Source organism: Taudactylus pleione, unplaced genomic scaffold (assembly GCF_031769625.1).
Source record: "Taudactylus pleione unplaced genomic scaffold, aTauple2 ptg000903l, whole genome shotgun sequence".
Lineage (NCBI taxonomy): Eukaryota > Metazoa > Chordata > Amphibia > Anura > Myobatrachidae > Taudactylus > Taudactylus pleione.
This window is the reverse complement of record NW_028285304.1, coordinates 4,420,948-4,565,126: the sequence shown is the minus strand read 5'-3', so window position 1 is coordinate 4,565,126 and position 144,179 is coordinate 4,420,948. Positions and strand designations below refer to the sequence as shown.

The following is a 144,179-nucleotide window of genomic DNA, read 5'->3' as shown; positions in this document are numbered from 1 at the left end:
CTTAGTAAATAGACCCCTATATCTAGTTCCTGGTATGAAGTAGAGAACCATGGTGATATTTGAAAGGACGTTCAAGTGACATTTTACTATTACCAGGAGTCGCAGCGATTGCAGAAATCCGAATCCACCAGAATTTTGTGAATCCGGGTAAATCCGAGTTGCGGTTCTAATCTCCTGAGGAGATCCGGTTAAATCTGGGTCGCAGTTCTGATCTTTTTGCAGTTTGGAATTCGGATTTTCAACTCCCTATCTCCCCTCTCTGGTGCCACAGGGTAGTGTGGAGTTTGTTTGAACCCAGAGACAGGGTATGCCTGTACGTTCACTTCTTTTGTTTTAAAATACATGGAAATTATTCAGCCCTACTTGATCTTATGGTTCAGAAAACATTTTTATTATCAACATACTAAACAAAGTACAAAATTAGCAGTGTACCTCCTCTGCCAGCTTAGCCCTGGGCCTAGGTGTCTTCACACAAAAACAAAACCTGCTGCCAACTTCGCAGCACTTTTTAACATCGAGACCAGCGATTGGCTACGAAGGTTTCCAGTCAGCGCTCTCAACATACTGGGAGGAAGTCGGAAAGCTGAATTTCAAAATGATCGCTGATCAGGAACTTTTGTCGGTAAAGTTGCATTATTTAAAATCCTCCTAAAATGCCTTTTATTCTGAACACGCTTCTATAGACATAGCATCAGTAGACCCTCGTCATCAGACTTCTTCACGTAACTCCTCCAAACAGTGGCTGAGATGAATGTTATAAACCGCCAGAAGTGGCCTCTTTTTGATACTCGTTCAGTGCCGTGAATGTAAAAGAGTTTGAATTCGGAGAATTCTGCAGTCAGCATTCATCATTACCAGGGTTCCTCTGACACAAGTAGCCTCTCGTCACAATCTTGTCTTGTAGAGTATGCAGGATTCAAGGTCACAGCTGAAGAACTGCCTTACTAAATTGCTCATTCTGGGCACTCTCGTACAAAAAGGAGAAAGCACTGGAATTGATTTGTCTTTGTTCTGTTCCTCTATGTAGATTAAACATTTCTATTTCACTTCTGTAATTCCTCAGAAATTCTTGTGCGGCTGTACACAGTATAGGATAGAAAAGGTAATCAGTGGAATTACTGCCTTTGCATAAAGACATATTTACTTAAAGGGAAATTTAAGTCCCCTTCTATCTAAGGGGCCTATTCATCATCAAAGGCCGTATGGCCTCCAATGATAAATTATTGAACTTGCTGCGAGGGATACTTACGTATCCAACTCGCAGCGAGGGAAACGTGACACCAGAGCAATTCATCATTGCTCTGGTGAGGGGACAGCTGCTCCAAAAAGCATTTGTCCCCGTGGTTAGTATTGCAGCTACTTCTGTAGCTGCGTTACTTACTTGCTCCCCGTCATCCCAGCTGACTTCGGGAGTTTTCGGAGTTTGCTGAATACCAAGGGGGGGGGGGGGGGTCCTATAGGACCCTGATGATGAATGGCCCGGTGACTTAAATATGCATTTCCGCATGGTTACCGGGCCATTTATCGATGATAATTAGGTCCCTAAGGCCCTCCTACAAGGATTACAATGCTGTTACTCAACCAATCATCTTCCAGCTGACAAGCTGATGCCAGGCACTTTGCATTTTAGACTATTCAGACTGTGATCCAGGATGGTGATGGGAGTGGCCACAAGGGAGAAAAGCCCCCAAAGTACAAATTAACTAGTCGATCTACTACTACAGGGCTGCACTTTGGTGGCTTCTTGGGGTTTCTGCAGTCCTGCATACACAAGAAATTGCATTTTTGTTTTTTACGAACGCTTTTTACATCTGGGTATACTTGGAAAAACAAGCAATTTAAGTAGCGCTCGCCTACTAGCTAGGTAAAAGTGGACAGAGAAACAGACATTAAGAACATGCAGAGCTGCACGTACCAAATTGCAGTACACATGCCGACCAAGTTACATTTAGCATTAGCAACTGCTTGTGAGAACGGGATTCAGGCTCGTATTCAATTAGCCATGAAAAGTCTTAATCCGTGAAGAAGTATCGCCGATTGTGTCGAAAAAAAGTGCAAAATCGCTATTTAGGGGTGCAAAGGTGGAAACACCACTTTGCACCCTTGGGACATGCCCCCAAAGGATAACTGCGTAAAAAATAAACTGAAAAAAATAGAGGAACACCCCAAAAAATTACTTAGAAAAAGGGGGTGAAAAAGTGCAAAGTGGGGGAACAAACTTAAAAACTAGCGAAATAGACTGTTGGGGGGTCTGCAAGTATGGGTGAGGTGTTTTTTGGATTGCAGGTGCGTTTTTTACATTTTTTTAAACTACTTTAGCGACTTTAAACCATACTTGCACCCATTTTCCAGTACCCCAAATTTGACAGCACTACTTATTTTATTCAAAAAAAAACTGCTTAATGCTATTCTTCACCACTAGAGCAAAGACGCTAATTAGAAGACATTGACACACTTTAAGTACCCCAAATAGCTTTATTAGGGCTATTCGGGGGCATGTACATTGATCCCCAATGTTAGTGCATCTTTTAGGGGGTGTCAGGCTGATTTCCCCAATTCTGACAGCACTTTTTGCCTGGTCTTCATTCGCCGGGTTGCGATTTCGCGTGTTTTGGAATTGAATATGGCGAATAGCGGAGGAGCGCACGATAAGTTTCCGCAGCTAAAATACGTGATACGGCATGCGAACAAGTATCGCGTGTGCGAATCTAATTGAAAACGCTTCTCAGATGGAGATGGGAGAGGCGTGTAGATGCGACCTAAACATTGTAGTAGCATGTTCACGCAACATGCGGCCCATGCTGAGTCCCAAAAACATGGATATGTGCCTGGAGGAGGATCACATGCGGGCACCCGTCTCCTGGCACCAGCTGCAAAGTGCATACACACACCCATTGTGCGGCTGATGTGTGTGGCCAGCCAATCAGCTCCCAATTGTCATCTCACAGGCTGTGTTTGAAAAATGACAGTTGGGAGCTGATTGGCTGGTACCTTATCACTTTCTTATCACTTTTCACTCTGTCTCCTAACAGTGCTTTGTAAATAGACCCTTGAGTCACTCTAGCAATAGCGATGACAGGAATAGACAAGTGCTAATCTCAGCCTTCCTTATGTGCTCTACTGTGCGAGAGGTGAGACACCCACTTTCAGGCTCCATGGTTTGTGAATTTGCAATCTAGATTGTAACCATTCCAACATCGGTGCAACATCGGTCGCACTAACGCCATTTGCGGTAGCCTAGGGTCTACTCTAGCTACTCTCCTCTAATCCAACTAAACATGGCCGCTCCCAGGCACACCCATGACACCTCCATAACGCACACATGAAACAGACCCTTCTTGAGATCACTTTAGGTCACCTCCCAGTCTCCACCCTGATACGCCCAGGGATCGCAATCCCCTTCTCAAATGTTAGTGATGGTGTACGCAATTGCGATCGACCATCAGACACTTGGGTTCACGCATGCGCGGTAAGGGCTACACAGAATGTTTGCGTAATAGCAAAGAAAAAATCGCTCAACTGCGGGAACATAGAATCAGGCCCTTAGGTAAGAAACGCTCTTAATTTATCTTGCTCCTCCCATTAGCCAGTGCAAACTGCGGCATCTCCACATGCGCCATCAAGGCACATGGCAAATCGAGGCACACGGCGCTGCCAAAGGGGATTTTGAGCTGCGCCTTGGCAATTTTGAATGTCGAAAATGAGGCCCATCAGATTTCCCATGTAAATGTAAGTATGTATTGTATACTAATCTTTTTTGACTGTCTATTCTGTCTAATGTGGCATGTGAAAAGCAGGTTTAGACAGTGTCATCTCCCCAATAGCCTGTTGGGCTATGCCTCCCAGCTGGAGGTTTATTCTGTCTCTTTTGTATAACATCCGGAATTTGACGCAAAGCGATTAAAATCATTCTTCTGAAAATGTATTGTCTTCTAGTCTCCCTATTCTATGTGCACACAAATGTTCTGAGCAAGTAAAGGCCAGTTTGGCAATAAAGCACATCCTAATCTCTCAGTGTATAAAGCGCCATTGAGTTGTTGCTTTATGGACTGTGACTGCACTAAAAGTTCTTACACAAATTGACAGATTTTCTCCATACCTGACAGTTTATCCAAAGTAATAATCCGGTAAAATGGATTTAGCTCAGGCTGTTATCCTAACTGTATGCAATGGATTGCACCAACTGGAACTGCAACGCCGCCGAGCTCCTCTCGAGACACTGCCAGATGTTCCAGTCTACTCTGTTCAATACAGTTATTTTAATAAAGGTCAGTACAGAAAGAGCAGAAAAACACTGCTCAGTGAAAGATAAAGAGATGTATAATAGAGCTATAAAGATAAGGGAATTGTTTTTGCTGGCAAGTCAGTTTCTTGTCATTTGATATTTACTACAATCCGCATTTGAAATGCAGATTGTAGTGTGATATTTTTGCCTAACTTCACATTGCGAATTTAGGAAATATCACAGGGATTTATCAAAATCCCCTGCAGGGACAGAGCTTGCAATAAAGCTCTGTACCTGTGAATCCCCTCCGCAGCCTTACCACTGTATTTTTCGCAAAAAATACAGTGAAAAGGTGCCCGTGCATGAACCGACTGGCTCAACGTACAAACACCCCCCGTGTGACCGTGACCCGTCCCCCACCATCGCTCCCCTACATGATCTTCCCCCGCAATCGCCCATCCGTCTCCCCGCACTTTCAATTACCTCCGGTGATCGGTGCTCAGTGATGTCCTCCGGGGCATCAGTCACCTGGTCTCCCATCCTGCACTGTGACCCCGGTCAGCTGTGCTATACAGTAGCTGACCGGGGTCACAGTGCAGGAGCCGGGAGACCAGCTGACTGGGGCCCCGGAACACATCACCAAGCACCGATTACCCTAGATGGAGGTAAGTGTCTGTTTGTTTTTTGCAGTGATCAGCTATTGGTCTATCTAGACCACAGAGCTGATCACTGGGGCTTAGCTCCCAGCTCTGCTCTGCCTGTTAGAGCAGAGCAGGAGTCAGGTAACCAGGGGAAACCCAGGATAACGCCATCTCCAGGTGGCGTTATTATCACAGGGCTTCCCCCGGTAGTTTTTCACAGTTTATTTTTAGTAACTTTGGCCAGATCACATTTCCCATTAGAATGATAGGAAATGTGATCTGCTTACTAAAAATATGTGATAATTAGGGTATGGAGTAGAATTTTACAAATTCTACTCCAATTGCCCTTTAGTAAATTTATGATAAACTAAAATAATGTGAAACGGGTGTGAAAAAAACACCCTTTTTCACTGTATTTTAGTAAAAATAATGTTAATAAATAGAGCCCATACTCTATTCAATACAGGGTTGCTGACATTGGGCTCCCTCCTTCTGGGAGGGAGGTGTCGGGTAACCACATGGGGGTCGTGTTGTGCCAAAAAGGAGCATGGTCTGGAGCATGAGGCATTGCTGGGGGCGGAACATAGGACGTGACAGAGTGATCGCGTAATCGTGGCCTCGACCCCTCTTCACAATGCAGAGATTAATGGCTTTGTGAAGCATGGGGCGGGGTTACAATGACGCGATTCAGCGTGAATCGCGTCACCGAGCCCCACCCCCCAGCTACCAGGGTTTAGACAGCTGGCTCGCTGGGGCCGGGAGGCTTGCCTGCCTTTTCCAGGGGGGGGGGGGCGGGGGGGCACTCGATTTTCGGGAGGCTCCAGGGCGAATGTGTAAGCTGAGATGAAGGACTGGTGACTGGTAGAGAACCTCATGGACCAATCCTAGGTACTGCTTTGTTTAAGGCACTCATTTATGATAATGGGCCTGATATGTATACTGTATGATATGTACGTAAACCCGATGATGCGCATGTGCAGAATGGGTCCTGCGTGATCCCTCACAGTCCTCAGCTTTTTATGCGCCGCTCCACAGTAGGTTAAAAGTTGTTTTAATGTAAAAATGGATTGGTGCTGCGTCTTCAGTTGCAGCAGAGCTGAGAAGAGATGCTAATGACACAGGTGACAGCTTTTGTAAAAATACGCCCAATGCCAGCTTCTCAGATCCACTGCATGCATCCGAAGACGCAGCATTGGATTAACATAGCAACCACTGCACAGACTATCGGACACCTGAGCAACCCTACAGTTGCTCACTATGTCCTCCTCAACTAAGCTGCCGAGGCCAATGAACCTGAGCCGGAAGACGCAACCTCTGGCTACGGCACGCCCCAAAAACAGGGCCCAGGCACTTCCTTTTTCAAAGCAGCTCCCCGTCTCGACCCCCAAACACCTGCATCTTGTCAATGAAGATGTGGTTAACACCACACTGCGAGCGGAGCCACAATACCATCGCAACACAAGTGCAGAGCGACTCCGGTGCATGCTCGCAACAGAAAACATTGGTAGTTTGTGACCGAATCGAAACAGCATCCAGCGCTGAAACAGGCCCATAGTGCAGTACCCATGGGACCCTTCTCCCAATTAATAATAATGTGTTATTAAATAGGAATATTTGGTCAATCACATGTATTTCCACTGCAGGCAGGTGGTTTTTATTACTTTTTACTAAAGATGTGCACCGAGCCCCGTGTTTTGGTATTGGTTTTGGATCTGTATTAACTTTGTGTTTTGGTTTTTGCAACACTGCCCTCCAGGGTTTTGGATCTGTATTTTTTTTTTTTAAATTATAAAAACTGCTAAAATCACATAATTTGGGCCTGTTTTTGTTCCTAGAGTATTAATAACCTTAATGACATTAATCTCCAGTCAGTAACAGTGAATTTTGACCAGCTCACAATATTGTTTTCATCCGACAACAGTGGGTGGCTCAGACACATGGCAGTTCAACTTCCAACATGGCACATCTAGGAAACAGAGTGGTACTGCAAGAACTAGATCAGAGGCTCGAGAGCAGTACAGGGAAATGGAGGTGGAGTATATAGTGGAATAGAGATTGATTAATTGATTGATTGATTGATTGATTGATTGATTGATTAATCAATATTTTATTACTGTTATAAAAAAACAAAGCAGAGAAGTGGAAAATGCTATTAAAAAACAAGCATCCAAAATAGATGAAAGTGATGCATTAATTGATTGATTCATTGATTAATTAATAATTGATTAAGAAAATTACATTTAAGTCCATAGAAGATTACATTGTCCGTAGACAAGGATTCCTCACAATGGTCGAAAGAGAAGCCAAGAAATGTAATAGTTGCAGCAAATCAGCCTATTCGTTGTACTAAAAATAAATATCAGTAGACTGACTTGCTGGCCATACTCCCCCCTCCCCAATTCGGTAACACACCCCTGTAGTACATTTTCAAACTTAAGAAGGTCATAAAAGATTACGTTGTCAGAAGCCAAGGATTCCTCACAGGGGTTGAAAGAGAAGCCAAGAGTCTTAATAGTTGCACTGCAGAGCAGCTGACTCCAAATCATCTTATCATATACTAAAAATAAATAAGAGGAGACCGACCTGCTGGCTATACAACCCCCCTGCCCTAATTGTGTAACACACCTTTGTAGTACGTTTATGAGCACCAGAGAGTCTGAGCATGAGGGATAATACTAGGGGTGAGCGGGTTCGGATTTCTGAAATCCGAACCCCCCCAATCCGAGGCCGATCCGAGTCAGGCTCGACTTTTCCCGCCTGACTCGGATCTGAAATCGAGGCCAAACGTCATCATCCCGCCTTCCGGGTCTCGCGGGTTTTGGATTCTATATAAGGTACCCGCGTCAGCGCCATTTTCTCACTCGGCTGTGGACAGTGAAGAGGGAGGGTGGGAGTTAGGGCTGGCTGGGCTGTGTAGTGTAGTGTAGTGCAGTGTAGTGTTGTGCTGTGCTGTGCTGTGCTGCGCTGTGCTGCTGTTGTCCATAGGGGCTGTGTCCACTCCTCCAAAGTCCATAGGGGCTGGCTGTGTTGTGCTGTGCTGCTGTTGTCCATAGGAGCTGTGTCCACTCCTCCAAAGTCCATAGGGGCTGGCTGTGTTGTGCTGTGCTGCTGTTGTCCATAGGGGCTGTGTCCACTCCTCCAAAGTCCAAAGGGGCAGGCTGTACTGTGTTGTGCAGTCAGTTGTCCATAGGGGCTGTGTCCACTCCAAAGTCGTGTGCAGTGTCCCAGTCCTAAAGGGGTGGTGTAGTGTTGTCCAGGGGGTGCTCTGTCCATCAGGGGTGCTCCCCCCAAGTGCAAAAAAATAAATATTTTTTCTGTGTTTGTGAATTGTGTGCGCAGTAGCCGCACGTGCATCAACAAAGTAGTGCCAATCGTGCGCCTGTGTCATAAGTAAAGGGCCAGCTGGCTTGACCATTAAAGGGTGCTGTAACCCCCAAAGTGCACTCCAAACCAAATAAAAAAATATTTTCTGTGTTTGTGAATTGTGTGCACTGTGGCTGCACGTGCATCAACAAAGGAGCAGCGCCAAGCGTGAGCCTGTGTCCCATAAGTAAAGGGCCGGCTGGCTTGTCCGTTAAAGGGTGCTGTAACCCCCAAAGGGCACTCCAAACAAAATAAAAAACTATTTTCTGTGTTTGTGAATTGTGTGCACTATGGCTGCACGTGCATCAACAAAGGAGCAGCGCCAAGCGTGCGCCTGTGTCCCACAGGTAAAGGGCCGGCTGGCTTGACCGTTAAAGGGTGCTGTAACCCCCAAAGTGCACTCCAAAAAAATAACAATATTTTTTTGTGTTTGTGAATTGTGTGCGCAGTAGCCGCACGTGCATCAACAAAGTAGCGCCAAGCGTGCGCCTGTGTCATAGGTAAAGGGCCGGCTGGCTTGACTGTTAAAGGGTGCTGTAACCCCCAAAGTGCACTCCAAAAAAAATAAAAATAATTTTTTTTTTGTGTTTGTGAATTGTGTGCGCAGTAGCCGCACGTGCATCAACAGAGTAGCGCCAAGCGTGCGCCTGTGTCATAGGTAAATGGCCGGATGGCTTGACCGTTAAAGGGTGCTGTAACCCCCAAAGTGCACTCCAAACAAAATAAAAAAATATTTTCTGTGTTTGTGAATTGTGTGCACTGTGGCTGCAGGTGCATCAACAAAGGAGCAGCGCCAAGCGTGCGCCTGTGTCCCATAAGTAAAGGGCCGGCTGGCTTGTCCGTTAAAGGGTGCTGTAACCCCCAAAGGGCACTCCAAACAAAATCAAAAAATATTTTCTGTGTTTGTGAATTGTGTGCACTGTGGCTGCACGTGCATCAACAAAGGAGCAGCGCCAAGCGTGCACCTGTGTCCCATAAGTAAAGGGCTGGCTGGCTCATTTCTTAAAGGGTGGTGTAACCCACAAAGTGCACTAGTCTCCAACAAAAATAAAAAAATATTTTCTGTGTTTGTGTGCGCCTTAGCCGCACGTATATATCAATATAACATAAATGGAGGACCAAACTTTCTCCGATAAAAATAAAATAGGGAAAGATCAAGAACCACTTCCTCCTAGTGCTGAAGCTGCTGCCACTAGTCATGACATAGACGATAACATGCCATCAATGTCGTCTGCCAAGGCCGATGCCCAATGTCATAATAGAGGGCACATACAATCCCAAATGACAAAGTTCAGGAAAATGACCTTAAAAAAACATTTAAATCATCTGAGGAGAAACGTAAACTTGCCAATATGCCATTTACGACACGGAGTGGCAAGGAACGGCTAAGGTCTTTCCCTATGTTCATGACTAGTGATTCAGCTTCACATGACGATGGAAGCCCTCATCCCGCTAAAAAATCAAACGAGTTAAGTTGGCAAAAGCACAGCGAAGAACTGTGCGTTCTAAGAAGATATCACAAATCCCCAAGGAGAGTCCAAGTGTGGTGGCGGTTGCAATGCCTGACCTTCCCAGCACTGGACGGGAAGAGGTGGCTCTTTCCACCATTTGCACGCCCTCTGCAAGTGCTGAAAGGAGCACCCACAGTCCACTTGCTGATATGCAAATTGAAGATGTCACTGTTGAAGTACAACAGGATGAGGATACTGGTGTAGCTGGTGCTGAGGAGGAAGTTGGCGAGGAGGATTCTGATGGTGACGTGGTTTGTTTAAATCAGGCTCCGGGGGAGACAGTTGTCGGTTGGATGAAAAAGCCCATCACGGTCATGCCTGGGCAAAAGACCAAACATTCCACCTCTTTGGTCTGGCAATATTTCTATCCAAATCCAGACAACTGTCTTGCCATATGCGCCAATAAGTAGGGGTAGGGACGTTAATCACCTAGGAACATCCTCCCTTATACGTCACCTGCAGCGCGTTCATAAAAAGTTACTGTCAAGTTCGGAAACTTTGGCTAAGACCGTAAGCAGTCCAGGGACACCTAAATCCCTTTGTCCTGGTGTATCCAAGCGCCTGCAAACCACACCGTCAACTCCCTCCTAGTCAATTTCCTCCTTAGCCAGGATCGGAAGTAGTCCTGCAGGCCATGTCACTGGCATGACTGACTCTCCTATCTGGGATTGCTCCGGAGGATCATGCATTGCTACGCCTCCTGCTGCCGCTGTTGCTGCTGCTGGGAGTCGTTCATCATCCCAGAGAGGAAGTATGAACACCACTACTTTTAGTAAACAATTGACCCTCCAACAGTCCTTAGTGAGGAGGATGAAGTACGACAGCAGTCATCCTGAAGCAAAACGTATAACTGAGGCCTTGACTGCTATGTTGGTGTTAGACGTGCGTCCGGTATCCGCCATTAGTGCAGTGGGATTTAGACAATTGATGGAGGTAGTGTGTTCCTGGTTCTAAATCCCATCTAGATTCCACTTCACTAGGCAGACGATACCGAGACTGTACAGAAACGTCAGAAAAAGTGTCCTCAGTGTCCTAAAAAATGTGGTTGTAGCCAATGTCCACTTAACCACGGACATGTGGACAAGTGGAACAGGGCAGACTAAGGACTATATGACTGTGACAGCCCACTGGGTAGATGTATCACCTTACGCAGCAACAACAGCAGCGTCACCAGTAGCAGCATCTCAGAAACGCCAGCTCATTCCAAGGCAGGCTACGCTGTGTATCATTGGTTTCAGTAAGAGGCACACCGCCGACAACCTCTTAGAGAAACTGAGGGAAATCGTCGCCCAGTGGCTTACCCCACTTAGACTCTCCTGGGGATTTGTGATATCTGACAACGCCACTAATATTGTGCGGGCATTACATCTGGGCAAATTCCAGCATGTCCCATGTTTTGCTCACACAATAAACTTGGTGGTGCAGAATTTTCTGAAAAGCGACAGGGGCGTGCAGGAGATGCTTTGGGTGGCCCAAAAAATTTCTGGCCACTTTCGCCATTCAGCGACTGCATGCCGGAGAGTGGAGCACCAGCAAACACTCTTGAACCTGCCCCGCCATTACCTGAAGCAAGAGGTTGTGACGCGGTGGAACTCAACCCTCTATATGCTTCAGAGGATGGAGGAGCAGCAAAATGCCATTCAAGCCTATACATCCACCTATGACATAGGCAAAGGAGGGGGTATGCACCTGACTCAAGCGCAGTGGAGAATGATTTCCGGGTTGTGCAAGGTTCTCCAGCCCTTCGAACTTGCCACACGTGAAGTCAGTTCAGACACTGCCAGCTTGAGTCAGGTCATTCCCCTCATCAGGCTTTTGCAGAAGCAGCTGGAGAAAGTGAAGGAGGAGCTAAGATGGAGCAATTCCGCTCGGCATGTGGGACTTGTGGATGAAGCCCTTCATTCGCTTTGCCAGGATTCCAGGGTGGTCAAACTGTTGAAATCAGACCACTACATTTTGGCCACCGTGCTCGATCCTAGGTTTAAAGCCTATGACATGTCAACAGCTCCTTCTTCATTTTCTCCCGCAACTGGGGCTGCCAGGAAAAAACTTAGGTATCCTAAGCAACCCGCTGGCGGTGATGCAGGGCTTGCAGGACCAAGTTTGAACATCTGGTCCGGACTGAAGGACCTGGCAACAATTTCTGACATGTCTACTGTCACTGCATATGATACTATCACCATTGACAGAATGGTGGAGGATTACATTGGTGACAGCATCCAAGTAGGCATGTCAGACAGTCCGTACCTGTACTGGCAGGAAAAAGAGGCAATTTGGAGGCCCCTGTACAAACTGGCTCTATTTTACCTGAGTTGCCCCCCCCTCCAGTGTGTACTCCAAAAGAGTGTTTAGTGCAGCCGGGAAACTTGTCAGCGAAAGGCGTAGGAGGTTGCTTCCACAAAATGTGGAGAAGATGATGTTCATGAAAATGAATTATCAACTCTTCCAGAGAGACCAGCCTCCAGAATGTACAGAGGGACCTGTGGTGGATTCCAGCGGGGACGAGTTAATACTCTGTGAGGATGTACACAACACTGAAGAGGGTGAGGAAGGATGAGGACGACATCTTGCCTCCGTAGAGCCAGTTTGTGCAGGGACAGATTAATTGCCAGCTTGCTTTGTGGGGGCCCAAACGAACCAATCATTTCAGACCCTGGCGCTGAAATGATTGGTTTGTTAAAGTGTGCATGTCCTGTTTATACAACATAAGGGTGGGTGGGAGGGCCGTGGGAGGGCCCAAGGGCAATTCCATCTTGCACCTCATTTTTTTCTTTGCATTATGTACTGTTTGGAGCCAAGTTTTTCATACTGCCATCCTGTCTGCCACTGCAGTGTCACTCCTAGATGGGCCACGTGTTTGTGCCGCCCACTCGTATCTCTTAGCATAGTCATCCAGCTACCTCGGTGCAACCTTTTGGACATAAAAACACTATTGTGAGGTGTGAGGTGTTCAGAATAGACTGGAAATGAGTGGAAATTAAGGTTTTTGAGGTTAATAATAGCATAGGAGCAGAAAAACCCACAAATTCTGTGATTTTAGCTGTTTTTATGCATTTAAAAAAAAAAAAAATACAGATCCAAAATACAGATCCAAAACACAAAACCCAGAACCCAAAACACGGAAGGGTGGTTTTGGCAAAACCAATCCAGATCCAAAACACGAAGAAAGATCCAGATCCAAAACTAAAACACAAAATATGAAAAGTGGCCGGTGCACACCCCTAGATAATACACACAATAACATTTTGATTTTTATAATAAGACAAATGAAAAACTGGCCACCAACTGCCACACACTCAGCTCCAGTGGCGGGCTGGGCCGGCGGGCATGGTGCCATCTGCCCCCCCCCCCGGGCCAGAATAATTTTAGTATTCTAGGGCTGCCAGGCTGCAGTAGGCAGAGGATGCTTCTGCTCCCCGGCCACTACCCAGCTAGCAGGAGACCTGAGTAGCAGTAGCAGAAAATGGCTACCCCCATATCAGGCTACAAAAAGATTGCCGCTGTCGACCAATGGGGAGCCAGGTTTCCCTACCCAAAAACCCAAGAGGCTGGAGAATGGGAAAAAGGGGGCGTGGCTTATTGGGGGAGTGGGAAGAGGAGCTGAAAAAATAAAGTTGATGGCACCGCACCCATGGAGGAGAGAGTCAGAGAGGGCAGAGATGAGGAGTGCCTCAGAATGGAGGAGATCCTGCTTCCTGTCTTCTCCACCCAAACCAAGTAACTTAAGAGGAGTGGGGTATATACTAGGGGTGTGCACCGGCCACTTTTCGTGTTTTGTGTTTTGGTTTTGGATCTGGATCTTTCTTCGTGTTTTGGATCTGGATTGGTTTTGCCAAAACCACCCTTCCGTGTTTTGGGTTCTGGGTTTTGTGTTTTGGATCTGTATTTTTTTGAAAAAAAGCATAAAAACAGCTAAAATCACAGAATTTGTAGGTTTTTCTGCTCCTATGCTATTATTAACCTCAATAACCTTAATTTCCACTCATTTCCAGTCTATTCTGAATACCTCACACCTCACAATAGTGTTTTTATGTCCAAAAGGTTGCACCGAGGTAGCTGGATGACTATGCTAAGCGACACGAGTGGGCGGCACAAACACGTGACCCATCTAGGCGTGAAACTGCAGTGGCAGACAGGATGGCATTGAAAAACTAGGCCCCAAACTGTACATAATGCAAAGAAAAAAAAGAGGTGCAAGATGGAATTGTCCTTGGGCCCTCCCACCCACCCTTATGTTGTATAAACAGGACATGCACACTTTAACAAACCAATCATTTCAGCACCAGGGTCTGCCACACAACTGTGGCTGAAATGATTGGTTCGTTTGGGCCCCCACAAAACAAGCTGGCAATTAATCTGTCCCTGCACAAACTGGCTCTACGGAGGCAAGAAGTCGTCCTCATCCTCCTCATCCACAGATTCCTCACCCTCTTCAGTGTTATGTACATCCTCATCCTCACAGAGTATTAATTCGTCCCTGCTGGAACCACAGGTCCCTCTGTACGTTCTGGAGGCTGGTCTCCCTGGAAGAGTTGATCATTCATTTTATGAACATCATCTTCTCCACATTTTGTGGAAGCAACCTCCTACGCCTTTCGCTAACAAGGTTCCCGGCTGCACTAAACACTCTTTCGGAGTACACACTGGAGGGGGGGCAACTCAGGTAAAATAGAGCCAGTTTGTACAGGGACCTCCAAATTGCTTCTTTTTCCTGCCAGTACAGGTACGGACTGTCTGACATGCCTACTTGGATGCTGTCACCGATGTAATCCTTTAACAGACAGACGCACGCTTGTCGCTGCTGCTTTGAGGATTCAAGTGCGGCTACAGCCCACACAATTCACAAAGACAGAAAAAAAAAAAGAATATTTTTATTGTTTGTGGAGCACACTTTGAGGGTTACACCACCCTCTAACAGACAGACGCATGCTTGTCGCTGCTGCTTTGAGGATGCAAGTGCGGCTACAGCCCACACAATTCACAAAGACAGAAAAAAGAAGAATATTTTTATTGTTTGTGTAGCACACTTTGAGGGTGTCACCACCCTTTAACAGACAGACGCACGCTTGTCGCTGCTGCTTTGAGGATGCAAGTGCGGCTACATCGCACACAAGTCACAAACACAAAAAAAATAGTTTTTTATTTTTTGGAGCACTTTGAGAGTTACACCACCCTTTAACAGACAGACGCACGCTTGTCGCTGCTGCTTTAAGGATGCAGGTGCGGCTACAGCCCACACATTTCACAAAGACCGAAAAAAAAGAACAATATTTTAATTGTTTGTGTAGAACACTTTGAGGGTGTCACCACCCTTTAACAGACAGACGCACGCTTGTCGCTGCTGCTTTAAGGATGCAGGTGCGGCTACAGCCCACACAATTCACAAAGACAGAAAAAAGAAGAATATTTTTATTGTTTGTGTAGCACACTTTGAGGGTGTCACCACCCTTTAACAGACAGACGCACGCTTGTCGCTGCTGCTTTGAGGATGCAAGTGCGGCTACATCGCACACAAGTCACAAACACATTAAAAAAATAGTTTTTTATTTTTTGGAGCACTTCGTGAGTTACACCACCCTTTAACAGACAGACGCACGCTTGTCGCTGCTGCTTTGAGGATGCAAGTGCGGCTACAGCCCACACAATTCACAAAGACAGAAAAAAAAGAACAATATTTTAATTGTTTGTGTAGCACACTTTGAGGGTGTCACCACCCTTTAACAGACAGACGCACGCTTGTCGCTGCTGCTTTGAGGATGCAGGTGGAATCTAGACGGGATTTGGAACCGAGGACACACTACCTCCATCAATTGTCTAAATCCCACTGCACTAATGTCGGATACCGGACGCACGTCTAACACCAACATAGCAGTCAAGGCCTCAGTTATACGTTTTGCTTCAGGATGACTGCTGTCGTACTTCATCCTCATCGCTAGGGACTGTTGGAGGGTCAATTGTTTAGTAAAAGTAGTGATGTTCCTACTTCCTCTCTGGGATGATGAACAACTCCCAGCAGCAGCAACAGCACTAGTAGGAAGTGGTTCTTGATCTTTCCCTATTTTATTTTTATCAGAGAAAGTTTGGTCCTCCATTTATGTTATATTGATATATATACGTGCGGCTAAAGCGCACACAAACACAGAAAATATTTTTTTATTTTTGCCACCACACTTGGACTCTCCTTGGGGATTTGTGATATCTTCTTAGAACGCACAGTTCTTCGCTGTGCTTTTGCCAACTTAACTCGTTTGATTTTTTAGCGGGATGAGGGCTTCCATCGTCATGTGAAGCTGAATCACTAGTCATGAACATAGGGAAAGACCTTAGCCGTTCCTTGCCACTCCGTGTCGTAAATGGCATATTGGCAAGTTTACGTTTCTCCTCAGATGATTTAAATGTTTTTTTAAGGTCATTTTCCTGAACTTTGTCATTTGGGATTGTATGTGCCCTCTATTATGACATTGGGCATCGGCCTTGGCAGACGACATTGATGGTATGTTATCGTCTATGTCATGACTAGTGGCAGCAGCTTCAGCACTAGGAGGAAGTGGTTCTTGATCTTTCCCTATTTTATTTTTATCGGAGAAAGTTTGGTCCTCCATTTATGTTATATTGATATATACGTGCGGCTAAGGCGCACACAAACACAGAAAATATTTTTTTATTTTTGTTGGAGACTAGTGCACTTTGTGGGTTACACCACCCTTTAAGAAATGAGCCAGCCGGCTCTTTACTTATGGGACACAGGCGCACGCTTGGCGCTGCTCCTTTGTTGATGCACGTGCAGCCACAGTGCACACAAGTTACAAACACAGAAAATATATATTTTTTTGGTTTGGAGTGTACTTTGGGGGTTACAGAACCCTTTAACGGTCAAGCCAGCCGGCCCTTTACTTATGACACAGGCGCACGCTTGGCACTACTTTGTTGATGCACGTGCGGCTACTGCGCACACAATTCACAAACACAGAAAATAATTTTTTTTTTGGTTTGGACTGGAGTGTACTTTGGGGGTTACAGCACCCTTTAACGGTCAAGCCAGCTGGCCCTTTACTTATGACACAGGCGCACGCTTGGCACTACTTTGTTGATGCACATGCGGCTACTGCGCACACAATTCACAAACACAGAAAATAATTTTTTTTTTGGTTTGGACTGGAGTGTACTTTGGGGGTTACAGCACCCTTTAACGGTCAAGCCAGCCGGCCCTTTACTTATGACACAGGCGCACGCTTGGCACTACTTTGTTGATGCACGTGCGGCTACTGCGCACACAATTCACAAACACAGAAAATAATTTTTTTTTTGGTTTGGACTGGAGTGTACTTTGGGGGTTACAGCACCCTTTAACGGTCAAGCCAGCCGGCCCTTTACTTATGACACAGGCGCACGCTTGGCACTACTTTGTTGATGCACGTGCGGCTACTGCGCACACAATTCACAAACACAGAAAATAATTTTTTTTTTGGTTTGGACTGGAGTGTACTTTCGGGGGTTACAGCACCCTTAACGGTCAAGCCAGCCGGCCCTTTACTTATGACACAGGCGCACGCTTGGCACTACTTTGTTGATGCACGTGCGGCTACTGCGCACACAATTCACAAACACAGAAAATAATTTTTTTTTTGGTTTGGACTGGAGTGTACTTTCGGGGGTTACAGCACCCTTAACGGTCAAGCCAGCCGGCCCTTTACTTATGACACAGGCGCACGCTTGGCACTACTTTGTTGATGCACGTGCGGCTACTGCGCACACAATTCACAAACACAGAAAATAATTATTTTTTTGGTTTGGACTGGAGTGTACTTTCGGGGGTTACAGCACCCTTAACGGTCAAGCCAGCCGGCCCTTTCCTTATGACACAGGCGCACGCTTGGCACTACTTTGTTGATGCACGTGCGGCTACTGCGCACACAATTCACAAACACAGAAAATAATTTTTTTTTGGTTTGGACTGGAGTGTACTTTCGGGGGTTACAGCACCCTTTAACGGTCAAGCCAGCCGGCCCTTTACTTATGACACAGGCGCACGCTTGGCACTACTTTGTTGATGCACGTGCGGCTACTGCGCACACAATTCACAAACACAGAAAATATAGTATTTTTTTAGCACTTGGGGGGAGCACCCCTGATGGACAGAGCACCCCCTGGACAACACTACAGCACCTCTTTAGGACTGGGCCACTGCACAGGACTTTGGAGTGGACACAGCCCCTATGGAGAACTGACAGCACAACACAGTCCAGCCAGCCCCTATGGACTTTGAAGTAGTGGACACAGCCCCTATTAACAACAGCAGCACAGCACAACACAGCCAGCCCCTATGGACTTTGAAGTAGTGGACAACAGCAGCACTACACTACACTACACTACACAGCCCTAACTCCCACCCTCCCTCTTCACTGTCCACAGCCGAGTGAGAAAATGGCGCCGACGTGGGTACCTTATATAGGATCCAAAACCCGCGAGACTCGGAAGGCGGGAAGATGACGTTTTGCCTCGATTTCAGAATCCGAGTCAGGCGGGAAAAGTCGAGCCTGACTCGGATCGGACTCGGATCGGGGGGGCTCGGGGGGGTTCGGATTTCAGAAATCCGAACCCGCTCACCCCTAGTATATACATATTATATATATATATATATATATATGTAATGTCACAGTTACAGGGGGATGTTTTGTTATTTCAAATATGTGTGTGCTGACTAAGGGCCTGATTCAGACCCGCTCGCAAGTGGGTCGATGGTGGGGCAAGCAAATTCTCTCGCTCCGGGGCTCGCTACAAACGGGGTGGCAGTCAATGTTGATCGACAGCTCGCCCTGTTTTGTAGGCAGGGTGGCTGGACAAACGGAGGCATTCCTGAAGGAACGCCTGCCGTTTGTGGGCAGCCCTACTGACATCACGAGTGATATCAGTAGAGAGCTTCCGGCTCTATTACAGCCGGAAGCTCACTGGGGCTTGCGGCAGACGAGACCCTACCACAAGGGTCTCGTTGCAAGCCCGACCATCGCCTGGCCGCTCGCTAAGGTTGTGGGTGGTCACCCACAGCTTAGCAAGCGGCCAGGAGGCCGGGTTATTTAAAGCAAAGTGGCCGCCTTGATTCAGAGCAAGTGCTCGCTTTTTCCGGGCGGCTCTGACTCAGGGCCTAAGTGTGACTGTATGTTGTGTGTGTGTGCATGTATTACAAATATGTACTATAATGGCAGCAAGGAGGGGGGGGGCATCCAGGTGATAATTAGTCATACAGTACAGAGAAAGTAGTGTCCTAGGGGTCTCTAGCCCCCTGTAGCACCCTGATAATGTTGTGAGAAAGTCTGTCCCTGTATCCCTAGAACAGAAAGCAGATATGCACCATAGTTTTATTGTCAATTTCAAATGTTTCATAAATTGCAAAAATATGTGATAAATATCTATGTACAATTCATTCTACTATTGGGTCATTTAAAAAAAAATCTGGTGAATACAGTAGCATTTATCACTTCTATATATAGCAGAAAAAACATTTTATCTAACAGCAATTATATTCATTACAAATGTTCTGTTTGGAAATATCAGAGCCATAACTAGACATTTTGGTGCCCTGTGCGAGAAGGAGCATTGGTGCCAACAACTCCTCTCCCCCACCAACTGCTGGAGTTTGCAAGTATGAAGGCAGCTCTGTACAGTGGCACCGACCACACCACCCTAGCTACAGCCCTGACTCTTGGCTTTTTGTAAAGTATATATAATAAGAATTCTACACATAGATTAACAGATCAACAGCAATAAATAAATCTCACATAATATGGATCTGCAGCAGGCTTGCCTACCCTCCCGATTTGGCCGGGAGCCTCCCGATTTTCGGGTGCCGCTCCCGACCCCCCGGAAAGGCAGGCAAGCCTTCCGGAAGCCTGCAACCCTCCCGACACCCCCCTGAAAAAACTAGAAGCCCCCGGAGACAGTGTTTGTTGATACAGAGGCCCTGATTCAGAGCCGGACACTCTGACAGAGCACTCGCTCTGAATCAGGGCCGTCCCTCTTAGTTTTTAGAGCGGCCTTCTGACCACTCGTATAGCTGTGGGGGACCACCCACAGCTATAGCAAGCGGCTAAAAAGATGGTTGCGATGGTCAAGACCATCACGACCATCGGGCTTGCGACGAGACCCTTGTGTTAGGGTCTCATTGCCTGCAAGCCCTGGAGCGCTTTCGGCTCTATCAGAGCCGAAAGCACTCCCACTGACATCACTTGTGATGTCAGTGCGGCCGGCCCCAGACGGTAGGCATTCCCATGGGAACGCCTCCGTCTGGGCAGCCACGCCCCCGGCACGCCCACCAAAGGGGGTGTGCTGTCACTCACCATCGACAGCACGCCCCCTTTGTAGCGAGACCCATAGCGACGGCTTGGCCATCGCTATCTGGGTCACGCGCATGCGCACGACGGAGCCGGCTCCCTCATGCGCATTCGCACTGGGCCAACATCGACCCGCTTGCGAGCGGGTCTGAATTAGGCCCAGAGTTGGCTGCTGTTAGTGCTGCTGAAGGCAATACACCCATCCAGTGGGCTGTCAGTCATGTAATCTTTAGTTTGCCTGTTTGGCTTGTCCACATATCTGTGGTTAAGTTGACAGTGGATACAACGGCATTTCGGAGATCACTAATTAGGTATTTTTTAAAGTCCATGTACATGCGGCGAATTACTTGTCTAGTGAAGTCGAATCTAGATGGGATTTGTTAGTGGAGACACAGGACCTCAATTAACTGTCTAAACCCACTACATTAATGGCAGATATTGGATGCAGATCTAGTACTAGCATAAATGTTATAGTGTCAGTGATCGCTGTGCAACTGGGTGACAGCTGTCATACTTGCTTCCTCTATCAAAGGATTGTTTTGCAGTCAATTGTCTTTTTAAACTACTACTAGTAGTAGTCTTCTTGGTCTCCTTCTGAGTTGAAGATCCACCCCTAGCAGCAGCAGGCCAAGTGCTCAAGGATTCTTCTGAGGAATCCTGGATGGGGATGACTGAGTTAGCCTTATCAAACTGGATGCAGGACTAGTTCCGATCATGATTGAGGATATTGATGACGATGGTGTTGGTGGTGGAGATTGCAGGTGCTTGGTTCTAGCAGAGAGAAGAGAGCTAGCTGACGCTGGACTGCTTGTTGTTACTTTTTTAGCATGTTTCTGATTTTGACAAAAACTTTTCATGCAAGTGCTGCAAATGATGTAACAGGGAGGAGGTTCCTAGATACCTCTGCTTACTGTGGCTTTACAAACGCTATAGTTGACAATACAATTGTTGTCCGGCTTTGGGTAAAAATAATTCCACACATAAGAGGTGGATTTTTTCACCTTATTCCCAGGCATGACAATGGCCTTCTCCTTATAATGGGCAATAACTGCTTCCACTAGTGCCTCACTTACACAAAGAACATCCTTATCATCATTAGCACCTGTGTCAGCTACACAAATATCCCCCTTATCCTGTTGCACTTCTACCGTAGCATCCTTAATGTATTGGAGGAAGGAGGCTTCTCTACGAGTTCAGAAAGGTCAGGCTTACACATAGCTCTCACAGACACACTTAGACTCTCAGGGATTTGTGACATTTCTGTTTCTAAACAGCTTGTTCTACTGTCTAAGTGGTTTTCATTTTTTTGACACCTCTTCTAGACTTGGAATGAAAAGGTTTTGCATCGTCATGAGAGACAGAAGAAGCCTCACTGACAGTTGCAGAACCATTACTCATAAATAAAGACCAAGGCCTGATCCTTTCCTTCCCACTGCATGTGGTGAATGGCATGTTGATAATTTTATGAGTTTCTGCACTAAACTTTCCCTTACAGGTGGTTTTTCCTTTACCACTGTAAAATATATATATTATTTATTTTAGATGCCTTGACTTAAACCCTCTATGTCCTTGGGCATTAGATTTAGTAGATGATGTTGAAGGACTAGTATAGTCGTAACTGATGGCAGCAGCTGCAGTGCTAGTATTTGGTTGCTGCTCCTGCTCTTCTCTCAACTGATTGTTATCCATATCGAGTCGACAAATTTACAGAAGTAGTACAAACAATAGAACAATAAATTTTGGTTTTACTACTTTTTTTGCAAATGACAGCTCACCCTGTATCACAGTGCTTATATATGTACAGTATGTGTTAAGTTTTGTGAACGCAGTGGGGTACAGCACACACAATTTGTTAAAAAAATAAACATGTACAACTTTTTTTTGCAAAATTACAATGGACACTGTGGAGTCAAACTGCTTATATGTGAATGCAGTGGGGTACAGCCTAAGGGGACTGGAGTGGACAGATACTTCAGCAGCACTGGAGTGGATGAACACTGGACAGATACTGCATATAATATTTATACAGCAGCACTGGAGTGGATGGACACTGGACAGATAGTGTATATAATATTTATACATCAGCACAGCAGCACTGGAGTGGATGGACACTGGACATATAGTGTATATATAATATATATTTTACGTCATCAGCACAGCAGCACTGGAATGGATGGACACTAGACAGATATGTCAGGAGCACTGGAATGGATGGACACAGGGCCGGCGCTAGGCTTTGCTGCGCACAGTGCCGTCCTGTGTTGCCGCCCCTCCGCTGCCTCCCCGAGCTTACATAATCAGACTAGCGTCGGGAGGGTGAGTTTCCTGCGCCCGCCGGATACAATGGCGCTCCAGGCAACGGACCGGCTTGCCTGTGCCTGGAGCCGCCACTGGATGGACACGGGACAGATGTACGTCAGCAGCACTGAAATGGATGGATACTGAACAGATATACAGTATATCAGCAGCACTGGAGCGGATGGACAATGGACAGATCTACGTCAGCAGCACTGGAGCGGATGGACACTGGACAGATTTACGTCAGCAGCACCGCAGCAGATGGACACAGGATAGATCTACGTCAGCATCACTGGAGCAGATGGACGGAGCACAGAAGCAGCCACTGAAGCCTACCCTCCAACATGTCCCCTTCCACCAGCATACCTCCCAAATGCGAGTCAGTCCCGTTTTTGTGGGACTGTCCCGCCCGCGGGCCGCAGTGCCCCGCGGTGAGGGGGGAAGTTGGTGGAAGTGGGGGGAAGTTGGTGGAAGCATACACGCTGCTCTGCTGTGCAGAGCAGCATGTATGCAGAGGTAGAATAGACGCTGCGCGCATGCGCACAGCATCTATTGAGAGTACCGGGGGCTGCCCAGCATCTCGGAGATGCTGGGCACGCCCCATTAGTGATGTAAATGGAGGCGTGTCATCTGACCACGCCCCCTTTATGGGTAGAGCACACCCCTTTTCAGACGCACGCCTGAGGCGCACGCAGGTCCCGACTCCCTCCCAGCAAATGTTGGGAGGTATGCACCAGGTATACAATGTTCTGCTCCTGGACTTCCCACCTAATGTAGGATTGCAGCCACCTGTGTTGAACTAGGTAATTGGTGAGACAGATGCTTCACCACAGGTGTCTGCAATCATCAATTAGGTGGGAAGTCCAGGAGCAGAGTATTTTGTAGCTGGTGGAAGGGGTCATATCTTGGAGAGTCTGTGTAATGTGAGTGAGCATTGTGTAGCTGGTGGAAGGGGTCATGTTGGAGGGTCTGTGTAATGTGTATGAGTATGGGGGTGAGCATTGTGTAGCTGGTGGAAGGGGTCATGTTGGAGGGTCTGTGTAATGTGTGTGAGTTTGGGGGTGAGCATTGTGTAGCTGGTGGAAGGGGTCATGTTGGAGGGTCTGTGTAATGTGTGTGAGTTTGGGGGTGAGCATTTTGTAGCTAGTGGAAGGGGTCATGTTGGAGAGTCTGTGTAATGTGTGTGAGTTTGGGGGTGAGCATTGTGTAGCTGGTGGAAGGGGTCATGTTGGAGAGTCTGTGTAATGTGTGTGAGTTTGGGGGTGAGCATTGTGTAGCTGGTGGAAGGGGTCATATTGGAGGGTCTGTGTAATGTGTGTGAGTTTGGGGGTGAGCATTGTGTAGCTGGTGGAAGGGGTCATGTTGGAGGGTCTGTGTAATGTGTGCGAGTTTGGGGGTGAGCATTGTGTAGCTGGTGGAAGGGGTCATGTTGGAGGGTCTGTGTAATGTGTGTGAGCATTGTGTAGCTGGTGGAAGGGGTCATGTTGGAGGGTCTGTGTAATGTGTATGAGTTTGGGGGTGAGCATTGTGTAGCTGGTGGAAGGGGTCATGTTGGAGGGTCTGTGTAATGTGTATGAGTTTGGGGCTGAGCATTGTGTAGCTGGTGGAAGGGGTCATGTTGGAGGGTCTGTGTAATGTGTGTGAGTTTGGGGGTGAGCATTGTGTAGCTGGTGGAAGGGGTCATGCTGGAGGGTCTGGGTGAGCATTGTGTAGCTGGTGGAAGGGGTCATGTTGGAGGGTCTGTGTAATGTGTATGAGTTTGGGGGTGAGCATTGTGTAGCTGGTGGAAGGGGTCATGTTGGAGGGTCTGTGTAATGTGTATGAGTTTGGGGGTGAGAATTGTGTAGCTGGTGGAAGGAGTTATGTTGCAGGGTCTGTGTAATGTGTGTGAGTTTGGGGGTGAGCATTGTGTAGCTGGTGGAAGGGGTCATGTTGCAGGGTCTGTGTAATGTGTATGAGTTTGGGGGTGAGCATTGTGTAGCTGGTGGAAGGGGTCATGTTGGAGGGTCTGTGTAATGTGTATGAGTTTGGGGCTGAGCATTGTGTAGCTGGTGGAAGGGGTCATGTTGCAGGGTCTGTGTAATGTGTATGAGTTTGGGGGTGAGCATTGTGTAGCTGGTGGAAGGGGTCATGTTGGAGGGTCTGTGTAATGTGTGTGAGTTTGGGGGTGAGCATTTTGCAGCTAGTGGAAGGGGTCATGTTGGAGAGTCTGTGTAATGTGTGTGAGTTTGGGGGTGAGCATTGTGTAGCTGGTGGAAGGGGTCATGTTGGAGAGTCTGTGTAATGTGTGTGAGTTTGGGGGTGAGCATTGTGTAGCTGGTGGAAGGGGTCATGTTGGAGGGTCTGTGTAATGTGTGTGAGTTTGGGGGTGAGCATTGTGTAGCTGGTGGAAGGGGTCATGTTGGAGGGTCTGTGTAATGTGTGTGAGTTTGGGGGTGAGCATTGTGTAGCTGGTGGAAGGGGTCATGCTGGAGGGTCTGGGTGAGCATTGTGTAGCTGGTGGAAGGGGTCATGTTGGAGGGTCTGTGTAATGTGTATGAGTTTGGGGGTGAGCATTGTGTAGCTGGTGGAAGGGGTCATGTTGGAGGGTCTGTGTAATGTGTATGAGTTTGGGGCTGAGCATTGTGTAGCTGGTGGAAGGGGTCATGTTGGAGGGTCTGTGTAATGTGTGTGAGTTTGGGGGTGAGCATTGTGTAGCTGGTGGAAGGGGTCATGCTGGAGGGTCTGGGTGAGCATTGTGTAGCTGGTGGAAGGGGTCATGTTGGAGGGTCTGTGTAATTGTATGAGTTTGGGGGTGAGCATTGTGTAGCTGGTGGAAGGGGTCATGTTGGAGGGTCTGTGTAATGTGTATGAGTTTGGGGGTGAGAATTGTGTAGCTGGTGGAAGGAGTTATGTTGCAGGGTCTGTGTAATGTGTGTGAGTTTGGGGGTGAGCATTGTGTAGCTGGTGGAAGGGGTCATGTTGCAGGGTCTGTGTAATGTGTGTGAGTTTGGGGGTGAGCATTGTGTAGCCGGTGGAAGGGGTCATGTTGGAGGGTCTGTGTAATGTGTATGAGTTTGGGGGTGAGCATTGTGTAGCCGGTGGAAGGGGTCATGTTGGAGGGTCTGTGTAATGTGTATGAGTTTGGGGGTGAGTATTGTGTAGCCGGTGGAAGGGGTCATGTTGGAGGGTCTGTGTAATGTGTATGAGTTTGGGGGTGAGCATTGTGTAGCTGGTGGAAGGGGTCATGTTGGAGGGTCTGTGTAATGTGTGTGAGTTTGGGGGTGAGCATTGTGTAGCTGGTGGAAGGGGTCATGTTGGAGGGTCTGTGTAATGTGTGTGAGTTTGGGGGTGAGCATTTTGCAGCTAGTGGAAGGGGTCATGTTGGAGAGTCTGTGTAATGTGTGTGAGTTTGGGGGTGAGCATTGTGTAGCTGGTGGAAGGGGTCATGTTGGAGAGTCTGTGTAATGTGTGTGAGTTTGGGGGTGAGCATTGTGTAGCTGGTGGAAGGGGTCATGTTGGAGGGTCTGTGTAATGTGTGTGAGTTTGGGGGTGAGCATTGTGTAGCTGGTGGAAGGGGTCATGTTGGAGGGTCTGTGTAATGTGTGCGAGTTTGGGGGTGAGCATTGTGTAGCTGGTGGAAGGGGTCATGTTGGAGGGTCTGTGTAATGTGTGTGAGCATTGTGTAGCTGGTGGAAGGGGTCATGTTGGAGGGTCTGTGTAATGTGTATGAGTTTGGGGGTGAGCATTGTGTAGCTGGTGGAAGGGGTCATGTTGGAGGGTCTGTGTAATGTGTATGAGTTTGGGGCTGAGCATTGTGTAGCTGGTGGAAGGGGTCATGTTGGAGGGTCTGTGTAATGTGTGTGAGTTTGGGGGTGAGCATTGTGTAGCTGGTGGAAGGGGTCATGCTGGAGGGTCTGGGTGAGCATTGTGTAGCTGGTGGAAGGGGTCATGTTGGAGGGTCTGTGTAATGTGTATGAGTTTGGGGGTGAGCATTGTGTAGCTGGTGGAAGGGGTCATGCTGGAGGGTCTGGGTAATGTGTATGAGTTTGGGGGTGAGAATTGTGTAGCTGGTGGAAGGAGTTATGTTGCAGGGTCTGTGTAATGTGTGTGAGTTTGGGGGTGAGCATTGTGTAGCTGGTGGAAGGGGTCATGTTGGAGGGTCTGTGTAATGTGTGTGAGTTTGGGGGTGAGCATTGTGTAGCTGGTGGAAGGGGTCATGCTGGAGGGTCTGGGTGAGCATTGTGTAGCTGGTGGAAGGGGTCATGTTGGAGGGTCTGTGTAATGTGTATGAGTTTGGGGGTGAGCATTGTGTAGCTGGTGGAAGGGGTCATGCTGGAGGGTCTGGGTAATGTGTATGAGTTTGGGGGTGAGAATTGTGTAGCTGGTGGAAGGAGTTATGTTGCAGGGTCTGTGTAATGTGTGTGAGTTTGGGGGTGAGCATTATGTAGCTGGTGGAAGGGGTCATGTTGCAGGGTCTGTGTAATGTGTATGAGTTTGGGGGTGAGCATTGTGTAGCCGGTGGAAGGGGTCATGTTGGAGGGTCTGTGTAATGTGTATGAGTTTGGGGGTGAGCATTGTGTAGCCGGTGGAAGGGGTCATGTTGGAGGGTCTGTGTAATGTGTGTGAGTTTGGGGGTGAGTATAGTGTAGCCGGTGGAAGGGGTCATGTTGGAGGGTCTGTGTAATGTGTATGAGTTTGGGGGTGAGTATTGTGTAGCCGGTGGAAGGGGTCATGTTGGAGGGTCTGTGTAATGTGTATGAGTTTGGGGGTGAGCATTGTGTAGCTGGTGGAAGGGGTCATGTTGGAGGGTCTGTGTAATGTGTGTGAGTTTGGGGGTGAGCATTGTGTAGCTGGTGGAAGGGGTAATGTTGGAGGGTCTGTGTAATGTGTGTGAGTTTGGGGGTGAGCATTTTGCAGCTAGTGGAAGGGGTCATGTTGGAGAGTCTGTGTAATGTGTGTGAGTTTGGGGGTGAGCATTGTGTAGCTGGTGGAAGGGGTCATGTTGGAGAGTCTGTGTAATGTGTGTGAGTTTGGGGGTGAGCATTGTGTAGCTGGTGGAAGGGGTCATGTTGGAGGGTCTGTGTAATGTGTGTGAGTTTGGGGGTGAGCATTGTGTAGCTGGTGGAAGGGGTCATGTTGGAGGGTCTGTGTAATGTGTGCGAGTTTGGGGGTGAGCATTGTGTAGCTGGTGGAAGGGGTCATGTTGGAGGGTCTGTGTAATGTGTGTGAGCATTGTGTAGCTGGTGGAAGGGGTCATGTTGGAGGGTCTGTGTAATGTGTATGAGTTTGGGGGTGAGCATTGTGTAGCTGGTGGAAGGGGTCATGTTGGAGGGTCTGTGTAATGTGTATGAGTGTGGGGCTGAGCATTGTGTAGCTGGTGGAAGGGGTCATGTTGGAGGGTCTGTGTAATGTGTGTGAGTTTGGGGGTGAGCATTGTGTAGCTGGTGGAAGGGGTCATGTTGGAGGGTCTGTGTAATGTGTGTGAGTTTGGGGGTGAGCATTGTGTAGCTGGTGGAAGGGGTCATGTTGGAGGGTCTGTGTAATGTGTGTGAGTTTGGGGGTGAGCATTTTGCAGCTAGTGGAAGGGGTCATGTTGGAGAGTCTGTGTAATGTGTGTGAGTTTGGGGGTGAGCATTGTGTAGCTGGTGGAAGGGGTCATGTTGGAGAGTCTGTGTAATGTGTGTGAGTTTGGGGGTGAGCATTGTGTAGCTGGTGGAAGGGGTCATGTTGGAGGGTCTGTGTAATGTGTGTGAGTTTGGGGGTGAGCATTGTGTAGCTGGTGGAAGGGGTCATGTTGGAGGGTCTGTGTAATGTGTGCGAGTTTGGGGGTGAGCATTGTGTAGCTGGTGGAAGGGGTCATGTTGGAGGGTCTGTGTAATGTGTGTGAGCATTGTGTAGCTGGTGGAAGGGGTCATGTTGGAGGGTCTGTGTAATGTGTATGAGTTTGGGGGTGAGCATTGTGTAGCTGGTGGAAGGGGTCATGTTGGAGGGTCTGTGTAATGTGTATGAGTTTGGGGCTGAGCATTGTGTAGCTGGTGGAAGGGGTCATGTTGGAGGGTCTGTGTAATGTGTGTGAGTTTGGGGGTGAGCATTGTGTAGCTGGTGGAAGGGGTCATGCTGGAGGGTCTGGGTGAGCATTGTGTAGCTGGTGGAAGGGGTCATGTTGGAGGGTCTGTGTAATGTGTATGAGTTTGGGGGTGAGCATTGTGTAGCTGGTGGAAGGGGTCATGCTGGAGGGTCTGGGTAATGTGTATGAGTTTGGGGGTGAGAATTGTGTAGCTGGTGGAAGGAGTTATGTTGCAGGGTCTGTGTAATGTGTGTGAGTTTGGGGGTGAGCATTGTGTAGCTGGTGGAAGGGGTCATGTTGGAGGGTCTGTGTAATGTGTGTGAGTTTGGGGGTGAGCATTGTGTAGCTGGTGGAAGGGGTCATGCTGGAGGGTCTGGGTGAGCATTGTGTAGCTGGTGGAAGGGGTCATGTTGGAGGGTCTGTGTAATGTGTATGAGTTTGGGGGTGAGCATTGTGTAGCTGGTGGAAGGGGTCATGCTGGAGGGTCTGGGTAATGTGTATGAGTTTGGGGGTGAGAATTGTGTAGCTGGTGGAAGGAGTTATGTTGCAGGGTCTGTGTAATGTGTGTGAGTTTGGGGGTGAGCATTATGTAGCTGGTGGAAGGGGTCATGTTGCAGGGTCTGTGTAATGTGTATGAGTTTGGGGGTGAGCATTGTGTAGCCGGTGGAAGGGGTCATGTTGGAGGGTCTGTGTAATGTGTATGAGTTTGGGGGTGAGCATTGTGTAGCCGGTGGAAGGGGTCATGTTGGAGGGTCTGTGTAATGTGTGTGAGTTTGGGGGTGAGTATAGTGTAGCCGGTGGAAGGGGTCATGTTGGAGGGTCTGTGTAATGTGTATGAGTTTGGGGGTGAGTATTGTGTAGCCGGTGGAAGGGGTCATGTTGGAGGGTCTGTGTAATGTGTATGAGTTTGGGGGTGAGCATTGTGTAGCTGGTGGAAGGGGTCATGTTGGAGGGTCTGTGTAATGTGTGTGAGTTTGGGGGTGAGCATTGTGTAGCTGGTGGAAGGGGTAATGTTGGAGGGTCTGTGTAATGTGTGTGAGTTTGGGGGTGAGCATTGTGTAGCTGGTGGAAGGGGTAATGTTGGAGGGTCTGTGTAATGTGTGTGAGTTTGGGGGTGAGCATTTTGCAGCTAGTGGAAGGGGTCATGTTGGAGAGTCTGTGTAATGTGTGTGAGTTTGGGGGTGAGCATTGTGTAGCTGGTGGAAGGGGTCATGTTGGAGAGTCTGTGTAATGTGTGTGAGTTTGGGGGTGAGCATTGTGTAGCTGGTGGAAGGGGTCATGTTGGAGGGTCTGTGTAATGTGTGTGAGTTTGGGGGTGAGCATTGTGTAGCTGGTGGAAGGGGTCATGTTGGAGGGTCTGTGTAATGTGTGCGAGTTTGGGGGTGAGCATTGTGTAGCTGGTGGAAGGGGTCATGTTGGAGGGTCTGTGTAATGTGTGTGAGCATTGTGTAGCTGGTGGAAGGGGTCATGTTGGAGGGTCTGTGTAATGTGTATGAGTTTGGGGGTGAGCATTGTGTAGCTGGTGGAAGGGGTCATGTTGGAGGGTCTGTGTAATGTGTATGAGTGTGGGGCTGAGCATTGTGTAGCTGGTGGAAGGGGTCATGTTGGAGGGTCTGTGTAATGTGTGTGAGTTTGGGGGTGAGCATTGTGTAGCTGGTGGAAGGGGTCATGCTGGAGGGTCTGGGTGAGCATTGTGTAGCTGGTGGAAGGGGTCATGTTGGAGGGTCTGTGTAATGTGTATGAGTTTGGGGGTGAGCATTGTGTAGCTGGTGGAAGGGGTCATGCTGGAGGGTCTGGGTAATGTGTATGAGTTTGGGGGTGAGAATTGTGTAGCTGGTGGAAGGAGTTATGTTGCAGGGTCTGTGTAATGTGTGTGAGTTTGGGGTTGAGCATTGTGTAGCTGGTGGAAGGGGTCATGTTGGAGGGTCTGTGTAATGTGTGTGAGTTTGGGGGTGAGCATTGTGTAGCTGGTGGAAGGGGTCATGCTGGAGGGTCTGGGTGAGCATTGTGTAGCTGGTGGAAGGGGTCATGTTGGAGGGTCTGTGTAATGTGTATGAGTGTGGGGCTGAGCATTGTGTAGCTGGTGGAAGGGGTCATGTTGGAGGGTCTGTGTAATGTGTGTGAGTTTGGGGGTGAGCATTGTGTAGCTGGTGGAAGGGGTCATGCTGGAGGGTCTGGGTGAGCATTGTGTAGCTGGTGGAAGGGGTCATGTTGGAGGGTCTGTGTAATGTGTATGAGTTTGGGGGTGAGCATTGTGTAGCTGGTGGAAGGGGTCATGCTGGAGGGTCTGGGTAATGTGTATGAGTTTGGGGGTGAGCATTGTGTAGCTGGTGGAAGGGGTCATGCTGGAGGGTCTGGGTGAGCATTGTGTAGCTGGTGGAAGGGGTCATGTTGGAGGGTCTGTGTAATGTGTATGAGTTTGGGGGTGAGCATTGTGTAGCCGGTGGAAGGGGTCATGTTGGAGGATGTGCATTACGTGAGTATGTCACACCGACCACATGTCAGCACCTGCCCCCAGGCCCCACCACCTGCACTCTGAGTGGCTGCTTGTTGTTGCTAGGATACTGCGTAGGCGGCAATACTGGTGACGTACCCCGGTGCGGTGACGTATGCCGGGCGCGGTGACGTGTGACGCAGCAAGAGGGCGGCGCTGTGTGTGTGGGAAGCTGATAGAGAGGCCGCCGGAGAGTTGTGTCACTGCCAGGCCGCGCTCGCTGTCATCCTGTCCAGCCGCCGCCCTCCTCACCATGTCTGACAAGGAGCTCATGTGGGCGCTGAAGAACGGAGATATGGACGCGGTGAAGGAATTCATCGCCGAGGTGAGAATCAGCCCGTGGGTGATTGGGCATTCCTGCCAGCCCGTGGGTGAGTGGGCACTCCTGCCAGCCCGTGGGTGAGTGGGCACTCCTGCCTGCCCGTGGGTGAGTGGGCACTCCTGCCTGCCTGTGGGTGAGTGTGGTCACTCCTGCCTGCCTGTGGGTGAGAGTGGGCACTCCTGCCTGCCTGTGGGTGAGAGTGGGCACTCCTGCCTGCCTGTGGGTGAGAGTGGGCACTCCTGCCTGCCTGTGGGTGAGAGTGGGCACTCCTGCCTGCCTGTGGGTGAGAGTGGGCACTCCTGCCTGCCTGTGGGTGAGAGTGGGCACTCCTGCCTGCCTGTGGGTGAGAGTGGGCACTCCTGCCTGCCTGTGGGTGAGTGATCATGAGTGAGTGGGCACAGCTTTGTATACTTCAACTGCACACTCGTGTTTCATGCAATGTTTTCACTTCAATAAGTCCACCCTGTGCTGCCATGAGTGATTGGACCCATCTGCCGACAATTGCTTCTCATTCCATAGACCCAGCGCCATTATGTAGGTCATGGATCTCTGAGGTGTCTTATTTTTAGTCTAGCCAGCCAATCTCTTCATCCTCCCGCTGCCTGGCCTACGTGTCCCCTGTCCTGTGTATTAGCAGGTCACATCAAGTGATTATGTAAGGACAGAGGTATATGTAGTAGAGGCATTGTTATGCCAGGAGGGGTAGTGGAAAGGGTATGCAGTCGAGAAGCCGGCGGACCTAATCCCGACAGCCGGCTTCCCGACTGCTTAATCCCGGCGAGGGTTAAATGACAGGCCGTCGAAGTCTAGATGCCTGTCATTTTCCCGGCAGACCGGCATCCTGATCAAAGGGACGCCAGGCACGGATAGGTTTAGGCTAGGGGAAGGGGGGGTTAGCGTTAGGCACCCCCGGGGGGGGGGGGATTTAGGGTTAGGTGCCCCTAAGGGAGGGTTAGGGGATAGAATTAGGTTAGACAATACAAACCTTGGACGATCAGGATTTCCTCCTCTGCCGGGATGCTGCTATCGGGATTCCAACCGCCGGGCATGGGTCCGGCGGTTTATCACACCGATTCCGTGGAAAGAGCAGCTTCCCCAGTAGCGCAGTAGTGATGTGAGGCCTCCGGTTATGCTGCTATAGGCTGATTGTTGTGTCACGCCTTTATATCAACTCAAGTTCATTTGTCCGACTAACTTAAAAGTGATACATTTTTCTATTTTAATTCCTCAAACATTTGTACTATTACAAAGACAGATTATATATACTGAATTGTGTCATTGTTGAAAGAGTCTTCATCCTCTTTAGCAGTGAAACTGGGGTTTTGTGTCTTTCAGCCCTTTTTCCCATTATCCTTCCTCCTAAGTGTACACGCTGCGTCGGTGAGCAGGGAAGCAATCTGCAATCAGTTTGGGGACTGCAGGGGTTTGCAGTCGGGAAGCCCACGGACCTAATCCCGACAGCTGGCTTCCCGACTGTCATATCCCGGGAAGGGTCTAAAGGCAGGCGTCTATCTGCTGACGCCTGTCATTAGACATTATGGAATCCCGATCGAAGGGATGCCGAGCGCGGATAGCCGCTTGGGGGGGAGGGTTAGGTTTAGGGTCTCCCCCCCCCCCCCCAGGTTAGGTTTAGGCTATGGGAAGGGGTGGTTAGCGTTAGGCACCCACCCGGGGAACTTAGGTTTAGGCACTTAGAGGGAGGATTAGGGTTAGGCACTGGGGGGGAAGGTTAGGGTTAGGCACCCCTAAGGGAGGGTTAAGGTTAGGGGGTAGAAATAGGTTAGTATATGCCGGGATGGCGCTGTTGGGATTACAACTGCCGGGCATGGGTCTGACGGTAAATCATACCGATTCCGTAGCAGGACGTGGCTTGCACAGCAGTAACGGAAGACCACAAGTGGTGGTTTGGTGGCCTTGCAAAAAGTTTACAAGGATGTATTTTACAAGGGGTGGTTAGTTGCTTTTTTATTTTTCAATTCCCTATTTGGAAGTTTACATTCACGGTATTTATAGAATTACCAGGGGCGTGCTTGACAAAATAATAGTCATTGTCAGTTTAGGTAATTATACATTGTAAACATGTATTGCAATGTTTGACTCCTGAAAGTATAAAAGGTGTCTTTGGTTAATGTTTCTACATTTCTAGAGCCAAAATCACTCCGGGCCTTGCGGTTGAGAAACTCAACCGCAGGCTTCGGCTCGCAGTGGCGATGGTCAAGACCATCGCGACCATCATCCTGCACGCTCGTATATGCTGTGGGTGGTGACCCACAGCTATACGAGCGTCCAGGAGGACGCTCCATAATTATGGAGGTGGGCCCTGATTCAGAGCGAGCGCTCTGGTCAGAGCGTCCGGCTCTGAATCGGGGCCTAAGTTCCCGCTGCTCATGTCCTTGCATGACTCTGTATTTTCTGTACCTGGTAGCCTCCTGACCCCAATGGGTCTGTACATTGCAGTAAAAGGAGCAGGTATCTAATTAAACAATATATATTGGCAGCACTTCAAGCTTACTGTTCTTGTGTTTTTTTTTATTTTATTTTTTTAAAGTGTAAAAAGTTGTGCTTTTATAGTGGAGGTGAGATGGAAATGTCCTGTCTGATTGTGTCCATTTTATCTTTGAAGTAGATTGCAGACCCCTGGGCTGCGAGGAGGTTGTGCAGGTGGGCAGGGAAGAGAGTTGAAGGTGCTAAAAAGTAATCTGAGGCTAATAGACTTTATTATTACTATTATTATCCTTTATTTATATGGCGCCACAAGGGTTCCGCAGCGCCTTACAAAGTACAGAAACAAATGAGCACACAAGACAACAATTATTAACAGTACAGACAATGCAGGACAAGTACATGATTTATAAACAATGCTGCATAACACCTAAATAAGCAACTTGAGTTGAAATGATAGAAGTAGAATGAATGAGCAGTTATATAAGTCAAAGGTTGATTTTAAAGTTGGCATTGAAGTGTGATTTCCTGCAGTGGCAGGTCTGTGTGATATGCCATGATTCACTGACAGCAACTGGGGTTTGTGGCTGGATCTGTGTTATTTAAGGCTCATGTGAATATTATGATGTAGAGAGAGACTGCGAGATCCGGCTGGGCCTGTTATAGAGGAGAGTAGTGTCTTATTTTGTCTTTGATTTTAACTAAGGGCCTGATTCAGATTTGGGGATAGAGTTAAGGTGGGTACACACTATACAGATATATCTGCAGCTGATAGTCGTCCATACACACTGAACAGCCATCATCTGTGTCTGGCTGCAGGTCCCGGGGAGGTGGTGTCGGGGGCGTGTCCTGCCCCCCTTCCCGCGGCTGCCGCTGTGTGTGTGCCCGTACACACTTGCCGATGGACAGATATGTCTGCAGACCTATCTGTCCATCGGCTGTGCAGCACAGCCAATGCGAAATGTCGGTGAAAGACTGCGTTCACCGACATATCGCGGGTACAGACTGGCCAACGGGCAGCAGATATATTGACCGATCAATTGATCGGCGGCCAAAATATCTGTCAGTGTGTACCCAGCTTAAGAGCAAGTAACTGTGATTCTTGGTAAAGCCATGCTGCACTGCAGGTGGGGCAGATTTACAGTGTGTAGAGATTAAAGCTTGGTACACACTAGACCAGGGCTCGACAAATTTTTGTACAATCTAGGAGCCATCTTAAACGTTTAGGAGCCAGACCATCGTCCATTACCAAAATATATGAAGGCTTGTATAGACCACCACACATGCCCTTTCAGTGCCCCTCAACCTCTACACATGCCATCAAATCACCACACATGCCTCTTTAATGGTCATCAGATTCTGCAACATGCCCATACCAGCCCCAGTAGTAGTGAGCCCCCTGTAATCGTGCCTCCAGTAGTGAGCCCCCTGTAATCGTGCCTCCAGTAGTGAGCCCCCCTGTAATCGTGCCTCCAGTAGTGAGCCCCCCTGTAATCGTGCCTCCAGTAGTGAGCCCCCCTGTAATCGTGCCTCCAGTAGTGAGCCCCCCTGTAATCGTGCCTCCAGTAGTGAGCCCCCCTGTAATCGTGCCTCCAGTAGTGAGCCCCCCTGTAATCGTGCCTCCAGTAGTAAGCCCCCTTGTAATCGTGCCTCCAGTAGTAATGCCCCTGTAAAATTGCCCCCAGTAGTGAGCCCCCTTTTAATCGTGCCATCAGTTGTGAACCCCCTTGTAATCGTGCCTCCAGTAGTAAGCCCCTTGTTAAAGTGCCGCCTGAACACGCAAAAAAAACAGAATACTTACCTTAAGCCCCGATCCATTGTCCGTCACTCCTCCGAACTATGGGAGAGACGTTATGACGTTATTGTGCCCAATAGCGGGAGTCGAACCCCTGCTGGTAAAATTTCATCTGGCACCCGGCAAATGGCACTTCCCTGCAGGGGGGGGGGGACCCTTGAAAAACTTGGTCGCCAGGACTAAAATCTTAGTCCTGGTAATGCGTACACACTGCACTAGACTATCTTTTGGCCGCTCCAGATGCATCGGAACGCCATATCGTCAAGTGCGTACGCACTGTGCACGCCCCCTTGATGGCGTGCGTCGCATCTTCAGAACTTTTGTAAATGCAGGAAGATCTGTCAGTCTCTTTAACGATTCCCCGCAGATCGTGCAGTGTGTATGCACTACCGAACTATCAGATGATACTGTTACAGTATATAGTTAATCTAATCACCAAACGATATAAGATATATTGTTGGGTCATTTGCTAGATTGCAGTGTGCATGCACTAGATCGTTTATCTGGGAGTTCAAGGGAAATCGTTGAAGACATTGCATCGTTTGCAAGTTGTCTAGTGTGTACCCAGCTTTAGATGTGGGAGGGGGTGTATCCAAACGGAAATCTAAATTGCAGTGTAAAAATAAAGCTGTCCAGCATTTGTGGGCTACATACAGAAGCAGTCAGTATTTATCCCACATGCAAAAAATGTATTAGGTACAGTCAATTGTTCTATCTTACTCTATTCCCAATTCTGAATCTGACCCTATGGTAACAAAAGTATTGCCGGTTGTTACAGGAAAAAAAGGAAGGGGTTGCAAAAAGCGGTAGTTTTAAGTGCATAGGAGATGGGCGTCAAGATAGGCGACACTTGAAGATATGCGTGATTGGTCAGGGAATCTAGAGATGGGCAGTAGCTTGGGGATGATGATTAGGCCAAGGGGGATTATCCGTCACAATGGGTTAGAGTTGGTCCACTATAAGAGGCCAAAGGAGTCAGTAAGAAAGTTTGTGGAGGCACAGATAGTGGGATTGTCACTGGGAATATTCAACCCACCCAGAGGCGTCACTAGGGCTGGTGTCACCCGGTGCTATAACTCATGGTGACACCCCCCCTCCAAAAAAAAAAAAATTGATATGCAGCTCCACGAACTCTCCCCAAATACCAGTCCAGCAATCACACTTACACAATGCCCCCAATAGTGGTGCCCCGTAGATTGCAGTGACCGCCAGATAATACAGAGAGCGTCGTAGTAACCGCCAGATAATGTAAAGAGTCACAGTGAATGCCAGATAATGCAGAGACCATCATTGACCCACATATAACACATAATATGAATACACCCCTTATACACACAGAAACACAATAATTATACCCACGCACATACATTAATCACCATCCCCAGCATAGACAGTATTACCTCCCCAAGTTAAAAACAAATACACCCTCCCCCATTGAATAAGTATATCATCCCCCTAGGTCTGATGGGCAATGTCGCTGACGAAACGTGGGAGCAACCCTCGTCAGTGACATAGCGGGTACACACTGGCCGATATGCCCGATATGTACATATCTTCTAGTGTGTACCTGGCATTAGGTTTAGGAAGGGGAGGTTAGGTTTAGGCACCAGGGGGGAGGGTTAGGCACTAGGTGGGGAGGGATAGGGTTATACACTAGAGGTGAAAGGGTTAGGCACTAGACGAGAGGGTTAGGGTTAGGCACTAGGGGAGAGGATTAGGGATAGGCACTAGAGGAGAGTATTAAGGTGTGGGGAGGGGGAGGTTAGGGTTAGGCACAAGGAGGGGAGGGTTAGGCACTAGGAGGGGAGGGTTAGGGTGCAGGGAGGAGGAGGTTAGGTTTAGGCACTGGGGAGGGAAGGTTAGGGGGTTATGGTTAGGGGTATGGAGTAGGAAATAAAGGACAGGGACAACACAGCCCCTGCAGGCACAGGTCTAACATAACAAACACACACACACAATGACAGGTAATGCCCCCCCTCCTCCCTTATTGAATTATTTACATCCCATTACACTTCTCATCCTCGCTGACTGAGAGGTCAGAGGGTCACGCTGGGAAGAAGCAGGGACCGTGTACAAACTACTTGTCAGTATTCAAGTGTAATCAACAGTGTCTGAATACACTTGAACACTGGAAAAATGTTTTGTAGACTGTCCCTGCTTGTTCCCAGCGTGAGGATCTATCAGACAGCAGCGAGGAGCAGAAGCTCAGCTGCCATCCATCCACCCCAGCGGCTTCAGCCAGGCTGATCAGTAATCAGCCCCCTGCCTCTAGCGCTTGCACGCCCACCCCACATGGAGGGGACTGCATGAGGAGCTCAGCCGCACTTACTGTATAGTAGGCTGCTGCTGGCTGTCTCAGTGTGACAGGCGCAGCGGCAGCCGGCAGAAGCAAAAACTGTCTCAGCAGCTGCTGCAAGGAGAGCGCCTCTCCAGCCTGGCGTCTCCCTGCAGTGCAGGACCTGCTGAGCGGGGGGTGGGGATGAGTCGGATTTTGGTGTAACCCCCTTGGAGGGTGACACCCGGTGCGGCCCGCACCCACCGCACCCCCCTTGTGACGCCACTGAACCCACCTAGCCTGAGAGTAGATCAGTTAAAGCAGGGGTCTTCAACCTTGGCCCTCCAGCTGCTGTGGAACTACACACCCCAGCATGCACTGCCATAGTTCTAGCATGCTGTTATATCAAAAAGGTGGCAGTGCATGCTGGGATGTGTAGTTCCACAACAGCTGGAGGGCCAAGGTTGAAGACCCCCTGAGTTCAAGTATGAAGGTATGCGAGTCAGGCAGTCCAGTTTTCAATGCACTGTGAGGATGGACCTCCAGGGGACATAAATGACAGAAATCTAAAGTGAAGACGTTGCTGTAGTTTCAGGGGGTGGAAATTTGAGCCCTAAATACACAAACCCCTGCATGATGGTTACGGCCACGAAGGTAGTTTATTATGGGATGACTGTTAACCTTCAAAATAATCGCTGCGTATTGGTTCCATTGAAAACTGTTTATAATATGTAATAGGGGTGTTCAGGTAACTCTAAACTGAACTCTTCAGTATACTTTTACCCCAGGAAACGCCATGCTTTCTTCATTCTAGCACCCTGCACCTGTCTCAACCCGTGCAGTTCTTTTTTTCCTGCCTGGGGTGTCTCTCTCTGCTCTGATGCTTCTAGCACATTCTGGTCTCTATCAGAAGTCTGCATCAGCTGAGGGTGCTAGAAGCACCAGAGCAGAGAGACAGACATCCCAGGCAGGATAGAGGAACTGCACGGGTTGTGACCGGTGCAGGGTGCTAGAATGAACACTAGTAGTATTTATGGATGACGGGCAGTGAGTGTTGGAACCGTCTGCGCTCCAGGCACTACCAATGAGTGTTTTCTACTGCACCGCGTGACGTTGCTCAGCCGCAACATCGTGTCTCAAGTTCCCGGTCTCCAGTTTTATTGTATGGTGTTTAAAAGCTACCGTATTTCATATACACTATCCAACCTATTTCATTATGTTAGTATATCTCCTCCCACTCCTTGCCTATTACACCCTGTCTATTAAAGTGAGGTTTGTACCAGTCATTACTCAAGCTGGTGTTCCGTAGCTCTTGCTGCTGCTGTGTGCAGCCTCTGCCCTGGCTCTAATTGAAGCACCTCTCCCACACTGTTGTGTAATGCTTTTCGTGGGGGAGTCCCGCGTTATTTTGTAGTTTCAGCAGTCCTCGTATCTTCCATGTCCTTTGCCTCGTATCTGGAATTGGAGTGGAAAGGGCAGCGTATGTTTCTTGTTATATGACACACGATATGCAGCCCACACCGTTGTAGAATAAATGAACATGTATTGTAGGAACAAGTTGCTTTTTGCACATTATTTTGCCATTTCCCGGGGGGGGGGGGGGGGGGAAAGTAAAGAACAAAATACTTCTGTTCACTGTGATTCCACAGATTTCCCAATACCCTGTAAAATAATAATGTAGTTAAGATGAAATGACCATGTCCTAAATGGTACTTTGTGCTGTCGGGTGACGTTTTTGCAAATGAGTATAGAGGAGTTCTGCCAGGATTGTAATAGTGGTTCTCCATTCCTGTCTGCTGGAACCACTAGGTGCCCCCACACATACTGATGTACTCGTGATCCAGCCACAGTTTTTAACAGTGCATTTGTGTCCTAGATTGTGCACGGCAGATCTGAAGATGCGATGTGCGACCTGCGGGGGGCGCGCATCGCATCGTTATCGTGAGTGGGGACTCACGATTTGGGCATTTTTTACCCGATCTGTCGTTCCCATGTGTCGGAATCGGCCAGATCGGGAAAAAAATCGCTGTGTGTGTAGGCACCTTAAGGTTGTTGTTACACTAGTCCTCTGAAGCTGGGTACACACTAAACAGATATACTGTATCTGCAGATGATGCTTGTTTATACACACTGAGCAACCATCATCTGTGTAGGCATGGCCATCAGTAGGGTGTCCATCGATGGTAACGATTGGTGGTTACCATTGATGGCACACCAACCAACTAGCTCTGTGTTGGAGGGGAGTGGGTCCCACTGGCCGGGGGCGTGCCGCACCCCCTCCACGCTGCTGCCGTTGCTGACCGCCTGTAGACACAGCACGATGCCCCAATATATCTGCAGATATATTTGGCATCGGCTGTGCAGCAGAGCCGACACGATATGTCTGTGAACGAAGTCGTTTACAGACATATCGCTGGCACACACTGACCGATATATTGGCCGATCAATTGATCGGCCAATATACCTGCCAGTGTGTACCCAGCATTAACCTGCACAATATTGTATACAATGCATCACTCGCATCCCTTTTAAGTGAGTTTAAAGACTTTTTTTTTTTTTTTTTTTTTTTTTTCTTCGGCGGGGGATAGATGTGAAGTGTCCTATTGCTTTGTATTAAAGCCCCCTAAAAAAAAAAAAAAGTCAGCCTGGTTGAAGCCTTACAGTTGCTTATGTAGCCAGCTCCGTCATACACACTCATGAGGTACCAAGTGATGTATATGTTTCATTATATCACTGTGTGCAGATACTTAATTAGGGGGATCAGGTTTAATTTGTGCATATTTAAAAAATTAAAGAAAGATATAATGAATATGTTATTGGGAAGACGGTGGTTGAGAAACTTACCGCTTGGTCTGTATTTGTAAGTATTGCTCTGTCCTTTATTCAGTGCCCAGGCTGCAAGCAGAAATGCTGGCTCAGGCGGCGATCGTGCCCGAGCGGAACATCAATTGAATCGCTCCGTCGGGCTCCCATCACTGACAGTCAACGGCGCAACAATTGAGGGCCTGATTCAGCAAGGAACGCAGTTGCTTATACGCACGCAATCGGCCGATTGTTGCGTACTGCGTAGGCATTGCAGTGCACGAGCCAGGTGCTGCGATCGCAGAGGATACGCAGACCCATGGCAGAGTGATTGACAGGAAGTGCCTTTTGTGGGTGGTGGGGCGAACTCAGGCATGCCAGTGCGTTTCAACGCCGTTGGATGGGCGTGCATAAATTATCCACAGAGATACCAGACTCAGCCTGAGGCCTCACAGCGTGCGCTGAAGTCAGCAATTCCTGTGTGAGGTCTGACCTCCCTTAACTGTGCGCATGGGTCCGTTGTTACCGATTGTTTCGCTATGTTGCCCAAGTATGCTTATGTGAGTAAGGGGAAGTGTCGGTACTTATGTTAGGCTGCGATCACAATGCGGATTCAGATATATCCATATCACCGCTGATATTAGCAACTGCGTTGCATGCGTATAAGCAGAATAGCGATCTGTAGTGAATTAGGCTGCCCCCCCACCCCAAGAAAAAAGTACCTATTCTTCCCTCCCCCAACCCCCATCTACCTCTAGCACATTCTGTCCTGCTGGAGAGCTCTGTCCCTTTTTCACTAAAAGGGAGATGTATCAAGCCTTGGAGAGGGCTTAAAGCTGGCCACACATCTAAAGATTATCTGTCCAACCAGCCAACTAGTTGATTGGTTGGAATGAAAATCTGGTAACATATGGGAGTAAATGATGATCAGCAATTTGCTCCTAAATGCCAGAAAACAGATGAAAATGGTCGTCAGACAAGTTTGTTAAATGTTTGATCTAAACAATTTGTTCAAAACTTGTCTGACCGACCATTTTCATCTTTTCTGGCATTTAGGAACAAATTGTTGATCATCATTTAATCCCATTCCTTACCATATTTTCATTCCAACCAATCAACAAGTTGGCTGGTTGGATGTAAGTTGGTCTAGTGTGTGGCCAGCTTAAGTGTAGAAGTTGCCCAAAGCAGCCAATTGGATTCTAAGGGTCAGATTGAAATGACAGTTACAGCGGAGTAGTCGCCCTATGCAACTAATTATCTTTTTTTCAAGACTTGTTGCATGTCCCCCTAAGCCCCATTGCCTTTTCCTGCCAAGTTGTATTAAGTGTAATGTAAAGACATTTCCTACAAGAGTGTCACCTGTATACTCTTATTTCTGAGTAATTGTGTCCACACAGAATAGGGAAGTGTCGGCAGAGTTCTGTATATGTTGATCCTGCAGTGATTTATGTGGTGTGACCTGTCCGCCTATCGGGTACGGCTGTGCGGGCTTCCAGCTGCACGGAGCTCTGTTTAGGCTAATGTTACACAACCGACCTAGTGATAAAAGGGGAACAATGTCTAGTGGAAGAGAAGTTGTTTATCGGGGCATAGTAAGTGGGAACTAGAAGAAAGGTCACTTTCTATGGGCAGGGGAGAGCTCTCCACAACGACCTCTCAGGAAATTCAATCAGTGATGGCCGCGAATTGCCTCCGGAACGGTCGGGTGAAGGCCAGTCTATTCCACAATTTTACAATGTGTGGGGAATGTTTTACCGTTCTAGAGCCTTCCTGCGCCTCTTCAGAGTTTTGACGCAAACAGAGTAGCAAATGCATCAAAATAAAGTAGCTGTTTTACGACCTGTTTAGAGTTGGTCACCCGTCCCCCTAACCTTTCCGGGGGCACCTAACCGAATACGGAAAATGCTAAAAATTGCAGCACACAATGGAAACGCATTACCAATAATTTAGTCCCCAAGAAGTACGCAAGTGGCTTGTAGCAGTGTTCTCCCCAGGATGTTTTCTGCAGGCGCAACGCCCGGCAGAAACAGCCTACCGCCGGGCACTTTCCCCTGCCGACCCCCGCTGTGGAATGCTGGCCTCTGAAGTGACCGGAGGCTAAAGAAGCCTCTGATCACTTCAGAGGCAAGCGTTCCCAGTGATGCAGTGCGTGGCCTGCCCCGCGTGCCCGCTGGATCTAGTTAGATCCAGTCAGAGCGAGGGAGTGGGAGGGCGAGCAAATAAAGGTAAGTTCTGGGGCTGGGACCAGGACCATTCTGGGGGCACTGCCTAAGGGACACTATTTAAGCCTGGGGGCACTGCATAAGGGGCCAGTCTGGGGGCACTATTTAAGCCTGGGGGCACTACATAAGGGACCAGTCTGGGGGCACTACATAGGGGCACTACTTCAGCCTGGGGGCACTGCATAAGGGCAAAGCAAAACTACAGGGGGCAATGCATAAAAGGGAAACTACAGGGGACACTGTATAAAGGGCACAAATACAGTGGGCACTGCATATGGGGATAACTACAGCAGGCACTGCATAATGGCCACTTTTGACTGAGTGCCAGTGGGGGATCAGCCTGAGACCTGTCGAGCTGGAATGGTAAGGGAGATGCCCCTTTTCCCAGCGCGTGCATAATTGCGAAGGTCCCACTTGGCTGGAAAAAATTGCTGGGGAGAACCCTGCTTGTAGCATCTGCAGTGTGAATCAAAGCCTTTGCATTAAGGGATTTTTCAACTGATTGAACCATTACTGATTTTTGCATACAGTGGTGTGTTTTCAACGCCTGCAACCACTGAATACAGTCATCATCTTTATGCAACTTGCACTAAGGCTACATCGCCTGCAAACTATGGGGAGTTGAATAGTGCCGGGAGGGAGCTGTTTAGTTAATGATTTCTTCACGCACCCTCCTGAAGGTGTGAGGATAAATCTGACTAAAATGCCGGCCACGAGGCAGTTTTCCAGCTTAGTGCGGCGATAACAGGCTTATGGTCGGCACTTTTATCGGAACAAAACTAAACACCCAGGTTAAGTCGTGAGAACTGGCATTCTCCAGCATAAGTTTCCCGTCCGGGTAAGCATTGTGGTGAATTGAACGACTCCGGGAGCTCACTTCCGGCACTATTCCACTCTCGCTGAATTGTATCGCCCACTATGTTTGCAAATGTATTTAACTATCTTCTTCTTTGCTGGCCATTTTACTGTCAACGTGCCCTTATTATACTTTGCCCATGGTCTGCTTGCCCACCCTCAATGTCTGGCATCACCCATTCCAGCCCCGGTGCTAGCCCCCTTGTCATACACAGTTGCACGTCTGCTGTATGACCAGGAAAAGACGCTCATGAGCGCTAAAGAAAAATGCAACTTGCGTCAAAGAGAAGATGCAAATCACGTTTATGTCACACTTTGACTAAGGCCCAGTGGGGGCGATTCAAATCATTCAGAGGCTGCCGGGGCGCCCGACGGATTCAATTGTTGCTTCGTGCCCCAGCGTTTCTGCTTGTGCGCTCCTGAAGAGGCAAGCATGAATGTGTGACATGCCCATGGTTTGGGCGACCTAACCTGGACTTTAGATGGGTTTAGTCATTTTACAATTTTACGCTGCTAAAACTGGTTTAATTGGATGCGACAAGTGCAAAAATGGGCGCCCGCAAGCCATTGAATTGCAACATTGGGCGTCCATTAAGCGCTGCAAATGGAAAAAAAAACAATTTAATCGCCCCCAGTGTGCGCAGTCAAATATATCTCTCTGTATTGAGTACAGGTCAATTCCTAGATAAAGGTGATATCTGGTGAAAGGGATATGATGAAATACTATGGCATTTTTAGCTCACCCTTTCCTCACCGGGATACTCACTGTTGCTGATTAGATTTTCTTAAGTACCAGCAGCTGCTTAGAGCTGGCATACTATAGGGCACACACCTGCATGCTATTTTATAGTGTAAGTTAAGTGCAGAAAACTCAAATCTGTGTAGTACAAAAATACATACCGTGCCTCATGCACTCATTAATAATAATAAATAAAAATTAAAAAAAAATTCTTTTGTGACAGTCTAAGTACCAGCTGTGCTTTTCCCACCCAGTAAACCCCCATCCTCACTCACCTGTCTATCACATACAGTAGTGCAAAGGGTGACAAAAACTCTACCCTGCTGCACATTTATACTTAGCCAGGATTCTGCTTGACTCCCCTTTCCCAGCCAAGCAATCAAATGCGTTGAGCTTTGTTTCCAGTAGGCTGGCCAGTAGAACCCTTACTACAGGCTATACCCGGGTTTATTCGGTAACCTTACTCTTGCGAAGGTCCATCTATGAATAAAGCCTGGCATAGCGGATGCCCTGCATGAACGTTCAGAAAAATAATCTGGTGTGCTGCAGAAGCTCTAACCTAAAGATGACTACGGAAGGTGCGGACGTCCGAGGGTAATGCTCTCGCAGTGTTGTAGCCAATAAAAAGCTGTCTTGTTTTTTTCCTTGACAGGATTAAGCTACCATTCTTTGTAGAATAAATGACCTCTCTTTATCAGGCTGTACGTATCCCCATGAGGCATACAGTCTCAGATAACAGTATAGATTACACCGTGAGTCACTATTAGCACTGGGAGAAGGGCATGCATTTGGACCCATCTTTACACGCATCAGTGAGTTCATAACCTCCAAGGAGTGTTGCAGTACTGATGCCCGTTTACCCACCCAGAGCCATCCTCCATTTGTGTATGTTGCTAGTCCCCCATCTATCTGTTGTGGCTGATATTATCTCCTTCACATGTCAGAGATGCAGCGTGTAAACGTATGTTTATGCAAACTTACTAATGATTCCTTGATGGCTTGGCTACAGCGGGCAGTGCTCCAATTCAATGGAAGAGATTTCCTCATGCCACTACCGGGCACCAAAGCCATGGTAAATTTAGGGTGGGTGTCAGAAGTCCCTTTGTTTTTTCTGGAAAAAAAAAATATTGTAAAAGGAAATTCTATTTTTATTCCCTATGAAGTGTTACTTTGACTGTACACTACACATTCCAGCATAGTTTTAGCATGCCCTAACAGCAAAACTGTGGCAGGGAATGCTGGGATACGTAGTCCCACAGCAGCTGGCATGCCACAGGTTGCCTACCCCTGGCATATAGAATGTACTAGATCCATGATAGCTAGAATCTGCTGCAACACCTCCACTCTAGAAGGCTTAGCGTTTAAGTGGCGCGCTGCACCCGGCCTTATTTTAAAAGGCTAAAATTTCGCCTTGCCCTAATGGAGGCGCACCAGTGCCCTTTTGATCACAGGTGCCAGGGTTCGCCTCTCGCTGTCCCTTTCGTCAACGCCCAGCGGGCCACACTGTGGGGGGGGGGGGCAGTAGACAGAGGGTGAATAGATGAGGCATATGTTTACAGTGAGGGGGGAGCCCAGCATGTCCGTGAGTGCAGGGCACTCCCTCTAGAATGACAGAGAGGGTGGTGTGCCGTGAGGCCACGCCCACTCCCCTGTAAGCCACACCCCATTGTCTGATTCCCACGGGGATAGAATAAACAGTAAAATCTCCCCCCCCTCCGTGTAGTTGCTGCTTAAGCCCAGGGGCTTGCTGGTTCCGTATCGGAACTGCTTGCTGGTTTTGTGTTAGATATAAATAACTAGCTAATCAGCGCCTAAGAGAGAAGTGTTCGGAAAGAAGTAAGTGATCTTTTGTCACGTAATGGTCAGGGCAAAATCCTCATTCCATATCAATGGGTGCAGTATGCTACAATATAGGACAGTTGCAGTATAAAATTACATCTGACAGGTTAAACATTAGGATGACAGCAGAGGGATGAGGGAGCATAGAGGGGGTAGGGCTGAGTGTATTGTAAATTACAGTTCAGGAATTAATGGGTTTGTGGTGAAAACAGCGAGGTGTGATGGAAATGAGAAAGGAAGCCAGGTCTAAGTTCCTGAAAGTGTGCAGCGGTTTCGCTTCTGTTGAACTCGCTATGTTTTATTAACGGTGACTCCGCTCAAAAAACGGATTTCCATATTTTAATCATCATTATGCTGGTTACTGCAACTGGCTGGAATAGCTTGCCAAAACCCCAGAAACGCGCAGCTGCGTTTTAGCAATATCTGTAACCATGGTAACAGACTCAACTGTGCTAAAGCTGGGTACACACTTGGACGACCCTTCGACCTATCTAACGATTGGTAAGTGCGTACAGACCTGCCAATCGTTTGGCCGATGTGTCTGCGCCGTCGATGCTGACATCACAACTGGGCGGGTATTTAAATTTGCCCGCCCAGTTGACCTGTCATTCACCGCCGGATCCCTGCAGCCAGTACAGAGGTGTCCGCTTGCATCTTTGCTGCACTTGCGGCAAATCGGGCCACGCTTGGTGCGGGTACACGCAATGGTTCACACCTGCGACTTCTTAGGATTGCAAGGTGCAGACGCAGTGCTCGTCAGGGCATAGCGTAGCACATGCCGCCACGGCTATTTGCATGGCGTGATGCGTGCACACGTTTGTAGTGCGATCGGCAAAGGAGCAAGAGGACACATCTGTATACCATCTGTCATCGGGTTGCCCATACACACAGCCAGACGTGCCATTATATAGATGTATCTGCATCGACTACGTAATTCAGACATATCGTCTGTACACACGTGTATGTAGTCTCTTTTCTGTCCTCTTTCTAAAATGAAATTCTCTTGTAGATGATCTTTTAATGGGGATTAGTCTATGAACGTGATTGTAAGAACATACGTTTAGCTTTGCTCATGAATGGAGTTCGGCAGCCGAGTGTGGAGGTTACTGCAAATGTGCAACTAATTCCGTATATTCTTTTGTTGAAAGACTTGATGCATATGTTATTTTCAATGCCTAATTTAATTTGATCACTGTTTGAAGTGGCATTATGAAGCAGCATGGCAGAGGGGTTAGCAGGCCGAACCCTATCATAGAGAGTAATCAGCAGCCCAACAAGCACCCTCCCATCTGGCAACTTACTGTTTGGAGGGCACCGGGTAGGAGAGGAGGAGCTGGCTGTGAGGCTGTAATGCTCGCCTCCAGTGCAAGGTGGGCTGAGTTGGAGGGGGTATGAAACGTCTGTGCAGCACAGCTTTCAGCTGCGTTGCCATGCCAGGCGGCAGGGAAATTCTGCAGGCGGAATGCATGAGAAATATATCCTGGGGATTTCCTCCCCTGTAGATGTTTAAAGAAATCCTCAAAACATGACCTGTTGGTGGTGCTTGAGGACTGGAGTCTAGAACACCTGATCTAAACATTAGCCGTTCTCCTGTGAATTATCAAAAACTCAGATTTCCCATACCACATCTCTGTAATAGTAAATTATTAGTAGTAAATTTGCTGAATCTGTACTTATCTAGGCAGCAGTCTGGCAAAGTTGGAACGAAATGCCGACCGCCGGCTTTTCGACTGTCTAATGACAGGCGTCTAGAACCCGACGCCTGTCATTTTACCTATGGCGGGAGCCCGATGCCCAGCATACCGATCGAAGGTAAGTCGGGCGACTGGCACAGACAGCGGGTGAAGGGAGGGTTGGGTTAGGGGCTCCAGGGGAGGACTTGGGGTTAAGCAACCCCCGTGACGGTGGGGGTTAGGGTTAGGCACCCCGCCGGGAGACTTGGGTTTAGGCTGCAGGGAAGGGGGCGGTTAGGTTTAGGCACTTACAAGGGTGGTTAGGCACTTGAGGGGGAGGTTAGGGTTAGGCACCCCTAAGCGAGGATTAGGGGGGGGGGGTTAGGTTAGTAAATAGAGAAAATATGTACTTTTTAGGATTTTCACTGCCAGTGTTCCAGAGTCGGGATTCGAACAATCAGACGCCTACTGATCCTGTTAGAACAGTGTACTCAGAGCTAACCAGCCTGCATGGTAACTATTTGAGTCTGTTTCCATGAGTTTAAATGCAGATCGTCTGCTGTGCTATATGTGTTTAGAACTATACATTTTGTAATGTAGAGGTGGGGGGGCGGCCCAGCAGAGGGGATGGGCTACAGGATCCCAGCGGTCAGAATACCGACCGGCACCGGAATACCAACGATCAAAATTCAGACACATGTTGTTGAGTTTTATAACCTTTACCATAAACCTTCCCTCTAGTACCTAACCACTAACCCTAATACTCACGTCTGTATTCCGGAGCCGGTATTCTGACTGTTGGGATCCTTATTACATCCCCAGCAGAGGCAGAAGAGGTTGTAGCAGAGATGAGCAGATTATAGTTCTAGCGGAAACTCTGAGCATAGGCCCCAGAATAAACTCTTGCCGGCTGTATGTACAGTATACGTTACTTTCAGACTTTAATAATGCTGGTTGGTCATTGCAATGTCATAGACTCTGTTCCTGGCCTTGGATAGACAAGTCGGGTCACGGGAGAGACGATCTGCCCTTCTTGACATCTCCGCTGCAGTAGGTGGCTAGTTATACCAGCTTGCATGCCGTCGCTCTCACAAGCTTGTAACTGGTCTCTCTGCATCTACATCTGCTCCCAGTTCAACAGTCGTCCATTCTGCAAGACGCATGCATTTATTTATATGTACTCAGAGGAGTGCTGCTTCTAATCCACATCCCCACGCACCCCACTTTCAATCAAAATAAAATACTTTTGGATCGTTATTCGTTTATTGACTTTAAAAGGATCGATTGCACTTTGTCGGGGTGGACGAATTGCATAAAAGAATTGGGGAACCCTCATGGAAAAGTATATTTTCACTTATTCAATTATCCAAATCCCATTTGCCATTTTTTTTCTAATGCTGCTAAATCCCTAAAGAGCTCTGAAGAAATCCAATACGAATAGATAAAACGCTGAGGACTCCTGGCGGAGCCGCAAATGAGTAAAAGGGGCCGATATGTGAGCAGCCGGTCAGAGGGGCTAGCCCGCGATCAGCCGAGATGTGGCAAAATTGCTCTGGCTTTTAGCGTGTTGACCTCCCAAATAGCTCTGGCAGCATTGGGAACGCTGGCACTCTTAGTTCTACAAGCACCAGCGTACCCAAGAATTCAGTGCCTACCAGGGCTTCCTGGGGCTTAACAAATCCGTACACTTGTGGAATTTCCTCATTCTATACCATCACCGTGGCAACTCCATTGCCCAAGGGGGATGCAACATTTCTAAGATGGGCAACTTAAAATGCATGCGTGCTGTCGCTTTTAAGTTTGCTTTTTGGCTGCAAAATTACAACCTATGCTAAATGAGGCCTCTGTGTAGGACAGCCCTGTGTGTCCCTTTTTAAAAAAAAAAAAAAAAAAGTCAGATTGGTAAGTGAGTGAGTGACAGCGAAACTGTTGCACAGCTGAATCAGGAAGTCTGGACATGTAGAGGTAAACCCAAGTTCTGCGGTTCATCATTTGGTGCCAATAAATAAAATAAGTATTTTACGATTAGCAGGTGTTGATTCTATTAATGTTTAAATGAGCATTACTGTAATCTGCCTGGATTTCGCCCCATGTTGTCCTTTTTGTTCTTGTCCACAAACAAATCTGCACCCACTCCACCCACGTAACGGCACAGATCTCCCATAAGCCGCATGTGCGCCAGTTCTAGCTCCGTAACCTTCTCCGATACAGTATTACACATCAGCAAGCTTCTGTTTCCCCTGGATTGTAAAACCCCGTTATTACACCTCCTTTTAGCAGTCAGAACCGTATTTCCTCTATTTAAAGTTCTGCCGGTTTCTAAATATAGGCTGTGTGATTGTGGCATTCTGTGTAATATAGGCTGTGTGATTGTGGCATTCTGTGTAATATAGGCTGTGTGATTGTGGCATTCTGTGTAATATAGGCTGTAGGATTGTGGCATTCTGTGTAATATAGGCTGTAGGATTGTGGCATTCTGTGTAATATAGGCTGTAGGATTGTGGCATTCTGTGTAATATAGGGCCTGATTCAGACCCACTCGCGAGCGGCTGTCCGCTCGCAAGTGGGTCGATGTTATGCACTGAGCATGCGCACGACGGAGGGAGCTCCGTCGTGCGCATGCGCCAGACGCGACGAGCAAAGGAAAGTCCTTCGCTCGTTGTGTCCGATCAAAGGGGGCGTGCTGTCAATGTTGATTGACAGCACGCCCCCTTTGGTGGGCGTGCCGGGGGCGTGCCTCCCTGACGGGGGCGTTCCCACGGGAACGCCTCCCGTCAGAAGCCGGCCCACTGACATCACTAGTGATGTCAGTGGGAGTGATTTTGGCTCTGATAGAGCCAAAATCACTCCGGAGCTTGCGGTTGAAAACCTCAACCGCAGGCTCCGGCTCGCAATTTCGATGGTCGCGATGGTCTCGACCATCGCGGCCATCACAAAGCACGCTCGTATAGCCTGTGGGTGGTGACCCACAGCTATACGAGCGTCCAGGAGGATGCTCCATGAAAATGGAGCCCGGCCCTCATTCAGAGCGTGCGCTCTGCTCAGAGCGTACGGCTCTGAATGAGGGCCATAGGCTGTAGGATTGTGGCATTCTGTGTAATCCTACAGCCTATATTACACAGAATGCCACAATCCTACAGCCTATATTACACAGAATGCCACAATCCTACAGCCTATATTACACAGAATGCCACAATCCCACAGCCTATATTACACAGAATGCCACAATCCCACAGCCTATATTACACAGAATGCCACAATCCCACAGCCTATATTACACAGAATGCCACAATCCCACAGCCTATATTACACAGAATGCCACAATCCCACAGCCTATATTACACAGAATGCCACAATCCCACAGCCTATATTACACAGAATGCCACAATCCCACAGCCTATATTACACAGAATGCCACAATCCTACAGCCTATATTACACAGAATGCCACAATCCTACAGCCTATATTACACAGAATGCCACAATCCTACAGCCTATATATGTGTAATATAGGCTGTGGGATTGTGGCATTCTGTGTAATATAGGCTGTGGGATTGTGGCATTCTGTGTAATATAGGCTGTGGGATTGTGGCATTCTGTGTAATATAGGCTGTGGGATTGTGGCATTCTGTGTAATATAGGCTGTGGGATTGTGGCATTCTGTGTAATATAGGCTGTGGGATTGTGGCATTCTGTGTAATATAGGCTGTGGGATTGTGGCATTCTGTGTAATATAGGCTGTAGGATTGTGGCATTCTGTGTAATATAGGCTGTAGGATTGTGGCATTCTGTGTAATATAGGCTGTAGGATTGTGGCATTCTGTGTAATATAGGCTGTAGGATTGTGGCATTCTGTGTAATATAGGCTGTAGGATTGTGGCATTCTGTGTAATATAGGCTGTGGGATTGTGGCATTCTGTGTAATATAGGCTGTGGGATTGTGGCATTCTGTGTAATATAGGCTGTGGGATTGTGGCATTCTGTGTAATATAGGCTGTGGGATTGTGGCATTCTGTGTAATATAGGCTGTAGGATTGTGGCATTCTGTGTAATATAGGCTGTAGGATTGTGGCATTCTGTGTAATATAGGCTGTAGGATTGTGGCATTCTGTGTAATATAGGCTGTAGGATTGTGGCATTCTGTGTAATATAGGCTGTTGTGTTGCTGAAATGTATTTCATAGACTGCATCATTTTTGCTGATTGTTTCCCCTCTAGTACATCACGGAAATTGATGTTTCTATTTTAAACAAGAGCCCAGTGCCTGTCTGCCAAGCTCCTGGTCCTAGGATTGTGGCACCTGGGCTCCGCATCGCCAACACCTGAAGGCCAGAAGCTGTTTCATACTGTTTTCTTGGGGAATTCCTGCAACCAGGGTCAAATTGAATTCTGTGACTATTGGATGCATTTTCACATTGCAGTCTGGGCCGTCATCATTCATTTCACAGTGCCTTTTATTTTAGTCTAAACCACTTAAATAAATTACATTCTGTTCCTTATAGAATTTGGGATTCGTGGATCTTACTCTTCACCTTGCACCCCTAGCTGTAGGATTTTCTCTAGTTTATGTAATAACTGCACAGTAGCAATTACCCCTCACCTTGGAACAATGTATGTAACGGAGCATAGAATATGCAGCGGGACAGTGCACAGAGGCATCAGCAGGCCACAGAGGGGCTCACTGGCGCTGGGCATGCATCTGAGAAAATAAAATCAATAAGACACGGGTGAGATCCAGCCACGCATCTGTGTTAATAATTGAATGTGTAAAATTAAAATAAATACTTTAATATGGAGTTGGTGCCACTTATGCACCTATAACAGCTTCCACTCTTCTTGGAAGGCTTTCCACCAGATATTGGAGGGTTTCTGTAGAGCATTTGAGGTCAGACACTGATGTTTGATGATGAGGCCTGGCCCCGCAATGTCCGTTCCAGTTCATCCCAAAGGTGCTGGATGGGGCTGAGGTCAGAGGTCTGTGTGGGCCAATAAAGTTCTTCCACACCGAACTCCTCAAACCATGTCTTTTATAGTCCTTGCTTTGTGCACTGGGGCACAGTCCTGTTGGAATAGAAATGGGCCATCCCCCTACTGTTGCCACAAAGTTGGAAGCATAGCATTGTCCAAAAGGTTTTGGTAAGCTGAAGCATTAAGATTGCCCTTCACTGGAGACAAGGGGCCTAACCCAATCCCTGAAAAACAGCCCCATACCATTAGCCCTCCTCCACCAAACTTCACAGTTGGCACAATGCAGTCAGGCAGGTAACATTCTCCTGGCATCCGACTCATTTTGTATCACAATTGTTTGCGTGGCTAGGTGCTTGATATTATACACCTGTGGCAACAGGTCTGAATAAAACACCTGAATTCAATAATTGACAGGTGTGGCCAAATACTTCTGTCCATATAGTGTATGTATTGCGCTCCAGCAAAGTCCATGGTCTGGATGCACCAGCTGAAAAGTAACATGAATTTCTGTCCATATGTTTTACAGAAATTGTGAGGAGACCGCCTACTTATACATTGTATTTGTGTTTTACGTACATATGAAATACTGCCTCCACCAATGCTTCTTTGGTAATGAAGTCCAAACATTTTTTTCCTTTTACAAGCATTTCTGAGTTCCATTGTTTCCAGTAAATAGCATACCCCCACCCCCTATTTAATGTCTATATCAGCACTTCTATAGCCCATAGAAGGCGGCAACCTCTCTCCTCCTCAAACTGTCAGTCTCTATAGATTTCACCAGATTAGCTTCCTCATTCTCAACCCCCCACATTCCCTCCCAGTCTGTAGATTACACTAATAGGTAAACTTTGGGGTATGTTTGTGCAGTACAGTTTACAGTGCCGGGAGCTGGGGCGTATCTATAATGGGTGCAGGGCACACGGGCCCCTGGGTCCAGGGGGGCCCCGCACCGCACACCCTGCACCCATAGTATTACTTACCTCTCCGGAGTCCCACGTCGGAGCGGGGATACGGCGCTGTAAAAACGACTAGAATATGGCCGCCGCTGCAATTTTCCTGGTGACCTGTGCATACTCTATAGACTCTGGGCGCACTCTAGTGCCCAGAGTCTATAACTCCAGCGCTGGCCGCGCACAGCTTAGTGCGCTGCCGGTCAGAGAGGAGGGGGCCTGTGTCGGAGACTGCACACGGGCCCCCTCCTCTCTAGAAACGCCCCTGGCCGGGAGTGTTGTCACTGTTTCCATTCCAGTCAGTGAAGTCCGTTATCTGGTTTAGCATGGAGGTCCATTGCAATGTTATGGGTTTATATTTGCCTGATCCTTTCCATTTTCTGTTCTCATACCTGCAGGAGATCTTACTTTATGGTAATAAAACAGTAGCACTTTCCTTGGGGATTCTGCAGTTGCAAGTTACATCATGTCTAAAGTTTTCTCCAAGCACTAGTGAAGTTGGACAACGGCATCTAACATGACACCTGTCGAATCAGGTGCATTTGTCCCCCTTGATCAAGTTACAACTTTTTTTTTTTTTTTTTGTGTGTGTGATGCTTGAGGAAAAATGATAGTCCTATTTGATAAAAAGTTGCAAAACCCTGGTGCACAAAAGTGACGTTTAGTTGAAGCTAACTTGTTCGTACGTCTATGGTTGGTGGTCTTGTAACTCCCCCCAGCTAAGCAGACGATTGCTGCGGAGTGTAGAACAAGATGCTTGACTCTCGTCATCGAACGATCCCAGACTGACAACGGAAGTGTTCATATTTAGAGTTGGGTTAGGACGTTTTTTTCTCACCCCTTACTTTCTGTGGGTGAGGTGTTGTAGCTCACTGTTAACTCTTTCGCTGCTGAAACGGCAACACACATATATGCTCATGATTAAGGTGTTTGGAGATCACCGAAACGGCCCCCGTCGAGCATCACTGTCTCAGATGGAATCGGGTCTATGCCACCATGGATAAGTACTCCCTGGCTTGATGCTAATTATACAGACCTGTTCTTTATGCCTTCTCTTGAATATGCTTGTCAATTGGATGCAATGATTCATATGTGGATACATTTTTTTCAACTTTCCAATATTATTGGATGTGCTGGCTCCTTTCTTTACATGCCTCTACTTTTATGTGCCCTGCACTCTGGACTGTACTGATTAAGTGTGTGCTGTCGGTCTCATTGGAACATATATATATGTATATGTGTGTGTTCCCTCTAGCTCCGGCGGCAGGCAGGGCGCCGGAGCTAGAGAGGGCAATCTTGCGCGCGCCCGAAAAGGGGGCGTGGTTATGAAAAGGGGGCGTGTCTATAAGACGCGTCCCCTTTTCGTCATACTTGGGGGCGTGCCTGGCGCTTACGGACATGCCGGGCAGCCCCCAAGCGCTGCAGAAAGGGAGAATAGATGCCGGGCGCATGCGCCCGGCGTCTATTCTCCGGCGGTGACCGGGTCACCGCATGTTTGTCCACCCGCGGGACACTGCGTCCCGCGGGTGAGAACGGCTCCCGCAGGCTGTTAGGGCAGGGCGCTTTTTGCCCTCCTCCTGGAGGGCAGGGTTTATAACATTTTAATTGAAAAATCAACAGCAAGAAATACTTTGCGGTTCTTGCTTTGGCATTAATCCATTTTTCCGAAATATTTTATACAAAGGTTTTCAAAATAACTACTGTACTAGGAGGGCAAATTGGGCCCCATTTATCAACAAAGCCTAACCCCTTTAGCGCTCCCTAAAGGGGTTATGTCATCCTTTCTAGATTTAACAAACCGCGGTAGTCTAAGATTACAGCATCATTCTCGCCATCTTTAGATGATTAGAGCGATGCGGTCCCCAATGACGGCAATGGGGACCCGGCGCTGCTTTTCCGGCTTCAGTGAAACCTTCCAGGCACTGCCGGGTTCCCGTGTCATGCACGTGTGCAGACGGACCGTCGCGCATGCGCATTACACAAGACCCCCGTCGCTGGCAACGTTAGACCTCGCCGAGAAGTAGGACTTCGCTGGACCTCGCTGGAGGGGTAAGTATTGGTACATACCAGTGGCTTTTTCGTTTGTTTCACAGTGATGCTCAATGAAAAATGCTGCTGGTGTTTACCATCGTTAATAAATGGGACCCATTATTTGATAGAGGACACTCGCCCCCAAGTGTAGGTGTAGGTGCCATGATTTGGAAATCATACGTGTTGCGTTCCTTTGCTCACCCTCAAGGACTACTAGCGTTTTTGCCATGCCGCTTCTGGCTTACCCTGGTATAGACTCTGCCTTTGTGATGAGGATGCAAGAAAAGTCTCCTTTAGTTCCATGAACGTCAGCCTTCATTTAAGCAATGATGTTCTGTGGGCTACTAAACTGGTATCTGGCACCACCTCCAGCAGGCCCTGGCCAGTGATATCTGGGTCCTGCTCTCCATCCCTGACCACTTTGGGTCTGATTCTGAGTTGGACGCAGACACGACCGCCTCTTTTGCCGCAGTCACATCTACGTCTTTATGCTAATGCCGCTACAAAGCCCTTCCCTGGTGTACATCCGTGTGACCCACTGAGGTGCCCACTGTCAGCGTTAGTATGTGCACCATCGAAATCGCGCCACTGCATCCGACTCCGAACTACGCCCTTTATGAGCAAATTCATCATAGAATTCTTAAAATGTTCTATTTTTCTTTCCTATTTATTTTTTTTATTTTGATACCATACCCTCCTCTGTATAATTAATTTCCTTTGGTCTTCCATCCATCCTCGCATAGAAAGCCCTTTTATGTACGACGTATGTTTCGTGGTAGCGTCAACTGTCCAGACAAGCAGCATGGCAGCTGATATTAATACCTGAAAGTTTGTGGAAAGATCAGATTTACTGTATCACTGAGGGTCCGTTCCATTACAAGTATCTTCATTCTAGCAACCTGCATCTGTTAAAACTAGAGCTATGCAGGCTCGGATCTGTTTGGATTTTCCCGCCCAATTCTGAATTTTTTTTTTTTTTTGCCATAAACATCTTCCATGGACTTTTGTCCATGAAAGATGACGTTTTGCCTCTTTTTCTGAGACCCGAGATTTGGCGGGGAAATCTGAACCGATTCGAGACTGCACATCTCTAGTTACAACCCGTGCAGTTCCTCTTTCCTGCCTGGGGTGTCGCTCTCTGCTCTGGTGCTTCTAGCACACATGCAACAAACTGCTGAGATTACGTAGTATCAGCGGAGTGTGCTAGAAGCACCAGAGTAGAGAGCGACGTAGCAGGTGCAGTGTGCTAGAAGGAAGACTATTGCATCACCTATACCGGTACATGTGATGTGCACTGCGCGCATCTCCTGTAAATTGGGCAGCCTAACACTGTTCATTTTCCTGCACTGGGGCTGTGAGATAAAATGCACAATATGGGTGGGTGCCAGTGGTGTCAGCGTTCAAACGACATCCCAGCAGCATTATTCCTACATCACATTTAATTGAATCTCCCTCTATAACTTCTACCTGTTTCACTGAACGTTTATAGAAAAACAAAGCCAATTTAAATGGCAGAAAATCTTTGCCGTGCATACGGCCTCTGCCAGGAGACTGGCTCAGTGGTTGGGGCATCATTTAGAATCTGCAGTGTTTTTGTATTCTTGCTCCTCCAGTCTGAGGTTATGTCTAAACCACACAGCCTCTTGTGCTGTGCAGACTATGGGTGAGCGCCCTTTGTTTGCTTGGGATGCAAGTGTGGGCCGTGGGTGATAACTGCACGTAATACAAGCCGCCATTTCATATGTGATGCAAATTCTGCTTTTCTGCAAATAATTGGGATTTTAAAGGAGAGAGCTCACGTCTGAAGTGAACCATAATACACATTGTATTAGGTCGTAGGTCAAAGCTGGGCAGGGGCTCTGATTCATAGACAACACTTTCTCGTCTGCACCGGGCTGTTAGTTAGTCTTGAGACTTAATAGAAAGCAGAAAATGTTTATTATACGCCTCACTTCTGAGTGATATTCCTAGTATCTAGTGATATATGCTGGGCTGTAGGTTCATCCACTGCAAGAGATGAGCAAAATGTAGATTGCTACCTCATGTACAGTCTCTGGATCTGTTTTTGGGGTCAGTTGTCTCAAGTATGTTCCAATTCGTACACTGGCACACGTAGGCTCCTAGGGGTAGATGTACTAAGTCGTGGAGAGAGAAAGTACCAACCAATCCGCTTCTGTCATGTTACAGGGTGTGTTTGAAAATTGAGTTAGGAGCTGAATGGTTGATACTCTATCACTCTCCAATGGATATCTACCACTTAGTCCCAGCTAGAAATAAGTTGAGCCCTACTTGGGGAAGGATAGCTACTGTGATGCCCACCAGAGACTTGGCACTTGGTTGGGTGTAACTATTGTGACCGGTCGTGAAATCTAGCGTGCGCCGAAACAACCTTTTCATCGCTCTCTGATGGAAGTCTAGTCTTTTTGTGATTAAATGCTCAGGACAATTTGTGGATGTTACTTGAATAGGTGTCTTCCTTTTTAAAATGAGGCGTGCTTCTCCACAATTGAAAGGCTTATCCAGTATACAATAATACAGTGCTATTATGGCCTGAAATATGCCTGACATTATTTAGTCACAGAGAATAGTTTCAAGTTTTTCAGTTCATTTGAAGCTGGCACAAGTCTCCCTGTGTGTACGAGGATCCATTGGCCGCCTATTATTATTATTATTATTGTCCTTTATTTATATGGCGCCACAAGGGTTCCGCAGCGCCTTACAAAGTACCGAAACAAATGAGCACACAAGACAACAGTTATTAACAGTACAGACAATACAGGACAAGTACATGATTCATAAACAAAGCTGCATAACACCTTAATAAGCAGCAGGGTGTCAGTAAGCAGTTTTAGGTGCCATTGTAAAAGTATAGCAAGAAGAAGCACGTGAGGAAAGCGGGCCCTGCTCGCGAGAGCTTACATTCTAAGGGGAGGGTCAGACAGACAGGGGTGACACAGATGGGCTAGATAGTGAAGAAGGAGCATAGAGTAGTGGGTTAGGATGAGCGCTGGAAAGCTTTGAGGAAGAAATGGGTCTTGAGGGCCCATTTGAAGATTAAGAGCCAGGAAGCCAAGTGATAGAGGAATTTTGCAGGAGCAGTGGTCTCAGGGTCTCATTCAGACCTGCTTGCGAGCGCCGGACGCTCGCAAGCGGGTTGATGGTACCCAAATTTGCACGACTGATGCTGCTTGCGCGAGACCCGGAGAGTGACGAGGAAGCCGTCGCTCTGGGTCTCGCACCAAAGGGGGCGTGCTGTTGATGGTGAGTGACAGCACGCCCCCTTTGGTGGGCGTGGCTGCCAGACGGAGGCGTTCCCATGGGAACGCCTACCGTCTGGGTCCGGCCCCACTGACATCACTAGTGATGTCAGTGGGAGTGATATTGGCTCTGATAGAGCCAAAATCATTCCTGGGCTTGCGGCAACGAGACCCTACCGCAGGGTCTCGTCGCAAGCCCGATGGTCTTGACCATCGCGACCATCATCATGGACGCTCGCATAAGCTGTGGGTGGTAACCCACAGCTATGCGAGCGTCCAAGGGGCAGGTCCAATTTTAGGTAGCCCGGCCCTGATTCAGAGCGAGCGCTCTGGTCAGAGCGTCCGGCTCTGAATCAGGCCCTCATAGGGGTAAACCCAGGGTTTGGTGATGGCAAGGAGAATCCAAGGCATTGCAGATGAAGTGCCCATGAACGGGGACCAGTTTATTAAGTTTATTATAGACAAAACTGGCTTTCCAGAGGGAACAGGAGAGAGGGACAGAGGTAAGAGGCGAGAAGAGAATGAGATTATTAGGGTTGATGTAGTGTGGAGGTGATATTGATCTATAGAAGGGGGGATAAGGAGTGTGGGGTTATGTGGCTGGTTTCTGAATGAGGAGGGGTGACAGCAGGTGGTGGGTAAGGTGGAGGTATAGTGTGTGGGGGGGGGAAAGGATGGGTAACTTGGAGAAAAGAGAGGGTGCAGGGAGATATTATATTAAATGCATATGTTTTTTTCTGTTTTCAATTAGGGTGCGGATGTCAATCGGATGCTGGAGGGGGGCCGGAAGCCTCTACATTACGCAGCAGACAGCGGACAGGATGAAATAGTGGAATTCCTTCTGGCAAAGAGTGCTGATATTAATGTACGTCATTGGTATCTAATGTTATGTTTTCTAGCGTCCAAGGCAGAGTCCTTTTATTACAGCTGCTGCTAACGAAACTTCCCTCCCCGGGCTTTCAGTAGACCTTTAAGAACTACTGAATTGGATTACTGTGCTTTATTAAATAAAAGCAAAATATGTGAGGTTGAGAAGTAACGTCTTGGGATCATCTCTGGGCCAAGGTTGTCAATCACTGCCCTGTGAGTTGTGTTTTATTCATTTAATATTCTGCGCTCCCACAAAGTTTTGCACTCCGGCTTTTGCATGATCTTTGCCAGGACGTAACTGACCGTCATTTTTGCACAGAGCAGCAACCAGGGCACATATGTCATCTCCAAGGGCAGGTCGCTAGATATGTCATCTCTAAGGGCAGATCCTTCTAGGAAGGTACTGTTTTCAATGCAGCTCAGTCACCTGTGAGGTCTGCACTGACTGAATGCGGGATCAGGACCCTTCTGGCTCTTTGAGATTTGGTTAACGTGTTTCAGCAGCTTACTGATAATATTTGAACATTCATGTAAGATCACTGTTGCTCTTATATCCTTCCATGTACATTGTTATAAAGCTCTGATCTACATACATGTAAGATGTTTAATAGCTGCTCACATGCCAGATACTGCTTTGCCGCCAGACTTTGGGGGCGATTCAATTCAGCGGGAATTGAATAGCGCCGCGAGGGAGCTACCAGAGCTGTTAAATTCAGCTGTTTCAGGAGGGTGCGAGGGAGGAGAAATCCGACTGAAGTGCCGGCCGCGCGGCTGTTTTCCAGCTTAACGCGGCACTAACAGCCTCGCGACCGTCACTTCAGTCGGAGAATGCCGGTTCTTGCGACGGAACACCCAGGTTAAGTTGCGAGAACCAGCATTCTCCGACTTAACGGCTTTCCAGCAAAGCATCGCAGTGAATTGAATAGCTCCGGGAGCTTCCTCCCAGCGCTATTTAACATCGCAATGAATTGAATCACCCCCTTTGCGAGTTATCAGAACTTCTAAAAGTTATTGAGGGGAAAAAAAATAACTTTTACCAAAGAATAAACTGCAGCACGTACCACAATTCTATAGCATTAGCGATGGCTAGAGAGTATGGTGGAGGAAGCAGTCGGTCACTTTGCGTAGCGCAGTGATTTGTCCCATGAGGTGCCATTCAGCGAGCAGTTATAATGCATACATAGCGTCCCAGCTGTCCCCAGTCAGATCAGACATGGCACAAAAAGCACCGAAACTAATAATGTCTTTGTAATAGTGTATATTAAGTACCTTGGTTATATAATGGTAAAAACCTTTACCTTGCAAAAAGTCATTTACTATAATAAAACATTTTGTGATCTGCAGACAACCATTTATTGTGGGCGGGTAAGTTTGGGTTTTAATTGTAGCAGTGAAGTAAAATTTACGAGAATAATGTATAATTATTATACATATATATTACACTTTGCTCTTTGAATTAAATCTTTTGTTGTACTTGCTATAGATCCTTTTATATTTTGTTTACCTAGTGTTTGGCCACTTAGCTAGAGTGTGCTTGTACCCCCAGCAGTGAGCATGAACTGCAAAACCTGAGAATAGTGAAGATTTTATGCTAATGCTTTGTTAGAGGAACTTTGTGTAGTTACCCTTAAGTGCTAAGTTAATTACCGTTAAGTGCTAAGTATTTTGGTTGAGTAGCTTTTGTTGACATGGACCATGTCGACTGATGAAATGTGGCCATGATTAGAATGTTGAGAAAACTGTGGGGTGCAGCGGCCTCGCTTACCTGACAGCGGCTTTGGAGATTCAGCAGTATCTTCAGGGTCCGGCGATCATGTGATGCAGTGAGTATGCTGACCCTAACCCGGCCCTCCCGCAGCCTGCATTCTGCTGAATGTCACGTATCAACATTCTGACTGCATCCTGTGGGTATTAAAGGACAATCCTACTCCATGTGATCCTGGATATTAGGTTCCCCATGCACCCACCCCGAAGAAATATATATTTTTGGAGGACAGGGGTGGTTGTCCTTCTAAATATTTTACCTGTTGTAAAATCTCAGTCAGCATGAATAGCTCTGAGCACCGCCGATGCTCTGCAATGACCTGCTGTTCCGTTTATACGTAAGTACATTTTATCTTGTAGCTTTCCCCATTAATGTTGGCTTTTCCCCTCCGCAGGCTGCTGATAAACACGGCATCACTCCTCTCCTGTCTGCCACCTACGAGGGACATTTAAAAACCGTCAAACTTCTTCTGGACCGGGTGAGAATTTTCTGTAGCTAGTGTCAGTGTCTCTGTGTGTGTGTGTGTATAATCGTGTAAGTAGTTCCCACTAAGAACGAGGTGACATTATGGCTTCCCAGTGAGTTGATATGCCTCTGCCTGCTAGTGATTGGTTTTCTCATAAAGTGGCTGCTCCCACTGTGCACAGGTGACAACTGCATTAAGACCTCTGACTGTTTTAGCATGCTGACTGTATGTCCTCCTAATTGGGGTTTGCCGTTGCTGCCAGGGTTGTTTTATGGCTTTCTGGCACCGAGCAGAGCTGACACTACATGAGATCTGTGCGCCTCTATGGCATGATGAAGGGGACCATTTCCCATATAATCCCTCCGATCACTAGACCAGGGGTGAGGTTTTTAGTTTCAAGCTTCGATCTGTCTGTATCATTCACAGCAGTAATTGTCTGTTTGGAACTTCAGAAAATAATTAACACTTTCAGTTGCAGTCCTGCGCTCCTGCCATTGTGATCTGTAAGAGTATGTGAAATCGGAGGACTGCTGCAACCTGTATATAAAAAGGGAACTATTCTATTTCATAGCTGTGTGTACGATCTTCCGTCACGGGTAGCACAACCTACTTTTCCCCGAAATGTTGCTTCCTAATCTCATCATAGCCACATACAAAGCCGCCGCGCACAGTGTTGGAAGCAAGGTTGCGACTTCTGTCGCACGGGAATTGGTACAGCCTACATTTATGTACAAAGTCGCAAGTTCATCATCATCATAACGGAAAGTGGTGGGAGGTATAGCCACGAACGCTCGGATCGGACACAAAATTAAGTACCAACCAATCAGCTCCTAACTGTCATAGTTACTGTCACAGGCTGTGTTTGAAAAATGACAGGAGCTGATTGGTTGGCACTTTTTCTCTCTCCAAGCTTGGAGAGAGAGTACCGCCAGCGGTCAGTGTACACAGCAATATAGTATTGTCACTTCTTTCTGTAGTGGTGCAGATAAGATGACTTTGCCGCAGCTAAGTCATAGTGACCCTGACGCTCAGAGAGGGACTGCTTGGCGTGCATTAGTAGCGGTTATGTATTTAGTGAGAGAGGACACCTGCGGAGCCATGCTGTGCCAATGTTTCTGTCGCAGACTCGTGGAGGCGGGTGGCTCCGTGGGAAGGCTTGGGGTAGGAGTATTGATTATCTTTGTACCCCTGTGTAATGCAATCACTGTACTCTCCAGTTACAGTAACCGGGGCGGAGGAGAGAGAATGAAGCGTGTAGGCCAGTGAATCCTATGGAATATCTCTGGTCACTGCCTTCCCTTTATAAACACCAAATATACTAATGACTAACCATTGTCATATAATTATCTATGCTAGTCATTTATTATAAACCACCTAGTTTATTTTACTGGTGAGTGATTATTTGAATGGTGTAGTATTTCATTTTCATGAGTTTGTACTGTTATTTTTAGTTTTTATTATAGGATCTATATATAGTCTGCTGCGCTACCCTCCTCATACACTAATATATATATATAATTGTACTGTATAATTATATAAGTAAAAATGCTCCATTTCTTATCCCAAGTCTATTGTGCATGCATAAAGATCAGCTGCACAACTTCACATGCTCCAATGCAGTAGTCTTGTCCAAAGATGGAAACTACTTTTTAGCTGAAAATCCAAAGCTTTAATCGTCCAATACATGAAGACTCCCAACAGTCCAGCATTGTGATCTTGTACTAAGGTGCAAACTTAGGCTAAGTGCAAATACCCGGTTCCCGCTCAGTAATACATTTAGCTGCAAGTGGAGATCCGGACGATATCTGCATTACTCTACACTCCTCAGCGTGCGCAGTGCAAATAATCGCAGAACTGGCACCTTTGGTTGCGACTCTGAATCAGACCCTAATTTTCACCGGCAGCTGCGAAACGCGTCATCCACTTCTAAAATCTGTCACTCTTGCAAATTGTAATGTGCTAGGGCAGAGCTTCCCAAATGCGGTCCTAAGGCTCCCCAACAGTTCAGATTTTAGAGAGATATCCATGGTTGAACACGGGTGGCTTAATTAGTACCTCATTTAATTTGATTTAACCACCTGTGCTCAACTATGGATATCTCTAAAATCTGAACTGTTGGGGAGCCTTGAGGACCGCGTTTGGGAACCTCCTGTGCTAGGGGATGTAGTTAGAATACCGACGTGCCACATCCCGGCTGAAGAACCCGGCGCCGGAATGCCACTACCTGGCTAGAAGACCGATGCCAGAATACCGTCAGGAAGTGACAACCCGATGCCGGAATCCTGACAGGCAGAATGCCGAATGTAAGCATAGCGGGGCTGTTTAGGACTTTGCCGCAGGGGGAGGGTTAGGTTTAGGTGTCACCGTGGAGGGAGCGGGGGCTGGGATTAGTGTTGGGTGAGGGGTTAGGGTTAAGCACCACTGGGGGGGGGGGGAGGTTTAGGCAGTAAGGGGGGAGGGTCAAGTTTAGGGGGGAGGGTAAGTGCACTTTCCCGACCCTTGTCGGGATCCTGACCATCGTTTTGCCGCTGTCGGTATATTGACAGCAGGCATCCTGACTGCCGGGATTAGATACCCATTCCATGTGCTAGATATAGACTAAGTATTGTTTAATATATTTAGTTTCTTAAATAATGGAAGATTAAGGCATTCCTAGAAGTGATTTGCATCCAACCTTGGTGGTAAAGTGTTAATTTATTCAGCAAGCTTTAATTTTAGTTGTTTTTATGAGTGTTGGAGTTTAATAGATGGGATGTAATAGATGGGATGTAATAGATGGGATGTAATAGATGGGATGTAATAGATGGGATGTAATAGATGGGATGTAATAGATGGGATGTAATAGATGGGATGTAATAGATGGGATGTAATAGATGGGATGTAATAGATGGGATGTAATAGATGGGATGTAATAGATGCCTTGCACATGGAATTTAATGCTTCTCTGGTTGGGATACTTGGCATTCTTAAATAGTGACTGCAAGTTCTCATGTGGTACACGAGCTAAACATTAAAACTACGCTCACGCAAACCTAAACCAAATATCCCTTGTTTAAAAGCCCACCTTCAACTTTGAATTACTTTACTTCTAATGTTCCTTCGGAGACCATTTGTTTTCTAAAGTGTTTTATTAAATTTTTTTTCCAGCCGTTCTCTACAGATGTTCACTTTTCCCATCTGTAATCTCCTTTTTTATTTTTTTTTATTTTTATTTATTTCCCCCCGTGCTGAAGAACCTTCTGTAACCATGTCCCGCTGAATAGTGTGGTGTTCTTTTCTGTATTGCTTATACACTGTAAGCTTCTAAATCTAATTAAATGTTTACTTGGGCGCTTTTCCGCTGTAGCGCGTCTGTGCGTTACATGCTATTTTTCAGAACACGCAACAAAGACCTTTAATACTTTCCTGTTCTAACCAGGCCAGTGAAGCACAACATGGCCCTTTTCTCTAATTTGTTCTGTTCCTTTGTACCTTACATTTGATAATTCATTGAGGTGCCAGAGTCCTCTCTGCCAGTTATCTGACTTGTCTTCCGTGCTGACAGCTGCTATAAGGCAACGTCGTTTCATTTTCCAAATGGTTCTGCTGGAATTAGTGGCGTTGCGCTTTCCAAAATCTCTGTATTATACGACCTGGCTCTTCATAAACATGTCTGTCATATTTTGTCATTCCTTTTTATACGTGAATTAAAAAGGGAATGTAATAGTGTAAAACACTACTTTTCCCTGCATATACAGAGTTGCCACTTTATTTAGTGCTTCGAATGCCATGTCATCGCCAACACAATTATAGCCTCGTGCGGGCAGATGATTCTGTTTAAAAGTAGCATGGCATTTAGTAACTGGTCATGAGTGTATGCATATTTCAGTGGAGCAGACAAGGCTTAAGTGATTGTCCACACGAGTTACATTGGGCACCAGACTGTTTGGCATGAGGGTATGGGGAATGGCAAAGCTGCTGGACCTTTTCATGCACAACTGTGTCACCGAGGTATCCAAAACAAACCTCCACTGAAATAGCATCCAGCCCATGGCAGTCTTGCAACTGGAAATGTAAAGCTTATGTAAGAGGTCAGCAGAGGCCGGCATAACTTCTGTTGTGTTACGCACTAGTCAGTACGAGACTGGCACCAAAAGGCACACATTTGTCGAATAACAAGGTGCGTTTGCATTAGGTTTTGGGGAGCAGCAACACTGTGTATAATTGCCGCTAAGCAGAGATGTGGCCGAACCCTGTATACACCGGATTTGCTAATCAGCATCTTCATCAGTTCACACCTACCCTATAATAGGTACAGTAGATACGCTTCCAAACATGCTTACGTCTACATAGCCCGCAGTTGCATCAACCCAGTTCCACCTCATCAACCATTAGAAAATAAATATATGTACAGGAGTAACAGCACTTCTTGAGGAAAGTATGAAATAACACAGTTGGTAAATTTAAATGCGTTTATTAAGAGAGAGAAAAAAAATATGTATATAATTCTAGCATGATACAATTCTAAAATAACCATTTAATACACCCCTGATCAATCCACTGTGTGTTGTGGTGATTGACTGACTGGTAAGGTAAGTCCTGTTCCTATAATAACCTCCAATAATTAAAGCTAGCCTTTAGAGAGGGTGTCCGACATACGATGGTTATGATTACCGTCCCTTTAGGCATTGGGTCCTGTATATTAGCGGATAGCATCACTCATCGGAAAGTGAAATAAAGGATCCCTTGAAGTCGGCAAAAACCTTTTTGTTGTTGCGGACCCCTCCAATCTTATAGGCACATGGCAAGTGCACTTGTAACAGCAATGAAAACAATCCAGAGGTCTGGTTCAGGTTAAGACGATTCCTTCAATGTCCCAGTCAATGTGGAGATTCAGGGGTGCAGATCACTAAGGATACTGACTTAAAACCTCTATACACTTCTGCCTGTACCTTCTAAAAAAACCTGCCTATGCCTTCTTAAATTGACGCTATTTGCGTACGCAGTCATACAGTAAAATAAAGACCTTAGACCTTGAACATGTGTTTCCAAAGCACAAAGTATTATTTCAAGCAACGTACAGTTAGTTACACGCTGTGATCTAAGAACAATTTAGCGCAAAGAAATTATTCACACCCAAGATAGTTATATATACGCACGCGCTCTGGGACCAGATGCCGGCATCAGAATGAAGACTGGGGTCAGAACACATATTTATACCCTCACAGGAATAGACTAAACAATAGAGAGGTTCGTTGCGATCCCATTGGTTCCCCATCACGGTGCTTCTGTTACAGGGCATTTAACAGGTTGATTCAAATGGACACAGACCAGCCTCCGACAGCTGGTTATCTCAGTTTTCCCACCTTATGCAAATCTAGGCTGTTGGCTTTACAAAGTACATTTTGGTGCTATAACTTTCTACGGTCCATAAGTTGAGAATGCATGTTGTGATCATCACACCAATGATACCGGGAAGCTGTTGAGAAAGTGCAGATCAGTATAACACCAAACACTGCTTATTTATCATGTATTAAACCTTAGATACTAAATAACCTTTATTTCACAGCATTTGTAATAAATGAATAAAACTTGAATCTTAAACTTTAAACGATGGAACCTTTTACATGGATGTGCAGTGTGTGAGTGTTAGGGGTTTGGGAAAAGACGCTGGTTAACTTGGGGCAGATGCGTGCGCACGAAGCTAATAAACAGCGTTCGCATGCGGGGTATTATGCGTTCGCTAATGTGCGACATGTTAACAGTGCAACTGTGTGTATTAATGTGTATGGGGTATGATAAAATATGCGATCGCCTGATGCTAATAATAGCATCGCCATATGTACTTAAGTGTGGGTTTATCTAAAATGGCGCTGGGCCTTTTTTTTTTTTTTTTTTCCACTCCATGTTCAGTTTCCAGACTCTGTCGCACACAGATATACAAGTGACGCATATCAGATTAATCGGCACCGTCTCCTGGTGCGTGCTAGTCACATCGCATTGCAACTCAGACATATTTTTGGCAAAAGACAGACACCCAATGCTAGCAGAGTTCTACGGGACCTGGCGGCTCACTCACGCCAGGCATACTGTGCTGCGTGGCGTATTGAGGCTAGATGAACAAGGACACCTCTGTATGTATAGAATACAGATAGACCTACACAAACGTAGGACACTTATATTTAAACGCTAAAGTTTTTTTTTTGGTTTTCTTTTTTATCAAAACCAATAATACTGGTATAAAACTTGTTTCCAGGCTCTGTTACTGTAGGGTATTTTAACGGTCGCGTGGCTGCAAGGCTCAGTGGTTTTTTTATTTAATTTTTTTTTTTTTTTTTCTTGCTGCATTAAGTAAACTGAACCTGATGCTGCAAATTACTGTGAGCCAATTTTTTCTGCTTTATTTTATTTCCGATGATAAACAACCGCAGCTCTGTGCTGCTGCTTCCCAATTGTACAACATTGCAGGATGCTTAGGAACCATCCACATAATAGTGCTATAAAACCAGAATTATTAGCCCCTGGGTGTATATGGAATTCAGTCCAAGCCCACCGGATGCTTTTGTGGGTTGAGCCTTGTTTACATTACACTCCAGTCAATCGATTTCACTATGAACCTGTAATGTAACTGCATAGATCAATTTGGATGAAGTTTGTGTATTCTAAGTGAGTGTTATGGGGTTACTTTGCAACTGTCAGTCTCCCTCTTATTTGTACAGGAAGCGCTGTAGGGCCCAAATGACACGCTACCGTCTGATTTGTTTGGTTTGTGTGCATTCCGGAACTCTAGTGAATGTCTTGACCCAAAGCTACTAAAACAATACATGCTTGGCTAGAATCCCTGGGTTGTGTTACCTCTAATTAGCCAGCCGTTGGGTTGTGATCTGCCACAGAACAGTCTGCCTTCCAGCTCCTATCTATACATTTGCGCAAACTTCTTGCCAAATGAAAAAAAAATTTTTTAGTTTTTACATTTTTATTACAGTTTTTTTGTTTTTACCTGGATATACTGTTAAGCTTCTGCTTTGTTGCATTATTACCAAGCACCTTACATATTCTGGTATGTACCGATGTGTCCTTGCTCACCTAGCCGCAATACGCCGCGCAGGGCGATATGCCTGATGTAAGTGAGCCGCCAGGTCCCATCCAACTCTCTACTAGCATCTGGCCTCTTTTGCCAGTAATGCGTTTAAGATGCGACGCTACTAGGACGCACCAGGAGACGGTGCTAATTAATTTGATATGCGACACCCCCATATGTCTGTTCCCACATCTTACTCCCATGGTTCTGCACTCTGCTCAATAATTAAATGTCATTTTTGGGGTGATATTCTGCAAAGTAATGCTGGGCGCACACTGACAGATATATTGGCCGAGCAGTTGATCGGCCAATTTATCTGCTACCCGTCGGCCAGTGTGTACCCACGATATGTCTGTGAACGGCACCGTACTGGTCTGATATGTCTGCAGACATACCTGTCCATCGGCAAGTGTGTCCGCCCGTACGCACACAGCGGCAGCCGCAAGGAGGGGGACGGGACATGCCGTTAATACGGCTAATTGAATATGCCCCTGTGACTCCCAGCTCTGTGCAGTAGCGATGCTTACCACTGTGCCACACCGGCATAATTTCCTTTCCAACTATAAATGTCCTTTTACTGTCACCCTATAAATAGTTGTTTACGTCTGGACTGTTCTGCCATTCATCACGTCGAATAGATCATTACCACCATGTATTTGAAGTTGTATATACATGTGTGTTGCCAAGCCGCCCTCGCAGAACAGAAACAGATCTGTTTACAGACACTTGTGTAGGAAAACTCTCTCCTCAATCTGTTTTTGTGGCAGAAATCAAGGCTGCGCTTTAATGTTTCTTTTAGCAAAACCGTTGGGACTCTGGGGATTGATGCTATTCTCATCGCGCTACGCTGGATTATATTTTATCCTTTGTTTTCTGGCAGCGTCTCATAAGGGCCGTGTAAAGGCATCCATAACTTAGATTGTTTTTATTCAAAAGTGCTGATCTACAACGTATCGCGCATTTCACCTGTCTCTTCTAAAAACCTTTTAGCTGTTGGCACAGAGATCGCTGCATCTGTGCCGGGCCGGCGTTCCAGTAATGACGGTGGCTTTTCATCTTCTGTAACGCAAAACAGTGTCGGCAGCTACTAAGCCTTCGCTGTAAGAGAAATGGGACTGCATAGAGAAATCTGCAGCTCGATGAATTGCCTGCAGCAGCAGTTTTTCAAGCCCAAGACATGTATTGGTAAATAGTATCACACTTTGGGGCTGAAGTGGTGCTGCAGTATCTTGGGTCGTCTTGTAGCGTGGTATGCAAGGCATGATCCGTAGTACATTAATGCTACTGGAACCTGAACTTGCTCACCCCTTAGGAGCAGGAATAGTTGTTGCCTACAGCGGAAGAACCTGTCTCTTGTGTGTGTGCACGCAGTATGTGTTCTTAGTCACTGAATGGCAGATAACGGTCAGAAACTATTTATTACTGGTTATTTATATAGTGCATACATATTTCACAGCGAATATCTCAGCCATTCACTTCAGTCCCTGCCCTGCTGGAGCTTACAATCTATATTCCCTAACACCTGTGTACACGTGCACGCGCACACACACACACACAAACACACATTATAGGGTTAAAAAAAAAAGATATTTTGTCAGTAGCCAATTAACCCTAACAGTATGGTTTTTGGACCTGAAGTAAGCCCCTGCAAGCACTGCGAGAATATACAACGAACCCAAGACCACAGCGCTGTGAGACGGTAATGCGAATTGTGGCCGGAGACCACGAGTCGGGTAGCTAATATGGCTGCTGTAGCACTGAAGGGGTTAATCCTGGTGCCCCTGCGCCATTTTGAAAGGCGCAAAATCAGCGCTAGGCGCCAATGTTGAATGTCTTACCGGCGCCAGGTGTCGCACTGTTATTAAAATTGTATTATGGTGTGCTGCACCCTGGACCCCCTCCGACAGCTGCGCCATGGGATTGGATAAAGTTGCGGCGCTGAGGGGAAGTAATGAAGCATCGGGACTTGTAGGAATGTGGCCCAGATTTATCATTGTGTGATATTCTGGTTATAGTTACTAATCTTAAATGGTGCTCCAACCAGCAAGCAAAAAATATGGTAGTTGCTCAATCAGCTTAATGATATGCTACAGGTGCTTGTAAAGGGCGGGGTTTACACTGAACACAGAAAAAAGAAAATTGCCCTCCAGCACACTGCAGATAAATCAAAAATACTTGAATCCTACATAATAATAGAAATTCAGAGGTATTGGTTTACATACATTTGCAAATATATGAATAAGCGCTGGGCCGTCGTCAAGGCTCCTCTATACCAGCGTCCCTAAAATTAAGGGGTTCACGTCCGAGAAGCAAGGCACCCCAAAAATTTCAGCCAAGGACCACCCCCAGGGCATCACACGAAAAGGGGAAAAAAGGTGATAATGAGATTTATCTTTACACACCTATCCTTTAACACTTGACTATCACCTTTTTTCCCCTTTATGTAGGATTCAAGTATTTTTGATTTATCTGCAGTGTGCTGGAGGGCAATTTTCTTTTTTTCTATGGTGCTCCAACCAACCAATTGTCATTTTTAAAACACATGACCGTTAGGAGCTGATTGGTTGGGGCACCTTTTACGATAGTAACTGGAATATCACTCGTTGATAAATCTGGGCCTGTATTCCCCGCTCTGCAGCCCTGGATTTCCACCGGAGAGGCAGCGGTTTAATCCTGCGGTGCAGACTGTACACCAAGAGCCACAGCAGCCAGGACATAGTCCCGAGTTTCAGGGCTATGTACTGCCTGCTGGGGACTAGGATCTTAGCTCCCGGTCCCAGCACCCACAGGGTGGCAGGACTGAGTGGCCGCACGCTGGGGGACTGAGAGTTCTGTGGCTGCAGTGCTCAGATAGCAGCCACAAGGGGGAGCCTGGCGCTAGGTGCCGGGCTCTGCAAAGTGCTGGGGACCGAAAGTGTAGGTTACAGTCGGCAGTAAAAGGAGTTAAAGCCCCAGCGCTGGGACTAGTATTGCAAAAATATGTACATTGACTGTGTAAATGTATACATTACCGTACAGCTGAGCTGCTATGCATTTGTAGAAGAGCCTACACAAAGTATGCATATATATGTAATGTTTAAAGAGAGATTTAGAAGTGTAGAGAAGTTTAAATGCATATTTATTTTTAGAAGGTGTAAATATATTTATAGGTAAAAATGCACTTGCCTTTCCCTGGAAGCCCAGGTGGATCTTGTGCTCTCAGTGGGCTGCTGGATCTCCCAGACCCCTTTCAGGCATGAGGCTGCATGGGAGGACAGCCTGCTTTCCTGAAAGTGGTATGAGGAGGTGCACTGGGAGCTGCCCAAAACAGCCAGCTAAGTGGTTTCAGGGCACTCCAAAGAGTTTCCCTTCCGTGGCCAGGAAACCCTGCCTGGGGACCCTGGACGCCCCTCTTTGAAGCTTGGATTTAGGCTAGTGGTGTTAAGTTCGGTACCTTAGCAGATTCCTGGAGGTACATTTTGGAGGTAGCTTCCCCCCCATTCCAGACATGCCGGCACCTGGGCATCGACTATCACGGCAAGTGGGCTCAGTCGCAGAAGTGACCACTGTCCGTTAGGGACAATGCCTTGTGCATGCCAGGTACATGCATTTAACTTGATTGGAGAAATCCACAGGACGAACCCACTACCTGTGGTATTGTGTGTTGGATGAAAATAAGACGAGCCTGTGTGCTCTGAAGTGTATACCTTCTGTGAAATCAGGAAGAGTGAACCTCCTGTATGCTGCTGTACTCCCCAAACAATACTTGCAAAGGGGGAAGAGTCTTTTTTGAAGACTACTTAAGCAATAAACATCTTGCCTTTTAAGACTACCGCGTTTGTATCCTGCGACGACAGAATTGCACCAAACGCTATTCCGTTCTCCGACCTGTTCTGTAATTGAGCCCAGTGTCTCCAAGCTCCAGTACTTTGCCAGCTACCATACAGGGCCTGGTCCATGGTGGGGAACCAGCCAACACCAATCGGGAGGTGTGGCCATGGCTTGGCTACGCATACGTAACACAGGCGTTTCTGGGTGCTGTTTGAAGGATTTTTGTGGTGGCAACAAGTTACCCGTCCACTGCGCAGTGGGTGGAGTCTGTAACTAGTAGTTACTGACTGTAAGAGGGAATATACCCTTATACCCCAAGATCCTGTGCTATCAAAACGTCTGTGATCGCTAGACGAGGTAATCTGGTCACGCTAACCATTACACCAACCATGCAGCAGTAATGCATATGTGTGTATATGTGTGTGTATATATGTATGTATGTATATATATATATATATATATATATATATATATATATAATCTCTCACATGTCACTTTTACTTGTACATTGTTTTAGCTAGCTTTCGCTGCTGTTCAATCATGTATTTATATTATCATTCTGCATTTATTTATGTTGACAAAACATTGCGCTTTTTTCATCATGTACTGATGCATCCAGCGAGCAGATTTGTGATGTCATTCCATTCAATGATGTCATTTCATGCAATGAATAATTGATCATGAGAAGACTAGGCTGAACAGCACAGAAAAAGTGAGAAAAAGCCTTTTCATCTAGTAAAGATGGTAAGAAGGGCACGCACAAGTCACTACATTAGTCACCTAAAGATGGAAGACCTAGCTTATGCCCTTTATAAAAGCAAAAGGTTCTAGCAGTCGCTGAGCAAGGGAATGAATTGGGGTCCATCCAAGTTTCGTAGAGTTGTGAATCTATCTTAGACTGCATGCCCTTGTTGGCAAGTGCATCAGATGCTGCCATCCACTTACTGGCGTTGTTATAGATCTTTACTCACCTAAAAGGGACGTCAGACGCGGAAGACAATCAAATAATTCTTCCGCAGTGCCAACGCGTCGCCCGGCTTCTGTACCAGTTTGTAACCACGATTTAACACATTCTGTCCGATGCCACTGATGGATTGTCCCCAAACCTGCCAATTCCAAAAAAAAAACCCGCCAGTGACCTAAATTCCTGCCAGAGTAACTGCTGATAGAAAGCAGCTGCCGTGCTGCTGGGCACATGCCAACGTGCCTTTTTCATTTCTGCTAACCAACGCAGCTAGGGCTGAATGCTAGAAATCTAATTTGCCATCAATTACTGCCAGCGTCTCCCGGGTCCAGACTCATTTGTTAGTCAGGATCGTGGCAGACCTGCTTTAATGCGGGCTGTGGTTTGGGATTTCATCGAGGGTATACCTCGTGCAGATTCTAAGCCCACCTGCACTTTTGTCGCCCCGTAAGCCTGTTTTCCGCAGTGATTTTAAGACCAAGTTGAATTTATGAGCTGCGTTTACTATAGAGAGGCGCTTTGGAGCACAACGGCAGGGTAACGAGCTTTTAGTCCAACCAGTTCAAAATAAGATTGAATGTGGGTATATTAAAGGCCTGAAGATTGCTTTTGTAGCAAGATCGTTTGATCTTTTTTTTTTTTTTCTTTTTTTTTGGTTCGGGTTTGATGCTCACATTTACCAGAAAATATATCTGTCATATAATGGAGCCCGTTTAGGCTAGAATGGCCACATTTTGCAGTATATTTATATTTCTTTTTTTTTTTTTTTAAATTTCAGACACTTTTTTTTTTTTTCTTCTTCTTCTTGGAAATCCGTAAATACAATGTAGCCATTTCAGCTCAAGCGTGTTCCAAACTGTTTAACCTTTTAATCACGGTTAGCGCAAACCATTTGGCGGCCTATGGAATGGTTTTTGAGAAATGATCTCTCATTTTAAACTGTAGGCTTGGTTCAAAAACCACTCGACAGTCATGTTGGCAAAGCCTCTCACAATTCAAAGTTTGACTGTACGTAAACCCAATCTGTCTGAGCTGAAATACTCTGTACTGCTGCTATTCATGCACTGCACTTCTCCGGAGACAGGTTGTTTTGATCCCTCCTGGTTTTGCACACAACAGGCGCCCCGACCCCTCCTTGGTGGGGAGTCTAGGATGGAGCAGCCACTGTTAAAATTCAGACTTTGTGTTATGTAATAGATATTTAGCTAATTGTAGGATAAGGAAAGTGACAATTACAACAGCTTATTTTACACCAGTGACTCCCAACACTTGAATGCTGACACTCCTGCAGACAGATGCTGTGTTTGTTTTGTTTGATGTTTTTTAACAGTTCATCTGTACAATACTATTATGCACAACCAAAATAATAGACCTTTATCATATTTCCTTACGTAAGCCTCCCCATAAACTCCGCTGTGAACAGGATCAGGGGGCGTAGGAATACAGGGCGAAGATGATTTGAGAGTGGGTACAGGGAGAGAGCAGAATAGTAGATTTAAGAGGGCAGATGTCACTGAGTGGGTACATGGGGGAGCAGAATAGCCAGAGCACAGGGCAGGGGTCATTGAGTGGGTGGGTGCAGGAGCACAGGGCAGGGGTCATTGAGTGGGTGGGTGCAGGAGCACAGGGCAGGGGTCACTGAGTGGGTGGGTGCAGGAGCACAGGGCAGGGGTCACTGAGTGGGTGCAGGAGCACAGGGCAGGGGTCACTGAGTGGGTGCAGGAGCACAGGGCCGGGGTCATTGAATATGTACAGGGGGGAGCAGAATAGCAGGAGCACAGGGCAGGGGCCATTGAATGTGTACAGGGGGGAGCAGAATAGCAGGACCACAGGGCAGGGGTCACTGAGTGGGTGCAGGAGCACAGGGCAGGGGTCATTGAGTGGGTGGGTGCAGGAGCACAGGGCAGGGGTCATTGAGTGGGTGGGTGCAGGAGCACAGGGCAGGGGTCATTGAGTGGGTGGGTGCAGGAGCACAGGGCAGGGGTCACTGAGTGGGTGGGTGCAGGAGCACAGGGCAGGGGTCACTGAGTGGGTGCAGGAGCACAGGGCAGGGGTCACTGAGTGGGTGCAGGAGCACAGGGCCGGGGTCATTGAATATGTACAGGGGGGAGCAGAATAGCAGGAGCACAGGGCAGGGGCCATTGAATGTGTACAGGGGGGAGCAGAATAGCAGGACCACAGGGCAGGGGTCACTGAGTGGGTGCAGGAGCACAGGGCAGGGGTCATTGAATGTGTACATGGAGCAGAATAGCAGGAGCACAGGGCAGGGGTCATTGAATGTGTACAGGGGGGAGCCGAATAGCAGGAGCACAGGGCAGGGGTCACTGAGTTGGGTGCCTAGGGGGTCAGGATAGCAGGAGCACAGGGCAGGGGTCACTGAGTGGGTGCAGGATAGCAGGAGTACAGGGCAGGGGTCACTGAGTGGGTACAAGGGAGGTAGCAGGAGTACAGGGCAGGGGTCACTGAGTGGGTACAAGGGAGGTAGCAGGAGCACAGGGCAGGGGTGGTGACTCCACCTTTCTTCTCAGTGACTTAAACGTCATGGGGACAAACACTTTAAAAACGTAAATGCAGCTACGTTTATGCAGGAGATAAACCATATAACAAGGAGGCAGCTATCTTAGGTACACTACAATGGTTACAGTGGCAAAATGCTTAATATTAAATTCAAAATAATCACAGAATCGTCAGATCTTTGTAAATTGAATCCCACCCACGAATCTACAGGTGATGCAGCCGTTTTGCACACACTACATAGGTTACAATGGGTACTAGAAGCAATATATGGAGGTGAGATTACCCTTTGATCAGATACATGGTATGAAATGCCATATATGAGACGCAGTACAGCCAGAGAGTATACACGAGACGTGTTGCTCTTTATTGGTTGGTGCTGAGGGAGGAAATCCACCGTCCCACAATCCTCAGCACAAGTTCTTATACAGGACCACTGATTAGTGCATATAACAGAGCCAGCAAGGGAACACTGTATCCTGGGGGCCGAATCCCTCGTGTAATAGAGATCCGATACATTTATCGCGTGTGACCCAGGGCATTCCAGATAATGAGAATAACATTTGCATTAGACTTAAGGACACCCCTCATGCCACAGTATGACTGGCTCCCAGGGAAGTGATGCGCAGTGAATGTTTCTCAAGCCGACACAACGCCTGGATTCGCCGTATAGGAGCGACGGGTACACTTGAAGATGGATATAATCACTGCACGCGCCCCTACAAACTATTTAGCCACGTACATCTGTGATTGCTTGCCTTCGTTGCGAGTCTGAACGGATTTCTAGAACGTAAGCAGGAAGTTCCAGACCTTGCCATATACTCGGGTGAAGCTGTTTCACTGTCATGTTCCTGGGGAAAAAAAAAGATTCTGCCTGAAAACACGTCTTATTTAAGTCCAAAATACACCTGTGTATCCATCGTATACATGATTACTATAGGTAATTTATTTCTTTTTTTATTCCGGTCATAAACCATCTTAAAATACACAGTGGTCTTACTAGCAGCCTTTCCTCCTATCCAGTAAAATGTGGACTTTGTATAAGGCCTTGTGACTGCATACAAGAGTTTCTGCAAATAAGAAATCTCTACAGGCAGCGCCACCAAGTGTTTGACGTTTGGAACAACGTTGAAAGCAGTAAATTTGTCACATTACAGAGCAAGTCCTTTGGGGCTTACGTTGTGCAGTAAGGGAATCCTACTCAAAGTTCTCTTTGACAACTGTTACACCTGACATTTGTAAGCTGCCAGGAGCTGCTGTTGTGAGCGGCCCAGGTTAGTGGGAAACTTACTCCTTTCCTTAACAATTCAGCAGCGTGTGATTAAATGGCAGCTACCTTGTCATACTAATGAGGCGAGGACATTGCTCCAAAGCAGCGGCTGCTCCAGTAACATTCTTCATTCCTTAGCGGACTGGAAATCGTCCTTGTAGCACACAATTTTTCACCTACAACAGTTACAAACACAGCCACACACAGAGATTAGCAATTAAAAGGTTTCTGCTCATTTTCTGTTGATAACTTATAAACAGATTGCTTATAGTGCTCGACAATGTTTTGTAAAATCTAGGAGCCAGCTTAAAAGTTTAGGAGCCAGACCATCGTCCATTAGGAAAATATATGAAAGCTTGTATAGACCACCACACAAGCCCCTTCAGTGCCTCTCAACTTCCCCACATGCCATCAAATCACACATGCCTCTTTAATGGTCATCAGATTCTGCAACTTGCCCAATGTCAAAATATGCCACACACTATGGCCCACATTCACATTATGCCACACACTATGGCCCACATTCACATTATGCCACACACTAGGGCCCACATTCACATTATGCCACACACTAGGGCCCACATTCACATTATGCCACACACTAGGGCCCACATTCACATTATGCCACACACTAGGGCCCACATTCACATTATGCCACACACTAGGGCCCACATTCACATTATGCCACACACTAGGGCCCACATTCACACTGTCTCATAGTAGGACATATTATGCCATACAGTGGGACCAAATACATATTATGCCATACAGTAGGGACTAAATACATATTATGCCACACAGTAGGACCAAATACATATTATGCCACACATTAGGACATATTACGTCACACAGTACAGCTTCCCACAACACGAAGAAAATGAAGCAGCCGGGTGCAGATAAAACAGTGAAGGCAGCCAGACTCTGAGCTTGTTAGAGAACTGAACACGCACTATGTGAGAAGCCAGCAATATCCATTTCAACTGATGAATGTGATTACTGTGCACCATGACGTTATGATGACCCTCCTCGGCGGGATCCACTCAACAAGCTGCTCCTGCACCAGCAACGTCCAGGTCCTCCGGGGATCACGCTCCTCCTTCATTGTGCTGCAGAAAGAGGTTCCGGACCCCAGACAGTCATCCACCATTTTTTGTACAGAACGGAGGAGGCGGAGCCACAATGAATGTGGCGGGCACGCACTCCTCCGTCCTCATGTGATAGACCTAAAACGTCTGACTGTCCCGCCCATTCAAGGCTGTAATCACCTCCGGAGGACAATGTTTTTTTTTTTTTCCCTCCTTTATCAACTAGCTGTATTAGTACCTGACCCTTGGGAAAACTTTGTTGCCAGGACTAAAATCTTAGTAGCCATGGTGACCAGGATTTGTCAAACCCTCTCTCTCCCCCCTCCACAGCAGTGGCCAACCCCATTCAGGAATGGTTTGAGGGACATGACAAAGGGTTCAAGGTGTTGACGTGGCCTCCACATTCCCCAGATCTATATCCAATTGAGCATGTGTGGGATGTGCAGGTAATAAAAGTCCGAGCCATAGAGACCCCACCTCACACCTTACAGGGCTTCAAGGATTTCCTGCCAACGTCTTAGTGCCAGATACCACAAGTTTTCTCGTGGAGTCCAAGCCTCGACAGTTCACAGCTGTTTCGGTGGTACGAGGGGGACCTACACAATATTAGACAGGTGTTTTTTATTATGATTTATAATGCACAAAATTAGTATGAAATGTGTGTATTCTTGTGTGTAGAGGACTATCCCTCTATATATCATGTATGTATGTATATGGGTGTGTCTTTGAATCTTAATTGCATATAACAGAATACTTACAAACATGTCACAATAGCAGGACACTTACCTCCTCTGACCACAGCAGTAGTTGGGATGAGCAGGGTTATTCCATTTAACCCACATACCCCAGGAGCATTTCTTTACATTATAACAGCCGCTTGTAACTCGCAGTAAATATGGGAATGCTATTTTAAGGTTTTCATAAAATGTTTAATTTATTTTCAATTTGAGTTTGTTTTAGATAATTAGACCAGAGAAATGAGCGATTCCTTTACTGCCAGTAATTGCTGTCCATACAATGCCTCGTTAGTGAATTGTTTCCTTAATTTGTTGAATGTGTGTTTTGCTTTTGTCACTCCGGCTATGCTAATTGCTGTATGAGTGTAACCATCCTACCGAATATTACAATATTTCCATGGCAACGGAACGAGGTGCTGTGATTGGTTCGGGTAGAGAGCAGGAGTGGTAAGCCTGTCACAGTGGCTCTCTATGCAGATATGTGGGTGGGGTTATTAATATATAAATATATATATATATATATATATTATTGGCCCAATGTAGGTTTCCATAGTAAAAGTTTTCATAGCTATAACATGTGGGAGGAGCTCTTTCTGCATGCTAACACACTGTCTAATAACTGAGAACTCTTCTAGTTAGCCTTTCCCTTCAAAGTGTTGACTTATTACAGAGCAATGTACTCTTGTGGGATCATGATGCGAATAACCTACAATGACAAGTGAGCTTACAATCTAATGTTTGGTACACACTCAAACAACAGATCGGTCAGCAGAACAAGCGGCCGATTTGTAAGCCATACACACCATTGCTTTATAGGTCTGGCCCGACATCACGACTGGGTGGGAATTTGAATTTGCACCGCCCAGTTGTTATGTCAGTGTTGGCGGTCCTTTGTGGCCAGTGTTGGGGTGGGTGTCGCCCGTATACACAGCCAGCCGCTATAGTACATACAGGCAACAGCTGTGCTGCAGGGCTGACCCGATATGTCTGTAAATACACCCACCGATGCACTTGCGATTTATTTATCGTTCGAACGATATATCGACAAGTGTGTGTGCCCAGCTTAATTCTGCTTGTCTTGTTTTCCCAAAGGGAGTGCTGGGCAAAATGTGTGATGTTAGAGCGATTTATTTATGAGGCACATCACGTGATTCACTCCAATATCTCCTGGAATTGAATCTGCCCAAGTTGATGCATAAGGTAGCTAAACAACCGTAGTAGCTACTGGTAGGGAACAGTAGTGAGTGGATGGCGTAAGGAAGCGTTGCTAGCTGCCAGTATTAAATCCACCGTTGGCAATGGTCATTTTTTGTGCAGCTACTGGCGATGTGGTTGGAATGAGGGGGGACAGTAGAAAGTTAATGATTTGATATCTGTAAGCCTCTATAGACGCCCCAAGGCAGTCAGTTGCTGCAGCTATGAATGTACTTTTACCTTTTTTTATATTAAATGAGCCACCGTCCTGTTCTGCTTTGGAGGAGGCTGTTGCTTTTATGTTGCGTGTACTCTTCATTTACTGTAGGTGCCTGATTAATGATCTCAAGAGCCCTCTTTGCGCGCTGGTCTTCGTTGAATTGACAGAGGGGAAATAACTGTGCTTGGGGTTGGTTGATAACCAGAAGAGGAACTTGGGAAAATGTTATTTGCCAGCTCAGATTAGCCGTCTGGCCAGTGTGGTTTTTTTTTTTTGTTTTGTTTTTTGGCCTCGTACCCTTAGCTGGGAACAGAGGCAGGACATGCTTTCTCTAACTTCTCCGGTGAACAGATCCTTGAAATTACATTGTCCTTGATGTGATGACACTACCTGGTACTATCGTATATATCCCTTCCCGCTGGCTCTTGATGATTTTCGTGACTGTTATGGCGCAGAGCTGATGTAAAGTGCAGCTGCCTCTGACAAGCCCGTCAAGGACGGTATCATGCAGTTAGTTTTGCTTAGCAAACTGACCTGGAAGTCTGAATTTCAACTGCTTTCTTTTCATGATCTCTAAGGCCCGTATTCAATTTCTAGCGAAAAGGCAAAATCGGCGAAAAAGTTTCGCCGATGACGTCATTTTGCCTGGTGGAATAGTATCGCCATATTCAAGTTGAAATACTTTCACCCTAGGCGGAAAGTCAACGGCAGGCGGGAAAACTGCAGAATTGGGGTTTTGGGGTGCAACGCTGCGGGAACCCCCCTGCAGCCTTAAGACAGTCCCCCAAAGGTAAACTGCGTCAATTTTTTTTCAAAAACACTTAAACACCCCCCAAAAAAATCACTTTAAAAAAAATATATATGTTATGGGACAAAGTTAAAAACTAGCGAACTAGACTTCAGGGGGGTCCCCAAGTACGCCCCAAGAGGTTGTTTTTTTGTTTTTTTTTTCATTGCAGGGGCTTGCGGTGGTTTTTCATTACTTTTTTTAAACTTAACTTTAGCAACTTTAAAATATGCTGACCCCCATTTTCAAGTACCCCAAATTTGCTGGGATCAGTCATTTCCAGCAAAAAACCCACCAAAATACTGCTCTTCACCACTTACACAAAAAACGCTATTTAGCAGCTGTTGTGCCCGTTTAAAAATACCAAATGCCTCCAGCAAGCCAAATCGGGGGGAACCATAGTGAACTCCCATATCGGAGCATCTTTTGAGGGGTGTCATTTCCCCAAAACTGACATGACTTTCCGCTTGTTTCAGTTTCGCTGGGCCCCATTTTCGCGTCCTTTCAAATTGAATACGGGGGGGCGCGTGCGATATTTTTCCGCTTTGCAAAACAGGCGAAGTAGGCGGAAAGTCTGGGAGGCGGAAAAGTATTGCGGGTGCGACTCAAATTGAATACGGACCTTAGAGTCCGAAGACTCTGCGTAGGGGAAACATCGGCAGCATTGCAGCGACCATCGCATATCTGAGCAACTCTAAGGTTGCTCAGAATGTCCAGCGCAACTAAGTTGCTGAGGCCAGTGAATCTGCGTCCGAGGACGCAGACGCTGTCTTCGACGCACACCCCAAAATGGAGGCTATACACCTCAGTTTTTAAACGCTCCAACCAGAGCCGCAGTGCGGGACATGCGTACCGTGGCTCTGGTGCATGCGCAGAGAAGACTATATCTGCCATTTGCAGCCATTTTGGGACATTGTCTATCTCCTGAGTGAATCTCATGCTCCTGGGTTTGGATTATGAGGGGGTGAAAGAACCGTCCAGACATCGCTTATCGTAAGTAAAGTCAGGTGAGGCCAGACAGCATGGCATAGGGGGAGACGTACCAAGTCATGGAGAAACATAAAGTGGATAGCGATAACGTTCCAACCAATCGGCTCCTAACTCTCTTCCCTTTCATCAACTAGGGGACACTGGAACAAGTACACTGGGATATATCTGGCCTGGCTTTTGCTCCAACTCAGAGCAAGTTATCTCCTTTGATCAGCAGAGCAATTGAGTCAGTTGTAGCCTGTCTTAATCAAGGATACCACTCCTTTATATTCAGTCTAGGGGCAGCTGGGGCTGTTTGCAGCTGGGGTTAAAAACACCAAGTGTTAAAGGCACAAAGTGTGATTACATAACAGTTAATCAAACAGTTGAACAAACATTGACCAACATCTAAGGTAATTTCAGATTAAGAAACTGATTGCTTTAAAATTTTACTAAAAATAACAAACCTAAAACTCACCATGTGCTACACATTTCTTTTTATCAACTCTTTCCTTTGTATTTTCTCGAAGGATATAACATCCCTAACTCTCCCTGCATCTCCCCTCTCTGGCACTCTGCCGCCCTATTGAGTCACTCACCTCCTCTAAAAACTAATGAGCTTCTTTTCATCAAAAATTGACAATTACAGCCTCATTGTGTCACTATAAAAAACTTTTACACACCTACAACTATATCTACTTCTCCATCCTTCTGCTTTTATTATCTGGTGACATATCACCAAATCCAGGCCCCTCACACATACAGCGGATTTACTATGGAATATATATCCTGCAAACCTCACATGTCTCCCATCACCCTCCAAATCAATAAATGTGCCTTATAGAATTCACACTTGATCACAACTTATTATTTTACATCTGAACATCTCTTTACAATAACTGCTTTCACCAATTTCGACATTTACCTGAGACTGCTGGTTCACACGTTAACCACACTCTCTAAATAGCCCCACATGAAGTGGCTTCTGCCACCCGTCAGACTTCACGTAAACTGATATAACAGCCATGGCTTTCCACAAACACCTACAGAAACTGCCTCTTAAAGTAGAATGTCAGTGGCGTAAATCTTAATTCAAATGACTTCCACACATACTGTAAAATAGGAATCCAGCCATCTGTCATCCTAACCCTCTGTCCCACGCTCACTGTCTACCCCATCTGTGTCACCCCTGTCTGTCTGCCCATCCCCTTTAGAATGTAAGCTCTCACGAGCAGGGCCCTCTATCCTCTTGTGCTTATCCTTTCTTTACTTATATTATCTGCTCTATACTCAAAGCACCTAACCCATGACTTTTGCCATCCTGCTTCTGTTGCAGCAGTGTTTATATACCATGTACTTGTCTTGTAGTGTCTTAAACTGTATGACACTGTTTTCTTGTTCTGTTCAACTGTTTATGTACTATGTTTCTGTACTATGTAAGGCGCTGCGGAACCCTTGTGGCGCCATATAAATAAAGGATAATAATAATAATATAGAGGCATGGTTAGCTGGAGCTGGCACTTTAAATAATTTCTAAGTGTGAAGCTCCTCCCCCTCTAGGCCCCACCAGCCCTTGTTTAGAACAATGTGCCTAAGGAGCTGGTCTCTGGACTGAGTTCCAGCATTCTGCTTTTATTTTTTAATTATTTTATCCTGTCATTGTACAGTATATTAGGCTGTCTGCCTACATTAGGGACCCTTGGCCACCTAGCAAAGGTTGGAGTCCGGGTCCCTGGCGTCTTGAATCACGTCAGGCGGGAGTGCACAAGGGCTTCATTTTAAAAGCCACTGACCGCTCCCCTCCACCACCGCATCACGCAGGGAGTGCACAGGGCTTCCCCTAAAAGCCGCTGACAGCTCCCATCAGCGCACCTACGAGAGCCGCAGTGAGGGGGAGATTTAATAAAGCTTGGAGAGAGATACAATTGGAGATAAATGGCACCAACCAGTCAGCTCCTATCTGTCACTTTACAGGCTGTGTTTGAAAAGATGACAGGAACTAATTGGTACTATTTATCTCCAATTTTATCTCCAAGCTTTATTAAATCTCCCCCGGAGTATGAGAGCAGTATAGTACGCTGTGTTTCCCGCCCTGCACCCGACACCAGCCGAGAGCCGCTCTCACTAGTAGTCACTGCTGCTTGCGGGACGCAGAGGCACTAGGAGCGATCATATGTGTATGCAGGCTACAGTCAGTCAGGCTGTGATACCGCTGCCGAGTACGGCTGCGGAGCTTAAACACTGTTTTGTTTGGGGGGGGGGGGGGTTATTTTTATCTTATTTTATAGACCTATATATATCTAATGGAGAAGCATGGCGCTTGGATGAAGCTTAATAAGAGCAGGGCTCGCACTGCAGAGCTAGAGCAGGCTGTAACAACCAGAACTGCTGCTGCTGCTTTAACTAGTTTGTTTCACACGTTCTCCCAGGCTGAGTGCAGGAGACCTTTTACAGAGACTGCAAGGCTACAGCAGCTTCTGACATCCCTTCTACCCAGGTTCCTTTCAAAGGCTGGGAGTACACTGGGATGTTCTGACTGACTGGTGCTTAGAGGGAATCCATTAATTGGAAAAGGGATTGGTGTGATTCTACCCCTTTTTGTCTCCCATTACCCTGCTGATCGCTATCCATATGTGAGTGGGTTGTGTGTCTCTACGGTGTCAGGAGCAAACAAAGCTTTTCAGAAGTTGTTTACTCTAAAAGCAAAGTCTTCCACAGCCAAATCCTACTGGTACCACTATCTGTGATTCGTGTCCAGTAGTAGATTCCCCTGTTGCTGTGATTTCCCCGCCTACTGCTCCCTGGGCCTCAGCATTGGTGGGCACTATGAATGACTATCCGCCTGGGCGACAGGACTGTCCAAATCAGTGAATAAGGGTTCCATTAGGAGAATGCCCTCCACTTCCTCCCATAACGGTACTGTAGAATCAATATCTGGTACTCAGGGGGTTGAGCCATTAATCTTGGCTCTCAGCAGGTACTTATTTTCCCAGGAACCTGAATAGTTTGATCTATTTGGTAAGTCGTCTGGTTATTTTTATTTATTTTTTTCCATTTTCACAGTAACTTCAGGTCCAGCTTTCAGCGGCCTGGAAGCAACCAGATAAGCGTTTCCAGATTCCGAGACCTTTCGACTCCAGTCCACCAGTGGATGGTTCCGGTTCTCTGCTATCGTAGAACGCTTCCGGTCCCAGGTGCATCGTCCTTTTTATAGACCCTTCGGATCATAAGTTAGAAACAACACTCCAATCTGTGTACACTGCTGCACAATTCAGACCAACAATTGTTAGCGCTTGGGTTAACAAGGCTGTAGCCTGCTGAGCGGAGCAGTTCATAATGGGCCTGGGCTCCGGTACCTTCAGAGCAGAGTGCTGATTCCTGGGAGAGGCTTCCATGGATATGAGCCAGATCAGTGCACGTATATCCGCTTCCGCTATTGAAGCCGCAGAGCTCTCTGGCCTCTGTTTTGGCAGGCAGACGCAGAATCAAAAGAGGGGTGGTTCATGGGTGATATGTGTTTTGATCCAGAACTGAACTAATGAATATCCCAAGCCACAGGGGGTAAATCTACTTTCCTCCCTTTAACTGCCCCGCCATTCTGAAAAATTGACACTGGTCCCAAGTATCATACCTTTCGGCACCGCAACCCATTCGCGGTGGAGCAAGGGGTGTTTCCACGCACGCTAGGGGTGGCAGAAGTAGAAATCTCCAATAGAGGATAGCACAGGACCTACAGCCAGTTGAAAACAAGTGGCGTGACGGTATCCCGTCCCACTTAGGCTCTCCTACGGCAGGATCTCGCTTAGATTTTTCAACCGGTTTAAAAACCCCATTACTCTCTGTTGGCTACAGGATAGATTTCGAATCGTTTCTTCACTACGGGTTTGCCGATGTCAACAGACGAGGCCGAGGTTCTGAAAGAAGCAATTCTGTCTCTCTTAAATTCGGCGGTGCTGGTTCCTTTTCCGATACATCATCGTGGTCTGGAGTTCTACTCAAATTTTCATTGTGGTAACCAGGCCGGACGGGTCTGACAGGCCTATCCTGAACCTCAAGTTTTTAACCCTATTATCCGATTGTTCATCGCGTCAAGATGGAGTCGATTCACTCAGTCATTGCAAGCTTAAAACTGGTGGAGTTTCTCATTTTTCTGGATATAAAAGATGCGGATCTACATGTCCCAAATTGGGAACTGCATCAAACGTCCCTGCGTTTTTGTTTTTTTAGATTTTTCACGATCATTATTTTCGGGCATTGCCGTTAGGTTTTTTTCATCAGTCATTCACCAAGGTCATGTCTGTCATGATTGCACACCTTCGGACATCAGGTGTGACATTGGGGCAGATGTATGAAGCTCTGGGAAGTGATAAAGTGCAGAGTGATAAACGACCAACCAATCGGCTCCCAACTGTAGTTTTTCAAACCGTTTGTAACATGACAGTTGGGAGCTGAGTAGCTGGTCGTTTATCACTCTGCACATTATCATTTTCCAGAACTTCATACATCTGCCTCAATAATACGACTTGCTGATCAATGCCCCATTGGAATCTCTTCTCTGGGACCACGCCTTATTAAAATACAAGACTCTGACACAGAGTCTTGTATGTTGGCTGATCTATTTAAAAAAAAAAAAAAAAATCCATTCTACTTCAGTCTCAAAGTTTCCAGTTCTGGGGATGATCCTGGCTACGTGGTTACAGCGGGTGTTCCTACCGGAAGAAAAAGCCCAGGACATTTGGCTACTTGCTCAGCTAGTTCTCAGACCAATGAAGGTGTCTTTACTTATTTGTATTCATCTCTTGGGAAAGATGGTAGCTGCCTTCGAGGCACTACAATTCAGACGATTCCACTCCCGTGTGTTCCAGCTGGACCTCCTAGCACAGGGGTCAGGGTCTCACCTACTCCTACATCGGATGATTCGGTTGGCTCCGACAACCAGGGTCTCTCTCCTCTGGTGGATACAACCCAACCACCTCTTGGCGGGTCGAAGGTTCGGAGTGTGGGATTGGTTAATCGTGACGACAGATGCCAGTCTCCGAGGATATGGAGCGGTAGTCCTAAACTGTCCAGTTCAGGGCTGTTTGGTCTCCACAGGTAAGACGGTGGCCCATATATGTGTTGAAAATCAGAGCACTTACAACGCTCTGCTCGAAGCCACACACTTACTAAGGACTCAACCAGTGAGGATACAGTCAGACAATGCAATGGCCATTGCTTTTTATCAATCGACAGGGTGGAACTTGAAGTCGCATGGCTATGCCAGAAATTACTCAGATTCTCCGGTCGACTGAGGGTCAGTTGGTGATCCTGTCGGCGGTGTTCATCCCGGGAGTGGACAACTAGGAAGCAGATTATCTCAGTCGCAAGGAACTCCACCCCAGGGAATGGATGCTTCACTAGACGTATTCCAAGCCTTGGTCCGTCGTTGGGGTGGGACCTCATGGCATCTTGATTAAAAAATCGGCTACCGAGATACGTATCAAGAACTCGGGATCCGGCTGTAGAGGCAGTGGACGCGCTCACAGTTCCATGGACCTACGACATGGTTTGCCTATTTCCTCCACTTCCACTACTTCCTCATTTTCTAAAGCGGATAAAACATAAGTCGGCCTTGGTCATACTCGTGGCACCGGACTGACCTTGGAGGAGTTGGTTCTCGGACATTCGGACTAGATGACTCGTGGCCTCTACCACTTAGTCCAGACCTTCTGCAACAGGGTCCCTCCGTACACCACAACCCTGCTGCGTTTAACGGGATGGCTGTTGAGGCCGCTATCTTGAGATGCAAGGCATCCCAAAATCTGTTATCCCCACTACGCTTCGCGCCAGAAAACCGGTTATGGCTGCGTATTACCATCGCTTTTGGTGGTCTTATATTCTCTCTTCTCTGTCCTCTTTCCCCCCCTCCCCCCCCCTGCTTGATGTGATAGATATCGAGTATTTGTCTTGGAAGAGTGTTCTCCTCCTGGCATTGGCCCGTCAGGTTTCAGAGTTGGGTGGGCCCTGTCTTGTAAGGGCGGAGCTCAGGACATAGCCGCTTTCCTTTCTAAGGTTGTGTCGGCTTTCCACATTCATCAGCCTATTCTGGTGCCTTCCTTGGTTGAGGTCACTGAAGTATCCTCAACTCTGGCTGTTATTAGAGCACACCGTGTCTATGTGGCTCGGACAGCGTCTTTCTGTAAGACTGACTTGTTTTTTTGTTCTGTATGATGCTGTTCGGAGGGGTTGGCCAGCGTCTTAACAAGCGTTGGCGAGGTAGCTTCGAATGGTTCTATGGCAGGCTCATGTCATTAGGGATAAGCCGCCTCCTCCCGTCTATTTCAGCACATTCCACACGCTCTGTGGGTTTATTGTGGGCGGCACGATGGGGTACCTCTACCATGCAATTGTGCCGTGTGGTACATACCTTTTTTGTGAAGTTTTATAGGTTTGACAAGTTGCGGCTTCAGCTTCCCAATTTGGCCGCCTTAATCTGTCGGTTCCTCAGAGCGCTGCCGCCCTTTGGGGGAAAGCTTTGGGACGTCCCCAGTGTACTTGTTTCCGGTGTCCCCCTAGTGGATGAAAGCAAAAAATGGGATTTTGGTACTTACCGGTAAATCCTTTTCTCTTCTTCCACAGGGGACACTGGACGCCAACCTCAGCGCTCTTCGCCTGCCCGTTTCGTTCCATGTGTTGTGTAGTTCTGTTTATTGTGTGACCTTAGCCCTGTTGTTCTCCATCTCCTCTTGGTCTTCATTTTTCTAAACTGGGGGCTGGTGGGGCATAGAGTGGGAGGAGCTTCACACTTCTAAATGACTTAAAGTGCCAGCTCCAGCTAACCACGCCTCTATACCCCTAGTGTACTTGTTTTCAGTGTCCCCTGTGGAATCTGAGAAAAGGATTCACTGGTAAGTACTAAAATCCCATTTTCTGTCTGTGTTTGAAAACAAATTACAGGAGCTGCTTGGTTGGTACTTTATTTCTCTTTGGGGCTTAGTACATCTCCCCCCTTGTTGTACAAAGTGTAAGACTGCGACTTCTAACTAAACAGTGGCTGCATTCTTCCTCTATATTGCAATAGGCACCGTGCTGCTAAATGTGTAGAGCACGCATGCAGCTTCAGTACAGCTACAGTGTTACCACCAATGGGGGGGGGGACTTCAATGATCTTCTGCAGCTGCGCACGTCACTGATCATTATGGCACCGCAGCATCACTCCTTTTCCTGGGGTGCCGAGCGTTGTTGGGCTGTTTGTTACCAGCGTTTCTACTTCAGGGTCCATAGGGGGTCCACAGGGTTGACCTTGGGGGTATAGGTTGGGAACCAAATCCGGGCACCACGCAGTTAAAGCTTTTAGCTCCCAGGATGCACTGGGTCCACTCTCCCTATAACCCCACCCCCAAGCCAGAGGCACCTCAGTTTAAGTTGGTGCCCGGCCGGAGTCGGGTCACCGTTAGCGCAGGGGGAGCTGATTAGCAGCCCCTAAGCTTATTTTATTTTTTTAGGGACAAAGTTTTTTCATAGACTTTGGACTCTTCAGAGCGGCAGCGTCGGACTGTCCATAGGACGTCTAAGCTGCCGCTCCGTCACCCCGCTGGCGCTGAGACGCCAGTACAGATCTGGGGATCTCAGCGGGACCCCAGAGTCTGTACTAGCCGGACTCTGCGGGCGCCCAGGACTGCTGCCGGATCCACGGGGAGCAGGTAAGGTCGCGGATCACCGCTTGCGGTGATCCGCGCATTTCAAATGCAGTCCTGTGCCTCCGGTCTCAGGGGACAGACCGGAGGCGCCGGCAGTGGCGGCGGGCCCCCCATACCCCGTGTGTCCACTAGACCACCAGGGACTTAACGATCGGTGCAGGGAGCCGGCGTCCCGGGGGTTAATAGCCGGCCAGGGGAGGCAGCCTTCCCTGTTACAGCGGCTCCTCCCCTCAGCTCAGCGTGCCTTTCAGTATCCATAGTCTGGCGTCGCTGAGCTGCTTCCTCCGCGGGCCACGCTTCTTCTGAGGTCTCCAGCGGCCATTTTATCTCTGTGGTGCAGCAGAAATCTCTGGAGATGGCAGTGAGTCCAGTCCCCCTGCGTACCTCACCATCAGGTCAGTGTACACAGCGCTGTAGCCTTCCCAGACACTGAATCTGGGCAGTTGAATGCAGTGTAATAGTGCAGTATATTATATGACATGTTTATGTATATATGTATATATCTGCATTGTATGTGACTTATGCTAGTGCTGACTGTACTTTATTCTCTCACCTGTCAGTGTATATCTATCCCTTTTCTTTATCTGCCCTAATACAGCTGTACTTAGGGTGGTTCTGAGACCTCACATTTATATACTTGTTAATATTTGTGTGGTTTGTCACATACTGTTGCGTGCTGCACGTTGCCATATTTTAGATGGAACTGTGTGTTGCATACGCTGAAAATGGGTCCCTGCAGCTATTTTTGGCATCAGTCAGGACCAGTATAGTGCTGCTTAATATTTCCGCCAAGATGGGTCAGATATGTCTGACCAGGAGATAGAGCGTTATACTGCACCCATTTTTACTATCCTGCAAGTCATGTGCTGCAGGTGTTAGTGCGGAGGATTTGACTCATAAAGGGTTCTGTATGTGGCGTCATCTGGTGCCGGCCTCTTTCACGACCCCCTTGGGCGGTTTGTTTTCTCGGGATCCTCTCAATTGCGGATCGCCGGGCGGGCCCCATTGTTGTACCTCACTTGGGGTTACTTCACCATACTGCCCTTTTCATCTCAGGGTATCTCGCAGCTTCTTGCACTCTTCCCCTGTGACACAGACTACCGCTCCCTGCAGGGGTTTTTTGCAGTATATGAATTCCCCCTGGTGCCACAATAGTCTGTCATTCCCCTTGCAGGGATTACCACAACAGCCACCCTGGGTGGATATCGTTTTCTACGAAACGCTAATTGGCGTGGTTGACGCCCTGTGGTTACTTCCCAGTTGGCTCTGCCGTGAACTGGGTACTGTTCGGGGCTCTTTCCCTCTTACACGGGGGGAAGCCTATTTCAGGTATTATTATCCCTACTTTAGGGCTGGTAGCAGGTCCATTCTGGTTAGAGTGAATGTTGACCTGCACCTGTATCATACACCCTCAGTATTGCGTGCCTTCGGGTTACCTGTTGCTGACTAGCGGGTGGATCGCATAGCGGGACTCTGGCTGTTGCCAGATAGGAGGTGTTACAACAGTGTTTGGCCTCCTGTCCCAAATTCCCTGAGGGCATCACGAGCCCCTCCTGGGGGGGATGGGCGTGTTACTCGTCTGATTACAGACGTTACTACGCCTCCCATTCCTGCGTGGTCGGATTCTTCGGATCCGTAGGTGGTAACTCTGCCTGAAATCAGTATACTTGCTTTCGGGAGTTGTTACCCATCCTACCATGGCTATAGCATGGTTGGTTAATACTATTGCATATTGGGTTGATGCATTTGTAACGTTTTTTCCCCTCCAACACGTCGGGGGTTCAAATGTATTTGGTCGCTCATGTAATATATGCAGTTGTCATAGGTGGACATGCCTATATTGGATACCAGTCTCCTAACTTTCAGAGTTCCGGCTGCGACTGTATCCTCCGTAATACCCTATGGCTGCGCTCTGAGAATGCAGAGGTGCAGATACCATCTTTAGGGTTGATATTGTTTGGTCCTGACCTTGACAAGATTGTAGTAACATTGGCAGTATTACTAACGACAAGTTTACCGCTTTCAGCTATGCACACTACAAGGCCTCAGACTAAGTCTGTTAAGTCTTTTTTGTCCTCTCGGTCAGCCTAAAGGTCTGTTTCTTCGTAGACTGTCGGCATCTACAAGGGCCGACATATCCAGTACCGAGCAGGCCTGGACTGCCAGCCGATCCTGCTTCTGAACCTACGGATATCTCTTCAGTCTGACGGGACAGGCCTACAACTGGGAGATACCGATTTTCTCAGTTCGCCCGGTATTAGTGTCAAGTTGCCGCGGCTACGTGGGTAGGAGGGTACGCCCTCTTTACAAGGGCCTTACAGATCCAGAAAGCTATGCAGTTGTTGCGGTAAGCGGAGCTAATTGGGCCATCCCCACTATCTCAGTGAGGGACTGGTTGTTCTGTTTTCTTTCTGGTGCGGTGGCTGAATGGTCCTCTTTGGCCTGTTCTCTGTCTCAATTCCCTGAACCAGTTCCTAAAGCTACCTGGGCTCAGGAGGAAATCCCTATGCTCCATCATACGATGTTTGGAACCTGGGGACTTTAGGGTATCACTGGATATACAGGACGCGTGCCTACGGGTACTTACAGAGACCTTTCCTCAGCATGGGCTGAGGTTTGCTGTATCACAGCAACACTTACAATTTTTCGGGCTCTGCCTGTTGGGACTGTCCTCAGCCCCACAGGGGTTTACCAGCGTTTTGGATTTTCTGACAGTTCTTCTGTTCAGTATATCCCAATGCTCCTGTACCTGGACGGCCTCCTGCTCTTAGCGGGATCACCGGGGTACTTTACGGCCAGGTCAGGATGACTGTGGCTTCTTCAGGGTGCAGACGTTTAATCAACGGGGAAAAAGTCCTCCCTGCATCCCTCTCTGGGTATTCTTCATCTAGGATCCCTGCTGGGTTCTCAGAATCTGAGAATTCTTCTGGCGTAAGACGGAATCTCCTCTCTTCCATTAGGAGTACATGGTTGTCTGCGCAGTCGACAGATGTCTTTACACTCTGGGATGCATGGTGGAATGGGCTCAGTTCCATTCCAGGCCTTTCCATAATTGGCTCATCTCCAGATGGAATGAGTTTTTTCTGTCGGATAACTGTTCAAACGATGATGCTCTCTCCGGAGGCAAGTCGGTCCCTGTCCGGGTGGCTATGGCCATCTCGTCCAGGGTTTTCTTTGCTAGGGACAGTGTCTGGACCGAATCCTTTTCAGTGCAGTTGGACGTCTGTCGATTCCACCCTGTCAATTAACTTACTCTGGCATAACTCTTGTTTCCCGGTGAACCTGAAAAGGTTCAGTCCGACAGGGTCAGGACAGTGGCTTCCTTTTTAGCAACACTGTTCGTTGGGTGGCAATGACAGGTATGTCACATATTCGGACATAGTCCGAGGGTCTCCTCCCGACCATCTCGGCAGCGTTCATTTCAGGAGCTCTCCATTGGGAAGCGGGAGTCCTCAGCCGTCACGACGTGCATCCCGGGGACTAGTCTCTTCCCCAAGAGAGGTTTCATCTCCTGGTGAGCAGGGGGGGCCCCCCTGAGGTGACCCTCATGGCCTTCTGACTTTATCACACTAGGGTGTTACAGTTCAGCTCTGGGGATTCTGAAGCAAACTTCAGCGACTCTTTGTCGGTGAAGTGGTCCTTCCACTTTGTGTACCTGTGTTCTCCGGTCTCCCTTCTTCCTCGAGGTCTTTGGAAGTGTTTTTAATCGAGACGGAGATGCTTTCCTGCTGGTTGTTCCTGCTTGCCCCAGATGTCAGGGGTACTTGGATCTTCGGAGTCTCTACATCGATACTCCATCCCTGATGCTTCACTGCCCGGACCTGTTGTCTCAGGGTCCTTGGTTCTGCCTTGGACCTGGGTCGTTTGTCTTTGACTGTGTCCTTACAGTGGTCTTACGGCTTCCCTGGCTTTGTCATCGTTGGAATGATTAGAGCACATGGATCAGCTTTTGCTGGGACCTACCACAAACTGTGGCAGCCATAAATCTTATGGTATTGTACCTGTCGATACAATCCTCCGGTGTCCAGGATTTCCAGATATTCTGGCATTCCTTCCGGCTGGCTTGGGTTTCACACTTGGCCTGGTCTTCCTGACAGTGCGGATCTCTACACTGTCAGTATGGTTAAGATATGGAATTGCTTCACTCTGGTATCCAGTTCATCCTTTGGAGTGTTTTCTTGATTATGCCTCCATTTGTCCTCCCTAGGGACTCCTTGGGAGTAAGTAGTGGTTCTTCGTTACCTCCGGGGACAGTCAATGGAACCGCTGGTTGTGATAGCCATTACATGGTCTATTGCTTAGGCTCTCTCTTTCTCTCAGGGTGTTTATATCAACCAGGAGAGTGTCTGAATTGGGAGCGTTCTCATGTAGCTCCCTCTTCTGGAGGGCATCATGTCAGGGTGGGAGTTGCTCTCGCCCTGTGTTTCTTCTTAGTGGTTTTCAGGTTCCATATTATTCTGGAACTTATGGTACGGCCATTCTGTCCCCAGTCCTCTCGGCTGGTGTGGCCTCATTGACTGTGGTCTGGCCTCTTTGGATTTATGTGATCCGTTCAGGTTCCTTACGGAAATCGGACTCCTTATTGGTGGTCTGAGATTTCTGGTTTTCACAGGAAAGGATGGCCGGCCTATAACCAAATGTTGACTTGGATGGCCTCGTAGGTCTTCCTCAGGGGCCTACCCATGGGTAGGCCTTCCTGTTGTTGATGCTTGTTTTTTCTCGGGCCATGTGACCCTCGTGTGCGGCTCGCTGTGGCACCTCGGCTGTTTTGCCTTACTAGGTGGCCACGTGGTCTTCTGTCCACACCTTTTTAAGGTTCTAGGCATTGGTTTCCTTTGCCTCTCAGGATGCTTCCTTTTTGGCGACGGATTCTCCTCTCAGCACAGGAGCGTCCCCACCCTTGGTTGAACTGCTTTGGGACATCCCCAAGGTCAACCCTGTGGACCCCCTATGGACCCTGAAGTAGAAAACAAGAGATATGGTAAGAACTTACCTTTGTTATCTCTGTTTCTACGAAGTCCATAGGGTCCACAGGGCGCCCGCCCTGACGCACCTGGCTTCATATGGGCTGTGTGGCTGGTCACCGGTTTTCCGTCTCCCATTTCGGTGAGTATGGTTATTGAGTGTTCCAGTTTTCTCTCTCTTTTTCTCTCCTCCTCCGGCCTTTGGCTACTTACAAACTGAGGTGCCTCTGGCTTGGGGGTGGGGTTATAGGGAGAGTGGACCCAGTGCATCCTGGGAGCTAAAAGCTTTAACTGCGTGGTGCCCGGATTTGGTTCCCAACCTATACCCCCAAGGTCAACCCTGTGGACCCTATGGACTTCGTAGAAACAGAGATAACAAAGGTAAGTTCTTACCATATCTCGTGTTTTCCTTGCCGTTCCCACAGGACATCGCAGGTTTAGCTTTTCACTGAATCTTGGAACTCTTGCACCAAGGCTGAGACCTCCACTAGTCTAGTGTAAGGGACCCAATAGGCAAACCTTCTATTTTCGATGGCATACTGGTACAAGAGAGACTCTTTTTATGGAGTAGAACCTCTAGTGGTTAACCATAATGGCACTGAGACACTTGATAGAGACGCTGGTTTGAATCATGGTTGTTCCTTGTGATTTTGATCTAGTCCCTCTTTTCTTCTAGACCACAAAAGGTTGATGTGTAGTGAAATTGTCTTACATTCTGTGTGCAGACAAATAACAGTACGTAGGTGGAATACTCAAGTTCTATTGACAAGCAATTCAGCAGCTGATATCAGGTTATGCTGGTTCCGTCTGGGTAAAGTCTCCCTTATCTCTGGCTGTATATGGAGGAGGTTACAGAAGCCCCCATTAGTTCTGGATGCACATAATAAATGATGCGTCTGGCAGCAGACGCACTGTGAAGAGCGATCACAATCTCACGGGATGTTGTTCATCTTTCCAGGAAAGGGATCAGCAGACAGCTGAATGGCGCCCGCGCCACGTAATCGCCCTGCGTTACTTGACCGGCATGTCATAAGAAAGGCGTGTGAATAGTCAATCTGGCTTTGTGCTTCTGCCGATGAGGTGCAGATAGCTGCAGCCGGGCAGATAAGGACTAATACGGCAATGGCATCCTGGAGTGTGAGGCAAATTGCAATGTCCGTCATCGGTAACGTGGGGGGACGAGAGCGGGACAAATGGGCTCTGGCTGAAATAGATTTCAGGTTTAGAAAAAGAAATTGATTTTGCTGCCTCTGCTGCATAATGGAAAGTGATGGTGATCTGATGTTTCTGCACTTCAGTGTAAAGCTGGCAGCAGGGGTTGGGTGTGTATATATACGAAAGCCATTGCTCTGTAATCACTGCGTGTTCTTAGAGTTGAACCACCTAGCGCTCCACGGTGGATTAGTAGCCATTATCGGGGTGAACTGATCCAATTTTCCTGAGGATGTTCCTTTCGTGCTACAGTGATTATTAGTTCCTAGTAAATTGAGAGCCTGACTTATCTGTTCAGCCACAAAACACAACAGCCATTTTATCTCATTGGGCTAGACTTTAAACAGGCTACAGGTCTTTTAAAAGCTACATCATCACCTAGTAAAGGGTGCTAGTCCAGTCCCCAAACTGACCCCAAAGTTGGCACCCTGGGGAAAAACTACATCCTTGGGAGATTATGGCTTGTGATTGGTTTGTGTGCAGTGAGCTCAGTACTTTGCCGACAATATGTTGTCATAAAGAACAGGACCGCTGCTGTAGCTCAGGGTTTTAGGTGATTAAGGGTTCTGTAACAACTGCCCTGTACGCTGCTAACCTGCATCTCTATTTAACGCATGTACTGTTTAAAATAGATCGTGATGGGGGTCAGTGTATACAAATTTGTATTACGCCAACAGTGCTTATAGTGAAAGTAAGAAAACCAATCCGCTGGGCTGATTCAGTTGCCTGCCAAAGGGGGCGATGCAGGCAGTGGGCTGTTGACAACGGTGTGCGAACGCTAGCAATGGCACCCTACATCATGCATGTTACCTCGCACCCCCCCTTAGGTGTGCACAGGAATATGCACGATGTTCGTATGCTGTATAGATGGGACATGTGTGCACTGGATATCGCCTGTACCTTTTTTAGTTGTGGTGTTTTTATTAAATGTTGTCTACAGCGAAGATCATGATAAATATACATAGAAGTATGACTTGATCCAAAAGACCACTTTATGTCTAGAACATGGATACAACAGCCGGTGGTTTTCCGCCATATCCAAATGCCGACCGTCGGCATTCTGTCTAATCACGGCAAGGGTCTACCTACGCGGGGAGCCCGACACCCAGCATCCCGATCGAAGGTAAGCCGGGCGCAGACAGCCACTGCGGGGGGGAGGGGGAGAGAGGGGTTAGGCTAGGGGCCCCCGGAGGGGGGGGGACTTAAGGTTAGGCACACCCACACCCCCCCAAGGGAGGGTTAGGGTATGGGGGGTTAGGGTTGGGCACCCCGCCGGCAGGGTTAGGTTTAAGCCGCGGGGAAGGGTGGGTTAGGTTAGTTAGTACTTACCTTTAGCGCAGTCGGGATCTTCACTGGTGCCGGTCTTCCGGCATCTGGATTTGGACATGCGTCCAGCGGTGAATCATACCGATCCCGCTTCAGCCTGTCCTAGAGGTTTCCCATGCCTGCACTAGTGTGTGCCCATTTGGCTACAGCTTTGGGGGCTGTGTCCTGTAACTTTAATCCTCCTATTTACACACAAAAAGCTATTTGTTAATACTGATGCACTTACCATTTTCTTCAATTGGTGTTAATCACTGAAGATATGCGAGTGACATCTCCGCAGCCAGCGAGCCACCTCGGAATAAACGAGAACGCAGGAAATAATTAATGTCTTTCATCGCTCTCTTTGATTTTCGAGATTAATCTCCGTCAAGATGTGTTGCTGTCAATCTTACTTCAGCTCCACTGTAGTTTTATCAGCAGTGTCCTTCACATGTATGGAAATTCCATTCTGCTTGTTTTTCTTCTGTCTTCAAAAAAAAAAAAAAAAAAAAAATATATATATATATATATATATATATATATATATATATATATATATATATATAATAAATTATTATTATTTTTTTTTTATTAGTTGCAGATTAACTACAAAGTTGATGATAAACTTCAGACACTCTTAAGGGTTAATCCTCATGCTCTGGGATTTAAATAAATCTCGCCCAATGTTGTGCGTGTTCTGTCGGCTCTGTATTAATATTTGTTATCGTGTGTGTGTGTGTGTCAACTATTTTAACTGTTCTCCTGTCATTGCTTAGTCAGTGATTCCTCATTTTGGAAACCTAGGGGGGTAAATATAATAGCCTGCGACTACCAGGGAGCCTGGCCGATTTTGTTTTAAAGTAGCAACCTGGTTTTGCCTTTTTAAATTATTGTTATTTCAAAACATCGGCCTGCAATTCATAGGCTACTAGTTTTACCCCCTTAGTGTTTTTTAATAAGGAATATTACATTGCCTTCTGCAAATGATTAAATTAGTTTTCATGCTAGCACCCTGCACCTGTCACAAAACGTGCAGTACCTCTTTCCTGCCTGGGGTGTCACCCTCGTGCTTCTAGCACACTCGGCTAATGCAGCTCACTGCATAGATACAGACCAGAGAGCGACACCCCAGGCAGGGAAGAGGAACTGCAGGGGGTTGTGAAGGGTGCAGGGTGCTAGAATAAACACTATTACATATATTAATGTGTTTCATAATGTAACAGAATTTCTCTGTTTATGTATTTGATGCATGAGTGTAAAAGTCTCTGCACGTAAGATATTTAAGACCGAGGAAGTTTAAAACATTTGCTGAGGAGTAAAATAAGTACCTGTCAATTGCTTGCTTACAATGTATCTGCTCCTGGGCTAGGCAGCATGTGAATCATTAGGCACAAAGAATCATGGTCCTTCCTGGATACTTTTCGAGCTGTCCTGGCAGATAGCTCAGCCCGAAACGCCTTGCCTGTTACTCACCACCGCAGAGAATAGATGAAATACATTGTATCTGAAATTCGTGTGTTCTTGCTTATTGCATCCTAGAGCCAGCATTAGATGTACGAACATAATCAAACCCCATTCGAGATCCGTTAACTGATAAACACATGACACTAGACCACAAAACCCATTTCCCACCACGGTGAGAATCTACTGAAACTAATTACTGTTTTTTTAAAGGCAATAAAACTCCCAGACCCCCAAATGCAGAAAATAGATATGGTATTAACCGCAATTTTTCTTATTTTATTTTATTTTTGACTTTTATTTAATGCTCTGAGGTATTTCCTGTAGCTCATAAAATCCAAATCTGTAGCTTCTCTTACAGATACTGTATATAACACAGGGGGTGCATCAGGAGTCCCAGTTCAAGCTGCTGGTTTCCTGTTCATTTGATTTATAGGTTTATTTATTAAATATGCGGGTTGATCAATGTAAGAATCTAATAATAATCTATTGCCTAGGAATGAGTGAAGTGTGTGTGTTTGATTGCCCTGTGCACACCATACTTCCTGTGTGTAAACCCCATAGGAGTGGTAATGACCTCTTAAAACGGATTATGGCCAGCACGATCGTGATGTATAAATAATTGACAAAAACAAACCAGCAACCTTTTTCAATATAACCACCGGTACTGTTGTAATAAAATATTATACACATGATCCACTTTTATTTCATTACTGTATAACCCATATATTGTATATCCATTAACTACTTGTAAACCCCCCCCCCCCCCCCAAATACACACATACGCACCACCCTCCCCACCTGCCTGATCTTCCTGGTGATGTCATGGCGGCAGATTGACGGGCTGAGGAAGACGTCAAGTGCAGATCAGCCTTCCCTGTTGCCGAGCTGGGAGGCATCAAGGGCAATGCCCTCCATTTTTACTGTGCGCGCGCTTGGTTGCTGCAGATGGTGAGCGGGCACCCACCTTAGGGGGTGCAGTGGTTAAAAGAAGAAAATAATTAGTAATAATTTTATTTATAAACCCGTGCAAACTCTTGGCGTCCAAAATCCTGACTTTAGGTGGAATTTAGCTCACCGCCTCAGACAGGTGCGAGCAGAAATAATGGGCGCCCATCGGCACAAAAACGATGGAACAGGTCAATTCCGACGGGAACTGTGACGCGCTAAACAATTGAATTTCCCCCTTTCTCAGAATGAAGAGGGGAACATGGAAACTCCCAGAGGAAACACACTCGCACACAGAATCCACATACAAACTCCACACTGACAGGGCCGTGGTTGACCTCACACCAAGTGCTATGAGGCAGTAAGGCCATTCTCCCTTCCACGGTGTTGCCCATATTTTATATTTAATGTTCCTGGCTCAGGAACCAAACCCTGACCGGAAACAGCCTTTCAGTTTGGAAATTTTCTTTTAACACCTTTTTGTAGTTTCTATTTAGTTTTTTTTTATTTTATTTCTTACATTAATTTAGTTCATGTTTACTGAATGCTGTATTGTTAATAATTAATTAATATGGTTAACTATTAGATTATTAATGTGTAGTAGACCTTAACTTGCAGAAGAGGGTTAGGAGGTTCTACCTTACATGCCAAGTCGACAAGTTTGAACAGTGTGTGTTCTGCCCTCTACGTAAATGTTCAAGCACATTCTTCTTCCAATACTTAGTGCGGCTACAAAGTTTCATGTATTATTTTGTTTTTGTTTTCCCAGGGAGCCGACAAGATGGTGAAAGGACCCGATGGACTTAGTGCCTTGGAATCTACAGATAACCAGTCTATTAAAGAACTGCTTCATTGATGGGACTGAGACTGTCTGCACCATTTGCCTCTTACTGCTGTTTTTTATTTCTTTCTTTTCTCTTTTTTTTTTTTTTTTGTGTCTGCCAATTCATTCATCCTCCTTTCCTTACACCTGAGGACTTGCGTAATACTGGGAGGAGCCCCCTGCATCAGATAAGCTTCGAAGATATGGATGTACTAATGTCTCATGCAGTGTTGGGTAATTTAAAAGCATTTTACGTGAACGGGTTGGAGACCATAACGGGATGTGGGCTTGACCTGTTTTAAAGATGTTGCAACTTTACTCTTTCTCCCACCACTCCTGACAGTAGGGATTGTTTAACATAAGTTTTCTTATTGTGTTCACAGAATGTGATAACAATTTTTTGGGGGGTGGGGGTGCTTTTGAAGTCAAAACGGTTCTTTAAAACCGTCCGCTTCCCTCAATGTATCATTCTGACCGTCTTATACCTTTTTAGACCACATGACAGATTATAAATGAATTGCACACCCAATTGTGGATCCATTTAGAAATAACCATTTCTTCGTATGTTTTTCTTTAATAAAAGGAAAAATGTTTTGTGAATGGTGAGGGCAGAATATTTTATTCTTTGAGGTTTTGGGGTTGTTTTTTTTTTTTTTTTTTTTTTGTCCTCCTATCCCATTTAATTGTTTCTGGTTTCTCTTCTTTGAAAATTGTTTCCGATTATCGATCAAGGACTAAAGATTTGTATTCTGAAGTCGGATGGATTTATTATTTTTTTTTCCTCTCCTGCCACTGACATAAAATGTGCATTAAACCACTGCAGTGATGTTTTTGAACTCTTTACTTTGTGTATTTTTTGTTTTATGTGCATTATAACTTGAAGAGCCGCGTCCGACCGCTATGAAGATGATAAAGTATGCCCAACTGCTTCCGTACGGGTACCAAAAAAAGTCGCAATTTTTTTTGGTAGTGTATGACTGTTTTGTAGAAAGTACTGTTTAATATGACCTAACAAAGACACTTTCGTAAGCTGCCATACTGCGGCGTTGGCCATTATCCAGCTCCTAAACTTCAGCTCCCAGTTTGCCTTGCCAGCCAGAGCCCTAATTAACGGGCCTCTGTCGGGTTCCCGAATCAGTACAGGCTAATGTACCGTGTCTAACACAACTACTGTTTGTATTGATGTTTCCAGAGCCATCTCGAAATTTTTGAAGGGAAACCGATGATATAATCTTTAAAACGTCAGTCTACTCTCACTTAAGCGATTTTACAATCAATTAAATGTATTGAAAATAGCAGAATTTACGTTTTAGATGATTTTGAAGTTGATATGATTAGGAAATGTAACTTGGAACGGTGACATCTGTCAACCATTCCTCTCTCACCTGGGCGGAGGCATTCATTTATGTGCACAAAACTGGCGCACCCTGACTATGGTGGCATTTTTAGCTGCTAAGTCCCATTTCTACATTGCAATTGATACTTGGTGATTTTTTTTTTTTTTTTATTGAACATTAAGTTCAGGTATTGAATGCATTTTGTGCATGAGCCCTGTTTCATGCCGTCGGGGACCGATGGATTGAAAAACCGTTCCAGCGCCCGGGATAATTTGTAAGGCCTTATAATCGAGAGCCTGTTAAGAAAACTAAAAACTGCTCTAAACATTATTTGCAAAAACAAGTGAGAATTATGGAAGCGTGTGCTCTGCCTGTCATTGTCACAGTAGTAACAGACTAAATTAAAGTTTTGGGCTGGATGTATTTTTGTCACTCTTTTAGTGAATAACTTTCTTTTTTTGTTTTCTTTTTCCAGTAAATTTAATTTGATTTGTGCAGGTGCTTCAAACAATGCCCCTCATTCAGAGCCGTATGCTCTGAGCAGAGCGCACGCTCTGAATGAGGGCCGCCCTCCATAATTATGGAGCGTCCACCTGGACGCTCGTATAGCTGTGGGTCACCACCCACAGCCTATACGAGCGTGCAGTTTGATGGCCGCGATGGTCTTGACCATCGCCACTGCGAGTCGGAGCCTGCGGTTGAGGTTTTCAACCGCAAGGCCCGGAGTGATTTTGGCTCGATCAGAGCCAAAATCACTCCCACCGACATCACTAGTGATGTCAGTGGGCCGGCTTCTGACGGTAGGTGTTCCCTTGGGAACACCCCCGGCACGCCCACCAAAGGGGGCGTGCTGTCAATCAACATCAACAGCACGCCCCCTTTGATCAGACACAACGAGCGAAGGAAAGTCCTTCGCTCGTCGCGTCTGGCGCACGACGGAGCTCCCGCCATCGTGCGCATGCGCAGTGCACAACATCGACCCACTTGCGAGCGGACAGCCGCTTGCGAGTGGGTCTGAATCAGGCCCAATGTTTTTATTCTGTATGTTAAGGGGCCTATCCATTAGGCGACCTGAAAAACTGAACGTCTAGCGTTCAGACCTTCAGGTCGCCGGGTGCGGTGCCCGCACTGAATGCCGTTCACGGAACGTCATTCAGTACAGGGCACCGACCTCCTATCTCGGGAACAAGGGGAACATGACGATAGTCAGGTTGACCAGCATGTTCCGTAGATAGTCGGGGTCGGCAAGGACCCAGCGTGCATGCGCATCGCTGATCCTTGCCGGCTATCCATTACACGACTTTGTGAACAATGTGACCAAAACCTCCCTGGTCTTGGTCGGAACGTTCCAAAAGTCGTGTAATGGACAGGCCCCTTTTAAGCCCTTGGTTCCACTCTTCTGCATAGACGTGCAATCCAAAGGGATGCAAATAATTAAATGTTACTGTGTTTTGATGTTTATGTTGATAACATTGACCTAATTTAATCAGAATAAAACATCACTATTAAACAGCATTTTAGCCTGTATGTAATGTGGGACACACACTTGGCTGATGGCGCCACTGACTAACGGACTCAGTGACCGATTTTTGGTAAGCATACCCACTTATCAATCGGAAGCACGATTTGTTTGGCCAGACATCACAACTGGGCGGGCATTTAAATATCCCTGTCCAGTTGTGCTGCTGTAGTCGCTGGTTCCTGTGGCCAGCATATGGGTGGGTCGGTCATCTGTACACACGCAGATGTGAACGATCTATCTTACAGATATCATATCTGCTGTGCTGTACGGCTGATGCGATAGATCTGTGGAGGACATCGCTCGGATATATTCTGTGCGCACCCGAGCCGGTGCACTGTACGATATATCGATTGTCGACTGTACAAACAATATGGGTAACCCAGTGTGTACCCAGCATTACACACAGTTAAATTGTACCCATCCTGTGCCTTCACACGTTAGAGCAGCTATCTTGTGCCTGACGTTATAGTGATAAGACCGCCTGTCAATGCCTTACGGATCGGTGGCTCGTGTCTGTGATGTCACTGATTCCTAGGGATGCGATAGGCTGTAGAAGCCTATGTATGTGGAAGACTGTTTAGCCTATTTCAGATATATTTCTATTCTAGTAAATTACCGAATATTTGTACGTAGACCTATCTGGATGTCTGTAGTCATCGTTAACAGAACTAGATAAGCCAAATGAGGAAGGGCAATTCGCTAGCTCATTGTGACTCTCAACTTTGCTTGGTTCCATGCAGTTCAGATCTGCCAATGTACAGACGTTTCCTCGTACATCTATCCTGAATCCGCCAAGTGGCGTGAGATGCCTAGCACGAGTGAGCTGCCAGGTCCTGTACATCTCTGTTGGCACCAGGTCTTTTTTTTTTTTTTTTTGCTGAAAATGAGCCTGTCTCATTGCGATGTGATTAGGATGCACCGTGAGACTGCACTGATTTATTTGATATGTGACACTTGTATATCTGTGTGCAACTGAGTCTGTATTCAAAGCACAATGGCACTTAGAGTGGAAAAAAGCTGCGGACAAGTCATCGTAGCACTCCGTATACAGATTCAGAGTCAGGTGCACACAAATCTGCAAGTGTCATATCGCATTAATCAGCGCAGTCTCCTGGTGCATCCTAGTCACATCGTATTGCGACACTCATTTTCTGCACGCAGAGAGGGGCTGTTTGCCACGACTGCAGCAAAGATGTCTAAGGACACATCTGTAGCTTTATTACCTTAGTGGCGGATGCGAGTTACTAGGATACCCTCCAGTACCAATATCGCCCTATCACGTACATTTTATGCAATGATTAATTCCGTAGCTAACAAAAATGGCAGCTGCTCAATCAATCTGGCAGTACTTTTCAGTTGCATGAAAGGGAGGGGTCCTACTAAGTACAAAAAAAAGGGGGGTGGGGGGTTAACACCCTATTGTTCCTCGGCACACTGAATACATGCAACAATATGTGAGACTATATGGTGATAGAAATTCAGAGATATTAGTTGCAAATCCATGGGAAGCTGCTAGGCCACGTCACGGCTTCTCTGTTACTAGCTGTCCCTAACACGAAGGGGTTCACATCCAGGGTGTAGGACACCCCAAATACATCCAGCCCAGGGCATCACACCAAAAATGGGAAAAGGGTGACAGTGCAGGGTAAAGTATAGATGTGTGTAAGTAGTTAATAAGTGTTGAAAAAGGGGTTAAAATATGTGAAAAATTACATGAATAAAAACAAACATAAAAGGTGATGTTAAAAGTAACTGAGTATTAAGTGGTGATGTCCTGATGAGGCCCAGCCCGAGCAGCTGCGGGGACCCCACGCTCAAACGCTCACCCCAAATGTAATATATACCAATTCTAAGGCCTCATAATAAAGGCACATATATATTTTGTCAAATGTAAGGCCTCATGATAAAGGCACATACATAAATGCATCCAAGTTAAGAGCCAGTTTACCTAGGAGTCACCCCCGGGAACTCCAACTAGCACTATTAGAACCAGCATGCCCTCCTAATACTAGCTCCTTCATGCAAACTCATGACATCAAACAAAAAATGGCAGATGCTCAATCAACCTGTTACCGGTTTATTTTCTTTTTTTTAAAATATATCTGAATCCGTTTATCTGTGTGTCCTTTAGAAATCGGACAGCCGTGTTTTTATACAAAGCTGATTTTGGAAAATGTTCCACATGGGAATAGAAGGCATAGCATTTAGATAGGAGAATGATCGTCTTGTATGAGGGATTGGTTAATTCGCCAAGGAAGATCTTGCACGTCGATCCCTTCCTTAGAGAATGTCACTTGTCCAGGGAGCAGACGTCAGCAAAAAATAAAAAAATAAATTGTGGTAATTACATTTGGTTTTCATATTGGGGGATTAGATCTCAATCAATCGATTTGGCTTATCTGTAACAACGTGTGTAGAGCAACACAAAAAAAATAATAAAATAACTGTTTTCGTGTAAATAGAATTGTAATGTCATTAGTTTTGCTTTGACAGGTTGACGGGTAGGGAGGATGCCGGTGGATTTTGTGAATAGGAGGTGTAAATTGCAGTTGTCTTCAGTCATTCGTAGGCAGACAACTTATCATGAGATCTTGGTATGAATGAGCATCACCACTCCCATCCCTGCCTAGATAAGGAGCGAGGTGTTATTACAGATATTCCTAGTAGAGGTGGGCAAGCTTCGTTGTACGGTGTGTTACATCTGACCATTGTTGGTGACACAATGTGACAACCTGGCCTTTGTCAGTCACCAGCCTCTGTCTCGCTGCAGCTGTTTGTTAGATGGGATCTTCAACGTCAAAGTGATTAGACCCTGATGGTTTTTAACCATTTAAACTGCCTAAAACATATAATGCCACCAATCCACACCCACAGGGCCTGCAATGAAATAGTGACTACGCTGACCAGATAAGCCTTATATTAATGTGTGTATTAGTATTTTGATGTGTCATATGTCGACATAACGTGTCGATATTTTGTACCACATCCTAAACCACCAAAATAGTGAAGTGCTTATAAAGGGCATTGAAGAAATGACTGCTTTGGCAATTGACTACTTGCCATAAGAACACTGGCTGGAGGTGGGTGTCAAAGGTCCTTGTGGTATTAGGCTTACAATTGAATTGGGGGGAGGGGGGAGAGAGAAAGTCAGAAGATGAGACAAGTAGAGCTTCTCCCGTTACCAGTTGATGATACCAGTCTATCAATGTGGCCACAGGCTGCAACAGGATGTACTGTAATATCACTGCATATATGAGCTCTGTACGCTTACATTTGCCAACATGACGCACTTGGAACGCAGACATAATAGGCAGCGCGCAAACATAAGCCAGGAGCTGTGAGAGCGAGTGGGATTTGGCAATGCGTTCCATTGTAGCGGTGAATACCTTAACAATACATTTTTTGTTTTTTAAATTATTCCTTGAGTAACAAATGCAGAATGGCACGTCTTATGGCATGTAACAACAGACCAGCCTAAAAATGAGATCGAACTACCTGAAACACAATGTAATACATATGAACATAGAACTTGACGGCAGTGATGAACCAGTTGGCCCATCTAGTCTGCCCCCTTTGGGTTCGATTAATAAGGTTAGGGCTGTTTTGGCATTAGTGTTAGAGTATCAGAGTTAGGGTATTGGGTTAGAGGCTTGGTTAGGGCCAGCAGTTAAGGTTATTAGGGGGTTTGGGTATTAGTGTTAGCAATTTAGGGTTAGGGGGTGGGTATTAGGGTGGTTTAGGTTTTTGTGCAGGTGTGCCACTGGTTGGTGATCCAGTACCAAATAAAATAATTTTAAGACTGTTAGGCAAAACTAGTGCTAGTAGATGCCAATCAATCAAGAAAATATATGTGGACAAAGAAAAAAAAAAAGCACAGTCCTGTCAGCCACCACATAACAGAACCTAAGGGTGACCGGTAAGATCATTTTATCTAATTTAATTTTGGTTGAATTCCTCAAAAAGAAACTTTTGGCCCAGGGGTGCCGTGGAAAAAATATGCTGATACTTAGGAACCGCTGGCTCAGGGAATGGGGTGGGGGTTAGGGTAGGTCTCTGAGGTCCAGCTAGGGAGAGTGTCCAGGATGAAGTGAAGAAGCCTTAGGGTGTTTAGTAAGTAGTGTTCAGGATATGGAGAATTCAGGTATTTAACTTGGAGAGAAGGCAAAGAGCAGTTTCTTCACAGTAGTTTTACAGTAGTGGAGGTTTCATGTGTCTAAACGTTCCCTTAGTACTTTGTATTAGGTTAAGTGAATGTGATCTGACCGCCATTTTTACGAACTGCGATGCGCGCTCCCGCTGGTCGTTGTCGGCATCTGTCATCGCCTACTGTCCAACCTGATGATGGCGTCAGGTTGTGCAGGTTCGGGGATGAGGGAGGGTGTCGGCACTGAACGACCTATCGTTCAGTGTGGGCACAATATCCACTGCACAGTGTAATGAACAATGTTGTTATCGTTCAATCGTTCATTAAGCGTGTAGTGGATATGCCCTTGAAGATTATCTGTCCAATCTGGCTGGATGCAAAGAGAATCTGGTAATGACAATCGGCCATTTGCGCCCAAATGCTGAAAAACAGTCATTGGGACAAACTGGTTACATCAAACTGGTTTAACCAATTAGTCTGACCGACTATATTTGTCTGTGCTCCCATACATTACGAGATTTTCATACCAACCAGCCAGCTTGGACAGATAATTATTTCATGGTGTGTACCTAGCTAAAGTCTTTCAGCTGAAATCGTCATACTGCGCTAGAGCAGAAGGAGAAGCTTCTGAACATTCTTCAGATACATAGTGAGCAATATAATCTTTTTTTTTTTTAGGGCCCTCACATGTGCTCCTTGTCCCCCTAGGGACTGGATGTTCCCTTCGCAAAGCAGCACCAGTTCATATGTGATCAGAGTTCCCACATGTACACTATGGATTCAGTATGATTTACTGCCGGCCACATCGTCCTAAGGTAAGTATAAGAAGTATAAACTAAACCTAACCCCCTTCCCCGCTGCCTAAACCTAAGTCCCCCGGGAGGGAGGGGTGGGTGTTGCCTAGCCCCCCCTTCCCCTAGCCTGACCCTAACCTCCCAGGGGGTGCCTAACCCCCCGGTTGTCCGCGCCCGGTATTCCTTCGATCGGGATGCCAGGCGCCGGTCTCCCGGCATAGGTAAAATAGCAGGCGTCGAGATTTCAACTCCTGTCATTTAACCCTTGCCGGGATTAAGCAGTTGGGAAGTCGGCGGTCAGTATTGCCTCCGACATTGTGTCCCAATTGTTTCCCGTACACTACACGCAGCCCACACAACGTCATCCTAAGCCATGCTGCCTAGCTATTAATGCCCTGTACTAGCGCTAGCATTCGGTCAGTAGAGTGGTACCAACTAGAGTAATTACTCTGGTAATGAGGGCCACATGTTGCCAACTCCAAGGATCAGTGGGCCTGATTCACTACGGATCGCATGTGCAATTACACGCGCAGTCTGCGATGATATTCTAATCCATTGCGATCGCTATGCCGTCACAGCACTACAGAGGGACGCCCACCTTACCTTAAATCCGTAATATTTATCAAAACCATCGGTAACATGGAGTACCATCGCAGCCTCACGCACACTGGCACAAGCTCTGACCTTACTCAGGAATTGCTAACCTCATCGCACGCTATGAGTACTCAGGCTGCGTACAGCATCACAGTGTATAACTTATGCACGCCCCTGCAATGGCGTCCAAACGCACTGGCACGCCTGCGTTTGTACATCTGTGTGTGACTGCCTCTGAATCTGTGCAAAAAAGGGCTCCGATGCGAAGAGCCACTGCTTCCCTCTCACCAAGGGGGTCTATTTACTAAACCTTGGATGGCGATAAAGTACCAGCCAATCGGCTCCAAACTGCCATGTCACAGGCTGTGTTTGAAAAATAACTGTTAGGAGCTGATTGGCTGGTACTTTTGTATAATAAAAAAAAAAGTGAAGAAATATGTGGTACGCTACTCCTCGGAGCATCTCCGTCACGCCATATGGCGTTTAGACACATCTGTACGCTGCATTTCCTGAATGTTTCTGTGTAAGAGCAGGGTTTGCAGGATCACTACAGTAGGTGCTCATCCAATTCGGCTAACTGGGCTGTTTTCGGGATCTGTTGCCTTTCTGTAAGAGGTAAAACCATTATAATTGGTGCATGTTTATCAATTGGCCTCAACACCCGTTCACAAGGGGCTCACCCTAATAAATAAATCTCCAGTTGTGTGTGTGTGTGAATGTATTTCCCTCGTCATTGTTGGGGCGTTATGTTTTCAGTGCTACAACACAAGCTCTTCTATTACTGTACAAAGTACCATTTACAAATGATCAACTTGTCAAATAGTATTTTATAACCTGCAGGAAGCACATCGTCTTCTGCTGTTGACCCAGAGGTCTACCAATAAAAATTAATACCTTTTTGTACACAATTGCAATACTAGACATTTTCTGAATTAAATCAATAAAGTTAAATTGTCTCTTCTTACCAAATTGTATTCCTTTGCATGGAGAATAGCAAACCCCCTCTCCCCCAAATTAGTTGATTCTCTGTCCCATCTTACCGTGGAATATTCATTCTCAACAGATCCTTTCAGTCGAATGCAACTGCTGACTCTGGACCGACCTAGAAGTGTAGGTTATACCATTTAACCCTGCACATGCCAAGGCTACATGGGGGTGTGTATGATTTTGTGTGCAAAATTATGTTTAAAAATAATGACTTAATTTATTATTAGACTCTTGGAATTCTTTTGATATATATCTACAAGGAAGTTCAGTACTAAATTTACTGGGGTTTAAATTAAAGATACAAAATATTTTTCAGATGTGCTGGAATCTAATGTACCCCCTCCCTGCCCCCCTACTGCCTGTCTCACTCTAAAAACATGCTGTACTGTAGATATCTTTCTTTTTGGAATTACCGGATGCCAGACTGGAAGCAGATCAGTAAAACACTCGCCCTCACCAGAGACCACCAACAGCAGCTGAATACCAAACACCACTCTCATACTGTACTTCGGAGGAGAGGGGGACGGACACAAGAGAGTGCTAAAAGAGAGGGCTGATGCCGTTTTCTGGCGTTCTATGAAAATGATTAACGATTTTATCGGAGAGGAGAAATGGCAAACCGTGTGCGGTAACTCAAGTTTATTACCAGGAGGCAATGAAATCTACTCTGTACACAAATATCCGAGGACCAAGTGGGGGATTCATGGTGTTCCAGGAATGTCACAAAGGCTGTACTAAAGAGCGGAGTGTGGGGTGGATGTTTGAAGAAGTGTGCAGTGGAGAAGTTGCCCTTGGCAACCCATCAGCTTTGAAGTTGCATTTATCAAGTACATTCTGTAAAATGAAAGGTAGAAGCTGTTTGGTTGCCATGGGTAACTTCTCCACTCTTCTCACTGCCTCGTACATCTACCCCTGGGTCCTGTACCCTTGTAGAGGATACGTCGCCTGAGTACTAACCTCAACGGCGGTTTCAGATTTGCACGCTATAACGTTTGCATTCGAAATGACGGCAGCACTCCTACAATCTGTGTGACCCTACACTTCTATTTCGCCTAACCTTACAAGCAGTGAGGATAATGAGGAGTATTTGAGGTTTGGAGTTGAGGGAAGAAGATTACATGTTGCAGTTACGCATCAAGGATGGGAAAGTCAAAGTTTAACCCGTTTTTATATAGATAAGCGGTATTGTCCTTGAGGAAGGCACACAGACCCCCAACAGGGCAGTGGCCAATTTATTCTCGCCCACAAAAAAAAAATCTTTCTTGACCCCATAAACGGCAGTCGGATTGTTTCCCTGTATAATGCAATGCAATAATTATAGCTGGAGATGGGATTTCTTGGAAGAAAGGCATGCAATTATATTTATTAAATCCCTGTAACAAATTGTCTATCCCCGTATCCCTTGGTATAAGGCGTCCCGTGATGTAGAAAAGATACGTTGCGAAACGGTGGAACTGCACAATCCTTGTGTGAACAGACGAAGACGCAACATGTTACTATGCCGTTAAATCCTTGTTGCAACTTTTTTTTTTCTTTTCCTCATAGTAAACTTGTTAATGTATATGTCTATGTAACGTATGGCGGGGCAGGCAGACGTGGACTGCCAAGCTTTTGGTGGACGGCAAAATCAGGGAAATTTATTTAAAATAAATATAAAACTTTATTGTGATGGAAAAGTTTAAATGAATGGGGCATATACATACAGTAGTTGGTTGATCTAACCATATTTAATCTATATAATCATTTTTAAGGTCTGGTCCCTGCTAGCATAGTAGGAGCTGGGGCACATGCCCCAGTGGCTCTCACTGCTAGGGAGATGGGACAGACCTAGCCTAGGTGGAGGACTCAACTGGCCACTTGGAATGGGGTAATTATGGGAGCCTGTTGCAGGTTGAGGTGACCCATCATACCTAGTCCCTTTACTACAGTAGTTTACAATATTTGCCTTACAGTGTACACACCTCCTATACAAATGCTTATGGCACAATGGCTGGGCAGACGGGCGTAGTAGGTATTCAAATCCCGGCAGCCCGGCAAGGGTGAAGGTCCCGATCATCCCTAAGGTAAGTATCACTAACCTAATTCTACCCCCTAACCCTCCCTTAGGGGTGCCTAACCCCCCCCAAGTGTCTAAACCTACCCCCCCCCTTCCCCGCTGCCTAAACCTAAGTCCCCGGGAGGTACCTAACCCTAATCTCGCCCTGTGGGTGCCTAACCCTCCCTTCCCCATGCCTAACCCTCCCAGGGAGGTGCCTAACCCTAAATTCCCTTGGGAGCCCTAACCCTCCCTCCCCCCCCTCTGCACGGTTGTCCGTGCCCGGCTTACCTTCGTTCGGTATGCTGGGTGTCAGTCTTCCGGCGTATGGTTGATGACAGGCGTCAAATTTTCGACGCCTGTCAGTACCACGCCGGGATTAGAGAGTCTGGAAGCCGGCATCTGAAGGTCGGCGTTTAGACTACATCCTGGGCAGACCCCTGATCAAGGTCCACTAGTTGACCAAAGTATATGGACAATGGAACATCACAGCCATATGTACTAGTTGCTATCCAAACTATTGGCTTTAATATGGCTTTGGTTTCCACCTTAGTTCTGGGAAGGCTTTCCACTAGATTTTAAGAACATGGCTGCCGGGACTTTTATCCACTTGGCCACAAGAACTTTAGTGATTTCAGTCATTGATTTTGAATGGGTAAGGCCTGAATTGCAGTGAGTGTTCCAATTCAGCCCAATGGTGTATAATGAGGTCAGAGTTCTGTCACACAAAATGTGGCAAGCCCTTATATTATGGGCCTGTCATACTGACAAAGGAGAGGGCCTTCCCCAATATGCTGCCACGAAGGCGGAAGCACAGAACTAAAATGTCATTGTAGACTGTAGCGTTATAAGTTCTGTTTATTGGAACTGTGGGGCCCAGCCCATCCTTCCTCCTTCATGTCACAGCTGGCTGAATGCATTCAGACAGTGTTCTCCTTGAATATGCCAAACCCAGATACGCCGGTCAAGCTGCTGGCTGGCAAAGCACGATTCACCACTCCAGAGAACGCCTTCCGCTGTGCCAAAATCCAATGACCATGTATTTTACACCACTCCTGCCAACGTTTCACATTGTGTACGGTGAACTGAGACTTGTGTGTAGTTGCTCGGTCATGGAAAACCAACTCATGAATCTCCCAGAGAACAGTTCTGATGCTATATGAGGTAAAGTTGTTGACGAACTCCTACATGAAGCGCTAACGAGGTTGTTCCCCTCAATGTAAAAGTTTCACCTAAAAACATAATATGAGTCAATAATATACAGTAAAGAGATAAACATTGGTAAAAGCACACTCGAGTGTTCCCCAATGTGCCTGGATTATGCTTAAAGATGAAGTCTTGCTATCCTTTTTCCTTATTACACTATAGTCCACAATTGCCAATTCTCTTTGTTGCTAAAAAAAAAAAAAAAAAAATTGTGCAATATTGTCTGGAATGTTAATACACACCTGGTCCAAAAAGATGAGGTGATGATAGGAACAGCAGCCATATGTTGTTGATGAAAAGTAACAATAATTTATTCCCATAAAAACAGCTTAAAATAATTGTGTCATTATACATCAGTAAAACATAAGCAAGTTTTAGTTGGCAGCCTACCAGACCTTAGGGACCATAGCGCATATAACAATCAAGCAGATCATATCCCGGGTTAAGCCGCTTGTTGAGCCAGCGTAAGATGGAAAAAATGGTATCCCCCTCAGGCTGGAGAGCAGGGTTCCTGTCAACCAACCGCCACCTACGCATTTCGGCTTCCAAAAGCCTTTGTTGAGGTCAATTCTGATGCTGACTTTGTTCTATACTTTTGGAAATCGATAGTAAGTGCTACAACTTGGGGCAGAGGTTCAGATATATCTAGTGACATTCATTGTGCTCTTCAGGACAACCCATTTTACTTTACGGGTTCTGTAAAAGACAGGCTTCTAAATAATACAAATGTGTGTATTAATAATCGCCAGTGGTCTGTCCGATCTCCAACATGTGCATTGGGTGCCGGAGTACGTTCCTCAGTGATGGGGAACACCACCCTGAGAAGACCATTGCACTGGTAACGGCGTAAAATATAGTCGGGAGGGATAGGAGTGAGGATGGCTTTAGGTTACCTGGCATACGCTGGGTCTATTTTCGAATGTGTATATATAGTGGTTTCTATACCATTGGATCCATTTTATTACTGTTCCAGAGAGCTCCCAAAGTTCTTGTGAGATACAGGAGAGCCTATCTCTGTCATCCAGCATAAGACCTTGCTTTTATTAATCTGAGCTTGTTAAACTACATTAACTTTCAAGCGTAATGACCTTAGCTGGACTATACTGTAAGACCATCGCTGGCAAAGGTTTTTCACCATTGGGAAGAAGCCATCAACAGTTTGTATGCACATGAGCAGACTGGTCTTGCAGATAGCAGAACCAGCACTCACTATCTAGGTTCAGCCACTGATGTTTACCATCGGTGGTCTCCCATGGGTGGTGAATCCACTCACCATTGCCATCAGACCATCAATGGTCGATAGCCAACCCTGTTATGAAGGATGTGAAGCTCAGTCTTCACTGTTGTTGGCCACTCTGAGATATTGGGTTCTCCAATGTGAAGGACTGAAGCATAGCTGTCCCTAGAGCAAAATGGGTTTTTGAACCCACTGCCGCCACTCTCCAGAGAAGGGTGCGCACTGATTTACAACAGAGATGACTGACCTTGTCATGGTAACATTCCAGTGAGCACATAGACTCCGTCTTCTGTAAGTGATTATCAAAATGTGATTTCCTATACAAATGACTACAATAATGGGTAAGTATTCATTTGCAAGTATATTTCTTCATATGTTTGAGTGAAACATTCATTTGTACTATCAGATGCAGAGACATTTATCAGCGGCGGCATCTTAATAGCGTTTGTCATGAACAAACGTTTAGCAGTGGAAATATTGTCATCAAGAACCCATTTATCATACACAGTGACTTATTTTCATATCTACACGTAACTTTTTGTAGACCAGAGAAATGCATCCAAAGCTTGCCTTCCTGCTCTTGCCCAGTACTTGATTTTGTCTCCATATTAAATATTATCTCTTAACTGTGTTGCACCATCCCCCACGTGCTCTTTCACATCTACCGATCCCGATAAGATCTCCGCTGTGGTTGATTGGCCACGACCCCGAAGGTTAAAAGAACCGAGATCCTTCTTGGGTTTTTGCGGTTATTATCGTAGCTTCGTGCCCATTTATTCCAAGGTAGCAAAGGCATTAACAGATTTAACTAAAAGAATATCCCCCAGCTAATGGAAAAATATCCTCCAAGCAAGGTCACCTCCAGGGGCCTTATTTTAAACTTAATGAGGACTTTGGGGAACGCCGCTCCATAGAGTGTGAACAGGCCTTTTTGAATCTAAAGGAATGTTTAACACACAGCCCCGTTTTGGCCTATGCAGATCCCACCTTGCCATATGTGTTGCATGTGGATGCTTCATTTGAAGGGTTAGGAGGAGTACTTTATCAACAACATCTAGAGCAACTGCAACCTGTATATTTTATTAGTCGTAGATTGAGTACCAGTGAAAAAAATTACCCTGTGCATAAACTGGAATTTAACCAATCAGCTTATGGTGTATAGCAGGGGCATAGGAGAAAAGCTGGTGGGTAGAGTTTGACTTTTAATTGAAAAATTGGTTGCTAGGCATGTGAGAGACATAAGCTGCATGATAGATGGGCATTTGTTATATAGGGAGAGTTAATGGCCCAGGTCAGTGTTGATATGTCTATATAGAGGAAGTGCCACCAACTACAGATGCATTGAACGAAAAGGAAACTGTAGTTTCGAGGTGCACATTTCGGTAAAACGAAGGAATCAAGTTTAAAACACATCTTTTATAAGATAATAAGAAAAGCCTATTAGTAGCACAATATTAAAAAAAATAAAGATTAGATTGTGGTTAAAAATGTTTTCAGAAAACTATGAAGGTCCAATCTGTTATTCCACGTTAGTATATGTTTAGGCACTCGTCAGCAGCAATTAATTTCTGCTGAATAGATGACATAATACAAATGTAGTTAGTCATGTATTATTTGGTCAATCAAAAAAGCGTGTTAGATAGGCATGTCAGAAAAGCTGTGGGGCAGTGGGAGCATTTGGGGGTTTTTTTGCTTTTTTTCTGAAACCCAGCATTAAGAGCCCCCTCTGTACAAATTGCACATTTGACCATGGACAGCAGTGGAGCCTGGACAAAGATCTGCATTAGAGTTCACAGCATCTGGACTGCAGCCTTGCCAGCTAGCCAGCATTTTATCAGTATTGGACATCAGTTTATTGAGGATGCCGTTTATTTAATGGTTTAGGGTATAACTGCTGAGTTGGTGGAGAATGGTTGCTGTTTATTAAATGTGAATAGTAATTATTCAATATTGGGGGGGCAATAGTTTTCTTTATTAAATGTTAATTCGATTGAATATCAGGGCTGGTTGCAAGTAGAGGCCAAACTGTCACTTTACAGGCTGCGTCTGAAAAAATGACAGGAGCTGAATGGTTGGTACTTTATCTCACTCCAAGACTTAGTACATCTATTCCTATAGGACCATTTGAACACTGAATAAAATTGCAGTCATGTTATATTTCATGATGCAGCAAAGCAATTTTTATTTTTTTTTAATAAAAACCGATAGTTTACATTTCTCCCTTTTCCAATCCTTTTGTGCACCAAACCTGACTTTCTTTGAAGATTTGTGACTACATAAGAATGAAATGATGAATTATGTAAAGGGCAATGTACATTCTGATTATTATTTTATTGTACATCCCCCCCTGATATTCTTATCTGGAATTATTTTTAATGGAATATTTTGCCATGGGCATTGTCATTTGCAACATAATGTGTACATTATTTTGCGGCTGTTTATTGTTCTACAATGCTTATTGTTCTGTGTTTTGTAGCGCAGTAAGATAGCCGACTGTCCAGCCTGGTAGGAAATTAAAACCTGCTCCATAACCGTAGGTCAGTGCTGTAAAGTGCACGTTACAGTAATATAGATAAACTTGTGATGCTATCAGGATTTCTAAGAATGGGCAGGAGAAGTCTCCGGAGCCTGCCACACACACACTTGGACCTCTTCCTATTAAGCAAGATAGAAGATAGGTGCAGCTGAGTCTTCTATCTGGATTGTTCTATGTAGGGCAATGGCTCCAGTGTCAGTGATATATGGAGGTAATATACCTTCCCCCGCCTCATTTTCCAACACTGCACCTCCAATGTCTCCCTTATCGCTCTAATATTTTCTGCTTCCATCCCAAGGGAGTAAAGAAAGAAATGTGAAAATTAAAATCAGCCCAAGAGAATCTCATCGGGCACAAAGCCTTCCTCCTATCTCCTGTGTTGCACCTTGTTTATTTCCTATCTCTCTATTGTTCTTTGGTTTGTTTTGCATAGCTGGGTTTTGTGCCGCATGGCTAGATAGCAATACATATGCCATTGTTATACCTAGATGTGTTTTAATATGCTTGCCATAAAAAAAAAAAAAAAACCTAAATACGATGAATTGCAATTCAAATTGAAAAGGGGTGTTAAATTGTCTCTCCTGTATCGACTTGCAAATGACTTCCTTCTGCTTTATCAGGTATGATGTCTCATTATTAAGATTCTATCGGGTAGGAAATGGAGTTACTTCTTTCCTGTGCATTATGTTTTCCAGGACACACAGACGAGAGGCCGGTGACGAGCGCAATGTAGAGAAAAATAAATAAACACCGTGCAATGGGATTGTTCAGCAAAGCGTAATAAGGAGGCCTATTAGTATTCAAGCTGGCGGATGAGGTTTGTTGTAAAGATAAATGTGTTTTTCATTTTTTTTCCTCCTAAAAAGAGAAAATGTACTTGCTACACTCTGAGACCTCGATACAATAGCTGCCTAATGGATAGAAAATTACATCTTCTGTTCCCCCCCTCCCCCCACTCCTTAATAACCGCTGCGCACCAGATTAGGCCAGTAGGTGGCGCTAACTGCATCATTTTGTCATCATTGTAGACTTGTTAAATAATATGGGAGAGTTTAGGTCCTGTCCCCTGACGCCTTTCAAATTCAAATCGGCTTAGAAGTAGGATTTGCATTCACATCATTCCTCCTGAAACATTTGCTCATTTATTCAGACGGAAAGGTACTTTGCACCGTAAATTATCTATTCGGGCATTTGGGGGACACAGACATAACCCTTGGTTTAAGCTTCACCAACGATATTATATCCATCATTTAAGAGGATAACTTCAGCTTCTAGGCTAGCTTAGCCGTCCAGTTTTGTAAGTGTCGGGGCTGGAGCGAGGGTGGTGCGATGCTCGGGGGGGAGGGGTGACAGCACGGCTGCTGCCCCATCTAATAATGCCGCTGCGGTTTGCTATCTTCAGATAACTGAGGTTTCGGGCTTGCCCTCTTCTTGGTCTTGTTTTTTTAATCTCTAGTTTTTGTAGTTTTTTTTTTTCTAAAAGATTTTGGGGTAGATTTATCAAAGCTTGGAGAGTGATAAAGTGGAGAGAGATTATGGGGTCTATTAATTAAGCCTTGGAGAGCGATAAAGTGGAGAGAGATTACGGGGTCTATTCATCAAGCCTTGGAGAGAGATAAAGTGGAGAGAGATTACGGGGTCTATTCATTAAGCCTTGGAGAGAGATTACGGGGTCTATTCATTAAGCCTTGGAGAGCGATAAAGTGGAGAGAGATTACGGGGTCTATTCATTAAGCCTTGGAGAGAGATAAAGTGGAGAGAGATTACGGGGTCTATTCATTAAGCCTTGGAGAGAGATAAAGTGGAGAGAGATTACGAGGTCTATTCATCAAGCCTTGGAGAGAAATAAAGTGGAGAGAGATTACGGGGTCTATTCATTAAGCCTTGGAGAGAGATAAAGTGGAGAGAGATTACAGGGTCTATTCATTAAGTCTTGGAGAGAGATAAAGTGGAGAGAGATTATGTGAGCTATTCATTAAGCCTTGGAGAGCGATAAAGTGGAGAGAGATTACGGAGTCTGGAGAGCGATAAAGTGGAGAGAGATTACTGGGTCTATTCATTAAGCCTTGGAGAGTGATAAAGTGGAGAGAGATTATGGGGTCTATTAATTAAGCCTTGGAGAGCGATAAAGTGGAGAGAGATTACGGGGTCTATTCATCAAGCCTTGGAGAGAGATAAAGTGGAGAGAGATTACGGGGTCTATTCATTAAGCCTTGGAGAGCGATAAAGTGGAGAGAGATTACGGGGTCTATTCATTAAGCCTTGGAGAGCGATAAAATGGAGAGAGATTACGGGGTCTATTCATTAAGCCTAGGAGAGAGATTACGGGGTCTATTCATTAAGCCTTGGAGAGAGATAAAGTGGAGAGAGATTACGAGGTCTATTCATCAAGCCTTGGAGAGAAATAAAGTGGAGAGAGATTACGGGTTCTATTCATTAAGCCTTGGAGAGAGATAAAGTGGAGAGAGATTACAGGGTCTATTCATTAAGTCTTGGAGAGAGATAAAGTGGAGAGAGATTATGGGAGCTATTCATTAAGCCTTGGAGAGCGATAAAGTGGAGAGAGATTATGGGATCTATTCATTAAGCCTTGGACAGCGATAAAGTGGAGAGAGATTACGGAGTCTGGAGAGCGATAAAGTGGAGAGAGATTACTGGGTCTATTCATTAAGCCTTGGAGAGTGATAAAGTGGAGAGATATTATGGGTCTATTCATTAACCCTTGGAGAGCAATAAAGTGGAGATTACAGGGTCTATTCATTAAGCCTTGGAGAGAGATAAAGTGGAGAGAGATTATGGGGTCTATTAAGCCTTGGAGAGCGATAAAGTGGAGAGAACTAAATGGGTCTATTAACTAATCCTTTTATGGAGATAAAGTGAACAGAGATAAAGGACCTCATTCAGAGTCGGTCAAAGCGGCCGCACGGTCGTACGCCACCGATGTTCGCTATACTGCGCATGCGTAAAGTCCGCAATGCGCGTGCGCAAACTAGCCGCTACGGTCAGAAATTTCTCTCTCCTTGAACACAGCCAGGTCGGTAGTTTGAGTGACAGATTGAGGCGTTTGTGGGTGGTAACACGGGAAGGTGCTTGAAAACGGGGGAGTGGAGATCCAAACGCAGGTGTGCCTAATTATACGAACGGCGTTTTGTGGGAGTGCAATACGGTTTATGGGAGTGCATAATTAACAAAGTAGCGTCATGGCACATTTGACATGGGAGGTTTTTACACTGACATGATCGTAGAGCTTAAGAGAGGGTATGGTCAACCTTAAGCTCTATGACCAGTTCCGATGGTCTAGATTAATCCCTATATGCCTGGAAATGACGTGTAATGCGTACGAGAAGGGGGCAAATTCTTTGGTCTTCCGACCGCTTCCTCCCCTTGGTCGTCCAGCTACCGATCCGAACTTAGGGACGCAACTTGCGAGGGAATCATTTGCATATACCGCCCCTTTTCCCTTACGACCGAGCGGCCGCTTCGACCGACTCTGAATGAGGTCCAAAGTCCCAACCAATCAGCTGCTAACTGTCAGTTTGCAGGCTGTGTTTGAAAAATAAAAGTTAGGAGCTGATTGGTTGGTATTTTATATCTCTCCAATTTATCTCTGTCCATGGCTTAGTGAAAACAAACCAAAGTACCAACCAATCAGCTTCTGTCACTTTACAGGCTGTGTTTGAAATATGTCAGGAGCTGATCGGTTGGTACTTTATCTCTCTCCAAGCTTTCATAAATCTTTGTACCTTGTTATAGCTGCATATTTCAAATCTTCAGTAAACCTTATCAGTAACATCTGCCCACCATCTTCATCTCCTTCCACGCGATACTACCGGTCAGAGGTGAAACACAGTATTTCCCTGCGGTGAGGGCCTGGCAATGATACCAGAGATGGGACATCGACCTCTATGTTTTTAGGTCGATATCCAAAGTTGTTGGGGTTTTTTTTCCCATTGATGGTGAGAAGTTCATATTTTCCTGCCGACTATGGCCATGTGCCGATGGTAGCATCGATGTTAGGGCTTCAATATTCCATCCCTTTAATGGTCCCCCCGCTCTGCTCATCTGAGCAATTGTGGGTATGGGCGGGTGCACAGTGGAACCATGTTTGAGGCTAAACTGCATATGCACTGGCCCTCATGTATGGTTTGCAGAGTAGAGAGGGGGTTTCAGGACAGTAGACCTGGACCAGCAGGCCCACCTCATCTCTTGATCTCGGAGCTGACACACCCGCTGAAGATGTGATGGGGAGTCTCATTTCCCAGTACAGTGACATCTTTCATGCTTGAGTTGTTATTCTATGGGGTATATACAATTAGCCGCGGGGTTTACCCCGCGACTAATTGTTGCGCTGGTGGTGAGTCAATTAATGACTGATATGAGTAAGAAAGATATTGAGGTTCTGAGTATGGTGCACTTTGCACTTGTTGAGGGGCCCCCACCATCCTCTTGGTGCAGTACACACACACAAAGGGTCTGATTCAGAGCCGGACGCTATTTGCGCTCGCTCGTTCAGAAAAAAGGGGTGGCTATTCAAATTAACCGTTCGCTCTTTGCGGTCTGTTGACGCCTCTATGTTAGAACGAGCGAACAAAACTTGCGGTCCTAATTTTGCAAAAAACGCCCCCTGGCCGCTCGCATCCTACGTCATGTCCGCTATTTATTAGATTAATCGAGTACATCGAAAGGCGAATGAACTGCTCGCTATTCTTGCTGTTGGATTTTCCTACCGCAATCTTGCGAGCAGTTCTGACTATAAAATAACCAAGTGACGTGGTCAATGACGCTGCTGTGTTAATTATGCACACCCTTAAAACACCCGTTTTGACCTTTTGGCACGCCTGCGTTCGGATCTCCACTCCCCGTTTTCAAGCACCTTCCCCTGTTACCACCCACATACGCCTCCTCATGTCACTCAAAATAGCAGGCATTCGCTATTTAGCGAACACACAATTTTCGGCCGCACTGGCTGGTTCGCGCATGCGTATTACAATCCATACGCATGCGCAGTTGTGCGAACATCGCTCGGAACGAACGAGCGGCCGCTTACGAGCGGCTCTGAATCAGGCCCAAAGACCACAGAGTGATAATGCTAAGTGCCAGCGGTCTCCGATGTGGTGCATGCACCAAACCATGGAATACCAATCCCCAGGTTATCCAAGCTATTCAGTTATGGCCTTGCTTTTTGCACTAACCCAACGTGTAATAATTCCTCTTACTGGCTGCATCCAAAAGTGTTCCGTGAGTCCTGTGTCTCCTGCAATCTCTGGGTAGTTGGTGGAGACCAGCTGGTTACATTCATAATGGAATGGTGATCTAGTATAGAGAGCTGGCCAGAAAACATCTATATTTAGAGTATATTACCCGGCGAGGGAGGGGGGGCATTGTCCTAAGATGAGCAGGAGGACTGGAACCTCCTGTGGAGCAGAAGGGCTCAGTTCCACGAGGCTGAAGTTGGCTTCTTATTCCTCATTATGCTTCTCCCAGGAACCTTTGCTCTCTATGGTGAATGTTTATATCAGACGTGCCTTCATTGGTGTTTCTTACTGAAATTTATTATCTAAAACACAGTAATTAAATTCTACATGACAGTAGCTGATTGGTTGGTACTTTATCTCTCTCCAAGCTTTGATAAATCTCCCCCGGATGGGAGGTATACAACCACCCTGCATAAATAGATGAACAACTAACAGAAATATATGGGAACCCTCCTCATAATGTGTCACTTGCACCCCTTTCAGGCAGAAGAACAAATTACCGGGTCAAACCTTTCAACCCGGTAATTTGCTGATCAACACGGGTCCTTTTTCTGTCTGAAAGAGTCAACCTGGGTTGAAAATCCCGGGACGGACACCCAGGAATTTACCAGGGACGGAGACCTGGGAATTTCGATCCGGGTTGCCCTTTCAGACAGAAGCATGTTAATCAGCAAATTACCGGGTTGAAATGTTTGATCTGGTAATTTGCTTTTCTATCTAAAGGGGGGTACAGGCAGGGACCAGCAAAACAACCCGGCACACAAATGCCGGGTAAAAGCCGGGATTTCAGCTTTTTCCTGTCTGAAAGCGATATTGGTGTAGCACAGAGTGGTGTTAAAATCTGAGGTAAATATAAGTTACACTGCTTAAAACATGTCTTCCAGTCAGGGAGTCAAGAAGGGGCCTGTATGCAATCTCCGCACGCCCTCCTTGCCTCCCGAAGAAATCATTCTGAAAATGGTGCAGTTGGAAGCAAATTCAGTTAATTTAATGGGCACAGGGTAAGTTGTGCATTTGTGGCCCTTCCCTCGGCTCAGGGGCCCTTGTGCTTCACACACACCCTGCACCCACTATAAATATGCCAGCGCTCCCAATGATTTACACTGTGGAGAAAATGGAGGAATAAATGAACGCCCTGTGTATAGTTTGGCTCCTATCACATCACCCTCAGGAGGGGAGGTTTCTATATACCAAGGGTTCCTAACCACAGTCCTCAAGGCACACGAACAGTCCAGATTTTATGGATAGCCATACTTGAGCACAGGTGACTTAATTAGTACCTCAGTTATTTTGATTTAACCACCTGTGCTTAAGAATGGATATCACTAAAACTAGGGGTGTGCACCGGCCACTTTTCGTGTTTTGTGTTTTGGTTTTGGATCTGGATCTTTCTTCGTGTTTTGGATCTGGATTGGTTTTGCCAAAACCACCCTTCCGTGTTTTGGGTTCTGGGTTTTGTGTTTTGGATCTGTATTTTTTTGAAAAAAAGCATAAAAACAGCTAAAATCACAGAATTTGTAGGTTTTTCTGCTCCTATGCTATTATTAACCTCAATAACCTTAATTTCCACTCATTTCCAGTCTATTCTGAACACCTCACACCTCACAATAGTGTTTTTATGTCCAAAAGGTTGCACCGAGGTAGCTGGATGACTATGCTAAGCGACACGAGTGGGCGGCACAAACACGTGACCCATCTAGGAGTGACACTGCAGTGGCAGACAGGATGGCAGTTAGAAAAACTAGGCCCCAAACTGTACATAATGCAAAGAAAAAAAGAGGTGCAAGATGGAATTGTCCTTGGGCCCTCCCACCCACCCTTATGTTGTATAAACAGGACATGCACACTTTAACAAATCAATCATTTCAGCGCCAGGGTCTGCCACACAACTGTGGCTGAAATGATTGGTTCGTTTGGGCCCCCACAAAACAAGCTGGCAATTAATGTGTCCCTGCACAAACTGGCTCTACGGAGGCAAGATGTCATCCTCATCCTCCTCATCCACCGATTCCTCACCCTCTTCAGTGTGTACATCCTCATCCTCACAAAGTATTAACTCGTCCCCACTTGAATCCACCACCACAGGTCCCTCTGTACGTTCTGGAGGCTGGTCTCCCTGGAAGAGCTGATAATTCATTTTGATGAACATCATCTTCTCCACATTCTGTGGAAGCAACCTCCTACGCCTTTCGCTGACAAGGTTCCCGGCTGCACTAAACACTCTTTCGGAGTACACACTGGAGGGGGGGCAACTCAGGTAAAATAGAGCCAGTTTGTACAGGGGCCTCCAAATTGCCTCTTTTTCCTGCCAGTACAGGTATGGACTGTCTGACATGCCTACTTGGATGCTGTCACCGATGTAATCCTCCACCATTCTGTCAATGGTGACAGTATCATATGCAGTGACAGTAGACATGTCAGAAATTGTTGCCAGGTCCTTCAGTCCGGACCAGATGTCCAAACTTGGTCCTGCCTGCCCTGCATCACCGCCAGCGGGTTGCTTAGGATACCTAAGTTTTTTCCTGGCAGCCCCAGTTGCGGGAGAAAATGAAGAAGGAGCCGTTGACGTGTCACGTTCCGCTTCAGCTGACAGTGTGTTCACCAGCAGGTCTTTGCACCTCTGCAGGCTTGTGTCGGCCGGAAAGAGAGACACCACATAGGCTTTAAACCTAGGATCGAGCACGGTGGCCAAAATGTAGTGGTCTGATTTCAACAGATTGACCACCCTGGAATCCTGGCAAAGCGAATGAAGGGCTTCATCCACAAGTCCCACATGCCGAGCGGAATCGCTCCGTCTTAGCTCCTCCTTCACTTTCTCCAGCTGCTTCTGCAAAAGCCTGATGAGGGGAATGACCTGACTCAAGCTGGCAGTGTCTGAACTGACTTCACGTGTGGCAAGTTCGAAGGGCTGAAGAACCTTGCACAACACGGAAATCATTCTCCACTGCGCTTGAGTCAGGTGCATACCCCCTCCTTTGCCTATGTCATAGGTGGATGTATAGGCTTGTATGGCCTTTTGCTGCTCCTCCATCCTCTGAAGCATATAGAGGGTTGAGTTCCACCGCGTCACAACCTCTTGCTTCAGGTGATGGCGGGGCAGGTTCAAGAGTGTTTGCTGGCGCTCCAGTCTTCGGCACGCAGTCGCTGAATGGCGAAAGTGGCCAGAAATTTTTCGGGCCACCCAAAGCGTCTCCTGCACGCCCCTGTCGCTTTTCAGAAAATTCTGCACCACCAAGTTTATTGTGTGAGCAAAACATGGGACGTGCTGGAATTTGCCCAGATGTAATGCCCGCACAATATTGGTGGCGTTGTCAGATATCACAAATCCCCAGGAGAGTCTAAGTGGGGTAAGCCACTGGGCGATGATTTCCCTCAGTTTCTCTAAGAGGTTGTCGGCGGTGTGCCTCTTACTGAAACCGGTGATACACAGCGTAGCCTGCCTTGTAACGAGCTGGCGTTTCTGAGATGCTGCTACTGGTGACGCTGCTGCTGTTGCTGCGTAAGGTGATACATCTACCCAGTGGGCTGTCACAGTCATATAGTCCTTAGTCTGCCCTGTTCCACTTGTCCACATGTCCGTGGTTAAGTGGACATTGTGTACAACGGCATTTTTCAGGACACTGAGGACACTTTTTCTGACGTTTCTGTACAGTCTCGGTATCGCCTGCCTAGTGAAGTGGAATCTAGACGGGATTTGGAACCGGGGACACACTACCTCCATCAATTGTCTAAATCCCACTGCACTAATGGCGGATACCGGACGCACGTCTAACACCAACATAGCAGTCAAGGCCTCAGTTATACGTTTTGCTTCAGGATGACTGCTGTCGTACTTCATCCTCCTCGCTAAGGACTGTTGGAGGGTCAATTGTTTAGTAAAAGTAGTGGTGTTCCTACTTCCTCTCTGGGATGATGAACGACTCCCAGCAGCAGCAGCAACAGCAGCAGCGGCAGCAGTAGGCGTAGCAATGCAGGATCCTCCGGAGGAATCCCGGATAGGAGAGTCAGTCATGCCAGTGATATGGCCTGCAGGACTACTTCCAATCCTGACTAAGGAGGAAATTGACGAGGAGGGAGTTGACGGTGTGGTTTGCAGGCGCTTGGATACAACAGGACAACGGGATTTAGGTGTCCCTGGACTGCTTACGGTCTGAGCCAAAGTTTCTGAACTTGACAGTAACTTTTTATGAACGCGCTGCAGGTGCCGTATAAGGGAGGATGTTCCTAGGTGGTTGACGTCCCTACCCCTACTTATTTCACCTTTACATATGGTACATATGGCAAGACAGTTGTTGTCCGGATTTGGATAGAAATATTGCCAGACCAAAGAGGTGGAATGTTTGGTCTTCTGCCCAGGCATGACCGTGATGGGCTTTTTCATCCCACGGACAACAACTGTCTCCCCCGGAGCCTGATTTAAACAAACCACATCACCATCAGAATCCTCCTCGCCAACTTCCTCCTCAGCGCCAGCTACACCAGTATCCTCATCCTGTTGTACTTCAACAGTGACATCTTCAATTTGCATATCAGCAAGTGGACTGTGGGTGCTCCTTTCAGCACTTGCAGGGGGCGTGCAAATGGTGGAAAGAGCCACCTCTTCCCGTCCAGTGCTGGGAAGGTCAGGCATCGCAACCACCACCACACTTGGACTCTCTTTGGGGATTTGTGATATCTTCTTAGAAAGCACAGTTCTTCGCTGTGCTTTTGCCAGCTTAACTCTTTTGATTTTTTTAGTGGGAGGAGTGCTTCCATCGTCATGTGAAGCTGAACCACTAGTCATGAACATACTAGGGATCGACCTTAGCCGTTCCTTGCCACTCCGTGTCGTAAATGGCATATTGGCAAGTTTACGTTTCTCTTCAGCTGATTTAAATGTCTTTTTCAAGGTCATTTTCCTGAACTTTGCCATTTGGGATTGTATGTGCCCTCTACTATGACATTGGGCATCGGCCTTGGCAGACGACGTTGATGGCATGTTATCGTCTATGTCATGACTAGTGGCAGCAGCTTCAGCACTAGGAGGAAGTGGTTCTTGATCTTTCTCTATTTTATTTTTATCGGAGAAAGTTTGGTCCTCCATTTATGTTATATCGATTTGATATATACGTGCGGCTAAACACAGAAAATAATTTTTTTTTTGGTTTGGACTGGAGTGTACTTTGTGGGTTACAGCACCCTTTAACGGTCAAGCCAGCCGGCCCTTTACTTATGACACAGGCGCACTCTTGGCACTACTTTGTTGATGCACGTGCGGCTACTGCGCACACAATTCACAAACACAGAAAATAATTTTTTTTTGGTTTGGACTGGAGTGTACTTTGGGGGTTACAGCACCCTTTAACGGTCAAGCCAGCCGGCCCTTTACTTATGACACAGGCGCACGCTTGGCACTACTTTGTTGATGCACGTGCGGCTACTGCGCACACAATTCACAAACACAGAAAATAATTTTTTTTTGGTTTGGACTGGAGTGTACTTTCGGGGGTTACAGCACCCTTTAACGGTCAAGCCAGCCGGCCCTTTACTTATGACACAGGCGCACGCTTGGCACTACTTTGTTGATGCACGTGCGGCTACTGCGCACACAATTCACAAACACAGAAAATAATTTTTTTTTGGTTTGGACTGGAGTGTACTTTCGGGGGTTACAGCACCCTTTAACGGTCAAGCCAGCCGGCCCTTTACTTATGACACAGGCGCACGCTTGGCACTACTTTGTTGATGCACGTGCGGCTACTGCGCACACAATTCACAAACACAGAAAATAATTTTTTTTTAGGTTTGGACTGGAGTGTACTTTCGGGGGTTACAGCACCCTTAACGGTCAAGCCAGCCGGCCTTTTACTTATGACACAGGCGCACGCTTGGCACTACTTTGTTGATGCACGTGCGGCTACTGCGCACACAATTCACAAACACAGAAAATAATTTTTTTTTTGGTTTGGACTGGAGTGTACTTTCGGGGGTTACAGCACCCTTAACGGTCAAGCCAGCCGGCCCTTTACTTATGACACAGGCGCACGTTTGGCACTACTTTGTTGATGCACGTGCGGCTACTGCGCACACAATTCACAAACACAGAAAATAATTTTTTTTTTGGTTTGGACTGGAGTGTACTTTCGGGGGTTACAGCACCCTTAACGATCAAGCCAGCCGGCCCTTTACTTATGACACAGGCGCACGCTTGGCACTACTTTGTTGATGCACGTGCGGCTACTGCGCACACAATTCACAAACACAGAAAATAATTTTTTTTTTGGTTTGGACTGGAGTGTACTTTCGGGGGTTACAGCACCCTTAACGGTCAAGCCAGCCGGCCCTTTACTTATGACACAGGCGCACGCTTGGCACTACTTTGTTGATGCACGTGCGGCTACTGCGCACACAATTCACAAACACAGAAAATAATTTTTTTTTGGTTTGGACTGGAGTGTACTTTCGGGGGTTACAGCACCCTTTAACGGTCAAGCCAGCCGGCCCTTTACTTATGACACAGGCGCACGCTTGGCACTACTTTGTTGATGCACGTGCGGCTACTGCACACACAATTCACAAACACAGAAAATATATTATTTTTTTAGCACTTGGGGGGAGCACCCCTGATGGACAGAGCACCCCCTGGACAACACTACAGCACCCCTTTAGGACTGGGACACTGCACAGGACTTTGGAGTGGACACAGCCCCTATGGAGAACTGACTGCACAACACAGTCCAGCCAGCCCCTATGGACTTTGAAGTAGTGGACACAGCCCCTATTAACAACAGCAGCACAGCACAACACAGCCAGCCCCTATGGACTTTGAAGTAGTGGACAACAGCAGCACTACACTACACTACACTACACAGCACTAACTCCCACCCTCCCTCTTCACTGTCCACAGCCGAGTGAGAAAATGGCGCCGACGCGGGTACCTTATATAGGATCCAAAACCCGCGAGACTCGGAAGGCGGGATGATGACGTTTTGCCTCGATGTCAGATCCGAGTCAGGCGGGAAAAGTCGAGCCTGACTCGGATCGGACTCGGATCGGGGGGGCTCGGGGGGGTTCGGATTTCAGAAATCCGAACCCGCTCACCCCTAACTAAAACCAGGACTGTTATACCCCTTTTCCACCAAAATTCCGGGTCTGACCCGGAGTTGGAACAGAGGCCCTCATTCAGAGCCACTCGCAAGCGGCAGTACGCTCGTTCCGAGCGATGTTCGCACATCTGCGCATGCGTACGGTTTTTAGTACGCATGCGCGAACCAGTCAGTGCGGCCGAAAATCGTTGGTACGCAATATAGCGAGGGCCTGCTATTTTGAGTGACAGAATGAGGCGTATGTGGGTGGTAACAGGGGAAGGTGCTTGAAAACGGGGAGTGGAGATCCGAACGCAGGCGTGCTTAAAGGTCAAAACGGGCGTTTTAAGGGAGTGCATATTTAATACAGCAGCGTCATTGACCACGTCACTTGGTTTTTTTTAACTCAGAACTGCTCGCAAAATAGCGGTTGAAAACACCAACCACAAGAATAGCGAGCAGTTCATACGCTTTACGATGTACTCGATTAATCTAATAAATAGCGGACATGACGTATGGTGCGTGCGGCCAGGGGGCGTTTTTATCAAATAAACGAGCGTATGTTTTGCTCGCTTGTTCAGACTTAGAGGAGGGAACAGACTGCAATTTGCGAACGGATCATTTGAATAGCCACCCCTTGTTTTTGAACGAACGACCACAAATAGCGAACGGCTCTGAATCAGGCCCAGAGTTCCTATCTGGATCAGACCCGGAATTTAGCCGGCGCCGACTCAGGATATTCCCGAGTCGGCGCCGCTCACACCGCAGTCGGGTCTGCATAGACCCGGTTTTCCCGGCGTGAAAGTGGACGCTTGGAGATGACGTCATCTCCAAGCGCCACTGAAGCCGGACCAATCGCCTGGCTAGCAGCCCACTCCAGGTCATCGTGACCCGGAGTGCGCTGTTCTCACAGCAGGGTTTCACGGGCTACGCCCGTGTTAAACCCTGTTAGTTACCTGGGTTGGATTGCCGGGTCACTCGACCCGGCGATCCAACCCTCTCCCCTTTTACACCAGGGAGCTGCCCGGGTTAACCCTTCAAAAACCCGGGTTTTAGCTCCGGTGTAAAAGGGGTATTAGTGTGCCTTGAGGACCGAGGTTGGGAATCACTGCTATATACAATTGTGTTTGCACGGCAGGAAAACAGGTTGATATAATGAATGTGCTTTAACTCTAAACAGTGTCACCCACCATGCCATTATTTGAGGAATAAGTGTCCTATAAGAATACTATTACTGAGGAAATTATACAGTTATGACACCATTTAACAAGCCCGTGTGATATTATTACTTCAATCTTGGACGCTCTGTGCTTTCATGCACGTCAGACTCTCCCACGTCGTACGTATGTGGCGTAGGGGCCTTTTCATCCAGTCTTACCGACCATTTTGGAGGATCTATTAGTCATTTCCTGTGGGGGAACCATTATTGCGTAGCCTACAGAATAGTTCCCCTCGCAGTAGACATCACATCACTTTAGGGGGTTAATATTAAAGTGTGTAGTCCACTAGGTGGGGTTATTATCCTATTTCACCAGAGAGTTGACTCACTCCAGCTCCCTCACCTGCCAGTTATTAATTCCATACCATGAGTCACAGGAATCACAACTGATTCAGAAAAAAATATCTCCCCTTAGCTGGAGCAGATTAACCACTACCGTACTGTGTGTGGATTTAGTATAGGCAGTTACTGACATAGGGGGAGAGGTACCAAATCCTGGAGAGTGATAAAGTACCAACCAATCAGCTCCTAACTGTCACCTTACAGGCTGTGCTTGAAATATGATGGTTAGGAGCTGATCTGGGGGCCCGGGGGTGACTCAAACGCAGACGTGTCGCAACTGTTTTTGGGGGCGTGTTCCAGCCTGCGACCTCGTACAAAATAAAAATGTGACACTATTACAACTGAATAGATACTGCGATGTCGTCAGCGATTTCTCTTTAGCTTCTGGACAAACGATCTAGTGCGTACACACTGCGCAAGCTAACAAAAGACCAGACGATATATCCTGCACCGTTTGGTGGTTAGATCATTAACTATGTAATGTAACCATATCGCCTGGTCGTCCGTACACACTGCACGATCTGAGGGGAATCGTTAACGAGATTGACAGATACAAAAGATCTGAAGATGCGACAACTGACGCCTCGGGAGCGCTCATAGTGCGTACGCACTTGACGATTTGAACGATTTGCCGTTCTGATGCATCGGAATCGGCCAAATCATTCAAAATATCGTGTGGTCTTTAGTTGTTAATGACTAGGCAGTCGTAACATTTTATAAATACATTTGTTTCAAATGTATTGTGTTATATACAATAACACAGTATATATCATTTTTAAAAAGGGTCTTTCACTGAGAGATATATAATATAAAGCTTGGTAATTTAGCAGGGAGACTTTATACAACGGCTTTGCTTCATGGAGGTTTAGTTTCTATTTGTATGGAAAGAACTATTTAAATGCAAATAGTCTGCAGTCATTTCTCATTTTCAGCTCTAAAAAATCTTTCTATACCAATATCTTCAGGAGGGAGATCAAGGCAGGAACCCTGTCAGCACTGCCCAGTGCCTGTATGCACGAAGGACAGGAGGAACAGCTTCTCCAATGAATGGCAGGCGGAATAAAAGTGCAAAATCTATATTTTGGAGTGCAAATGTGAGGACATGATTCAGAACCCTTTGGACACCCCCCAAAGGACAAATCAGCCACACAAAAATTTTTTTTACCTCAGAACATCCCAAAAAAAGACACGTCATTTTTGGGGGAGAAAAAGGAAAAAGTGGGGGGACAAGGATAAAAACTAGCAAAATAGGTTTCTTGGGGGGCTGTATGGATGGGGCAGGTGTTTTTAGGATTGCAGGTGCATGCAGCAGGTGGATTTTTCACTTTTAAAAAAAAATACACTTTATAAACACAAAAATACACTAGCACCCATTTTCAAGTACCCCAAATTTGACAGGACTATTTCCCACCAAAAATACTGTTTTCTATCATTTTTCACCACAAAGTACATTTATTAGGGCTAATAGTACACATCCGTAATGATTTCCAGTGTCAGTGCATCTTATTTTGGGGTACAGACAGATTACACCAATGTATTCAGTACTCTCCGGCTGTTACGCATTCGCCTATTTGCGTTTTCGCCTGTTCTGCAGTTGAATAGGGCGAAACGCGGGGACACGCACATGCCGCGGAAAGTACAACAGGCGAAAAGTCTAGCACTTTTCGCGGCTGATCGAATATGGGCCTTATGCGGGAACAGTTTGATAACGTTTTACGGGATTGTGAATGATCTGCAGAGACCTTTATTTATTTGCAATGTAAAAATTCACAAAAAGTTTTATCGGCCCTGGGTGGGTGGGGAGAGGGGTATTATACACAAATAGTGACACTTTGTACTAACACAGTGTTGCCACTGCCTATAAACAATGGTGGGTGTGGGGATCGTGCCAGCGGGTACTATTACCACTATCCACTGGGGTCTATTGCTGCAGGGGGATCTATTGACACTGGCAGGTTAGGTGGTAAATTTACAATGGGAGCTTAGGTTAAGGGACATGGGGTTGTGGGGCTGCGAGACACCCCTAGGCATAATAAAATATGTAAATAGATCTTTATATATATATTTACATATCTAATTACCCTGGCCTGGGCTTATTGAAGTGGCCCAGGTCCGACGCCATAACCACCCCCTTACCTGTCGGCAGCCCAGCACATGCTGCTGTGTGTTGGGCTGCAGTGGGAGACTGCTGCTACAAAGCCAAAGCAGCAGTCTCCTTTCTTCTGCCTGTCGGAGGGAGCGATAACACTGATCGTGTCCCCCTCCCTGGATTTGCGCCGGGCTGAAGGGCTCACAGCACCCCCCTCCCCAGTGTGCAGCGATGCAAATAGGGGTTTGGGTTTTTTCCCAAGGGGGCATAGCCACACCATAGTAATGGGGCCCGGGCCGGCTCTCTACGTCCCTGCTCATCGCACTGTAGGACGTCTGCAAGCTTTCAGCTGAGAAAGATCACATGATATTAGCGCAATAGGCACTGCGGCCCCCAGGACAGCCCATGTTTTTGTGGCCAGGTACAGTGCACTACTTGGAAATGTAGGTAATACTCTTTCCCCATAGCAAAGTGTCAATTGCATTTGCATTCAAACACTGGCAAAAGTTGCACGTACGTTGTAAAGCAAGCAATCCTGTTACCGGCCCCTTCGCTTCGTACACAAACTTTCTGGTGAAAGCTGGAATCTTATTGCCCGCTAATTGCTCTCCCTTCTCTGGTTTGTTATCCAGTCAGTGTCACTGTACATATAAATGACATACAGATAGCATATGCAAGCCTGTGGCTTTATTTGGCTGCCGATATCTGAATGAAGAGACACCTTTGGGAAGCGGGAAAGCAATGAACGGGCTATAAATCTTCATTAGTGGAAAACAACATTTGTGGTGGGAGAGATTGTAAAAAGAGGATGCTTAAGGTGACAGACAGATATGTGGTCTGACTGGGATAATAAGTACCGGGAGGTCCCTACAGGCCTGTTAAATACATCTTACGCCTTCCATTTTGCATCGCTGGACTAAATTATGGCATACGCAGGCAGCAGGCCACAGGTCTAATGAACCGCCGTGATTGACAAATCCCTTTATAGGAACTTTGCCTTTTCCAAACGGGTCGGGCCTGTCACCCTGTTACCTGAGGCCACCATCCGCAAGACCATTTAATGCTGCGTTAATTCACTTAACGTCCCTTTAATGGCAACATATTAAGCGGCAAGGAAAATAATGCAATGTATCTGGAAGTGCCGTGCTAAAAGCTTTGAAATGACAAGAGGTCAATGAGTCGTAGATAATATACATTACTCATTAAGATCGGCTAAGATCAGCAGGTGACCTGCAAAGGCCCTGGGTGCTGGTGACAGGCGGCCATTTTGAGATTTCTAAAAATTAACATAATCTAATTAGCCAATTCACTTTAGCCTTTATCTTGTTAGATTGCTCTCTGGATACAGTATATCAGTGTCATGAAAACCTTGGTTAAATGATAAGGGCATCTCCATTTGAAAATCATTCCTCCTAGGTGCTTTAACCACTTGCCCGGTGTTGTCGCATCGTTTACGACCACGCCAGGCTGTACGTTACCTGACATGGGGGCAAATAATGCAACCAGTCAGAAACTGGGTGGCTGCCAGAAGATAATCTTATAGCAGAGGGACCTCCCGGCATCCCTGCCTCCCTGCACCCTCTTCCAGTGTCTGCCCTGTTGCCGATCACTGCTGATTGTGCAGCCAGGCAGTACTCCACCCACCCACCTGGTGGCTGCACAGAGGAGCAGCCGCCAGGGAAATTTAAATAAAGCAGCCCGCAGAGTCGTCCCCCCCCAGTGTATATCGGTGGCTGCAGGGAGGAACAGCCACTAGGAAATATGAATTTTGCATGTCCCAATGATTGATGTTCAATATATTGTATGCATACTTGCCGACAATCGGCTAACAGCGGGGGGCGTGGCCGGTAATTGAAGTCACAATGGGGGCGGGGCCGCATGATCGCTTCATCGTGGCCCCACCCCCCTTCACAATGCCATTATTTTCGGCATTGTGAACCAGGGGGAGGCCACGATGACGCGTTTCAGCGCAAATCGCGTCACCGCACCCCCCCCCCGCCGTGGGGGTTTCTAGTTTAATCTGGAGGGACATAGGGAGGGTTGATGGCTGCTGGGAGGCTTGCCTGCCTTTCTGGGGGCCTGGGAGCGGCACCCGAAAATCGGGAGGCTCCCGGCCAAATCGGGAGGGTAGGCAAGCCTGTATTGTATGTTGTGTTTTTACATTTTTTTCTCTTTTTTTATAATATTGTATTAGATAAGTTTTAAATGCAAGATGTTCTTGACCTAATTCAATCATAAAAAAACAGACAATTTCTGAGTGTTTTTTAAGAAGAAAAAAAATATTAGCCAGCTAAGTGGTTAAAGCAAGTCCGTATTGAAGGAGGTGCCCAGATTGTGGGGGGCCTGGCATAGTGCTCAGCTGCCAGACACCTGGGGTGCAGAGAGGGGGGGACAGTAATTCCCCTTTCACATCACAATGCTGGGTCAATCCCGGGATTTTGTTCACGGGTCCATTGCCGGTGCAACCTGGCTGAGACCCCTTTCAGATGAGATCCATCTCCAAGCTCCAGCTCTTCCTCTGCTGTGAACGGGGTCCCGGGTTGCATCGATCCGGATTACCCGTTCACACTGCAACGTAAGCCGGGTTGAACCCACGTTCAGCCCTGCTCATTACCAAGGTTGAAATGCTCGGCCCGGGTTATTTCACACTGCACAGTAACCCGGGGTGCTGCACGTTCACATGCTCTGTAAGGTTTTGTAAGGGGGGACATCTTCATCGTTTGCAGTGGCCCCTGTTGTGTGGGGCCCCCTGGGGGCAGAGCCCACTTGCTGCAGCAGTAATCTACATCTATTATATAGATGTTTTGCTTCGCATTAATTACCGCAGTGCAGATTGTCATACTGTACATGAGGAGGCTGCAGACACAAGCGGACGTGAGAAGGGTCATTAGTTTGTGAACCCTCCACTGGCCTCAGTCTGCTTGTTAAAATCATCAGGTGCTAAACAAAAAGAAAAATAACAGCGCTGTGGGCAACCCAAATCATTAATTATACGTAAATATAATGTTATAAATAACCATGTGACAAAAAAATATATATATATGAAAACTAATAAAGATTTATTTTTTTTGTACAATATAATAATAGGTAATGATGATAATAATATAAAAAATTTATATAAAAATAAAAAAACAATTATGCCATAACCATAAGATAATTAATAAAAAAATCTGTAAATTTATTAATAGCATATGATCAATATCGAGATATATAAAAAAAAATTACTACACAAAAAAATAATACACATAAAGAATAATAAATAAATGAATGATAACACTGATGTGAAATTAAAAAAGTGTTTTTGTGCTAAAAACACCACAATTAATAAGAAATAGTTCTGACAGAATGATCAGTCCGTATCAAATGGTATAAGACTGACAGAAATGTTATTTCATCTTTGTAGTTAGCTTATCTAAATTGTAAAGCTTATCAGCACCTATTTTCTTCTTTACATTTCATTGTGATCCACATGATAAATGAGACAAAGAACTGGGAGACACTTAAGTTTGCGTTCAAATCAGGTAATACCTGAGTAGATGGTTGGTGGTGTGTGGCGTTCAGATGTAGCCAACAATTGCAAAGATGTAATATATTTGATTGTGACGATCACTGCACCCCACACTCTCACTGGAAGCATAGGCAAACGCAGGGGGGGGTTTCCATCTGCCTGGAAACCCCCCTCCCCAGCCCACACTATGACCACAATAGAAATAGTAATATAATAGATTGTTACTAGTGCTGCATGTTCTTCTCAGTATCACAATGAAATAATTAGCACCACCTGTGGATCTTTTAACATGTATCAGCCAGTAATAAATAACCTGTGCACCAACTAGAAGATCTGGAAAACATGCACTGTTAGAGATGCACTGCTATAGATCCAAATATGTACATATACAGTATGTCCAGGGCAGTGTTAGGTTCTGCTGCTCCTCCAGGCTCCCGGACTTGCTCTAATACTCTGGAATGGTGCCCACATCTAAAATAAATACATTCAGCTCGGGCAGGGTGGCACTACTGCCACATTTAATGGCTTACTGTGATCACTGGTCCTGTATATGCTGGAATTATTACACACAATACACTTTGTATGACACTTATTAATGCTGGTTAAGTACTAATTCTGCCCTCTTCATTGACAGGTCACACTCGTTCTAAACTTAAGCATTTTGAAACCCCCCTCTGGAAATTCTGCGTTTGCCACTGAGAAGGGCATTTTCATAGTTTGCAGTGGTCCCTGTTGTGTGGGGCCCCCTGGGGCAGAGCCCACTTGTTGCAGCAGTAATCTACATCTATTATATAGATGTTTTGCTTCGCATTAATTACCGCAGTGCAGATTGTCATACTGTACATGAGGAGGCTGCAGACACAAGCGGACGTGAGAAGGGTCATTAGTTTGTGAACCCTCCACTGGCCTCAGTCTGCTTGTTAAAATCATCAGGTGCCACCTGAAAGAGACTGCGAGCGCCAATTATTGTTAAAGTGTTTGAGGCCCCAGAGACTAGAGAATCATTCTCAGCCGCTTGTAAATTACCCGGTGACCTCTGGGCCCCCAGTGTCCTCATCATTCTATATATATATATATGTGACATACGTACAGCTCCATCTCTTTGTGTCTTCCCAATGACAACTACTGTGCTGGATAGCTGGGCACTGAAATCGAAAGGTGTTGCATTTTATATAAGGCGGGAGATGACAAGATCTGTTTTCCTGCCAGCATTTGTAATGATGACTCGCCAGCAGGACTATAGACGTGCGAGAATGTCGGCAGTCACCTGTCGTTTATCATCATTGATTTAGGTTAAGAGGGATTAAGTGAAAGTTTTTCAAGAGCGGGATTGAAAAAAAAAGACAGCCGCACTTCTAGAAGGAAACCTGCAAATACTGAGCGCTGTCTGACCTCACACAAGGGACATGACTGGTACTGGGGGGCACAACATGAGAACTGTCCAAAATATAACGGAGGTTAGGAATAGAGCCGACGGCACATAAACTTCTAGTCAGGGATAGAGGGGTTAATAAAGTTAAAAATGTTTGTTGACAGTAGTAGGCAGATGCGATAGGACGTTAGGTTAGGGGCGGGGTGAGTGAGAGGGTGTAGTGAATCTACTGTGGAAAATCTGCCTCTTTGAATTGATCTCCCACCCTCCCTACCCTCTTGTGTCTTGTGTCGGCTTTATTTCATTAGCAGGGAAAGACCGGCAATATTGAAGTGTCCATCTTGCAGCAGTAATAGCGGTGCGCACCCCTTCAATGCACTGATAGGCTGATTTCACCCTATTGGGGTCAGCGGCACCTCTCGACCGAGCAGGATGTATGGTGCATTGGCATGGGTGTTGGGGCCGCATCACTTGCTCTGAAAGGGATAGTTGGCCCTTGCAAGTTTTAAGATCACCCTACCCTTGTCTGGGATAGTTGGCCCTCACAAGTTGTGATCTACTTCCGGCCTAAGACAAGTGGACACTGGTTAGTTGCCGTTCTTTCTCCTGCCACCATGTCTACCTTGTAACCAAATAAAGCTGACCAATTAATTTAAACTAGGGGTGAGCGGGTTCGGATTTCTGAAATCCGAACCCCCCCGAGCCCCCCCGATCCGAGTCCGATCCGAGTCAGGCTCGACTTTTCCCGCCTGACTCGGATCTGACATCGAGGCAAAACGTCATCATCCCGCCTTCCGAGTCTCGCGGGTTTTGGATCCTATATAAGGTACCCGCGTCGGCGCCATTTTCTCACTCGGCTGTGGACAGTGAAGAGGGAGGGTGGGAGTTAGTGCTGTGTAGTGTAGTGTAGTGTAGTGCTGCTGTTGTCCACTACTTCAAAGTCCATAGGGGCTGGCTGTGTTGTGCTGTGCTGCTGTTGTTAATAGGGGCTGTGTCCACTACTTCAAAGTCCATAGGGGCTGGCTGGACTGTGTTGTGCAGTCAGTTCCAAAGTCCTGTGCAGTGTCCCAGTCCTAAAGGGGTGCTGTAGTGTTGTCCAGGGGGTGCTCTGTCCATCAGGGGTGCTCCCCCCAAGTGCTAAAAAAATAATATATTTTCTGTGTTTGTGAATTGTGTGCGCAGTAGCCGCACGTGCATCAACAAAGTAGTGCCAAGCGTGCGCCTGTGTCATAAGTAAAGGGCCGGCTGGCTTGACCGTTAAGGGTGCTGTAACCCCCGAAAGTACACTCCAGTCCAAACCAAAAAAAAAATTATTTTCTGTGTTTGTGAATTGTGTGCGCAGTAGCCGCACGTGCATCAACAAAGTAGTGCCAAGCGTGCGCCTGTGTCATAAGTAAAGGGCCGGCTGGCTTGACCGTTAAGGGTGCTGTAACCCCCGAAAGTACACTCCAGTCCAAACCTAAAAAAAAATTATTTTCTGTGTTTGTGAATTGTGTGCGCAGTAGCCGCACGTGCATCAACAAAGTAGTGCCAAGCGTGCGCCTGTGTCATAAGTAAAGGGCCGGCTGGCTTGACCGTTAAAGGGTGCTGTAACCCCCGAAAGTACACTCCAGTCCAAACCAAAAAAAAATTATTTTCTGTGTTTGTTAATTGTGTGCGCAGTAGCCGCACGTGCATCAACAAAGTAGTGCCAAGCGTGCGCCTGTGTCATAAGTAAAGGGCCGGCTGGCTTGACCGTTAAGGGTGCTGTAACCCCCGAAAGTACACTCCAGTCCAAACCTAAAAAAAAATTATTTTCTGTGTTTGTGAATTGTGTGCGCAGTAGCCGCACGTGCATCAACAAAGTAGTGCCAAGAGTGCCCCTGTGTCATAAGTAAAGGGCCGGCTGGCTTGACCGTTAAAGGGTGCTGTAACCCCCGAAAGTACACTCCAGTCCAAACCAAAAAAAAATTATTTTCTGTGTTTGTGAATTGTGTGCGCAGTAGCCGCACGTGCATCAACAAAGTAGTGCCAAGCGTGCGCCTGTGTCATAAGTAAAGGGCCGGCTGGCTTGACCGTTAAAGGGTGCTGTAACCCCTGAAAGTACACTCCAGTCCAAACCAAAAAAAAATTATTTTCTGTGTTTGTGAATTGTGTGCGCAGTAGCCGCACGTGCATCAACAAAGTAGTGTCAAGCGTTCGCCTATGTCATAAGTAAAGGGCCGGCTGGCTTGACCGTTAAGGGTGCTGTAACCCCCGAAAGTACACTCCAGTCCAAACCAAAAAAAAAATTATTTTCTGTGTTTGTGAATTGTGTGCGCAGTAGCCGCACGTGCATCAACAAAGTAGTGCCAAGCGTGCGCCTGTGTCATAAGTAAAGGGCCGGCTGGCTTGACCGTTAAGGGTGCTGTAACCCCCGAAAGTACACTCCAGTCCAAACCTAAAAAAAAATTATTTTCTGTGTTTGTGAATTGTGTGCGCAGTAGCCGCACGTGCATCAACAAAGTAGTGCCAAGCGTGCGCCTGTGTCATAAGTAAAGGGCCGGCTGGCTTGACCGTTAAAGGGTGCTGTAACCCCCGAAAGTACACTCCAGTCCAAACCAAAAAAAAATTATTTTCTGTGGTTGTGAATTGTGTGCGCAGTAGCCGCACGTGCATCAACAAAGTAGTGCCAAGCGTGCGCCTGTGTCATAAGTAAAGGGCCGGCTGGCTTGACCGTTAAGGGTGCTGTAACCCCCGAAAGTACACTCCAGTCCAAACCTAAAAAAAAATTATTTTCTGTGTTTGTGAATTGTGTGCGCAGTAGCCGCACGTGCATCAACAAAGTAGTGCCAAGCGTGCGCCTGTGTCATAAGTAAAGGGCCGGCTGGCTTGACCGTTAAGGGTGCTGTAACCCCCGAAAGTACACTCCAGTCCAAACCTAAAAAAAAATTATTTTCTGTGTTTGTGAATTGTGTGCGCAGTAGCCGCACGTGCATCAACAAAGTAGTGCCAAGCGTGCGCCTGTGTCATAAGTAAAGGGCCGGCTGGCTTGACCGTTAAAGGGTGCTGTAACCCCCGAAAGTACACTCCAGTCCAAACCAAAAAAAAATTATTTTCTGTGTTTGTTAATTGTGTGCGCAGTAGCCGCACGTGCATCAACAAAGTAGTGCCAAGCGTGCGCCTGTGTCATAAGTAAAGGGCCGGCTGGCTTGACCGTTAAGGGTGCTGTAACCCCCGAAAGTACACTCCAGTCCAAACCTAAAAAAAAATTATTTTCTGTGTTTGTGAATTGTGTGCGCAGTAGCCGCACGTGCATCAACAAAGTAGTGCCAAGAGTGCCCCTGTGTCATAAGTAAAGGGCCGGCTGGCTTGACCGTTAAAGGGTGCTGTAACCCCCGAAAGTACACTCCAGTCCAAACCAAAAAAAAATTATTTTCTGTGTTTGTGAATTGTGTGCGCAGTAGCCGCACGTGCATCAACAAAGTAGTGCCAAGCGTGCGCCTGTGTCATAAGTAAAGGGCCGGCTGGCTTGACCGTTAAAGGGTGCTGTAACCCCTGAAAGTACACTCCAGTCCAAACCAAAAAAAAATTATTTTCTGTGTTTGTGAATTGTGTGCGCAGTAGCCGCACGTGCATCAACAAAGTAGTGTCAAGCGTTCGCCTATGTCATAAGTAAAGGGCCGGCTGGCTTGACCGTTAAGGGTGCTGTAACCCCCGAAAGTACACTCCAGTCCAAACCAAAAAAAAAATTATTTTCTGTGTTTGTGAATTGTGTGCGCAGTAGCCGCACGTGCATCAACAAAGTAGTGCCAAGCGTGCGCCTGTGTCATAAGTAAAGGGCCGGCTGGCTTGACCGTTAAGGGTGCTGTAACCCCCGAAAGTACACTCCAGTCCAAACCTAAAAAAAAATTATTTTCTGTGTTTGTGAATTGTGTGCGCAGTAGCCGCACGTGCATCAACAAAGTAGTGCCAAGCGTGCGCCTGTGTCATAAGTAAAGGGCCGGCTGGCTTGACCGTTAAAGGGTGCTGTAACCCCCGAAAGTACACTCCAGTCCAAACCAAAAAAAAATTATTTTCTGTGGTTGTGAATTGTGTGCGCAGTAGCCGCACGTGCATCAACAAAGTAGTGCCAAGCGTGCGCCTGTGTCATAAGTAAAGGGCCGGCTGGCTTGACCGTTAAGGGTGCTGTAACCCCCGAAAGTACACTCCAGTCCAAACCTAAAAAAAAATTATTTTCTGTGTTTGTGAATTGTGTGCGCAGTAGCCGCACGTGCATCAACAAAGTAGTGCCAAGAGTGCGCCTGTGTCATAAGTAAAGGGCCGGCTGGCTTGACCGTTAAAGGGTGCTGTAACCCCCGAAAGTACACTCCAGTCCAAACCAAAAAAAAAATATTTTCTGTGTTTGTGAATTGTGTGCGCAGTAGCCGCACGTGCATCAACAAAGTAGTGCCAAGCGTGCGCCTGTGTCATAAGTAAAGGGCCGGCTGGCTTGACCGTTAAAGGGTGCTGTAACCCCTGAAAGTACACTCCAGTCCAAACCAAAAAAAAATTATTTTCTGTGTTTGTGAATTGTGTGCGCAGTAGCCGCACGTGCATCAACAAAGTAGTGCCAAGCGTGCGCCTGTGTCATAAGTAAAGGGCCGGCTGGCTTGACCGTTAAGGGTGCTGTAACTCCCGAAAGTACACTCCAGTCCAAACCAAAAAAAAAATTATTTTCTGTGTTTGTGAATTGTGTGCGCAGTAGCCGCACGTGCATCAACAAAGTAGTGCCAAGCGTGCGCCTGTGTCATAAGTAAAGGGCCGGCTGGCTTGACCGTTAAGGGTGCTGTAACCCCCGAAAGTACACTCCAGTCCAAACCAAAAAAAAAATTATTTTCTGTGTTTGTGAATTGTGTGCGCAGTAGCCGCACGTGCATCAACAAAGTAGTGCCAAGCGTGCGCCTGTGTCATAAGTAAAGGGCCGGCTGGCTTGACCGTTAAGGGTGCTGTAACCCCCGAAAGTACACTCCAGTCCAAACCTAAAAAAAAATTATTTTCTGTGTTTGTGAATTGTGTGCGCAGTAGCCGCACGTGCATCAACAAAGTAGTGCCAAGCGTGCGCCTGTGTCATAAGTAAAGGGCCGGCTGGCTTGACCGTTAAAGGGTGCTGTAACCCCCGAAAGTACACTCCAGTCCAAACCAAAAAAAAATTATTTTCTGTGTTTGTGAATTGTGTGCGCAGTAGCCGCACGTGCATCAACAAAGTAGTGCCAAGAGTGCGCCTGTGTCATAAGTAAAGGGCCGGCTGGCTTGACCGTTAAAGGGTGCTGTAACCCACAAAGTACACTCCAGTCCGAACCAAAAAAAAATTTATTTTCTGTGTTTAGCCGCACGTATATATCAAATCGATATAACATAAATGGAGGACCAAACTTTCTCCGATAAAAATAAAATAGAGAAAGATCAAGAACCACTTCCTCCTAGTGCTGAAGCTGCTGCCACTAGTCATGACATAGACGATAACATGCCATCAACGTCGTCTGCCAAGGCCGATGCCCAATGTCATAGTAGAGGGCACATACAATCCCAAATGGCAAAGTTCAGGAAAATGACCTTGAAAAAGACATTTAAATCAGCTGAAGAGAAACGTAAACTTGCCAATATGCCATTTACGACACGGAGTGGCAAGGAACGGCTAAGGTCGATCCCTAGTATGTTCATGACTAGTGGTTCAGCTTCACATGACGATGGAAGCACTCCTCCCACTAAAAAAATCAAAAGAGTTAAGCTGGCAAAAGCACAGCGAAGAACTGTGCTT

The 144,179-nt window shown here is 46.6% G+C and overlaps 1 protein-coding gene across 1 annotated transcript; it reads left to right on the top strand.

Annotated features, from left to right (window-relative positions):
- Positions 1–31,024: 31,024 nt before the first annotated feature.
- Positions 31,025–102,021, top strand: MTPN (myotrophin). Its single transcript, XM_088459232.1, has 4 exons — positions 31,025–31,234; positions 59,829–59,942; positions 62,107–62,190; positions 101,127–102,021. The coding sequence occupies exons 1-4, from the start codon at positions 31,025–31,027 to the stop codon at positions 101,211–101,213; spliced, it is 495 nt and encodes a 164-aa protein (XP_088315358.1). The 3' UTR covers positions 101,214–102,021.
- The last annotated feature ends 42,158 nt before the right edge of the window (positions 102,022–144,179 follow it).

What these genes read in the sequence shown, in the direction of transcription:
- MTPN (XM_088459232.1), top strand. Translation starts at nt 31,025, where the DNA reads ATGCCGGGCGCGGTGACGTGTGACGCAGCAAGAGGGCGGCGCTGTGTG. An exon ending in TGAAGGAATTCATCGCCGAG is followed by an intron (nt 31,235 to 59,828) that starts GTGAGAATCAGC and finishes GTTTTCAATTAG; the next exon opens with GGTGCGGATGTCAATCGGAT. An exon ending in CAAAGAGTGCTGATATTAAT is followed by an intron (nt 59,943 to 62,106) that starts GTACGTCATTGG and finishes TCCCCTCCGCAG; the next exon opens with GCTGCTGATAAACACGGCAT.